Source organism: Syngnathus acus, chromosome 10 (assembly GCF_901709675.1).
Source record: "Syngnathus acus chromosome 10, fSynAcu1.2, whole genome shotgun sequence".
Taxonomy (NCBI): Eukaryota; Metazoa; Chordata; class Actinopteri; order Syngnathiformes; family Syngnathidae; genus Syngnathus; species Syngnathus acus.
In genome coordinates, this window is record NC_051095.1 from 19,892,152 (window position 1) to 20,014,047 (window position 121,896).

Below are 121,896 nucleotides of genomic sequence, written 5' to 3' on the forward strand. Positions count from 1 at the left end.
CCACGCGGGCACGGGGAGAACATGCAAACTCCACACAGGGTATGGCTTTAAGATACTTATTTTTTATTATTTTTTTATTTAGTTCTCTCTTTTCTGTTCAGTGTTTGTTGGGTCATTGTTATCTGTCCTATGTGCTGTTGCGCTCTATGCTGTGCTTTGTGTTGCCCCTGTCCTGGTCATGCCCAAGTCTGTTTATTTTATTTTTTATTTTGTTATTTTGTTACTTTGCTTTGAACTGCTGTCTATTTAGTTCCTCGTGATCACTGAACCATCCATAGTCCTCGAAGCCTTGCCTTGCCTTGTTGCCACAGGTAACCGTCAGAAATCTTTTTGTTGTTACTTTTTTCACAGTCATCTTTTGCTTGTACTTTTGTCATGAACTCTCCCTTTTTGTGTTGAACTTTTTTCAGTCCTTGTTTTTCTCCATTGCATTAGTGCTTTGATTTCCCTTTAGTTTTATTTAAGTTAAATATTCTTTGGACTGAACCACAGACCCGCTTCCGTGCTTCCCTGCATTTGGGTCCTCAATCCCACGCTTACGTGACAACCTGTGTATTTTCAGGTATATGAGACTTTTAGTGGGGTTGACTGATGGTAGACAATGTGTATTATAATTCATGAAACTGGCTTTGAGAGCCAAATGCATAGGTTAAAGAGAAATTGTATGAGTCTCCTCGTGATATGCATGCTGACAAAACCTACGGAAGCTCAAATAAAATAAATGAATGAATTCCAATGGTCACCAAATAACCCAAATTAGTAGTTTGGGCTTCTTCTTCTTCCAAAAAGACCATTGTCACGAGGATGAACATTATGAAAAAGACTATTTAAAAGGCTAAAATTCAATTTCGTTTCTCCATACTCACCTGAAGGTTTTAAAGTGGAACTACCTTCCCTCATTGCAAGGAGGCATGCTTGACGTTCTGATTTGGGAAGGTCAAAATGTCGCAAAGATGGAAAAGGAGCCCATACTCACCATGTCTCCGCGCGCTTCTAGCCTGTTACGGCGCAAAATCCAGCCTCCTTCCAAAAATCACATTGTCCTCCGATCTTAGAGCTCCATACACAGACCAAGCAGGCGCGTACGCAACCGACGCGAGAGGAAAACCAAGCAACTTGGACAAGGAAGGTCCAGCCAGACAGCCAGCTGCGTGTGCGCGTGGATATTTGGGAAGCGTTTCTGATGTGAGGAGGCGGACAAGTGGATGCAGCGCGGCTCTTGTCCCTCCTACACATGTGAATGACACATGCTTCCACGCAGACATACGCGCGCGCGCACACGCCGCCACTCTTCCATTCAAGCAGAGTGAACGTGCACGCGAGGTAGGATAAGTGAATGCACGCGACAAGACGAAAATTATGACAATTAAAAAATTGATTCAAAATATTTAACATAAATAATTTGATGGTGTGCAAATAGCTCAAGCGATTATTTAAAATCCAGAGCTCCGATAAAATTAGTTACTCAAAAAGTTAAGTACGTACAGGTAGGTGTTCAAATATCTCTGTCGCCCCCTGCTGCGAACTGTTTAAAGTGATACAACCGTAGACACGAGGTCGGTCGTGTTTCCTGAGTCAAGGCACATACATTACACACCAAAAAAAAAAAATCTCACGGTACACCGCCAATCAAAACTTTGACAAAAAGCAATATTTCTTTTTTTTTTCTTGGGTCTACTTGTGTTAGAAAAGCCTACCAGGTTTCATGCTGCCAAATAAGTAATACTAGCTCAGGGGGGTGAATGTACAAACTCGCTGTCTCACTGGCTGTTTCAAAAGGAAAACAAAACAATTTGGGTTAAAATTGGAGAAAAAGTCAAAACGCTACACACACACATGCACACACACACACACACACACGCAAAACACAGCATAGTAGGGCAATTAACTTTAGAATTTTGAATGACTGTGTTCCTTGTGAAAACGAGATTTCCTTCATGAAAATTATGGTCAAATACAGACAATTGTGTCGAGTTTTGAAAAACGTGTTTTAGAAATGCAACTTGAGTGTAAAGCAGAAATTGTGCTTGTAGTTAGGCAGAACTGGTTGAGGAGTCTGGGACATGAGTTACATGTTGTGGTCATTGTGTCTCAAGTACATGTATTAGTGTGTAAACAATTGGAAAAAAAAAATCATAAAACGAGTTGACTTTTTCTTAGCTACATGCAACTAAAGCGAAAGCAAATGGATACTCAGGAGCAAAAATACCTGTGAAAGGAAAAAGCATTGTTAAAGTGACACACCAGGACAAAGTATATACACTAGCATTCCTTGCGGTGCAGCCCATAATAGGTTTACAATCCTGTAAAGGACTGAACCTAGTCAAGAGGGTGCTTGTTGTGCAAATTGATGATGACATGGATTAGAATAATTTGATGGAAGAATACAGGAATTTGTTCCAGGGTTTTGGTTCCCTTTCAGGAGAACACACAATCAGACTGGATGACAAAGTGTCACCATGCCGCAAGGTACCATTTGTTCTTCAAAAGCCATTGAAAGGTGAGCTGGACTGGAAGTGATTGAAAAGATGGATGAACCAAAACAGTGGGTGAGTTATCTTGTTATTGTTGAGAAAAAGAATGGATAGCCAAGCCAGGTTATAATTCTAGAGATCTAAACAGAGCTTTACATGACAGAGAGAACATTTTATACTCCCCATGAAGGAATGGGGTCAAAATACAAAAAGTCCTGCCTAGCTACAAAAACAGATATGCTCAAACCTCATTGAATAAAGTACATAAGCAGACAAGTATATTCACATATTAAAGCAATAAAAGAAATATTTTAAGCATATAATTATACCTACACACCAAATCAATAAAGAAGACATAACTAGACATTTTTGATAGGTGGTAATAACAAAGGTTTTTATAACTTTATGATCATCATGATATATATTTCTGAGCACTTTGAAATAACAAATGTTTTTTGATATATTGCCTGAATAGCTTAATGACCCTTAAGGAACTGTTTAATGCATGCCTGATGATTTTCTAAATCACGGACACTGCCAAAGTTGTCTAAAAATGTTCAGTACTTGATTGTATCTTATGTTTTGACTAATGCTAGACGCCAGTTTTCGATCACTACTGAACGTTCTGGACAGAGGGAAATATTTTGCCGAACAAAGAAAAGATATGGTTGAAAGCATGATTAAACTAAGAATATGATGACGTAAGCAAGTACATGGAGTATCAAAAGAACAAACAAACAAAAACATGGTAAGTGGTGAGTACAAACTTTGCATAGTCAGGGAACATTAATCAATTGATGATGTCACAGCCAAAAGCTCACATAATTCCGTACAAAATGACAAAATTGAAAGAATGATGAATGGATGAGGTGCGACAGTGTATGTGCAAGAATGGAGGAGAATGTTTACAGGAAGGTCACTTGGAGATAAAACCGGGCAGGTGCCAGAGGGAGACAGCCAAGAACCCGGCCAAAGATGATTGCCAAGGCCGAAAGACGGGATGGAAGACAACAGCCCCCACACACACCAAATCGCCCATAATCAGCACCCACCCCCACGGAACCAGCTCTCACTGAACCAGCACCCACTCCCATGGAATCAAAATCTCCTGCGAACTTGCCCCACCCCAAAGACTCATCACCCATCAAACTCGGCCCACACTGGCATGTGCAACTGAATATAAGCTGACCAAATAACCTTGAACGTTGCCTTTTCTGAATGGAGACTTTCTGCTCTTGAGCATGGTCGCACGAAAGGCCCAGCGCTGTATTGTACTTTCCTGAATAGCAGAGCTTTCTTAACATGAATTGTGATTGAACTCAACCAACCTGTGTAAGTCTAATTTCTGCTTCAGTGTCTTAGCATTTTCCTAAATCTGAAGAAATCAAACGAGCACGCAGTGAGTAAATTGGATAACAGGTGATTGGCAATGGCTTTTGCCGTGAGGCGCAGATAGCGCGCTCCCTAAATTGTGGACAAAATCCAACACCCACAAGAAAATAAATGTCACCGTTTGCAAATGCAAAATATTTTAACAAATTGGATTCATCATCAGGAAGTTGGAAATTAAAGCTGGATGACGGAAGCTCAAAACTCTGCACATTCAAGATTCCATTTGGCAGATATAGATTCCAGCGCCATTGCTTCAGTCCGCGGGGTGTAGCACAAAACAATACTTGTGATCTATGAGCACCTGGAAGGAGTGGACGCAGCATTGTATGGGGAACCACATAAAAAAAGAGAAGACCAGACTGAGAAATGTGCTTGAGGCAAGCAGAAAAGCCGTTCGAAGCTGACTGAAAAAAAAAGTCAACTCGGAAGTGACATTTATAGGGTGCATCCTGAGCAGTGAAGGCATCAGACCATATCCCAGAAAAGTGTCAGCAGTCGAAAATATGCCAAGGCCACAATGCAAGAAGAATGTACAGAGGTTTCATGGGATGGGAAGGTTTCTTGCTAGTCAGTGTGAAGAAGACCACAGAAAGCAAATGTGCCGAGTGAGGTTCAACCAAAATCATATACCATTTAGACAGAAAATTGAGCTCTCCTCAGACAAAATCAAGGAACCTGCAACTGGAGAAGAGAATTTTGAGACTGCTGAACAAGCTCAACACACACTTATGAGTCACCTGATGCAAGAACCAACACTCAGAAAATCTTCAAGAATTGTCAAACCACCAGAGAGACTCTTTGAACATATTTAACTGTGTTTCTATGTTGGTTGTAAGGTTATGATGACATAATATGTCTTTAACTACAATTGTATAGTTGCGCAGTCTAACTGTGATGAGCGCAAACCAATTTTGTTACTCATTTGTTTACGTAAAGGAAGACATTCATTTTGGCAAGATAGATCAAGGTTTAATAGTGATTTAAGTTTGAAAAAACAAAGATGTAACGATACGATACTATTAATGGTTTGAATGTGTTGTATATGAATTTTCTATGTATTTTGCATGTACCTCCGGACAGCAGAAGGCGCTCGAGCAGATAATTGTGAGAACTGAGATGATTGTGTTCCTGTCTCCCACATTTCCCCTTTGTATCGCTCTCTTTCTTTATCTGCTCGCCATTCTCTGCCTGCCCATTTCTTCTGCCTGGGCTTTGTAATTGTTGTATTTGTTTTTCATCCTTTCTGTTCATGGGTCACTGCACTGCTGGAATAACAGTGTCGCACTTATAACACACGCTGGATGTCACGGTGCAACAATTCAGCGGCATACACGCACATAGCATCTGTCAATTTCACACTGGAAAAAACACCCTCAAGCATCTGAGGCCATCAAGATACCATACTGAGCATTTATTTTAACTCATGGACAGATTACTTTTTACGTATCAAGTATGAAATAAATGAGTTGATCACGAAAGTAATAATTAAACTTTAATTTCATTTTTTTTTAGACTATACCTCACAAATTCATAATTCAATGAACAATTTTATTTTGTATTTTTCCATATTAAAAACAAGAAGTGCGGAATGAACAAATTGGTCTTCAAATTAAAAAAATGAAATCAATATTAATAGGTTGTATATATTTTTCAATAGGGCCGACGGTCGAGTACTGATACCTGTATGGGTACCTGTATATTATATTTAAGGCATCGGGTTCTCACAGAGAGCGCTGATACCAGCCACCAATACTCAAGGCAAAAAAACCTGACATTGTATAGGCCTATCATTTACAAATAAATTCTTTAAAAATCCTAAAATGTTATTTGCTTCTGTCTCCCACAGTTGAAGTGAGCTTGAGTGACTGACTATTCCTTTGCCTCACTGTATGTGTATACGTATATTTATATATTTACATGTATAGTTTTGTGAGGAAAGTTCAGAAATGTATGGATAGATGGTACAAAGGTTGTATAGATGACTTTATTGGAGTTAATGCACTTATTTCCAAGAATGCACCCTCTGCAGTCTAATTGGCAGTGAATATAGAACCGGATGATTATCTGCACCTTCAATCTTCTGTTTGTTTGCCACTGGCGTTATGCTGTCGCTGATTTTACCCCACAATGGTTTCTTTCTTTTTTTTAATCGATGTTGTTTGTTCCATATCTGCTCCCCTATAAATTTGTTGTTGGTTTAATTGCGCAAATCAGGACAAAGAAGGTTAATGTGGTGTCACGCAAGCTTCTGTTTGTTTGCCACTGGTGTTATGCTGTCGCTGCTTTTACCCCACAATGCTTTCTTTCTTTTTTTAATCAATGTTGTTTATTTCATATCTGCTCCCCTAAAAATTTGTTGTTGGTTTAATTGTCGCAAATCAGGACAAAGAAGGTTAATGTGGTGTCACACAGTTAATGAGCCTCCTTGCAGGGCGTACAGACTTTCTCTCTTTGTTTGCATCTTTATGCGCCCACACGCAAGACATCGCTGCGTCAATGACTTCTGACAATATTTATCAGCAATCATTTAACAAGATTCTGTTAGGGCTCCTTTAAAGTCAATCTTTTGCACCCTCCTCTATCATCCTCCTACCTCCTCTAGCATCCTCCATCCCTCACCACATTTATCAATCTTTTCTAAGAGCCTAGTCCTCTTTTGCTTTTTTCGAACAGTTCCATCTTCATCACCCTTCTACCAATATACTCACTATCGCTCTTTTGAATCTGTCCGATCCATCTAAGTCAACTCTCTATCATTTTCTCCAAACCATCTATATATGTGTATACGAGAGATGTAGAGAGAAGAACAATCATCATGATTTTCTCCAACAACCCAGCTGAGGTCGACTCTCATTGGCAAGGTAGCAAGAATGAAACAGACCCATCAAAGGCTGAGATAGAGAAATACTGGAAGAGCGTCTGGGAGGAGGAAGCGGCACGCAATAAATAAAGAATGTTGAGTTTCTAAAAAAGTAAAATTGTTCATCATTAAGTGAAATGTCTTATTTTCTCTTGCATATTTATAATCGGTCTTTAACGAAGCAAAATTACATTTTATACGGTTATTTGATTAATCGATTGAATAATACTCAATTACTAAAATATTCCATAGCCACAGTACTGTGGACGAGTTGAGGCTGGGGTCTACCACGGCATCAAACCGGATCCCAGGTGTAGGCTGTGCAAAGAAGTCCTGCAGGCTATGCAGCATAATACACCTGGCTGGAAAGGCATAGATGGAGCAGCCAAACCAGGTAGTTGGAATAGTGTACTGGAATATCTGTATGGATTCGACGTACCAGAATCACGATGGCAGACACCTCCAAAGGTGGTTAAGAACAGCCAGGACAAGATCCTGGGGAACTTCCAGATCCAGACTGACAAACTGGTGACAGCCAGCCAGCCTGACAGTGGTTGTGGATAAATAGCAGGGGAGAGCAGTCGTGAAAATTGTTGCAATAGCATCCCAAAAAAGGGACACGAAAACCTGGAGGAATACCAAGGGCGGAAAGAAGAACTAGAGAAAATGTGGACGGTAAAGGCAACAGTGGTGCCATTCGTGATGGGGGCAGTTACCTCCCAGATAGATGGATGGATAAATAAAGACATTATTTTTTCCTGATAATCCTTATAAAAAGAATTTTTAAAAATGCTCATCACAATCACAAAAGTCTAACACGTGTAAACGTTTTAACCTGTTAAACCTTTTATTTGGTACGCCATCTTGAGTTTGTCTCGAAAGCCAAGCAACTCCCTAAGACCCTTTGATTGTTCCCATGGATTTCTAAAAAAACAATTTTGCCTTTCTTCTTTTGCCAGCTTAACGACCAGCCAACAGTGTTTCCATGCCAACCGACCAGCCTCTTCGTCTTGGACGAGTGAAGCGACTCTCTTTCGTGAGCCTCCGTACAAACGTTTCCGTCATTATCGGATAGGAGTGCTCATTAAAAGTCAAGGGATTCTCTTGCAGTCGATTTTCCAACAATTCTTTTTTGTGTTCCAATTGAAAAGAGAAATTTAAATATATATGACGAAGAAAAATGCCACATATCTTGAATATACACTCCTTTTTTCTCAAATGTCAACCTCATACTTGGAAAATAATTGCTTTACTCTGCAAAAAAAAAAAATTGTACACATATATATACGTATATATTATTATTATTATTTTTTTTTAAATTGAACTTCACACAGCTCTATCAAATCCCGCAATAGATTGTTTTCATGCTGATGGTGTTTATAGTCATTAGGGCCACTTTGAGGCAATTTTTTGCCCAATTTGCAGCGTTCTGAAGAGCTGGACAACAAGTTTCGTCACATGACCTCCACTTTTTTCCCACCAGCGAGCAAAAAGTCACGAAGAGCTCGCGGTACACTCCCACTCGAAATTCTTCACGTCTTTCACAAACACCATCTGTGCCTGGTAGGTGGCGAGCGTAGCGCTGATTGGGACGTCTGATGACTCACATTTGCGCGTCTATAAACGCAGCATGAGGTCCTCCTTCATTCACTCCTGTTTGTCATTCCACCTCCTCTTCCTCCTTGTCTGTGCGCTCTTCATCGCACTGCGTTCACGACACGCGCCGAATCTTTGAGCCAAAAGTTTTCTCTCTCAAAGATTTGCTCTGAATTGACTCATTAAATTACTAGTAACACAATTCATCCGAATATATTAATTTTACACGTCGAAAAAACTGAAAATACTATGCAGCATAATAGCATTGCTGTATTTTCCAGACTATAAGGCACACCGGACTATAAGGCGCACCTTCAATGAATGGCCCATTTTAAAACTTTGTCCTTATATAAGGCGCACCGGACTATAAGGCGCACCATTAATGCATCATGTCAGATTTTTAATCCAAATCAAATCATTCTCCATTTTATCTTTTTTATTTCAACTTCAGACGCAACAAATTACTTTATAATCACAAAATAATGATCCATAGTCTTTTTGATTCATGATTCATAGTCTTCAGCAGGCCACTTATGATTGATTTCATGACACAATGCTTCGGGCCAGTTTAAATTTAGGAATTTGATCCATATATAAGGCGCACCGGACTATAAGGCGCACTGTCGGCTTTTGAGAAAATTTTAGGTTTTTAGGTGAGCAAATTATTTCTATCTTACGAAAAAATTAGACTTGTTTCTATGCACTTTGTTTTGAGATTGGTTGTTGGTCACTCACACATGCGCATGCATGGTTGATGCTATTTATGTCGTCACACAAAACATAAAAGAGCTCCATTGACATGACAAGGCTCATGGGTATGTACTATTGATGCGAACCAGCGCAGAACCTGTAGCCCATAAATGATAAAGCATACCATGAAATAACGACCAACATCATGCCTTTGATGGCATGGATTCAGATAAGGCTCCCATTTATAAAAATATTTCACACCAGTGGACGAAATGGAAATACGTAAAAGCAAAGTGTTTTCCCTTAAAAATGAGAAACCAGACCTTTTGAGTCTTAAAATAAAGTTAAAAGTTAAAGTTAAAGTCCCAATGATCGTCACACACACATCTGGGTGTGGTGAAATTTGTCCTCTGCATTTAACCCATCCCCATGTGATTTTGATCCATCCCCTGAGGGAGAGGGGAGCAGTGAGCAGCAGCGGTGCCGCGCTCGGGAATCATTTGGTGATCTAACCCCCCAATTCCAACCTTTAATGCGGAGTGCCAAGCAGGGAGGCAATGGGTCTCATTTTTATAGTCTTTGGTATGACCCGGCCAGGGTTTGAACCCACAACCTTCCAGTCTCAGGGCGGACACTCTACCACTAGGCCACTGAGCTGGTATCTATTTTGAGGCCCCTTGCTATTTTTATTGCATTTGCTGCCTCTAAGCTCCATCCTACATAAACATGGCCTTTCACTGCTCTGCGAATGACTGTCAGATCTGTCATGCTTTGCAAAAAGGATGCATTCTCCTTAAGACCACTCTTGTCTTTCCTAGAGGAAATCAAAGCCTGGGTATCACTCAATGTTCTAAATTTCAATGGGAAGAGAACAATAAGTATGTTTTTTGGTTATAATGACCCTTGTACATCCCACCCTGTTGACTGGCATCATATCGAAAGCCAACAGTCTCGAACTTGGGTTTTAAATTGAACAGTGATTGTAAATTGGACTGGCAGATCAGTGCCGTTGTTAAATCCAGCTTCTTGCATCTTAGGAAAATGGCTAAGGTGAAACCCTTCCTTTTTCAACAGCACTTAGAAACAGTAATCTAGCCCTACACACCTCCGCAGACCAGACGCTACTGAAAGTGCAGAGGACTGAGCGGAGCCTCAGAGGGGATTGAGCCTTTTATGTTGCCAGTCCTTCCCTCTGGAATGACCTCCCCTCAAATGTTAGGCAAGCCCCCTCTCTGTCCAGCTTTAAAGGCCCGTTTGAAGGCCCATTTTTATTATTTGGCTTTCGACTACTACATATTAATTAGTGGTTTAATTGACTGTTTTATTGTTTTACAGTTTACTGTCTTTGTGGTTGTCCAATTGTCATATGTAAAGTGCTTTGTTATAGCTCCAGCTGTTGTAAAATGCACTATATAAATAAAGTTATTTTGAATTGTATAAAAAATACTAAATGAAATGCAAATGCCTGTAAATTTGCAACAGTCTTTTGATTTGATGTAATTTCTAAATATGGTTTAATTACTGAATGATTACAATCACAACAACTAACACATTTTCACCTAATCTCATTTTTATGCTTGAGATAAGTCCAATTCTATAAGTCAATTCAATAAGTCCAATTTCAGGTACCAGTGGTAGTTTGCCACTGTCCACAGTTGCACTGCATGTAGAAGATGGGACAACATTCATGTATGCAGAGTGTATAAAGTTAAAGTTAAAGTCCCAAATGATCGTCACACACACATCTGGGTGTGGTGAAATTTGTCCTCTGCATTTAACCCATCCCCGTGTGATTTTAATCCATCCCCTGGGGGAGAGGGGAGCAGTGAGCAGCAGCGGTGCCGCGCTCGGGAATCATTTGGTGATCTAACCCCCCAATTCCAACCCTTAATGCTGAGTGCCAAGCAGGGAGGCAATGGGTCCCATTTTTATAGTCTTTGGTATGATCCGGCCGGGGTTTGAACCCACAACCTTCCAGTCTCAGGGCGGACACTCTACCACTAGGCCACTGAGCATATGTGCAGCTTACCCTTCTCAACTCGCAGAAAATAAAGATTGCATGAGTGATTATTTTTACATTGAATGTCTAATTGTGTTGCTCCACCGTTTGTGTTCAAATATCAGTTGATTCAAGAGTTATATGTGTATAGGCATTTCCCATTGTGTTAGCATTTGCATTAAGCTAGCGTACTAAAAGCTAAACTATGTAGTTGTTTTTCATAGCATACATGTGATTCTCTTTATTTTGTTTTGTTTGGCAGGCTCAGTAGAACCGGAAGTGGCAATAAACTGCTTGGTGCGTCTCTTTTTTGAAAAATTGTTTACCATTCGCTAAAGCGCCTAGTTCACTGCCATCATACAGTAGCCATACCTCAAAGTAAACAAGCAATCTGCTGAATTTATCTAATTGTGTCTAAACAATGTCATATAATGATGTTGAAAATAGATGTTTAACTTTGTTTTTGTACTGTATCGACCCCAAACACACACCTTTTTCAGCGTTTTGAGTACGCTGTAGAAAAGCGCTATATTATGGAGCTCGCCAGGCCACATCACGAGAATATTTAAGATTGTGATATAGCGCAATACTTTGCAATATAATGCAAAACTATTTACATCAATTTTAGGTGGAGATCTATAAAGTTAATGCCAATGTTTGCATCTTTCCTGGGTTTCTTTAAAAAAAAAAAAATCCAATACACTATACACTACTATAATACACTAACCTCAAGAGCTAGCCCTTAAATTGAAAGAATTAAGTGTGTGAGTGAGTGGGCGCGTGTGGCCGGATGAACGCTATAAAACTCAATTAAAAGTCTCCATTCAGCCATGAAGCGTAATAATTGCTTGACATGTTTTCCCCAGTTCCCTAAACTTGCTGAGCACTCTCCTGCGCTGTCAGTCGGTTTCATCTGCTTCATTAGCTCGTAAAGTCAGAATGCATGAGAGGATCAGTCACTGTTTCAAACATCATCTGCCCTGAGAGAAGACCAGCAGAGGATAAGATAGTAATGTTTGTTTTGGGACGTTGGCTTTTATACTGGGGCAGTGTTAGGGCTGCAAGGAGTTTATGAAACATGACGCAATCTTTACTTTGGGTTTCAAGACAGCAAAGGACGGAATCAAAGCAGGATGTAAAGCCAAGGTTAGGGGTTCAAAGCAGGGTTACAAACCCCTGTTAGGGTTTCCAGACTGGGTTTAGGTTTCAAATTAGGGTTGTAAATCTGCATTAGGGTTTCAAAGTAGCGTTTGAAGTGCTTCAAGGCTTCAAACAAGGAGGAGTGTTTCGAGTTAGGGTTTCAAGCCCATGTTGTGGTTGCAAACTCGGTGTCCATTCAAGGTTGTGGTTTCAAATAAGCGTTTTAAAGTAGATTTTTCAGCCATATCTTTAAAGTTTCAATGAAGGTTCAAAGTAGTGTTCCAGTCTGGATTCAGGTTTTAAACAAGGATTAGGGTTTCAATCTCTGGTTATGGTCTCGAACCAGGGTTAGGGTTTCAAGTTGATATTTCAAAGAGGGGTTTCAAGTCCGTGTTAGTGTGTCAAACAAAGATTGCGTTTTTGAAATTAGCATTTGAAGCATTTGTTAAAGTTTCAATTAGGGTTTTAAAGCAAGGTTTTAAGCCTAGGTTACAATTTATATTTTGGTTTTGAATTAGGGTTTCAAACCTTGGTTCATGTTTCAAACCAAGGTTACGGTTTCAAACAGAAAACAGATGCGCGAAAACAGGTACACACACGCACAACACACACACACACACACACACACACACACACACACACACACACACACACACACACACACACACACACACACACACACACACACACAAGCAGTAATAAACTAACAGGAAGAGTCTCAGCTGTGAAGAAAGCATCAGTAATGTCTGGTTAACTGTTCCCGCTTCAAATCCCAAAGTGGAACAAATGAATGAACAAACAAACTTTCATCCTGGTGTAGATCACTGCTTTCTTTCATGTGAATGCAGAAGCAATTCCACTGGATGGTGAAGGGTGGCGCTAGAGATCATCACAAAACACGAACCTTGCGTGGCTTGCAGGTGCGGTCACTAGCGTAGCCTCATAGATTGAAGAGGAATATGGGACACGCACCATTAGCCAGCAAAACATTTTCAAACGTTAGCAGCTCAGTAAACACGTGGTGAGTTCATGAACTCCTCTAACCAAAGGGAAAACAATACTTTCAACTCTTTTCCTGCAGTCATTTTGGTTTCGACCGAGCGTAACGCTTTTGAAGTAGGGTTCCAGAGCCATGGTTAGGATTTCAATTTAGTGTTGCAAAGTAAGATTTAAAGCCTGGTTTAGCGTTACTGAAAAAGGGACAGTGTTTCAAACTTAGGTGTCAAAGTATGGTTTCAAGCCTCAGTTTCAAACAAGGAAAGGGTTTTAAAATTTTAGTTTAAAATAAGTGAAGGGTTTCAAAGTACAGTAAGGTTTAGTTTTTCAAAGTAGCCCACTTTGTCACAAGCGACTCAGTAGCAGGTACATAGCAATTGCGCCGGACAACAACTGTACCCAAATTCTGGTTTTGTACCTTCACTTTTTTGTGTGTCCTATCCTATTCCATTTGAAGTTTTGTCCATGCCGCTTGACTTTGTCACATTCTATTATGTATTCCGAGTGATGCGAGCTCCTTCACTTGAACGCATCTGAATTAATGGGATGTAACAATATACACGCTATCATTATCATAGATTGTGTGTGCCTTTGGGTGTGAACGAAGGCAAGGTGGTTTTTACCGCGAGATGTTTAACGCACCGATCGCAACAATAAAACCCTATCACAGATAAAGGTACTACAGAATCAGTACTGAGGCGCCATTCACAGACACTCACACTCCTACTTTGCACTTTTTCAAGGTGATTTGTCGCATTCACCAATGTTTTGTTTCTTGATGCACACTGTTGTCATATTTATGAATGAAATACGATGACGTACTCCAAACATGTTCACGGAGCCCAGAATCTGCTTGCATGTGCTTTAAGTCACGTCAGACCTCTAGTGCCAAAACGTAAATGTTGTTCCAGCAGGTGAAGTTTGATGAATTTCTGCCACTGAAATGCCAGACGTGCTTGCCACGTGTATAGAAAATGCAGTGTATTATATTGCAAACTATTTGTGCCTGTATTAAACATAGGCTAGTAAGCGAGTTATACAATAAACATAGAGCATTATATACAGAGGGCACACAAGTGGTGCTCATGAGCACTGGAAATTGGCCCTCAGAAGCAATTGTGGCAGCTGATTTGAGCTAGATCAGGCTGGCCTCAATTTCCATTTTAGTGTGCAAAAGTGCCATGACAGTCTTGAACCGGAGTGTGATATTCAATTTCCAGTGCTCATGAGCCCCACAGTGTAGCACTGATTATATAGCACTTGTACATATAATGGGCTCCAGTTTCATAGTCAGCGCATCTGTGGCAAATGCCGGCGGAGCATGAGTTTTGTGCCAGCGCAAGGCTCGCTCGATCTTATTACAGCTCTCTAGTCAGGTTAATTGCGACTGAGAACATCTTTGGCCTGCGATTTTATCATTGGCATGGCAAAACAATCTCCATCTATAATAACTACACGCTACACATAATAAAAGAGAGGCATCCAAACACATCACACTCAGACTCCCAATGTTCAATTCCAGCTAAATAAAGTACCGGCAGGCTAATTGGTCCCCATCTCCCCTCTGATTTGCAACAAATAAACTCCCAATGGTAAGCAGATAGTTTCTTCTGGTGCCAATCAAGTGGGAACGTTTTTCCACCCCGCATCACGGGGGTGATGCCGTATGGACAAGCCATAATTGACTGCTGGAGGTGGATAAATAATTACGAGGCGAGTGGGGACGTGGACGGGGGCAGTCTGGATCACAAGGTCTTTATTCATTATAAGTGCCTCTGTGCACAATAGAAAGAAACAGCTTGACTAGAAATGATCCAGAAAGAATTTCCAGCACGTTTGCATTGTTTGTGTCACACAATTGATTTGATCTCTTCTAAAAACAACAGCTATAAATAGTCATTACAAATGCATCATTGATAGCATATTATCGTTGAACATTCAAGCGGTCTGTCAGCAGGTGTTTCCTCTGGTTACTTTCATTCTGACAACTACTGGTGCACAAACTGTCAATAACAGGATGACGGTTCAACAGCAATTTGATGAGACCATCCATCAGAGAATTCTGTGAGCAGCTGGATGTTAGTTATTATGTTGTTGTTGTTTTTTTTATGTTAACACATAATGTCAAATGTCTACGGGAGAGGATTAGGGCCAGTGAAGAAGAAAAAATGGGGGGTGACAGGATTCTGACTTTTTTTCTCTGCATTCTGACTTTAAAGTGAGAATTCCCATTTTCTGTCTTTAAAGTCAGAATTCTAACTTTCTTCTCAGAATTCTGACTATAAAAGGGGAATTCTGAGAATAAAACCAGTGGTTTGGGACATACTTACCCAAAGTGTAAGTATCACATTGCTATCACATTGTTGAACTGAATTGTTGAAGCATAAATAAAAAAAAATGAAAACAAAGCTGAAATACAGGCTAATCTATTATTTTGGGTACATACTTTTTCAGTGCCTCACGAGTCAAACAAGGGTTTTGGTTTCAAAGTAGGGTTTCAAGGTGTGTTAGGTGTCATGTTTGGTCCAGGATATGGACCCAGAAGCAGACAGTAGACGTGAGTCTGGAAACAAAAGTCTTTATGTACAAAATTTCTAAGTAACAAGAAAGAGCAGAGCTGGATGCAGAAGGCACGGAAGGCAAAACCTTCTGACAATGTGTAAATGAGTAACTCAAGCATCTATAGAAAAAACTATGCCTATCCCAATGTGACCAAAAAAAGGACCAACGCCACTAACATAATCAAGGACCCACAGTCATAACATTAGGGTTGCAAACAAATGAGGGTTATCGCTTCAGGTTAAGGTTTCAAGCTATCGTTCAGCTTGCAAACAAGAGTTTCAAGTCAGTGGATGCAGTGTTTCAAACAAGGGCTAGAGTTTCATGACAAGGGGATGCTTTCAAATGAATATTTTTAATTCAGGTTTTAAGCTGCAGTTATGGTTTAAAATTTGGGTTAGGGATTCAAAGTGGCTTTTTAAGCCGTAGTTTAGGTTTTAAACTTGTGGTAGGATTTTGAAAGACAATTCAAGACAGTGTTGGGTCTTTTGAAAATAGGGTTTCGAGACAGAATTTAGAAAAGTAGGGTTTCAAACAAAAGAAATATTGGTAATTGATTCACAATTGTTAAATACACGCACGCACGCACACACACACACACACACACACACACACACACACACACACACACACACACACACACACACACACACACACACACACACAGCAGAACAATGATGGCTACCTTCGTAAAATCTCCACATGGTTAAGCTGCTGTCTTAACTCTGCAGATCTTCCAGTGGAAAGCAATAAAAATTGTAGACTACCTCGCAGAAAAGTAGTGAGTCACACCGTGGGGTCGCACTGACATTTATCATGTGTCTGGACAAGAATGAGACTGGTCATGGAGATCTTTGTGATTTTTTTGGCTCAGCACACATGAACGAAATTTACGCATCTTTTTAAAGTTATTTTTAGGGTTTCGAATTTGGATAGTGTTTCAATCAGTGATAGTTCGAGACTAATTTTATTTGAGGGGACCAGGCTGCGGCCAGGGATTTTATCAGGGTCACTGATTTTAATTACACACACACGCACACACACACGTACGCACACAACACACACACAATACACACACACACCATAGACTCCTTCAAAGTTTGTAAACAATGTGATGTCATATATGGGTCGCGGCTGAGCTGGGGGCAAAAACATTCAACGTTTGCTTAAATCGATAGTTAGCTTATTTCAGTATAGTGTTTACTAAGAATGCTTGAACAAAAAAAAAAAAAAAAAAACGGTAATTTGAGTGAATTTGTGAGTAAACTCACTCTCCACGATCACAGATGTTAATTTAAAAAGTTTACTCTGACTGATGGGATGATATTTACTGACCGCCATGGCCTCACTTACTGGATGGACAATAACAGGGACCCAAGGAACTGCCACTGGTTTCAATTGAAAGTTACAATTGGGTATTTGAATTATGATTTCAGACAGGGGTTCGGGTTTCAAATTAGGGTTTGAGTTTCTTCAAATAGGACTTTGAAGATTCGGGTTTAAAACAATAGCTAGGATTTCAAGTTTGTGTTAAAAGTAAATATGCATGTTTCAAGCACTCAAAATGTAACCAGTAATTTAAAGGATTATAAATTCGACACTTTTTTTTTTAAAGTAGGGTTTCAAACATTGGTTAGGGTTTCATAAAACGGATAGGGTTTCAAAGTAGGGGTCTGAAGACAAGGTTACAGATAAAAAGAGAGGCTTTCAATATATATTTTTTTTTTTAAATACTCAGGTTTTCAAGGTAAGGTTGCAAGCAGGTTCCAAGTTTTGAATTGGGGTTTCAAACTAGTGGATTTTCAAGCAAGTGTTTGGATTTCAAATTTGGACTTCAATGGAGGATTAGGGTTCAAAAACACAAGTTAGGGTTTCAAATTTGGGTTTCAAATTAGACTTGCAAGCCTGAGTAAGAGTTTCAAGATTAACGTTTTAAATTATGGTTTTTAGCCACTGTAAATGAATTCCAAGACTGGAATAGGTAGTTTAAAACAAGGTTAAGGTTCTGGGTTGGGGGTTCAAATTAGGGTTTCAAGTCTGGGTCACGGTCTAAACGGTCTCAGGGGTTGGGGTTTCAAGTATGGGCTATAATTATAAAACAGATTATTACTGATCACAATATTATCGCAATTTGAGAATATCAAAGTGAAGAATAAGCCGTCAATTTAATGTCCCTTCTGTCATCTACTACTATCTAGTGGCGTAATCTTGAACTACAGATTCTCACTGATTGGTTTATATTGCGATGTGCTTGTCTCTGATTGGCCCTGGCCCATCGTGCACTGAAAAACGTGTACTGTACAGAAACACACAAAGTTGGACATTCTTTCTAGCAAAACACTGGTTCCATCTCAAGTGGACACTAGTCTTGAATCTTGAAATTTGAAAATCAAGTAGATGGTTGGGTAAATACGAGCATAAAATAAAAATAAAATGTCATCTCTTTGATCGAAAAGATACGAGAGGACTTTTCGCTTATTGGTAGTTTCTTTCCGGAAGAGAATAGCGGACGTACCAGCTTCTTCACAGAGTTTGCAATTCCCGTATTTGAAGAGTATTATTCTTACTTTTTATGTTAGTTTTGTGGTGCAACATGGCAAGTTTTCGGACCATTGCGGGCTGTGTGTGTCTCCTTCTCGCGTTCGTGTTAAAGGCAGTGTGCGGCGACATTACGGATGGCAACGCAGAGCACCTTAAACGAGAACACTCGTTGATGAAACCTTACCAAGGTAGGAAGACATGAACTTTAGCTCGCTTGCTTGCTTTCCTTCACAACTCCAGACATAGTTTTAAACGTTGTTTTTTTCTGCCTCTGATATGCTTTATTCGGCAGTGTATCTTCTCAAACTGCTACTTGGATAACAAGTAATTACGCGGTTTCTCTACTCATTGTGTAAATGTTCATAGCGCTGTGAAGGTAGTCAAAGGAAATGAACTAAAGACTGTGGAATCAAAGACATCTACACACCCTTGAAAAAGTACTTAATTATTTCCATCATTAACCTGACCAATAACCCGTACAACTCAATTGAGGGGAAAAGGCTTTTGAGAATGAACGTACTGGTATAGAGTTGCATGGTTGTAATAATCAACTGCTTTAGAGTTGCATGGTTGTACAAGAGTACATACCCTCTCATAACAGGGAATGTGGTTGTGTTTACCCAATCCCATTATAATGAATGTCAAATGATTGACTGTACAAGAAGCGATATGAGTTCTGCTATACATACCTGTTTTATGCTAAAATAAATAATAATAATAATAATAAATAATCTTCCTCTACTTCAGTTAATAACATGGTAAGTTTATCATTTCATTTGTGAACTCACAAACTAATTTGACTAAACATCTTCACCACAAGGATTTTACAAAATTGAACCAAACAGCAACAAACAAAGAGACACTTTGGATAGACCACATATGATGTGTTTGGATCTGCAAAGTTGTGCAGAGTAACAGTTTTGATTTATATTTAACCTCAATGTCACTTGAAACATAAATAGGACATTAGTGATGAGAGCCATGAGTGTGGCACAGACATTGTTGATTTTGTGACACACGTCAGTGTTGTGATGTCATGTTTAATTGTTTTCTCTGTGAAATGACATCGACAAACGCTTGTCTACGTTTGTCCTTCCTACAAGATAAATTCTGTGCTAAATAAGTGCAGTCCACATGGTACATAGCATTATTCCATGAAACATGGAAAGTTGAAGTCATAGTCATATAGTTGTTTCTTTGCATTAGTTTTATTATTTACTGAATTATGTTTATATGAGGCTTCAAGTTTGGGTTAAAGTTTCAAACAAGTGTGGTTTTAGGTCTAAGGCAGGGGTCTCAAACTCAATTTACCTGGGAGCCACTGGAGATAAGAGTTTGGGGTCAGGCTGGGCCGCATTGTTGTTTTTTAGGCTCGTATAAAAACGTTTACACCCCTGTTATCAAAATGAATCCACAATTTTACACATTGTTCTGAACATGGCGTCTGCCTACTTCTTGCTGCTAGAGACCAGGCAGCACTTCCTCTCAAGTCAGGGTTGATATTTGAAATCAGCACACTGAATCTCACACTGCGTATTTCCAGCTATGTGGTGATTATTAGAATGTGTTGTGTTGTATTCACCAACCAGTTGTATGTTGTGTATTAGGCGTGGGCAGCAGCCCGTCCAGCCAGTGGGACTTCTCAGGGAGCACGTTGGTGACCAGCTCCTATGTGCGACTCACTCCAGATGAGAGAAGCAGACAGGGATCCATCTGGAATACTGTCGTGAGCACCTTTTATTTGTTTCATAGTTAATCAAACTGGGATTCTCAAGTACAACACGCCAAAAAAGTAGAAAATGATGGATAGATCTATATGCAACATCAGTGAAATTACTGGCAAAACATCACACTGAGATGAGAGTAAAGTTTTGTAGATTTCTTTTTCTGCACTGATTATGAATAAGCCCTTGTTTGTACTATGGCACATTTTAACAGTAATAATAATATTATTATTACCGTAATTTTCGGACTATAAGTCGCATTTTTTTTCATAGTTTGGGTGGGGGGGCGACTTATACTCAGGAGCGACTTATGTTTTTTTTCACAAATTTTTACTTGATCATTAACACATCACTTACTTACAAGTATAGTTGACCACTTCACATGTTATTTTTAGTATAGTTGATCACTTCACATGCTTTGATATCTTTATCTTGAACATATTCAAAACATGAAAAATAGAGAGAAAAAATCAAATAAAGTAATTAACACTTTAAAGCGCCATATCCTCTGGACATGTCCTCTGTCACCAGGATGACATAAAGGACGAGAAATTTGATCGATGGATTTAATGATTTGGAGTGACACAAATGGTTTGCTAATATTGTTGTTTATGTGATAGTTATTTAAAATATAGTTTATATATCGTTGTATGGGCCTGTGGAATAATTTGAACTGCGGCGCGGCACACGGCATTGTTGACAAAGGACGATCGATGGATTTAATGGAGTGACACAGATGGTTTTATAAACGTGTTATTTATGTAATAGTTTTTTTTAAATAACTGAATGTTACGTCAGGCCCGTTCTCAGCTCCTCGTTTGTGTTTGTCACGTTAGCATACCGTATCGTTTAGCCTGTGGTTGCTCGTTCATGTCTGTTCTTGGTGTTGGATTTTGTCGAATAAATTGCCCCCCAAAATGCGACTTATACTCCGGAGCGACTTATATATGTTTTTTTTCACATTTTTGGGCATTTTATGGCTGGTGCGACTTATACTCCGGAGCGACTTATAGTCCGAAAATTACGGTAATATAATATACATTGTATTATATATTAAATATTAATATAATATATTTCAATAATAATAATACATGTTAATAATCATAATAACAACGATAATAATAATACAACCCTAAGTTAGGATGTTGTGTTAAACAAATAAAAACAGAATACAGTGAAGCATGTTTTCTACTTACCGTAATTTTCGGACTATAAGTCGCACCGGAGTATAAGTCGCACCAGCCATAAAATGCCCAAAAAAGTGAAAAAAAACATATATATGTATATAAGTCGCTCCTGAGTATAAGTCGCCCCCCCACCCAAACTATGAAAAAAACCGCGACTTATAGTCCGAAAATTACGTATATTTAATTGAATACACTACAAAGACAAGATATTTAATGTTCAAATTGTTCCAATTGGCAAATTGCTCTATTTGGCAAAGATGAGCCAAGGTTCACTTTTTTGAGAACATGTGCATGACAAAATAGTCAAACAGTTAAAGCACCTTCATGTACAATGGCAAGGAATTTAGGATTCATCTACGGTTCATAATACCATTAAAAGGTCCAGAGGATTTGGAGAAATCACTGCATGTAAGCGACAACACGGAATTCAGTTCCCAAATGTTTATGGAATGTTGTCCCCGGAAAAGGTGACGTCACACAGTGATAAACATGACCCTGACCCAGCTTTTTTGGAATGTGTTAAATGTGATTTGCGAATCCTTGTTTTCACTTTTTTATTCATGTTTAACTCAATTTCCCAACGTCATTGAAATTGTAAAAAAGTAATATATACATGTATTTACAATAATATGATATGGAATGTAGTCATATATTTATTTTTTCTGATTTAAGAGTGTTAAGTTCAGCAACAGGTGTTTTCTTTTCTGAAACATAGCAGTAGATTACAATGCATGGTAAAATCCATATTGCGCAAGCGTTTATGGCTAAAACTTCTGAAATAATTCAAAACAACCCTATCAGTAGTTTTTAGTTTTGTTATGAAACAAAGCGAAGGTAGGGCCAGTGGTTGTGAGGCTTTTTGTGTTTTTATTTTTTATGCAGCCGTGTTACTTGAAAGACTGGGAGATGCACGTCCACTTTAAAATCCATGGACTGGGCAAGAAGAGTCTCCATGGTGACGGCATCGCTTTCTGGTACACGAAAGACAGACTGCATGCAGGTAAGCATAGCTGCTGGTTTCGTAATTTGTGTAGCTGCTATTTACGGTGATCGAAGGTACGTTTTGAAAGCCTCATTAGATTTTGGCGTACGTGCATGCAATAGCGGCCGCATTGCATCACGTGACCGATGCTTTGTGGCACCTCTGTAATACGTGCCCGCACCCACACGTCGCAAATTGTTGCTACACTTACTGTGCAATATTTCTTGTCATCAGTAATTAGTCATAAACTGTGATGACATACTCGGTTCTCTCCAGCTAGATTCCTCAATACAGATTGATTGACTTTTAGTGGATGCACAGACCACAAACGCCACTGTCAATTTTGGAATTCAATTGAACACCTACTGCCCGATGACGGCTGGGATAGGCTCCAGCACACCGGCGACCCCCGTGGGGACTAAGCGGTACAGAAAATGGTTGGATGGATGGATGGACATTATCTGGTTATCGAGCTCCATTGTTCCGCTTTGTTCTGCAAAGTAAAAACTGCTACCAGAATTGGCCATGAAACCCATAAGAAAGTCCAACCTGCGGTCACTAGACTAGGTCATTGCTAGCGATAACAATGACATCATGAAACACTTCAAAACATGCTCGCTCTTTGCTGGAATGACGTCACGTTATCGTAAATGGCGCTCGCAATTGGTCCAGTTATACGAGTGTCATTTACAACCATGTCTTTCTTGTATCAATGTGGTGGTCATGAAAAGGTCTTCTTCCCCATTGCTTTTGAAGTAGCCACACAAACGTACTCCTGTGTCACGCGCTCTCTGCCTCCATCTTAGGCTCGGTGTTTGGTAACCAGGATCAGTTTGTAGGCCTGTCCATCTTTCTGGACACCTTCCGCAACGACCTGCAAGGCATGGACGTAAGTGTACGCCGCACGCCACCCTGCCAATGACCGCCTCCTCTGTCCTTAGGACCTGTCTTCTCCGACCACGCCATGTTCCACGGCCTGGCGGTTTTTATCGATACGTACTCAAACGATGACTCGGCTGACGTGAGTGCTGACCTTCTTGTCAGCATGCTGTCGCCAGTTTCATTTTTAAGTTAAAGCGCTACTCCATGTTTTCTTCTCATTCTACGTTCTTGTCCACCTTTTTGGTTTGAAGCAGCCACTTTATGGTTATTTCCAAAGGTGCTATAGGACCTGTCTGAACCAGTTTGTCTTACTTGGAAACCCCTGGCGCCAGAGCAGGTTGTGTCTGCTGTAGGTTGTAGTTCTTTATTTTGAAGACGACCCAAGCAGGGCTACAGTAAACATGAGGTTTCTCCACTAAATCAACATCGGGCCACTTTGGAACATCTTCCTCCTGTTCCGTAAACCCGTGTTTATCTGACAGTTGCTTCCTATCATAGGGCCCCCCCCCCCCCCCCCCATTCTTTACAGTTAGTTGGATTGTGTGTGCATACGATATTAACATACCCCAATGTACTTTCGGCACCAAACTTGCACGCATCCTGATTAGTCAATGTTGTTTGCAGATATGGAAAGGTCTATTTTCTGACATCTTACAGACCAAGCCAGTCACTGAATCATATGTTAGTGCATTTTTTGCACCATCAATTTGAAATAATGTCCTGTTTTTGTACAAGGGGTAAAACTTTGAATAGAATGTTTTTTGTAAATCGTATTCAGTTATTTGAAAAAGTATTTGACTATATTTGATTAGTCGATTATCAAAATGATCATCAGAAAAGGAAATCCTGTGTCATTTGCTTAACAACATGAAATTTCGGGAAGCATGTCAGTCAAGACTCCACAAAAAAAACTCCACAAGACAAAATACAGCCATTCGGCTATTTTGATATGAAGCAGCCATTTCCAGGTGTCTAGATGAACTCAACTTAGAGATTTTGTTGCATGGTTTCTGGGTTCTACCGTGTTTCTTTAACCATTGCTATTTTTGTTCATGTTGCAACATCATCTCAGCATTTTCACTCACTTTTTCGATAAAAATTTTAAATCTGAATATGTCACAGTTTTAAATAAATCAACTCTGTCTGCTTATTGGTGTCCTCAGCGTTCCTTCCCGTACATTTCGGCCATGGTGAACAATGGCTCGGTGAGCTACGATCATGGCAAAGACGGACGCTCGTCAGAGCTGGGGGGCTGCTCGGCCGAGATCCGAAATCGAGAGTTTGACACCTACCTTGCTATTCGCTACTCCAAAGGGAGACTCACTGTATGTATTGTTTCACAACTCTATACTGGTGGAACATGGTAGTCTAGTGCTTTGATGCGGTGTCGCCGCCCTGCAGGCGATGGTGGACGTGGATGACAAGAACGAGTGGAAGGAATGCATCGACATCGGAGGCGTTCGTCTTCCCACGGGATATTTCTTTGGCGCCTCAGCGGCCACTGGAGATCTTTCTGGTTTGTCACTTTTACAGTAACATTTAAAAAAAAAAAAGAAAAGAGTAAAGTTAGCATGCTTTCACGGTACAGTGAAGTATACTAATAAATATTTTATATAATGAGAAAAATAGTCAACTAATAGAAACATTGAAAGAAAAAAACTCACATTACAAAAACGTTTACTATTACAAGACAAAATACAACAAAACAAAGAAGTTACTATGCTATGAACAGTAATGCAATATTGAAAAAAAAGGTTATGACTTTGCGTACATGCTCAACATGTGCGGAGACTACAAACAGTTCTGTGCATTTATGAATGAAGGCTCATGATAACAAAAGTATTCGTAATGTCCCGAAAAAAAAATCACTTGATTAACGACTTGCCTTTTGATGATGTATACTGTAGGTCGGCTGAGCATCACCTGATTCTATATTTCAGATTCGATACCTGTGATTTATATTCAGATGAGCTTAATTTGAAACCATTTAGTATTATGCTGTACACATTGTATAAAAAAATATCTTGTTTGACCTGCAGTGGGAACGTAGCCTTAAGAGTTTTGCTTTGTACCTAATGAAGTAGGCGGTGTGTCTAACGTCTTTCCTCCTTCTGGTAGACAACCATGACATAATCTCAATGAAGCTGTACCAACTGATGGTAGAGCATACTCCTGAGGAGGAGAACCTGGACTGGACCAAGATCGAGCCAAGCGTCAGCCTGCTTAAGTCGCCCAAAGGTTGGTCGGTGGGGACACCTGTGTGATGTTGGGCTTGGCCATATAAAATCTCAAAAACAGTCACAAAATTATAGTTTCCAATTTGTATCCATTTTTCTTCACCATCGCTTGGTCATTCCTGACTTTGTGGCTGCGGTATCAACCATTAACCAATAGAGGACGCTAATAGACTGTGAAAAGGTCATGAGTTATTTGGATGCTGTAGAATGGAGCCGTATTTTGTATTTGAACGAATTTGTATTTACAGCATATATAGTTTAATAGTGTTCTGAGTGCAACTATGCGTAGTATGTGGTTCCATTTTAAAAGGTTTTACAGCCACACTATCACCTTTAATTTAAGTTACACCGTCATTCATCTCATATACTACCCCCAAAGGATAAATTTGTCATGGACGCTTAGCTGGTCCTGCAGTTTACAATCATCATTTATGTAACCATATCAGGAATGCCGGTGCAAGCTGCACACTTTAAACAAAGTTCATTTTAATTGGCTTTTCATTTGCACACATCTTGAGGAATTCAAGAGCAGTTAAAGCAGCTGGTTTCTGATGTGATATACTGTACAGGTACTGCAATTTGCATATGGTCCTATTAGTCGACTAATTGCAAAAACTATTGGGAATAGTTTTTATTATTTAATGGGCAATATGCTTTACCCCACAGACAATATTGACGACCCGACGGGGAACTTCCGTGGCACGCCATTGACAGGCTGGAAGGTGTTCTTGATACTACTGTGTGCACTGCTGGGCATCGTGGTGTGTGGCGTGGTGGGTGCCGTGGTCTTCCAGAAGCGGCAGGAGCGAAACAAGAGGTTCTACTAAGAGAAAGAGGCCTCGGGAGGAGCAGAGGAACAGCCACTGGGTGGAGGAAGAACTTGTGGTGAACTATTGAAGCACAGGTTAATGTGAATCTTTTTTTTTTTTTGTCAAAAGAATGTACAGCTATGGAAGCACTGCTCTCTTTTTTTTTTTTTTTGAGTTGGGGCTGTTTTACTGCTTGTTTAAATGGCAACCTGGTTACCATGGAAACAGCACAACCATTGGCGCTGTCATTTTTTATTTTGTTGTTGAAACTCATAGGTCTTCTCAAACTCGTATATCCTCAAATTCAGCCATTTACCTTTGATGTTGACCGTGAGCCAAATCAACTGTTTTTCCATATCATGTGATCAGGTGGAGTAAACGGCTTTTAATTGTCCACCAGGACATAAACCACTTTAAAATGTGTGTAGAAATGCTCTGACCGCCTTCTAAAATGCCTCATAAACATGGATGTTGTTAAAGCTAAACAAAATTAATTGCCTTGCTTTGAGCCAAATTGGCCGTCATTCCATTGCTTTAATTGTTCAAATTGGGTAAGGCGTCACAAGGATTATGATTGATGTCTTCCACCTTAAATGCTTGGGTTTAACAAGCGATAAATAGTCTGCACATTTTCCCAAATTCTTCCAATTGACTCACAAGTGACCGATTTTGACTCTGTTAAAATGGCAGAAGAAGAAATGAGCATTTCTATCAAAGTGTAAACATGTTTAGCAAACATGTTTAAATGTAATGTCTGGTAGGAAAGAAATGACCTGTTTGTGTTACTAAATTGAATTGTGTGGCTGTGTACTGTATGTTTGGTTACTGAATGTGAGAAATAAAATATTTGACAGCAGCATCTATATAAATTGGTTTAATTGACCCTACACGGATACTGTAGGTCTGTAGAAATGCGTGCCCATTGATGACTCGGATCTGCTGTAACTAGGCCTACTGAAGAAATCCTGAGTTTTGTTTAAACGTAGTAGGTCTCTATTTTACCAACACACATAGAAAGAGTTGTTCCATGTGCGCAAAAAGCATAAATTCATGTCCAGTATTTTGTGTTTGTTTTACTTGAGTGTTTCTGGAGTACTACGCATTTGTCTCACATTCAAGGATCTTTTACATGAAAATAAAATTCAGGTGAGGCCAAAAGTAGGTGGACAGTTCCAATGTATGGTGATTCTTTTAGAGTGTTCAACTTAAATCCTTTGTTGTTGAAGGCATGCACATATTTTGTTGATATTTAAAATGACAAGTCTGTCTTACATCTGTTTTTTTGCTGATAACTCCACTGAATGATATGACGGTGTTCTTCTAACCGTTACCTGGCTCGCTTCAGAGACAGCTGTCATGTCTTGTTTCAAATATTTTGAAGATCACAAGTCGTAGTTTTTCTACTCCTTACCCTGTTTGTGTCATGTATTAACATGAATGCATCCGATTCAAACTGTCAGACCATTTTTCTAATTTTAAAGCATCTTTAATCATCGTTATCAATACAGAAATGCACAACATTCTTAATTGGCATGTTCAAACATCATGGCCAATTAGGATCTTCCGTTCTCAGTAGAGCGGGCACAGACACACTCTTTTGCAGAGATGTGCAATTTATCATAACTGTAGGACGCAGAGGTAGTTTTATTACTAGTCTTCTGTCTGTGTGGACTAAATGCATATAAAGTCAAATTTCTAAAAGTCACGTGCTTCCCACACGATTCTGTCCATCAGCGCAGGTCCCTCGAGGAGGCGGGACAAGCAGCCGTCAGTCATGTCAACTGAGGCTTGACGTGCGTGCGCGTTTTTCTATACTCAAAAAGCAGAGAGAGAGAAAGACTTAACACAGAAATAGTGTCAGAAACTGGCTGTAGTTTCTAACTTGCACCAAAAGAGGGTACTAATACACTGTAAAAAAACGTATGCAAACATACACAGGCAGTACGGACCAAAAGAATTTGAGGCAACCAATCTGTTTAGCGACACTACGTTTGCTAATCAGCTACTCGTTGAGGATATTGCAGCCACAAAAATACGTATTTTTAAAATTTAAAATGTTTTGATGAAAACTTACGGCTTTTTATTGATTTATTGTTGAATAGACAAGGCTCGAGACTGTACCCTTAGCATTAGTTGGAAAATAGCAGTTTTTAAACATTTGTGTATTTAATAGAACAAACAAAAGTCATTTCTTTTGTGCATTCAATAAAGAAAAAAATAATGATAAGCAAAAGTAAATAGATAAATAGACAGACAAGAAGACAGACAGATAAAAAAAATGAATAGAATGTGACGTCCTTTTCAATTGAAGAGCCACAGCTGTGTTTGGTATTTTTCCTTTGTCACCTTGTTGATGTGATGTCCTTGGAGGACGAAAAAGAAGTCGTTACTTTTTTAGTAGGACAAATTCAAGAAGAGTACTGAACTGGAAAAAGGTGATCAAAGTTTATCAGGCAAAATAATTGTGTCGAATAGGCGGCATGAAACGACAGATTGATTGATTGATTGATTGATTGATTGATTGATTGATTGATTGATTGATTGATTGATTGATTGATTGATTGATTGATTGATTGATCGACTGATCGGTTGGTCGGTTGGTCGGTTGGTCGGTTGGTTGGTTGGTTGGTTGGTTGGTTGGTTGGTTGGTTGGTTGGTTAAAACATTAAAATACTAACCCTAACCCTGATCACAATCACCGAAAAAAATACTCAATAACGTAAAATTAGCACGATTTTACCCTATTTAATAAAAATGAGAGTAATCCTCTGGTAATAATGTTTCATTTTGTGTCACTATTTTATTTTTTACAATCCTGACAAACAATGCCACAATTACCTTAATCTGGGTAGAGCCCAGGCTTTCCTCTCCCCAGCCACAATTCTTCTGAGAGATCCCAGTTTCCAGGCCAGTCAAGAGACATATTATCTCTCTAGTGTTTCTTGGGTCAGCCACGTTCCTGGTTCACTAAGCTTCTCGTCCTATCTCTAAGAGAGAGCCCAGATGCCCTGCAGAGGAAACTCATTTTGGTCGCTTCTATCCGGGATCTCGTTCTTTCGGTCAAGACCCATAGCTTGTGACCATAGAACATAGATTGAGCGGGAAATGAGGAGCTTTGCCTTTTCAAAATGTTTTGGACAACGCCAGCACTACATACATACTACACAATGCCAAAATAATAACAACTGATTAAAAATGTCATTCACAAATAACTACACTTTATTTTTGGGCTAGTCTTACCTTGAATACATATTGCGATCAGATCAATTCTTGGTTGATGCATCATGGCTCCAGATTGCCACAATGACACAACATTTTAGTTTTGTTCCCTCCAGTTGAAAAATTGTGTGTATTATGATGCTTTGAATAATGTCAGCATGTAAAAATTGTGCTTTATTGACGATTGAGGTGCACGGCAAGGAATAAGCAGCTTTGCCAACACAGGAATTTAATCTGAGAAATAATGTTTAAATGCAAGAGCAAGCAGAAGATAAAAAGGCATCAAGCTTATCATTTGTTGAATGTGGAAAAAATGTCATCTGCTTGTTTTTTTTCCAGAGTAACAGTGGCTATGTACCTGTCAACAATTGAGGCAGAGCTTCACTCCAAATCCTGCGATCAGACGTGTTAATCAGATATCAACAATGGCAAAGCCTTTTGCGCACCGTGAAATTAGCATCAGCTCAGGTGGCAAGGAGCTAGCGCCCGTGGGAAGGAAAAGGACTTTTGTTCACCGCAAAATAACAGCACCAACTCGATTAGCCGCCTTCAAAGACGTTTAATCACTGAGTCTGAAAAGGAAAGAGTAAAAAGAGCAACGTACGTGACACATTAACAAATCAGGGAGATCCGAGATCAGAGACCACTTGCTGCTCACTGACTCCAAACTAATTTGCAGATACAGTCACTTTTAATTGGCCAAAAGAAGAAGAAGAATATAGCATTGTGATGTTGTAATGTATAGTAGTATCTCTACTTAGTAACTTAATTCGTTCCACGTTCGGGTTTGTAAGTAGAAACGTTTTAAGAAGAAGCAACGTTTCACATAGGAATCAATGTAAAAGCAAATGAGTCACACTTTTTGCCCTATTACTCTGGGTAAAACACACAGAAAACCAAAACAACTGTTTTATGTTTGGTTTTTCAAACCTTTATGACCAAAACTTTGTTGTTGACCTCTGACATGGCCCTCCCCTGCCTGTTGTGGGAGGTTTCCCCTGGCAGGAATGGGTAGGGCCATCTGAGTGGTGGCACCTGTGCTGTGCTCATTCATTCTCTCTGCTCTCTCCCCAACAGGTAACACTTTTGGGTTTGTCTTCAGTTTGTCTTGTGTTCCCTTTATATTTGATAAAGTTTGGGGGCGCCGGTTCAGAAGTCGAAATTTGGTTCGTAAGTGGATATAATACAATCGTCGGGCTCCAGTTCGTATCTCTAAAAGTTTGTAAGTATCGGCGTTTGTAAGTATAGAACAATCACAACTCAATCTCAAATCATATTTTTCCAATGAAAATGAATAGAAATTATATTAATCTGTTCCAGCACTCCCCAATCAGAACACTACAAAGTTCTTGTAATGAGTATTTTAATGAAAAATTAGCATTTCATAGTGATAAAAACCTCATTTGCACAATGGGTCACACATCGAACATGAGCTTGAACCTAATCACCAATAAGTGTCTTAGCAATCAAAGTTATGTGTTTGTGTTTTTTTACTAAACTTTCTTGTACTTGGGGAAACCAACATGCTGTACCCGTTGAAATGGCCATTAAATCTCTCTGACCATAACAACATACACACGAGTGAGTCGCTAATGTAGGGGTCACCTGACTCAAATGAGCAGCTCATCAGCAAAATCTCTGCAAGCATCATGCTTGATGATCCTGATCATTTCAATCAAGTGTGTTGAAGAATGGACACATCTAAAACACTGTGGACTGATGTAATGCCACGCCCACAGCTCAGCGTGGTTTTGTAGCAGAAAGCATGCTGGGAAAACAAAACCAATAGCAGAAGTGTCAAGGTCACTACGCAACATCACCTCGGAATGGAGGATGAGGTGGTGGTGGGTGTCGGGGACGACCATCAAATTGTTATTTCTTGGGCTTTTGTATCAGCTTGTGTCATCGTCCTACTTGTTCTTACAACTAAGTGTAATTTAAAGTGTAACCTAGTTTTCTTCTGACCTTCTTTCAACCAACACTGTATACTGTACAGTGCTTCTTGAGAATTCAGTTCAATTTCAGAATCAGCTTTATTGGCCAAGTTTGTGCATGCCAAACAAGGAAGTTGACTCCTGTTGATCTCAGCCTCTGTACAACATTTAAGTGACTGCCAACATTCAGGTGACTAACAACATTTAGGTGGCAAGAGCAGGATGTTATTGCCCAGTGATGTCTCTGAGACTCTGAGTGATGTGAGTTCATCAGAACGACAGCTTGGGGGAAGAGGCTGTGTCTCTGTCAGCTGGTTTTGGCGGACAGCGCTTCACCTCCTGTCTGTACGTAGTCTCGTCACCGTTCCGGATCAGTCCGATGAGAGTGGTTTCGTTCGCATACTTCACGAGCTTCACAGAAGGGTCTCCTGAAGAGCAATCGTTGGTGTAGAGAGAGAAGAGCAGTGGAAAGAGTACACACCCCTGGGGGGCGCCAGTTCTGGTGGTCCGGGTGTCGGCTGTGATGGTCCCCAGCCTCACCTGCTGTCTCCTATTAGTCAGGAAGCTGGTGGTCCACTGACAGGTGGAGGCAAGCACCACGAGCTGGATGAGCTTCTGGTGGAGGATGTCGGGAGCGATGGTGTAGAAGGCCGAGCTGAAGTCCACAAACAGGATCCTGGCGTACGTCCCTGGGGTGTCTAGGTGGCGCAGGATGTAGTGCAGCCCCATGTTGACCGCATCATCCACCGATCTGTTTGCCCGGTAGGCAAACTGCAGTGGGTCGAGCAGGGGGCCCGTGATGTCCTTCAGGTGGCCCAACACTAGCCTCTCATAGGATTTCATGACCACAGATATCAGGGCGACAGGTCTGTAATCATTCAATCCTGTGATCGTGGGCTTCTTGGCCACTGGTATGATGGTGGAGCTTTTGTGGGAGGAGGTGTGGAAGTTGATTGTGATGCAGGAGGTCCTGTTGTGTGGCTGGACCGTTCAAACCTGCAGTAAAACCTGTTTTTCTGGTTTGCAAGCCTTGGGCTCTCCACAGGACAGGGGGTTGGTCTCTTGAAGCCCGTGATGCTCTGCAGGCCTTTCCACACTGATGAGGGCTCAGGATCGGCTGAGAAGTGTCTCTCCAAACTGCCCAAAGCTCTTCTTAGCTTTCCTGATCTCTCAGGTCAATGTGTTCCTGGCCTGCCTGAACAGGTCACGGCCCCCACTCCTGTAGGCCTCCTCCTTGGCTTTGCGTAGCATCCTGAGGTCTGGTATAAACCATGGTTTGTTGTTGTACGTGCAGAAGGTATTAGTCAGCACTCACAAGTCCTCACAAAAGCTGATGCATGATGTCACAGTATCGGTGAGTTCATGCAGGTCTGAAGCTGCAGCCTCAAAAACACCCCAATCGGTGCAGTCAAAGCAGGCTTGGAGGTCCTACTTTGACTCCACTGTCCATTCCCTCACTGTCCTCACCACAGGCTTAGGAGTTTTTAATTTCTGCCTGTAGGTTGGGATCAGATGAACTAGACAGTGGTCGGAGACTCCCAAAGCTGCACAGGGCACAGAGCAGGCACAGAATTTGTTCTTTTACTACTCTTTTAAATGCATACACTGGTCTCAAATCATAGTTCCTTATTGAATACAAAACTGTACCTTATTATACTGACAAATGGAATAATAACATGGTTACATAGAATGTAAAGAATTCAGCAGTTTGTGTATCACAATTGAATGGTGATATCCAACTCATTGTGTTGCTCCTTCTGGTGTGTCTCCCTTTGGCACCATGAAGTTGCGCAATGCTAGTCTGGCAAGCCAAAGCCACTTACCGTATTGGCCCGAATATATAAGACAACCGTGATTATAAGATGACCCCCTCGCAAAAAAGTAACAGGCACTGTGGCTCATAGGGGCATACAGGCAAACTCAAAAATCAATCCTGCACATGCGTTAGTTTCCTGTGACACGCTGTTAGCTCGTGCACACACACACACACAAAATTGGACTAGCATATCCTACCTCCTGCTTCATGTACCATCTGTCTTTTTATCCCAATGCACGCACGCACACACACACACACACACACACCACTGTTTTATAGTTGTCTGTGTAGTTGTTTTTTTTCATTTGAGAGTGTGATGCTCTCTTATTCAAAGTTTTTTTTTCTGGTATACACTAGTATTCAGAGTGTTGTTCCACCAATTAAGCTTTAAATGCGGAGGGGGAGTTTCGGCCCTGTTGTCCCGCAGCTTTTCATTATTTTGTCAACACGGCTTTTGCAGCTTGGCGTGACGCCGACATCGTTCATTCGCTCTTCTGGTTGTCTTCAGTCACTTTTTCTCTTTCCTCTAATCTCTCCACATTGCAGCATTCACTTCACCTCGTTAAAAGTCTCTTTCACTTGAGCACGTCTGTTCACCGTCTGCATAATAGTTTTGTTTAAAAGAGCCACTCCAATGAATTGTAATCTTGTTGTTTTCTTTTGTTTCATTAAAGAAGGGCAATTAATTATTCTTACAAATTCAAAACACAAAGCACCATGTTGCGCCCCTAAAGACATTCAAAATTGAGTAAACATTTATAATTGACAGACACGGTACTGTATTTGTTATTATGCTCTGTTGTTCATGAATCAAAGCACTCTAATTTTCAGAATGCGTCGGGAAACCATAGCACAAAATTGTAATCTTGATGTGTACTTCCATTTTGAATGCATTCTTATCCCACAATCCTTAACCTTTTGAAAAAGTTATGTTTGCCAGCTCTTGACACTGACCTTGAACTAATAAGGCAGCAGGCCTACTGAGATCACCTCCTAAAATGTGCCGTGATGTAGCAGGAAACATCAAATGACAAAAATCTTTGTCGGCTGCAAGAGAAGTTCCTTGCAGTCAAAACTAAAGTCACTATCATTTGAGCACTTATTTCCCTTGACTTGCGATCACAAGCTTATGAGCACTGTGTGGTGGTAGGAAACCCAATCCAGCTCACTTCACAATAAGCAGTGATGATTTCATTCAAAGGAGCTGTTTAATCCCTCTCGCCGTGGAAGTTTATTGTCAAACCAAACAAATATAAACATGAAAAAATGAAAATATTTAAAACAAACTGCGGGATAATAGGGTCGAAAATCCCACAGATTTGTTTGCAATTGCATTATTGTTGTGATCTGATTTACATCACGAGTCACTGATTTATGATTACACCGCACTTGTTTGGTTCAATTTTGTTTTCTTTCTATTGATATTTTAGCAGACACACGCAGTGAGAAATTGGAATTTATGCCGTTGTGGGAATGAACACAGCCGACTTGTTTCCTGAAAAAAGTAAGCGGTTCCTTCCGTTCCCTTTAAAATCAGTGTAAGAGAGGCACACAGTCTACATGGCTTAACAGGTGAGCCCATAATTCCTGTCAGTAATTATTACTCTTATTCCGAGGGTACCAGAACATAACATGGAAGGTGTGGACGGACCACAACAGTTGCAGTTCAAACAAAAGTATATTTTGTAGGCAGCAAAATGCGCAGGGTGGACATGGTCAAAAGAGCAAACAAAACTTCCCTTGACCAAAAATAATGAAAATCCAACACTGGTCTCTTACTTGACCTATTACAAACATAAACAACAGAAAACATCTATCCATTTGGGAGCTTGTTTCTTAATGGCCCGCTGATATAGTCTCCAAATACTCAATGCAAACACAATTTTGCACAATCCTCGACAACCAAACACTAAACATAACTAAAAGTCTTCTTTCACCAACATCGCACTGTGTGCTCCATTGTGCTTGTTGACGGCTCCGTCGACAGTTTAACGCAACCTGGAGGTCAGTATGACTCCATTCGGGCCCTGCGACCAATTCTGCCGCTTTTCCTTTCATTATCTGTGCATCTTCAGGCAAGCGGCGGGGTGGAACGCCGACGGATCGGGTGACGAGACGCTCGCTGTTCCCTCTCTGCGGGCGCCTGCTTCAGTTTTCTTTTCAACCCAGAGTGGAATGTAATCAATTCCATTCTCAGGTAGAATGGAATTGGTTTGATCCCTCTGGTGGTATGTAAGCAATTTTATCCCCCCGTATGGAGTGTAATCAATTGTTGCACAATTAGCCTCAACAAGCGTGTGCCCTGAAAAAATATGATCTGTTGCTGGCCAGAAAGCAGCGTAGTGTTTGACAACCTTTTATAGAGCTGAGGAACATGTTTTACATTAGAAAAAAGAATGCACGTACACCACCAAACATAATTGTCACAAAAACTATGGATACTAAAATGATCCTACACTTATCGCAATTTACTGACAAATATACATACCCAGTATAAAACGTGGGCTTGTTTCAGTCTACACAAAATTATTATGCTGGGTATATGTCTAATTGTACACTATCTTACCTTCTAGTGGAAGGACATTTCATTTTTGGGCAGGACACAATGGCACTGGTGCAGATAGAGCAGGGGTGTCAAACTCTTTTTTTTCGCAGGCCGCATTGTAGTCATAGCTTCTTTCCGAGGGCCATTATGACTGTCAACCCAAATAAATGTATGAGCACCTCATATTATATACAGTAAAAGCTACAAAACAAACTGACAAATAAATCGAGTAAAAACTGGTCAAATATTTAAAAAAATAGATATTATTAAAAGTGAAGACAATTTGCAATTCTAGTAATGACATGAATTTGATGCACAATTTGTCTTCGCTGGCCACATAAAATGACGTGGCGGGCCGTATCTGCCCCCCGGGCCTTGTGTTTGACACCTGTGAGATAGAAGAACAAAGATGCATTATTTGTATTACACCAGCTCAGTGGCCTAGTGGGAGAGTGGCCCTGAGACTGGAAGGTAGTGGGTTCAGACCCTGGCCGGGTCATACCAAAGACTATAAAAATGGGACCCATTGCCTCCCTGCTTGGCACTCAGCATTAAGGGTTGGAATTGGGGGTTAGAGCACCAAATGATTCCCGAGCGCGGCCCCGCTGCTGCTCACTGCTCCCCTCTCCCCCAGGGGATGGGTTAAATGCAGAGGACAAATTTCACCACACCCAGATGTGTGTGTGACGATCATTGGGAATACATTTGTAATCAATTACCAGTGTTACCTTAGCATCACCAGGATCTACTGTACAAGGTAAAGGTAAAGGCAGTGACAGTGCAAAGCAAACAGCTTGGGATCTTTCAGGATTTTTACTTCCTCTAGGCTCTTTTCTGCTCAGGTTCACCTACTGCCTTGGCTCCCTGCCCACCTTCTGTTGAGATTTATTTCTGGAGCCCACCACCACCATCGTCCCACCTCCTCCTCGCTTATCCCTCCGTCCACGTCGGAGCCTTGCAGTGTGCGTTCTATCACAGTTCCCTTCCTTTCTTCTTGTTTTACTTTTGTGGCGGAATCTTCTCCCGTTCATTTTTGACCATTTGTCTGTGTGTCACCATGTGCTGCCTTAGTTTCATTATCACCTTCTTTGTGTACTTCTGTGAAATGCAAATATTTCAGTCTAGAATTGCAAAAAAAACTCAAATCATCTTCAGTTGGTTACAGATGCTCACAAAAAAAAAAAACAGTGACTCCCAAACTTTATTCAAGTAGAATTACTGATACTTTTCACACATTATTCAAATGTGAGGGGAAAAAAAAGGTCAACAGACGTCCAGGCCAAGGAAGGAGCACGCTGTGTCTTGCCTTTCCTGCAGTCTTTCTCCACATGTCCATGTGTCATCTTTCGGCAATGGAATGTTGGACACGACAGACCAGGACAGCTTCCCTTTGCCTTCTGTCACAGCTCTAAAGGGCAAGTTACAACATTCTATACATTTTACTCTCAATGTGCTCAATAATAATGAACACATAGGCCTTGTTTTCATGGAGGGTTGTTTTGATTAGTCGCATCTTCTGCCATTTTCTAAACATGAATAAATCAAGATGGGGTTCTAAGGTACATAGGGTTGCTCAATTAATCGAATTTTAATCATGGTCACTTTTGGCTTCTACAATTATATGAACTTTATATTCCATTATTTATTTCCACTGAAATGTGAGCTTCTGCATAATCAAGAGCGTTTTCAAGCAGTCGTCAGCCAACTGCCACAGGCAAACGCAAGGTTTAGCCTTCCTTCGTTAAGATACCAAAATAACAAGTGCGATAACATCATATTAAATCACTCTTGATAAACTTCAAGTTCTTTAATTTATTTTAAAAATCATCATTTATTCTAAAATGATATTCCTTTCATTTTAAAGTTCGAGTCTTAAGTTCTCATTTTGCACTGAAAACTGTTTAAAAGTAGTCTACCCGCCCTCACATAATGAACAATTGTGATTAATAATAATAATTATTGATTAATATCCTGATTCTCATTTTAGCGATAATTGTGCATCCCAACCAGCAAATCGTTTTATGATATCATAAATCATGTGGTGGGGTGGGTGGGGTACTGAAATTTTATTATTCGGGTTTGGTGGACTCCGTATTTTATCCCTGCTTTTTACGGATCATGTTCTTTTCTTCTTTAAGGCACGATCTTCAACTCTCACCGGTGGAGCAATTCGCACCCAAGTGTGAAGAAATTCGGATGAGAATCAGCTCCTCCAAATCTAAGACGATAGTCCTCATGCTGAAAAGGGTTGAGTGCCCTCTCCAAGTCGAGAATGAAATACTGCCTCTATTGGAGGAGTTCAAGTGGAAGGGAAGAATGGAGCAGGAGATGGACAGGTGGATTGGTGTGATGTCTGCAGTGATGCAGACCCTGTATGAATTTGTTGTGATGAAGAAGGAGCTGAGCCAAAAGGAAAAGCTTTTAATTTAGCGGACACTCAACATTCCCACCCGTATCTATATCTAACTATGGATATTCAGGTACTTGCACATTTCAACCACAATGACATATGACTTGGACAGAACAGGATTTGAAGAGTGGACTCTTTGGTTTCAAGAAGGCCTGCTCTATCTCCTGAGCCACAGCCGCTCCGTAGTTTGATGTCTCTGGAACTAGTGTGAGTATGCCAGGGTCAGCCCTGATTATCTCCTCTATTTATCACCATGACTTGTCACCCCCACCCACTTATCTGATGTTGAACACCAAATTCAGACTGTTTGGATTGATGTGGGCCGCAGCTCCCAGAGTACTAGAAAAGCATAGCACAGTCTACATCTTTATTCACTCTGCCTCCAGGCCATGTACTTTATTTTGCAGTGTTGACACAAGACACCATAAGACACACTACACAACTTCTATAGACTATGAGATTGATTCCAAATTGACTGAAAGCGACAGTAGTCACTTTAATGAAGCAGTGGTTGGAAATGTAGGTAAACTGAGTTATTATTAATTTATTGATTACCTTCTTCATTAATTTGTTTTTTATATTTCTTTTGAGAAAATCAAAGACTTAAAAAAGCCGTTTTGGGAGACTCGTCCCTCTCTCTGACACATTACGGATAGTGCATAGTCTGAAATTTGTTACTCTATTGTGAAAATTTCCCAGAAAAATTCTTTGGAAGCCACAGTATTTCTGCACTTGCTGTATTGTGATTGACCGTGCTGGACAACCAAGTGCAACACAATGCAGACTTTATTGTAATGGTGGAGTTGCAGGACAGCAGAACGGAAACCGGCTGGTGACTGAAGCTAGGCAGCAACGAGAAGCTGGCCTTGAACCCTAATGATAACACTACTTATAATTAATTAATAGTTATTGATTAATTACACAGTTCTAGCAATGACTGATCAATTTTCATTCATTAGCCTTTCCTAGATGGTGATTTGTCAATCAAATTTATACCTCCATTAAGAAACAGTTATGCAGCAATGTAGATCTACTCGTAATAGTAGTTGACAGTTTGCGCAAGGTCAGTCCAGGCTGCTCTATTTATGTTCTTACAGGAAATGTTGATAGGGGTCCCGCAATGATGTTCCAAGATTTTTTTTCTTTTCTAAAAAGCTCTCCGCCAACATTTATTCAGTTGATATCTTTAAGAGACAGGGCTAATCTTGATTGTCTTCTTCTACCACAGCCCCTCCCCTTCCCAACCCTCCCCTGTCCTTAAAATCTTAAGGGTCAAAGATGTCATTTAAGGTAACACACAGGTCAGTCCGTCGTAATACCTCCAGCACCCTCCCACAATGCACACACAACAGGGCCTAGAAAATTCCACATTGCTACTACCTGTATACTAGTGTCATGTTAAAAAGCTTTTCTAATGTTTGTTTAGAAAATTCGGCCCCTGTAGTCAGTTTCAGTTAGCAACACGAAATTTGGTTTGCATGGCTATCATGTGCAGACCCAAAATATGCCGTAAAACACCATTTTGGTTCAGTGTCCAGTTTTTGTATCAAGTTGTCTCTTCAAGAAGCCAGTTTAATTTAGCGATGATTTTGTATCTCATAACTCGACGACCACCAAATTTTTTAAAGAACCCACCGTACTGTAAAAGACACAGGGGGCAGCCATTTCACCTAGAAGAGACCGTGGTAGCTCACTTTTATGCAAATTTGAAAATGCAGGCACAGAAATTAGCTTCACTTAACAATATGACATTTTGTAAGTTCATGAGTAGCCATCCTTGAAAATCCAGACGAATTCTGACGTTTTGGTTTGTGGTTTCCTTTTCGGGATAGTAACAACAAAATAGTTCAATACAATTCCAAACACCCTGAAGATTGCTGTAAGCATTCCACAGTGGCGGCATAATGTTTTTTTATTCCTACTCACATTTTTCAATATTTGAATATTTTTAAAAAATCAATAAAGATAGAAACTTTTAATATGTACAACTGAATCTGTACAGGCAGTTGGCAAGTCATCTGCTGCAGTTCAAACAAGCCCTTTCATGTAAGGTTTATTTGTCATTTTCTTCAGTAGATGAACGTATTTTGAAACATTGTTTGGCAGCAAAGTATGACATTCTGAAATTCTAGGTACTGTAATTGGGGCAAAAAAATGGAGCAAGCTCCTACCTCAATTTGATGAACGGATGTAGTTTTGACATCAACAAAAATAACAAATAATGTGCAATAAGCAGCAGTTGAAGCAGTTGAGTCCTTGCCCGGAGGCCTGCAGGCGCAATGGGGGGAAGCATGGTTGACAATCTGGGCAAAAGGTGTGTGTGTTTGTGTGTGTGTGTGCGTGCGTGCGTGTGTGTGTGTGTGTGTGTGTGTGTGTGTGTATGTCAGAGAGGAGGACCCGGGTGAGAAAAGGGTGGAGATGAGAGCTCTGTTGAGGGAGTGTCTTCTTGCATTGTATGTGAAGCAAGTCAGAAGTTGTCTCAAGCAGAGACAAGTAGTTCCACATTAATTTTCTAAGCACCTATTTATCATTACTTTATTTATATCTATTTTGTTGCAGTGGATTCAACATCAACAAACCAAACATGGGACTAAATCACTTACACTGGATTTTGCAAGTTCCTGAGGTGTGAGGACGACATTGACATCAGGTAGCGTTTATTCACTTCTTGGAGCCCTTAATCTTACCTGGGAAGTTCCTTACTCTGTCATTGTTAGGAGGGGAGGGGTACCTCAGTCAATTACTGACGCAAACATCTTGTTCAAAAGCCCTCACAAAAGAGGGACAAGGCGCTTGTCACTTCCCGAAAGCGCCCCACTTTAGTGTAGCTCAATTGTCACATGGAATGGATGTTACTATGCCTTAGAGACCACCCCCCAAAAGTTGACCTTTTGCAGTATTCTTTATATTTATTGTATTACGTAGTTATGCTGTTGGAAATTGGTCAAGCTTCCACACATTCAATAAATTAACTGCAAGCAGGCAATGTAGCTGCATGTAATCCACTAAACTGTCAATCATAGGGTGGACAATGACAGGGTGGACATTTTTGGCTAATATTAGCATTTTATGGGGACATGGTGGCCCTTCACTCTGGAACATGATTTTAATACCAAGTTGACTGTTGTGATTAACAAATTAATTTGTAAAAACTTTATGGTTCAGCTGATATCTCACTACAAAAGAATGGACATTTGAGCTACACATAGCAATGATAAAACCTAAGTGCAAATTTACTTGTTTTATGTAAACAATTGCATGTATGCAATAAAGACATAAATAAAAAATCATTTAATTTTGTTTAGCTACTTGTTATGGTTAGCAGAGTAGTGTTTGGGACATGCCAAAATCATGTAATTCCAATGGGAAAAACAGTTTTGAAATGAAGAAAACACATTTTTAGGGACTCATTGTACTGTTATCTATCTTAATGTTTGGGCCCTAATTTTTCTGTTCCAGTTTTAAGATGACTAAGTGATTGTGATGAAGGCACTTTACAGTGATGATAACTCACAGGCAGAATTGTGTATGCCAGTGTCACTTAGAAACATGAACTTTGATAGACATCTAACTGTAGTACACAAAAAAGTCTCAAGAAGCCATCCGAAATCACAGAGGAAGTCTGCCAATGAAATCACAGAGGAAGTCTGCCATTTTGGTGTTTAGCTATTTCCAAGTCAAAGAACAACCTGTCCAGTCAACTTTAACTTAAAGTATAAACATAAAATTTGATAAACGTGTCTGCCATATGTTGACCTGACAAAAAAAAAAAAAATAATCCAAGAACCCATGCTTGAAAAGACACAAGAAGTTGGTCTTTTTGCTTCAGTAGCCATTTTAGATCGACTCAGGCCACTCAACACCAAATTTGGTAGGTGTGTCCATCATGAGTACATTCACAAAAAAGTCTCAAGAGTCCATGTCTGAAACTTCAAATTCAGTTTTAGTGGAACACGCATCATGGAATGTAATAGCAGAGTCTATCAAGAGTACGAACTCAAACCTGGTCATAGGGACCATGTATTGCAGACATTTATTTTCACCTCATCAAAATCTCTTTATTGTTTCTTTTCTTTATGTTCAGCCTGGAGCTTTTTGTACCTTGTGTTGCCCAAAAAAAATCTCGTTTGATTCTGCCTCATTTCCTTGTTAGCAGTGAGTTCAACATACTTCTCTTATTGCCTAAGGGTTTACTTACCCCATCCCCACCTAGCTGAGAGCTCTTGTCTTTGTTTGCAAACAGGCAACAAAAGCAGGTAACACTGTCCTTATTTTTGCTATACGCATGCCAGGGTGTGCTTATCTTTTCTTGTTTTCCTGATTTGCAAAATAATAATTATCCAGTCTGCGGCCCTCTTGAATCCTTGGAAATAGTCTGTCCTTGACCTGAACATAAGCTTTCTGCAATATTGAGCAGCCCTCATTGGTGATAGCTGTTTTGATCATCTTCAAGAGGGCAACACAGATTGTGACTGCTAAAACTGATGAATGAGATGGCATCTCACAATCCAACTCTTCATCATTCTCAGGGCTACACTGGCTTTCTCCTGGATGTATCGCTGTCTCATTCTGAGAAAGAACACATAAGACAGAGTTTGTGACATGCTGGCTCTTGCTGCTGTTATGCACATTTGGGGTCTTGTTTTCATGCCCAGTGTAAGTCGGGTGAAAAGTGCTGTCTATGGCTACATGCGAGTTGCAGCTCAATTTTGACTTTTTTTCTTTTGCCCATATGTGACACATATCTAATGTATTCATGCACTTTTTTTTTTCTTCAAATTTGACCTGGGCCTCTTTCATGTGTGGATATATATGATAAATCGGATATGTAACTGATGCATCTGTAGTGTGAACGCTCATCTGTACAAATCTGTCCGACACGTCATCAACTGTGAGGCAGAAGTGATAACTAGTTTGCCACAGTTCTTGAGTCATCCCACAAATTTTGCCCAACTTAGCATTTGAGGCCTAAGGGTGCTTTAATGTATCATTTGGAACTCACTGGCCGTGTTCCTTTGTGACAAAATAATTGCCAACATCTTTGCTTCTACAAATTAACCCAGAAAAATGTGAATTAGAAGATTTTATTTTTAGTCCCAGCCATAATTTTAACATAAATCCTGCTCATATAACCGAAGGGGGATTGTTTTGTTGCATCACCCAGACAGTCAAATGACTTAATTGGCTGCTCTTGTTAGAAGTCGACCTTATTAATTGCATTTGATAACAAGGCTGTCTGGAGACGAGGTGACTGAAAGGAGGCGCAGATGCGCTCTTAGTCTTTATTGCCTCAAAATAAGGTGCTTCAGTGAGTCACGTTAGATGAAGATGGAAACAAATGATGGATGGATGGATGGATGGATGGATGGATGGATGGATGGATGATTCAAGAAAGGCCGTTCGAGAACACAAAGTCGATCTTTAACTTTTTAGAGCACATTAATTGATGGCTTACATTTAGTTCTTGCATTAAGATAAACTTGTTTCTGTACGGCATGTTATAGATGTCCCCAAAGGCAACAAACTACACACTGGCACGCGAACACACAAAATTTAGGCAGGCGGGCTGGTATACAAATTCCTCAGCGACATTCCTTATTCGAAAGCTCATCCTGTCAATCACCCAACTCGAGTGAATGACTGATGTTGTTTGTGTGGATGTGTGTGCGTGTGTTCGCATGTGTGTGTGTTTGCGCATGTGTACCTGTGCCCACACGTGTGTGGAACCACTTTTTAAAAACTCAAACAAGCCCCTCACCAAAACCTCTCACCCTTAAAGTGGGGGTTAAGCTTTGAAAGATTTATGTGCACTTTATAACATTAATGATTACAAAGCATTTGTGAGATTGTTATTAACCATGTTTAACACCTTTATAAGGAAATATATAAAATGTATTACCTACCTAGTTTGTTCCTGCTTTTTAAAGACATGTGGTAATAAGTGTGGCTTAAGAATCTTAATTGGTTTAAGATTGGGCTGAGGCTAAAATAGATTTTATCAATGATTTTTTGCAACTTTTGTTAACATGTGTAAAATAAATTGTTTGCTAAGATGGCAGACCCCAAAGTGACCATGTTTTATCTTTATAATACAATTTGTTAAGGATTTACAACATACTTATTAAGCACGTATACAGTAAACCCTTTAGAAACCATTTTGGTATCTTGTAACAACATACTCATAAACTCTTTTCAGATCTCCTTTCAGATTATCAGTGCTAACGACACAGCCAAAGGCTAACAAACTGCCTGCGGAATGTGAGAAATGTCCAGGAGTCGGGGCTGCGGGGCTGAACGTGTTACATGTTTCCACAATGGATTCTGCTGGGAAGTTGTTGAGGGAAAGTTGAAAGGTCAGAGGCATTGGCGCACAGATGAGATGCAGAGAAAGCTCATAAAGATGTCACACTCTTAATTTATTTTTTTACCTCCACTGGGGAGGACAACTTAGAGCAGGGAGGAGGACATTGAGTAAAAATATAAAAACAGGTGGTCCAATTTGTGACACGTCCGTTAGCATTCTTGTCATGAATTAACCATAGTTTGCTTCTACAGATCAACAAAACAACTGAGCCAGATTTGATTTTAGCCTTACTTACTTTTTGCTAACATATGAGCAAGGATTCCATTCATTTTTTAATGACATAATGAGAAGGTGGATAACGACTGCTATAGTTCCCTCACAGGTTATTAAGATCATGGCCTTTATTATTATTAATATTATTAGTAGTAGTAGCAGTAGTAGTAGTAGTAGTAGTAGTATTTTATCAGGATACAGCAAGAACTGTATTGTTTCTGAGTATCATGATTATGAATATGTTGTTGTAGCTGCTGGTCAACAGGTGATGTTTGAAGTCTAAATTTGGTGCAAAGCGTTTGAGCTAATATATTTCATTCCAATTCTCAATGCCTCATTATGAAAGAAAAGCTGTTTTTTAACTGCAAAATATCACTTGAGCAATGACTCATATCTTGAAAACTCATTATGTCAATCTTAAGTCACTCTTAAGTTTAGGTACCAACGTAGTGTTTTGAAAAACGGGACATTCATTTCTGGGAGGAAGCCCTAGTTTTTGTTGTTGGTAAAGAAAACCACACATTGTGGTGATGTGATGCAAATAAGAATTTGACAGAAACAACAAAAATTGTATCCGCCACAAATTACATGATGTAAAAGGGCAACAATCTCGATCCCGTTCCCTCAACAATTTTGCTGCAAGTTGCTACAAGTGTATACAGTTAATGCTTGTGTTTTCCGATGCCTGATAACACAAAACATCTGCAATTGCAACAGTCAATGTCACAGTTGAATTGAAACTATTGTATCCGTTGTAATATAAATGAAAAGGGGTAACCTTGAAGGAGCACAGTGTGACCGGTCTCCCTCGCTATCTCGCTATCTTCGTTTTTAGAGCTTTTTATTATATATTCCATTGAAAATAATTAGTTTTCATTTTTTGAGTTGCTGTTTTATTTTTCTTTCCAGCCTAGGAACTACTGTCAATGAAGCTGGTAAATGTGCATGACCCTAACCCTAACCTTTCTCACAGAAATTAACATTCTTTGGAAGTCGTTTAAGAGTGATTTTTTTCCCAGAAACAAACTCTTCAATACTGTAAAATCTAAACTGTATAACTTATAAAAAAATAGGTATTTTTCAGACCAAGGCTCATGCCCTTCATGCTTTGTGTACTATATTACCTGCTGGCAGTTTCTTGAGCAATAAAAATAAGCCTTGAACGTTTTGGACAAAGAATTTCCATATAATTAAGGCAAGTTTTGCAAATGGTATCTCAGTTTGCAAGAGTTCCAAAAATTCCTGATTCTGTGAATGCAACACACGCATAGCCTATCCACATTGCTGATGGTGTTGTTTTGAAGCATGCCTCATGGAGTAGTGGAACGATATTGGGGAAAACAAACAACGAAGCATCTCCCATATTAAGAGGCCTTCCAACCGCCCACCTTTACGCTAGGGTAGTGGGGAAGTGTTGCAAACTTTTTATGGCTTTTTGTCAATGGCTCAGTGAGCGTTTCATACCTTTCACTCACATTGAGCACATCAAAGGTTAATGTGAGCTTTATACAAGAAGCTCCGAAGCTAATCACTTTGTTTTTACTCTGTAAACATTGGTGTGGGCTCTGAGTGGGCTGTGGTATGCCCCATCCCTCCCTCCTCCAGGCTGTAATGGGCGTTCAAGGTATAGCCATGAGGAGGATAGATTAGGCAACACATTGAAAACACACAAACAATCATGAACTCCATTTGAAGCTAATGAACGCTGTCAGCCACGTAATGGATCCCACACATCAGCATCAGCATCCTTAGTACTACCTGCGCACGCACACACACACACGCACAGTCCTGCACATACGCCTACGCCCACGCACAGTATATCTGCACTACACATCCTCACCAAGGAGGGCAGTTAATTATTCCTGTTTATTTATTCCACATTGGACTATTTAGTAAAGTTTAGAGCAAACAAAGGTACATTATCACTGAACGGAACTTCACACCACAGTTTTTTGTTTTATGGCGAGCCATCAAACTTTGCAGCCCAACACAATGACGAAAACTCCTTCATAATTTACTCTCATCTATCTTTCTAGTATACATTGCCAAAATGACCTTCGTTGTTGCTCAAAATGAAAATGTGAAACTTCTTGTTTCCTTTTCTGAGGTTTTTATTGGGTCTACTCGTAATAGTCATGTCGAACATAGTTCAGGACTCTATGGGAAGCTGGCTTGTTTGATTACCCCATTTCCAGGTCCCCTAGAAATGGTGTAAATGGAACACGTGTGTTCTTGAGCCTTTTTTTTGTGGGTTTACTCATGATTGATGCAGCTATTAAATTTCACACTAGTGGACGGGTTTGGTTTTAAGACTCATCAAAGTGTCCAAGAGACCGTAAAATGGCTTCTCCAAACAAAAATAGCACTTTCCAGGCTAGTTTTAGGTTCTCAGTACACGTCTGGAGTGAGGAGTGATGTCGTTCTACACAGGAGCGGGTTAGTTTAAGTTTTGATATTTTTGCAGACCTTTGCAAACGGTCGGTATAGCAGGGTGACGAACCAAATTCCCAAACAAGTGCATCATGTCTGCTAAAAATAAGAATACGTCCGTTTTTACACTCGCGCTGTCAATGAAAATAGAGCCCTCTGTGTTTCCAGTTATGAACTTCAAGACTTTAAGTGAGTCTACTCATGATACCAGCTCAGTGGCCTAGTGGTAGAGTGTCCGCCCTGAGACTGGAAGGTTGTGGGTTCAAACCCCGGCCGGGTCATACCAAAGACTATAAAAATGGGACCCATTGCCTCCCTGCTTGGCACTCAGCATTAAGGGTTGGAATTGGGGGGTTAGATCACCAACTGATTCCCGAGCGCGGCACCGCTGCTGCTCACTGCTCCCCTCTCCCCCAGGGGATGGATTAAAATCACACGGGGATGGGTTAAATGCAGAGGACAAATTTCACCACACCCAGGTGTGTGTGTGACGATCATTGGGACTTTAATCTTAATCTTAATATACCTGAACACCAAATTTCATGTCGCTAAGGGAAACTGGCTTATATAATTACTACACGGGAGAACACCTAGAAATTAAGGCTGTGTAAAATTCTCAATTTCGGAATCCACCCAAAACGAGCACTTGAAACCAAAATGGCAGACTTTGTGTGTTTTACTGTGTCCTTGGGACTATTTAGTCTGCTTGTGATGGACATATGTACCTACCAAATGAAACTGGCTTGAGCAGCGAAATTTAAAACCCAAAAATCTAGAGGGCAGTATCAAGCTAAGGTTGGAGGGTTTCATACCCACAATACCTACCAGATAATTTCACTAGCATATGATGCGCGTTTGAGTAAGGGGAATGTCCTCAAAATGTCAATTGATTTGCCCTAAGAACAATAACGAGGAGGAAACGAAGCAATCTCACCTCCATGCTCGAGCACTAACAATTTATTGTTTGTGTTGTTGTGGTGGTGGGAAAGTGGGGAGTTTTTCAGTTTCCCTGCACACATAAATCCGACTGGAATGAGGATTGATCGGGAACATTTGTGGTTTCTGGGCCTGCGGGGGCAGAAACACACACACACTTGAGGAGTAACTTGCAGCCACTTGTCGAGCGGGTTTACATTTCTCTGTAGCCCTCATTCTTCCCAGGAACGTCACAACAGGACCCGCAGCACTTCTGTCAACCACCCCCAATGCCGCCACCACCACCCCTAAAAATGTACAACCTTTTTAAAAACGTTATTGTAATGCTGTGCAGCTGCTTCTCCACAGAGAAGTGCAAATTAAACTGAATCCATTCCAGTAGGTTCTGGATAATGAAATGTCTCTTGTGTCAGGACATGTCATGTTCAAATGAATTCTAATCAGAAGTCGGGGAGGTAGAGTAGGTGATACACAAGTCTCCAAATCTTCCTGTTGTGTTTCGGCACACTATCAAGTGAATGCCAAAGTGCACATTTACCAATGTGCTGTAACTGAGAAAATGCAACCTTATTTGTTTTCACGATTCACTCGTTACATTGACACATACATTGATTTGAAAAGTGTTCCCTTCAGCTTGCTGCATGCTAAGTAACACTGTAATATATCATTGCAAAAATTGACAGTTTATTTATTAGATTTTTAAAAACGTATTATTTAATTTTGGCATTTTTGGTTCTGCAACATTATGGCTCACCGCTACATTATATAATGAAGTATAACACGATCAATTCAAAACAAAGTGTTCAAAAGTGCTAACATAGTTCTTCTCAATCTATCTTTAACACTTTGAATTGGTTAATAATGAGTTACAAAAACAGAAGACATGAAAAAATATGGAACACTGTTCACCAGCAAATATTAATTCCCTTAGCAATTGCTCTAAATGTCTTTCCTGTTTTAACCAACCAAGTGCAACCACAATGATGGCGTGGCGCTCCATGAAAACAAGTTTGACACCCTTGGTAAATGATGCGTGCATCAACTGATTGGTGTCTGTGCGTTACCTAAACTAAGTGGGATGCTATGTTGAGATGAAAACGATGCCTAAAATCTCACGGCCCTGAAACCCAAACAGTGACCGAGAGTGTACTAATCTGCTCCTGCGTCAGTAGTGTGTCGCCTCTGAGCAGCAGATAAAGCACCCGCACCGTCATCGTCACCGTCATCATCACCGTCACCCACCGCTGGAGCTTCCAACACCAGCAGCCTACCTGCACGGGCCAAGTGCCTGCGCCGTAGCCAGGCGAGCCTTTTGCATAATCCTGTCAAGATGCTCAGATAAAACATGATAGCAGTTGGTTATCTACGCTGTGGCACTCTATTTGTCTTTAGGAAGAGGCAGAAAGACATTCTATTTTTCCCCCAAATCTAATTGCAGATGATGGCGTGGCTGTGCTCGGCACACTTTGGTGCAGATTAGCACGGGCAGGTATGTCATTGAGGCAGCCGGCAAATTAAGACAAAAAAAGCTCGAGTGTATCCTTTGCCTAAGGAACTGAAGGATGCTCAGGGAATTGCGAGCAGGCGTCTTGTCATGAAGAAGCAGCCATAAATTGTCCGACCAAAACTCTCGCCCCTACTTGCACAATTAATGGAGTAAATGCCACAGGATCTTTTTTGTGGGTGCACTCTGAGGCGACCACAGCAGCCAGTTGCCCTGGAGGAAAACAATTCTTTCTGTTTTTTACTCCTGCACTAGTGACACCGAGCGACCTTGTGACCGCCCAGCGAGCACCCTGAGGCAGATTGTCCGGCGCAAAGCCACCATCTCTGGCAGTGTCTCAGTTGTATTCAGATTTCTTATTTTTCACCACCATCATGACACCGGGAATGATGACCCACGTTAAAATGGGGAACCGCGTTATAACCGGGAAACACTATAGATAGTGAACCTCCACTATACATAGGGACCCAGCTCTGTGGCAAAAAGCAAAATAATGAAATTAACTGGCACCCTCGATGTGCTAGGAAATGTTTTATTGCCATTAAAATACTGTTGTAGAATATTAGGAGTTAAATTTTGACTTTGCCCATCTATATCTTGCCATTAAAATGTCTGTTTTTTTATGTACTTTTCATTTGAATGTAACATTCTCTTTTAAAAGTACATTCAAGGCAAAACCTATTTGTCAGAAATCATATGCTTCTCCATCCATCCATCCATCCATCCATCCATCCATCCATCCATCCATCCATCCATCCATCCATCCATTTTCTGTACCACTTGTCCTCATGAGGGTTGCAGGCGTGCTGGAACCTATCCCAGCCGTCATCGGGCAGTAGGCGGAGCACACCCTGAACCGGTTTCCAGTCAATTGCAAGGCACACAGAGACGCACAACCATCCGCACTCACACCTAGGGGCAATTTAGAGTGCTCAATAAGTCCAACGTGCATGTTTTTGGGATGTGGGAGGAAACCGGAGTGCCCGGAGAAAACCCATGCAGGCACGGGAAGAACAGGCAAACTCCACACAAGGAGTGCCGGCGGTGGAATTGAACTCACACCCTCTGAACTGTGAGGCGGATGTGGTAACCAATGTCATACACTTCGAATAACTTTTTTAAAATTATTATTTCACATTACATTTGTATGCATAGCTGTCTTGTATTCCTTCACTATTTGACTTTTAACTCCATTCTGCCAAAAAAACATCGGCATCTTTGGGCGCTCTTAGAATCTGTGATCGTCCGACTGCAACTAATGCACAGCACAGAGCAGCACATTAGATTCCCACTGAAATCCCAACACAAACCTCTGAGATGACCGATCAAAAGCCATCTCAGTTACAACTTGTTGCCTGTGACGCAACTGTCAGCGGAATAATTACAGGAGCATTTGTGGGGGGCTGCCACCTGCTACAAAATGCTTCAAGGCAACTGGTCTTCTGGAACGCTGTGTTGCGCTTACTCAGAGCATGTCAGAACAAAACTTCTGGTATTGTATTTGATTTTGTTGCCTGTGGAAGACTGGAGGGCACAGAGAGAGCGTGTGTGTGTGATTGTTTTTATGCAAACGTGCACAAATTGACTCACGATGCAATGATGATTCAACATTTTGGAGGTGCTGTATTGTTTAGCTTCCCCCAAGTTTCAGGGTAGGAAACCCCCCTTGATTTTTTGTCTATATGAATGCATTATTTACGTCTTAAAATTCTGCTCGTGTGAGATTGTTGTTTGAACATTTTTAAGCGTCCTTCAAACATTGTCTGATTGCTTTCAAATTTTAATGTCATATACTGTACTTGACAAATTGTGAAAAATAAATATTTTTCGACCATTGCACATGACCAGAGCATGGTGACAAAAAATATCAGATGAGTTTTTCTTTAGCCGTCTAGCTGAATTGGGCTTTCAAAACCCTATATTTGATCATAGAAATGCTGCAATAGATCATTAATTTAATTGTACATTTTCCCATCACCTAAAAATGCTGGATGGGATCGTCTGGATTGGGAAAGTGCAACTTTTCCTCACGATTTTAACAGTCAAACACATTTTAGAATGCAGTTCACTGGTGTCCTTTTATCATAAAACATATCCTTCATGCTTTTGTTTGTGTTTTTTCCTTTTCAGACAACAGAGGATCAAAAAGCTACTTCAAAAAATGGCTGCATCACTACTTGCTAACTGGCTAATATTAGCCACAATTCTGCTAAATTCAGCACCATGTGATGGAACAGTGGCGGAACTCAAAGCTGGATCTCCACTGAGATTCACGCACCATCTCTACAACACCACCATCGACGAGAACTCCGGTGCAGGGTCGTATGTCGAGACTCCAGTGAAGATGGGCTTGGAGATGGTGGATACATTCTGGGAAATCAAATATTTGATCGTTTCCGGGGACGACGGCGGCTATTTCCAAGCGGAGGATGTCAGAGTAGGAGATTTTTGTTTCCTGAGGATCAAAACTCAACATGTGGCACTTTTAAACAGGGAAGTGAGGGATACTTATACACTGACGGTGAAGGCCACAGAGAGCACTCAGGAACTCCAAGCAAAGACCAAAGTCTTTGTTCAGATTCTGGACACAAACGACCTCAAGCCTCTTTTCGACCCATCCTCATATAGCGTGGCCATCTCAGAAGACACGCCACTCCAGACCATTCTGACCAAGGTTAGCGCGGCGGACGCTGATATGGGCAGCAACGCCAAGTTCTATTACTCATTCACCATCAAATCCCATCCGTTTGTTGTGGACCCTTTCAGCGGAACCATCAGTCTGTTGAAGAAACTCAATCACACCCGCAGCGAGCGATACGAGCTCACCGTGTTCGCTGAGGACAGAACCAAGAGGATCTCAGGTGTTCAGAAATTCGGCAACGTCGCCAAGGTGAGCGTGAAAGTACAAAAAGCTGCCGCGGCTGCTCCGGTGATCAAACCTCCTGCCGATCCATTGGTCTCTGCAGACGGCATGGTGACGATCAACGTCCACGTCGAGGCAGGCCTCAAGCCCGTCAATTCTCTTCGAATCGTTGGCGGTGATCCTCACAAAAAATTTGAGGTCATCCCTGACGGATTGCAGGGGAATGACTTCCAAATAGTCTCCACCAAGAAGATCCTCTGGTCACAAAGTCCCTTTGGGCATAATCTGTCCTTACAAGCTCAAGATATCAGTTCCCCTGGTTTGATGTCTTCCGTTGCTAAGATCCACATTCCTGCCTTTCATTACCGACCAATGTCGTTCTTGGAAGACACCTACGTTGTTGTCATCAGTGAGATGTCTCCCCCGAAAACCTTTGTTGCAAAGGTGTCAGTGAGTTTCGGCAATGTGACATACAGTGTTAAAACAAATGCAGACAGCTCTAAATTTAAGATAAATCCCAAAAGCGGGATCATCATCACCAGGGAGATGTTTGACTACGAGGGTCAGAAACACTACGAATTTGACATACTAGCTAACGGAGGCGAGGCTAAGGCTCACGTCGTGGTCAAGATTGCAGACGAGAATGACAATAGTCCAGAGTTCACACAGTCCTCCTATCAGGCCACAGTGGATGAAAATAGCCCCATCGGCAGCAGCCTTTTGAAAGTAAAAGCAACAGACAAGGATGAGGGGAAACACAGCTTTGTGACTTACACCATTGCCAATGCAGACCACCTGCCGTTCGCAATAGACCCCTTTACGGGTGTCATCTTCACTACAGGACACATGGACTTTGAGCTAATGAAGCGTTGGTACCACCTGAGGGTTTGGGCCTCAGACAGTGGCGAGCCATTCAGTCGGGTCAGCGAGTGTGCCGTGACAATCACCCTCAACAATGTTAACGACAACGTGCCTCTTTTTGAGACAGTGGGCTGCAACGTCACAGTACCCCCAGATCTTGCCATTGGCCATGTGGTTGTGGAGCTGTCGGCTATTGACTTGGATGAGCTGCAGCAGCTGCGCTATTTCATTGAGTCGGGCAATGAGCTCCAGATATTTGCCATTGACTCTGTTTCGGGTGAGGTCAACCTGAAGCATACAATCCCACCAGGTGTATATTCATTCGATTTGGGAGTTGTGGCCTTTGACGGGGAGCACCGTTCAGAGGCATCAGTTGTGCGGGTGACAGTCACCAGCTGGGGCGATGAGCCGACAGTTCGCTGTCAGGAAACATTAATTTTCAAACAGCTCACAGACAAACTGATAGAGTCAATCAAACCCATCTGGACTGAATATGTGGAGGATACATCATCTGATATCTACATCACTAACAGACACCCTCCAATGTTTGATGCTGGCCTTCCCAGCTTTCTGGATCTCTCTGAGGACTACCCGCTGAACTCTACCGTGGTCCGCTTGGATGCATCAGACCACGATACAGGCTTTAATGGGATGCTTGCGTACGCCGTCACTGGTGGGAACGAGGATGGCTGCTTTGCTGTAGACACCTTCTCCGGGGATCTTCGTCTAGTTTGTCGGCTCGACCGAGAGAGTAGAGAGTTCTATATTCTGAACATCACTGCCTATGATCTGGGATCCCCGCAAAGGTCAGTGTGGAAGTTTCTTGCAGTAAATGTGTTGGACGTCAACGACAACCCGCCTCTTTTCGATCAGCCTAGACATGTGATTCGAATCCCCGAAAACATCAAAGTAGACTCCGTCATTTTCACAGCCCATGCAACTGATTTTGACAAAGATGCAAGCGGGAAAATCAAGTACAGCCTTCTGACAACTACCGACAGATTTCAGATTAATGATGTCACAGGCAAGGTGGTGGTCACAGCTCCTCTGGATCGAGAAACTTCACCCAGGCATGATCTCTGGATTGAAGCCAGGGATCAGTCCAAATTCTCTCCCCCGTTGTTTGCCACCCTCCACCTTATAGTAGTGCTTCAGGACGTCAACGACAACCCGCCAACCTTTCTAACAAAGATCTACAGAGTCAAAGTTCCTGAGGATTTACCATTGGGAACCTTACTGGTGTGGGTAGAGAGTGTGGACCCTGATCTGGGTGACGGTGGCCTCATCTCATACAACCTTAAGAACACAGAGGGTGGGATCTTTGGCCTGGATTCCTCCACTGGTGCCTTGACCCTAGAGAGAGAGCTGGACTTTGAGCAAAGGCCATTGTACAACTTTACTGTTCGCGCCGTTGACCACGGCCTCCCGCGATCCCTATCGTCGTCCTGCATCGTGGAGATCCAGGTCTTAGATGTAAATGAGAACCTCCACCGGCCACTGTTCTCTGAGTTTGTGTTTGAGGCCATGGTGATGGAGGACGCAGTGGAGGGTACATCAGTGCTCACAGTGACAGCCACGGACAAGGACGTGGGTGAAGACGGCGTCATCCGGTACCACATCCACGACGGTTCTGGTCTCGGAGTGTTCGTCATTGACGAGGAAACAGGTAAGACAGGATATAAGTAGAGCTGAAACAGTTTACTGACAAACTGATCAAATTTCAGAGGATTGTCATGAACATCATAGTAAAGCAGTGGTTTGCATCTTTTGTCTCATTGTAAGATGTGAGACCCTGATTTTGCGTACGCAATTCTGATAAGTGAGGATCTGGCCTTGACCATTTCCAGGAATCCTTGCAAAACAAACAGTTCTGAGCCAATTCCACTTAGCAACACGAAATGTGGCTCGCATTTCCAACATGAGAAAATCTGCAAAATGTTTTCAAGGCCATGCCTGAACAGACAGGAAATTCTCATTTCTATGATGAAAAATAATGGTTGAATAACACTTTTCCGATAGGGCAGACATGGTATTGCCTCTGGGTCTTTGACGAAGTGTTTTTTTTTTTTCCATCAGTGCATATCTTTTTTGCTCGTAGCCCATCTTGCGACCCCTCAACAAATCACCTCATATTCCATTAGCCTGCCACTGCACTTATGGCTCAGATAAAATCAGGGCAAATTGAGTTCCATGTCAAACCGGACGGGGGCGGATAGTTTGGTGATGTTCTGGGATATTATAATGGCTCAACGAAATAGAACATTTATTGATTTGCATGTTTTTACAATTCTTAAAGTAGTTTAAGTTAGGATGTAACTTTACGACAAGCCCAAGACAAATTTGAATCAAATTATGTTTAAATTTCTAAATAATACATACTATATAGTTTTAACTTAGCAGATTTTCGATTTTATTTGCGGGTGGTTCTGGAACACATCTCCCGCGAAAATCTTTTAGTACTTATCTGTGCATTCAACAAAATTCAATGGAGCTCTGCTTACCTTAAATGTCACAGTGAACACTGGAGAACTTTTAACGAAGTAATACTCACCACTCCAATCTAAATATTTTGTTCATAACAATGTATACACAGGGGTGATCCGGACCACTCGGCCGCTGGACCGGGAAAAGGTTTACCACTACTGGCTCTCTGTGATGGCCACTGACCTTGGTACTGAGCCCCTGGCCTCATGGACGCACATCTACGTGGACGTGCTGGACATCAACGACAACGCTCCGGAGCTTTCCCAGCCTGTCTACTTTGCGACCGTCCCGGAGAATATAGATGCTGTCACGTCTGTCGTCCTGGTGGCAGCCTCAGATGCTGACGCATCCTCGCAAGGACAGCTTTCATTCCACATGTCAGAGTCTCATCGGACGTACTTTGATGTTGATCGCCAAACAGGTTAGTGACACATTTAATTCATGTTTAACTGTTCCGTTTTTATAGGATACAAATGAGTACACAGTGGGACATGACTCACAGCAAACTAGGACAGACTACTGAGATATAAGCCACTGAGAACCGCAGTGGGCCCTAACCCTAATCCCTATCAGGCCCTTTATTCCTTTTTAATGACTCCTCAACGAAAGGTATTGTCAGGTTTCCCATTGACAATTTGATGGCGAAATGAAATCTGTGGACATAAAACAACAGCGCCAGGCTGTGACATGCCGGTGCATCTTTTTAGTGTGCCAGCATGCAGGCAGCATAAAAAGAAACTAGATGCCACTTTAAAGAGGCTCGCACAGGAATGTGCAGCGTTCAAAGAGAATGATTGATTGATTGATTGATTGATTGATTGATTGATTGATTGATTGATTTGGTCTGGATGTCAAACATTTTGATTTATAGGCCACCAAAAATAATCACAATGGCGAGAATGGAAAAATGGTGTAGTATGCATAACAGATGAGTAACAGTCTCGTTGTGGAAATATATATTCTTGGTTTTGATTGTATTCCTCAGGGAGATGTGCAAATGCTGCATGCAAGGTCTTGTGAATAGCACAATGCATATTCATACTAATAAACAAATCAGAAACATGCCTTCCACTGTAGACAATTACACCATTGTCCCAAAACATTTGGCAAGTGAAAAAAGGCAGAATTTCTGATGGACTCGTGTGGGATTGAAATGATAGCTGGTGCCCAGGTTGCAGACTTTAGGCGAGATGTCGTCAACCATACTGAGCAGCGCCTCAGGTAAAGTACAGAAACGAAAACTAAATCTAAAAAATAATAAAATAATAAATGGCAGAGCAAGATCTCGTTTGCTCTCTTGGGAGCATATAGGCTTATTCTCTTTTTTTGCACTTGTGTGAAGTCGACAGAAAAAGAGCAAGACTGGAATCTACAATGACCAGTATGAGGGCGCCAAGATACTCAAATTGTAATCGTGTGATCAAAGCATGCATGACGTCATTCACGTATGCTATAAACTGGGTTTGAATGTAAACAAACAACTGCAGTTTTCTAACAGCACAACAAACAGTTGGAACAGGCTTCCAACTCGCAGGCGCCTCTGTTATTTTTCTTACAGAGCACTCTGATGTAACTATCATGCTGACTGGCTTTTACTTGCCCGACACACTAGATTAAAAACTCAGAATGAGTCTTGCAGTCAAGTGCCCCCAAATTGCCTCTTCTTCAATACACTGTATGCCTTTCAGTAAAGATAAATCCAGACTTGACTGTAAAGTGGTGCCTTGAGATTTCAGTCACCAAGCTCGTAACTCAAATCACTCCCATCGCAACTCATTTTTCCCATTGGAGTGTATTGAAATGCCATCAATCCGATGCAGCCTCCCACCAAAAAATATTAAAATATTTTTGGGATTACGAGAAAAATCGCGCTGGATAGTACTTTTTCTGAATGACAACTGTAAAAAGTGATTGCAGGAATCTGCAACATGGCATGAAAGTTGACACCTGCAACTGTTAATGTTTTATTTGAACTCTCTCTGACAAGTGCTTTGGAAATAAAATGCTCTTATTATGACGCTGCATGTCATACAGGCAGTTTGGCTAGTTTTCAAATTTGATCAATAGATAGATAGATAGATAGATAGATAGATAGATAGATAGATAGATAGATAGATAGATAGATAGATAGATAGATAGATAGATAGATAGACCAACAGTAAAAAAATGAACGATTTTCTGTTTAGTTTGAATTGACAAAACGTCAAATTGTAGCACACACACACACACACACACCGTGAGTAATGATAAGACGATGAATAATTCTTCCTATGAGTCGACTCACTACAAGTCTGAGCAGAGTGAACAGAGCGAGAGGCCAGCTGGGCGTGTCGCTCAATCAAATTCAATGCATTCTTGAATGGAAGTTGAGAAATGGAGCAAAGTGCAGGCCCTCGTGTCGCTGCATGTTTTCCTTTTAGGATACATGAGGTGAAGGTGAAGGTGAACTTTGATGTGTTTCAGGCCACTGAAGCTGCAAGCTGCTACAAGCTGTAGATGATGCACGCATAGCTCTACTGTTTGACACTAAACAGAAGCTTTTCACACAAGAGGTCAGGGGGTGGTTGTGGGTTTTCTGGGGGTTAAAGTTTAGCAGGTGTCAAAAGAGCGGAGGCACCTTTTGGTAGTAACATTTGGTTCTCTACTTAACTGCAGGCATACAGATTTTTTTACATTACTGGTATAGGCAGCAGTAAACCTGCAACCCTTGTGAGGAAAAGCAGTTCAAACAAAAGCAGTTCAAACAATTATAAATTAGCATACAGTTAAATCTTGTTTATTTATTCTTTAGTGTTCTAATTTTTTTAAATATTACTGTGTATTAATATTTCCATTTAAAGCAAAATTCCCTTGCATTTTTTTGTCTTGAAGCCGACAGATTTTGTTTCTAGGAATGTCAGTGTGGTGGCTTATCCCTGCTCTGTCTAAAAATAAAAAACTTTTTTAAAAGTCAAACATTATTTTACTTTACTTTTACTAATTAATTATATATTCTTATTTATTCTATTCATTGCAAGTATTTTGTTTTTATTTTCTGTTAATTGATAAACATTCTTTTCTTCTTTTATTAGTTCAAAAAAATCTATACATTACAAATAGCAGAACCTCTGATTTCAAACATAATAGAATTTATTCTCGTTGTACTGCACATATATTGTATATATTTTACTTCTATTATCAAATGGGAACCTATATAGTCAGATGGTAAAATGTTGTCTGTAAATATTTTATTGACCTAATTAAAAATACACTTTGATAGACTATTTTGGTAAAATAACCTTTGAAAACACTGTCAGAGCAGGACTGAGATTATGAGTGCATGTAACTAAAGTAAAATTATAAAATGAATTTAAATTATGCATTAAAGAAGAATAGGTTTAGAAAGAGGCAAATAGCACTGGTTAATTCCTTTTTACATGCATTTTTATTTTCCACACTTATGGAAATGTGGACTTTTCAGTTGCTAGAAAATATAACGTTCTGTGTGAAGTCTCCAAATAAATGACAACAGCACACTGTGATCAATGGGCTGATAGCAAGCTTTTCATCTTACAATTTCAACTTTCTGGTGCAGATGTGACACTTGCTGGTTGCTGAAAGAGCCTCAAGAGTTTACCATGAGAATACCATGAAATTGATCTCTTTGCGTGACTGTTCACACCGCAGCGTCCATTTGCATACATTTGTAATGAACGTAGAAACTGCACGCCTGGCTAAAAATATTCCATGTATTCAAGACAACACAGATGACTGAATAGTGAGCATCAAGAGATTCTCATCTCTATCTTTGAAACCGGATTTACTTTTTTTTAATTTGGAATGCAATATCCATTTTCTATACCACTTGTCCCCACATGGGTCACGGCCGTGCTGGAGCATATCCCAGCAGTCATCGAGTAGTAAGCGGGGGACACCCTGAACTGGTTGCCAGCCAATTACAGGGACGGGGAGAACATGCAAACTCCACACAGGGAGGGCTGAAGGTGGAATCGAACCCACACCCTCCTAACTGTGAGGCAAACGTGCTAACCAGTGCTCCACCGAGCCGACAAAATAAATGAAAATGTTGCCAACCAGATCGTACATCTTCCATAAGCATAATAGACAATCACTCATTGCAATGTAATATGTTACAATTCCCTCAAATATATGAATATGATTCTTTCTAATTAACAATTTACTATAACTCGCTCCAAATATGAATTATTTATTGCAGTTAGGTCAAAACTCACACCAATCCAATTCATTTGAATTATTATTGAATTAGAATAAGATACTAGTTATTTTATTTATATGACTCCACTTATAATATTTATTCTGAAGGTGTCTCTGAAGATGACATCCAGCCGTTCACAGACAGGCCTTGTCTTCATTGAGCGTTCACTGACCCAGTGAAAGCTCCTAATGACTAAAACACTCTTGCTTAACATGCCCACCTGTCCTTATGATGGCCTCCTGGGGGCTTAACATTAGGCCTTGTTTGCTCTGCTGTCAATGTGCCCCATTCCCAACCCCCTGCCGGCTTTAGCGGACTCTCGGCTTGCAGTTAAAAAACAAAAAAACATCTCCAAACCCACGACACCATTAAAGTTTAAGGTTTCAGATTGACTCTCAAGATGTTAACTGGATGAGTGTGCTGTACAAAGACCAGGCACTTATGTTGATTCACGATTTCAGGGCCATTTTCATGGTTTGTTCCTGAACAAACTGTAATCACCAAACAAATGTACATTAAGTAGTACTGGGCATTTAAAATAAGCATGAAACTAAAGAGACAGGTGGTCTCTTAATTTTTTTCAAGCCTGTTTCTGGGGGCAGGGGTCTCAAACACAATTGCTTAAAACTCACTTAGGGGTGCCCCCGATCAACAAAGCATTGCATAAAATTGAACAGAACACTGGGAACCAATTAAGTTCGTAAGTAGAGATACCATTGTTTTTTGGGGAACTCTTGAACTCGTACTGATGAAATTCACCCAAATGATCCCCAATCTGAAGCGGGTGTTTGATTATCATAATTGTTTGCCTCTACTTTTGACTGCAACGGTAACTGCAGTTAATTTCAAACCTAATGTCTCCACTACGTGTTCAGGATCAAGATGAAAACATTTTTTTGAGGCCAAAACAGCAAAATAATGACTTGGCATACTCGCCATCAACATTCATTGGGATTTAAGAAGCCTGAGGCAGAATGCTTTTCAATGAAGCACCTCACCATAAATGTCAAGTATACCTGAAAGTAAAATGTCTTTTAATGCTGCAGGCATAATAATGTGCCACCACATCAACGCATCTTTTGTATGACCACGTTAATTAAAAAATGTGGCAGCGTTTCAGCAGGGACAGCTGAGTGCTTTTACTTGTTAAAAGTCAGCATTTATGCTTTGTTGCCGCTTGATTTCTTCACAATTATCTTCTGCAGCATAAGAACAAGCTTCTGTTGGGGACTTTAGAATTTTCCATTGACATAAAACTGTAAAGTTTGTGATCTTCCACTGAGCCGCTGTCACAAATTGCACTGTGTGGTGGTGGTTCAGCAAAGATATCTGAGCCAAAGCAGATTACAATTCAGACAAACCTTCCGTTACTTTCGGTTAGTATTTGGATAAGCCAGTCAGATGCTGGGTGCAGAGCAACCTTCTGCCTTACGCCGTGGAAATTTAGTTGAGCTGATAACTAGTTTTTTTTACATGTTTACGGGCAATAGTAAACATATGCTATCTCAACTAAAGAGATGCCACAGTAAAACAAATTCATATTCCTCCATGAAATTTCAGATCTTCTAATGCCATGTCGCGGAAAATCACAAATGGGAGGTTTCCCATGAATAACGGAGGATTAGCTCGAAGAAAAACATCAGTAAAATTTGCAAATGCCGAATCATGACTATAGGGGGCGGGACAAGACCTCTGTATTAAAATACAAATCTTTATTTTTGTCGATTTGTGTCTATTATTCACTCTTAGGAAATGGACATTTCAGCACTAATTGTGTGTGTTTGTGTGTGTGTGTGTGTGTGTGTGTGTGTGTGCGCGCGCGTGCGTGCGCGCGTGCGTGTGCATGTGTGTGTTTGTGTGTTTGCACAGGTGTCATCAGCACAGTGGCTGCGTTGGATCGTGAGGATAAAGCTGAGCACAGTATTGAAGTGAGACCTTCGCACTTTTTTCATTTTATTCCTCATTCAGGTTCCTGCTGTTTTCATGTCACTGTCATTAAAAAACCACTTAAATGCATACAAGTACAATGTTATACAATTCCTTGCAAATACTTGTGATGCAATGATTCCGATTGGGATACTTTCCACACTATTCACTCCAATTACAGTGTAATTAGATACAATTATCCCCAAGTGCAGTAGAGTGATATATATGTTAGTGGTTCATATGGCAATGAGTACTCCTGATTTAACAGGAAATGTGGTTTTCCTTAGATTCGGGTATTAGGATATTTCCTAAACATAACTTTGTCCGATGTTTTAGCAGGAGGTGAACCCTAGTTTTATGGAGACAGCCATCTTGAAAATTAGAATTGGCCCAGTCTTGTACTGAATAAGGAAGGAGGTGCTTAGTGCAATAAGGGGTATCCTCTACATGTTAAAATTGGAACTAAACCTTAAACCAACTATTCATTGGAAAGCTATGCCTCTAGTTCTCAGTGACTCATTTATTTGAAATATTCTGCAATTCACACCAAATACGAAATGGTTCGCTCCAATTATTACGTGATTCCTTGCACCAATGAAATCATTCACTGTATCTACAACACAACACTATCATATCAGCCAACATACTTTAAACCAGTCATTCAATCATGTCCACCATTAAGATTCACTCCGAATATGCTGAAATAGACTCCAATCCAAATGAAATACAATATGATTTACTCTACTGCCCTCCAATTACATGATTCACTTCAAGCATCATGCAATTTACTCCAGGAATGATTGAGTTTACTCCAATTCCGATACCATAGGATCCACACTTGTCCACTACTGTTCATACAAGACAAGATATGTTTCATTGTAATTATGATTTACTCCAATCATTGTATGACAGGTCATAGTGTCCGACAATGGCTCCCCGTCTCTGCACTCCACCGCAACGGTGGTGATTCGTGTGCTGGACGACAACGACAACTGGCCCAAGTTCACAGACAAACTTTTCCACGTCAAACTGCCCGCCCAGCTTCAACAAGACGGCTATCTGGAAGTCTGCCGAATGATCGCCCATGACGACGACGAGGGCTCCAACGCCGATGTTACGTACACGCTACAGGACGACCACGATGGCAGTTTCCAAATTGATCCATTGACGGGTGCGGTGACATCACTTGGAGACTTCTGGCCCGGGAATTACACCATTCTCACGGTAGTTTACCCTCAACCTATCCATCAGCTAACATGATGAAATGAACCAACACGATAGTTTAGAGACCATGGTGTCAGGGTCCAGATACAAATTAACGGTCCAACAAGGTTTGTCATATATAAAGTACAGTACAACAACAACAAAACTCAAGTGTACAACAAAATTCAATGTACATGCTAATAAAAGGAGCATGGGGGAGTTACCACACATCAGGTTTCTAATTATGATTGCATTTCTAATATTACCAGTTTTGACACTACATTTTGTAGATTAAAGCCATGGACGCGGGGAGCCCATCACTGTCCTCTGCAGCAAGGCTGGACATCGAGTGGGTTTCGCCCGAGTCGCCTCCCGCCGAGCCAATTGCCTTCGATGAGCCTCACTTCACCTTTGCTGTCATGGAAACGGAACCCGTAACTCACATGGTGGGCATCATCATGACTGAGACATACCGGCTGCGCTGGTTTCACATCGTAGGTAAGATCTTATGTTATGCGTGTGACTCTTGGACCTACTGGATAAATCTTTTCAGTGAACTTGTTTTTTTTAAAGGTTTGTGTTTTAAGATGTTGATTTTTACTGCCATTTTGTTGACAAACTTAAATCCATCGATGTAGTACTTGTATACAAAGTTCAAATCTAGTAGCAATTGCCCAAAAATGCGTGAAGGACTTTGTGTAGGACATCTGGAAATGACCAAAATGACCCTAAGAAGGCCATTTCAACTTAGACTGCAGAGTTGCTGTGTATTTTCAGACATGGCTTCTTCAAGCTTTTTGTGGGTCTACTCTTGATAGACTTGTCAACCGAATCCCATCGTGCAATGAGAAACGGGCTCAAGGGCGGAATTTTCCTTTTTGAATTATTAGAATGGAGCGTTTTCTGACAAGTCATCAAACTTTACTGCCATAGCATTTGAACAAAATCTCTCTTAATAGACTTAACCAAATTCCGTCTTGCAATGTGAAACTGGCTCAAGGTCTGAATTTTCCTGTCATCAAACTTTACTGCCATAGAATTTGAACAAAATAAAACAAAGTTCCTCTTTGAAGGACCACTGAAAATGGCACAATGAGCTTCAAATGGCTGCGTTCTACTCTAAGGAGGGAAGGCTTGCAACTTTTTTGTGGTTCGTCATGAAAGACTTGCTGTCCAAATGTTATATTGATAAGTGAAACTGCTTCAGAGGCCTTTAAAATGGCTGCTTCAAAACAAATGTGCCAATTTTCTTCTACGTTTCCAAGCATGGCTTCTTGAGATATTTGTGGGTCTACTTATGATAGACAGGCCTACAAGGTATACTGCCTTTAAAAAGTCTGGCTTTGAAGAACCTGTGTAAATCGGCCAAAATGAGCCTGAAATGGCCCCTTCAAATCAGTGGCCTAATGTCCATGTCTTATCAGACATAGCTTCTTGAGACATTTTTATGGCTATACTCATGATAGACATGCCTACAAGTGATAGGTCAAATGAGTGTCATGCAACATCGTGATTTAGTAAATGGTGAGCGTGTCAATGTGATGGATGGTAGGGGTCTAGGTGTCAGCAATTTATTCAGTTTTTCATCAGTGTTGGATAAATCAGCAGCATTCCGTCTGTCATCAGCTGACAGGTCGCCACAGGCGGGGAACGACCAGCCTATCCTTCACTTTACATGTGAAAATCCACACTTTTGGCTTTGTCATTGTGAAAAGCATTAACGCAAGTATCCACAAATCACATCAGTGGATTTCCATTTGGTTATCAGGTTTTAAATTTACATACTGAACTATTTTCTTATTCCTAAAATTCCCAAATTTCCACAATAAAATTCTCAAATTAACAGAATTTTATGCATTGACTTTCTCCTTCCACCTTTCTCCACTGACTCAAATCATTCCGACTTCAAAATGTTCAGCTAATTCAGGGAAATAAAGAAGCATCATATTCCCCACATTCCCACGTTCCCAAATGGAGATGTTTACATATACGATTTATCTCCTCCTTCTCGCCCTCCGTTTGAGCAATTAAATTAATTTCACAGTATTTCAGATCAGCATCAGTATTCATACGCAATTTCTACCGATATTGCATTCTTTACTTAATTGTACAGTACATGTAATCTGAGGCGCACATCTCTATGCTGTCTCAGCGGAATACTTTCGTTCTCACTCTTCCTCAGATATGATGAAATATTCCTGATGGGGCACGCTCTCTCTCTCTCTCTCTCTCTCTCACTCTCTCTCATTCTTTTTCATCTCTTATCATTCTTTCAGTCCCACATGATAACTCACAGAGACAACTGGAGACTTCCTGAGATGGCTCCACTTGTTCTGTCTGTGAAAAAAAACATCAACACGATGCCTTTTAGATTGCAACGGAAAAGACGGAAAAGGCCGAGCAGGAAATGGAACTGTAGGCTAGGCGCAGGTGCAAAGTTGGGGCAGACAGAGAGGTGGAATGGTGGTCGTCAATTTCAGAAATCGAGATGTTTCTGGGGAGGGTGTCATTTCTTTTTGGAAGAAAAGCACCAAATTGAATGTCAATGCACCTTTAATTTAGTTTATGACATTTACTGTACACTTCTAATCAAGATGACATAAAAACATTTTTGCTCACCAGCCACTGTGGCTAATGTGCCCCAGAGTATTTTCACTTGCTACAATTTTGTTGGTATATAATAGGTGTAACTTAGATAAGTTACTGATTACTATACTTAATTTTATACGTGCACCTACAGAATGTAATGTCCACACCTCTATTGTTGCATATTGACATCATATTTAACATATACACCTCAAATGTACCTAATATTAATTATATTTAGTACCACTAATGTAACATATGAATTTGTATTATTATATATGAAGTATACATGTAAGTATACGTGACTATTTTACCATATGAACCCCACATTTGTCATATTTATGTGAGATTGATGAATCATATGGTGAAGCTGGTTTTCTTCCTTGGGTACTACATCTCCCCTTTGTGACCTTGACCCATATAAATATGAAGAATTGTGGAAGAAAAAAAATGTGTGATAAGTGGAATTCCAGCACAAAGGCTCCTTTTGTTGGAACAACATGATGTTGGTCTGGGGGGTTTTCTTAGTATTGACCACACAAATACAGCGTGTTCCATTTGAATGCCATCACATAAAGCACTCAAGCATTAGTATGTAGCAATAGCATGGCTTCTCAAGGGCAAAAAGCTTCCTGATGCACAGCCAACAGAAAGTCCATGCCGCCAATTAAATTAAATCACTTAAAAAGGCCGCTAGTCGCTTCATCCACTTAATTAAAGCGAAACTGAGTGAAACCAGTGTGTGTGTGTGTGTGTGTGTGTGTGTGTGCATGCGTGCGTGCATGCGTGCTGCTCACTGCCACTTTGCACAACATAAATAACCAGAATGACTAGAACTGAAGATGAATATAAATAATCTACAGATTGAAGAAAATGTCATAGTGTATCACATATGTAATAACAGCTAGTGTTTGTCATCTTCCTGTCTGTCAGGTGGAGATGAGGAAAAGGACTTTGACATCCAGAGGAACTCGGGCACCATCTCTATCGCCCGCCGACTGGATGCCGCCCGTCGCTCAAACTACAACCTGACAGTGCAGGTCACCAACGGCCACCACAGCTCCACTGTGCAGGTTGGAACGTGTAAAAAACACCATTTGTGCGCCTTCGATATCTGTGTCTGTGAAATACGTCAATTTGGTCAGTTCCGGTCAGTTGTGCACACAAAAACGTAAGCTAGTCTCTGTTTCAGGAAGTGTCCCCCGACTTTCCCCCATTATGACGGTTTGTGCATAAAAGCTTCCTTCCAGTAATGTCCGTCTTGATCTCATTCTGTCTCTTCTTTGTGTGAATTATACGGCACTATTTGCCTGGCGGATGGACATGCAATCAACACACCACTTTTCTCCCCAGTGACGGTGTCACATATCCCTCCGCCCAGCAAAGCGGTGCCGCACAACAGCGGTCCACAGCCTTTTTACAAGTGTATAAAGGCGATCAAGTCATCACAAAAATCACGGAAAAAATCCTTTATAAGCCGCACCGGACTATAAGCCACAGAGTTCAAAATTTGAGAAAACAGTCGCGGTTTATAGTCCGAAATTTACGGTAATTTGTTTGCTAATAACCTTCAAACTGTTACTAGTTGTGAAGTGTGAGTTCACATCCAGTGGTCCCGTCCCAATTTTTGTCTCACAACTCGAAGCAAAAAGTTTAGGTCATGTCATTCGTATCTCAAGGCCCTACTGAAGCAGTTGCGCCGTTAACCACAGTACTCTTTGCGCTGTCGCCCAACACATTCAGGTAGGCTGTTGGCGCAGTGGGTAGGTGTCTGCCAGTTGACTGGAGTTTTCTGTCACTATGTATTTTGCTTAGGTCAGATGCCATCGACACACAGATAGACTGTTAGTGGGTTAGTGAGTTCACTGCTGAGAGTGCAACTTTCACTGACGCTTTGGCATCTGTGAAAGTCAGTATTATACAAAAATGTTCCACGCTCACTGCTAAGGGAAAAGTGGATGGTGAAAATCAGCAATTCAAACAAGAATGGACTAAAAATGTGCATTCATTGTCCCTCAGACCAGCACTTGACCCGTGTGCTCAATATGCCAGTAGACTATAGCTGTGATAAATTTCCAATTTGGAATCACATTTTGAGACAAAGCATTGGAACATTGAAAAGCCATACACTGCCATTCAAAAGTTTAGGGTCACTTAGAAATGTCCATATTTTTAAAATAAAACAACCAAGCGTTATAGAAAATGGATGGATTTTCATGGAAAACACTAAATTGTCTTGGTGACCCCAAACTTTTGAAAGGAAGTGTATCCAAATAAAAATAAGAACATTTAAATTGTCATATCAAGCTGCAAGCAAGCTTCTTGTCACATTGATGGCACAACAACAACAAAGCAAAAGAACGTATGGTTATTTAGAGTGGCATGGAAATGAGGTGAGCTCAAGAGCCATTCTTCTGATTCAGAAAAAGCCCTGCATGACTCAAGTGATGAACACACGTTGCAAAAGTGAACAAAAAAACGGAAATTACACTTTTAGATTAAGTAATCCTCAATCTTAGGTTCCTCAGCAAACAGACAGAGTGAAGAACTGGCTGTTGATCTATTTAAGCAGCTGTGTGATGGAATACAAATGCAGTCATGACTACATTATATTTATTCATGAATTTCAATAGCTGTGAATGAGTCCACTAACACCAAGTTGGATTCATTCAGTGAGCTCCGTGCAGTGCATTAAAATATAATAATGCTCACCAGAAATTGTATGTTTGAAAATGTATATAAGTCAAAAGGGGACTTTAGTAGACATACCAAAACGGTAATGACTTTTATTTTAGTGGGTGATTTTATTGTTGTTGTGTTACCGTAATATCGTAGGTGGCCTGACCAACGTCAATAAATGGACTTTTTGACTTATACCCCAAAAAAAACTTCTGGCTCTTAAAGAGTTATATTTCAGGATGGCAAACGTCTGGTGGTTACTGGATGGATGGATGGATGGATGGATGGATGGATGGATGGATGGATGGATGGATGGATGGATGGATGGATGGATGGATGGATGGATGGATGGATGGATGGATGGATGGATGGATGGATGGATGGATGGATGGATGGATGGATGGATGGCAGTTTTTCCCACTGCATTATGTGTTCAAACTTTGAGGCTCAAAGAACAATGTGAAGAAAAACTTTCCAATAGTTTCAAAAAAGGGATTTTTTCATCTGTTTGTGTTTTTCTTTCACACTTTTATGCCTGAGTGCTCTTTCACATGGAGAAAGCGAGAGACAAAACAATGACTGATGCAGTGTGTGTTTGATTTGCACCACTGCTGAGTCAGCATGATAACAAACAGCTTTCTCTGTGATTTATTTTTATCTCCTCTATATTGGATGTCATTTCCATAACCTGGCTGCTCTTTGCTTCTTTTTTGTTTTTGCTGACCACAGGCCTACATCCGTGTTCTGGACATGAATGAACATCGGCCCGTCTTCTTCAAGACTCTCTATGAGGTGTGGGCTTGTGTGAATACTGTGGAGTATTGGAATTTTTATGTAAATGAAGACTAAAAGAAGCCTTCACTGACTTTAGTCAATGTAGCATAGATGGAAACCTGGATTGAAAAAAGGGTTTGCATTTGGAATTTAGGGTTGGGGGTGATATTTTATGGTAAAGTGAGTGAGTTAGGATTTCAGGTTAGGGGTTAGGCTTTGTGTTTTAGAGTTAGGGTTGATCTTTAATCAGTATAGTTTAGTTTAATCCAGGAGGTTTTGGGTCAGGCTCAGTTTTAGGGTTAGGTTTTGAGGTTATATGGAGGATGAATGGGTTGGAAATAGGGATTTGGGTTTCAGGTTAGGGTACCGAAAAAGTCTACGAAAACCGCAAAACTGAAAGAATTACCGGTAATACTTCAATGTTAGGGTTTATCGCGGTAATGATGGTTCCAACTGAAAATGGTTCGAGGTTCAAAGTGTCACTGCGTTATTTCTCTCACTTACTGGTCACCGTGTCTGTCAGGTGAGGGTGCCTGAGGACACGCCACCCTGGAAGGACATCCTACACATAGGGGCACACGATGATGACGCCAACAGCAAGCTGGTCTTCTCAATTCACAGCAGCGTGCATCCCAACAGCTACAAACTCTTCCACCTGGATCCCAAGAGCGGTGTCCTGGCCACCACAGACAAACTGGACTACGAGACCATCTTGCAGCACACGCTTGTTGTCATGGTAATGGCCACACTGTTACACCGTAGTGTAAATGAGTGGCTTTTTTTTAAGTGCATTGTCATAGATCTTACACCACAGACTCTCAATAAGGTTGAGATATCGGGATGATGTGTCAAGTTTATTTATATAGCCTTTCATCACAAAAGAGTCTGAAAGGGCTTCACAGGCCCACAGAACACAAAAATCAACGATATCCCCTGGTCAATAACCCCTTCCGAGCAAGGAAAAATCATGACAAAACCCATTTAGGAGGTAAACAACATTGAGAAGGGTCCACAATTAGAGTGATCCAATTCCAGGCTGACCAGGCTGGATGCTGAATGGGCAACATTGATCACTATGATGCTGTACAGTGTTAATTAAGACAGTGTGAGAGTCCATTTAATAAAATGAAGCGTCGCAGGTACACACCTCCAGGAGAGTGGTCCTCCGCAGCTCTTTTTATTGTTGGACAATGAATTATTATTATTATTAAGCACACTCACTTGAATTATCACCACCAAGCCCCCTCTCTGAATAGGAGAGAAGGGGCTGATGAGAGGAGAAGCGGCAGTAAAACAGACAAAAAGTCGGAATGTCAGGGAGTAAGGCAGTGCAAGATTCTACGTGTGGTTTAAGTAGATGTGAGAGTATAGAAATAAGTCAGGTCGAGAAATAAATATTTCTATACAGTGGAGGCTGATTGTTTCAAATCAGTTTCTGTTTGGAAGCACAGTACACTACCGTCCACACGCATACACGTAGTTTTTAGGATTCCTTGGTTCTTAATAGAGTTGATATCATGGTATGGTGGTGGTGGCCACCAGTACTGTTGGTACTAGGAGGAGGCAACATCTAGTCAGGCGCTCCCCTTGGCCTCTATTCCAAACCAAGATAGCTTTGAGGTCAGGGAATGGAATGCAAATTATTTAAAACTACGGAAATTCTTGAACTAGCAACTATTTTCATTCTGTTCGGGCCATTTTGACACCTTCACTCTAAAGAGGCCAACCATCTCACCCCCTGCTAGGCCTACCCAAAGCATCACTCCCCCAGCCCCTTGCTGATAGTCAACCACCAACAACCAGTTAAGCCAAACATCTGCATGTTACTTATCAGCATTTTTTTTTTTATACTGCTCCCTTCATACCATGCATTTAACTGACAGGAAACATTCCTGAAAGCACTTTTGTCACTATTGCTCTCTAAGTAACACTCAAATTATTCTCAGTATCACCACATGAGATGTTCCTTCCCTCTTAGGTGCGTGACCAGGAGATACCAGTCAAGAGGAATTTTGCCAAAGTGATGGTGCATGTGGAGGACTGCAATGACCATGCACCTGCCTTCCTGCGCACGCGCTATGAGGCCGCCGTGTCTAATGTGTCGCCTGTCGGCTACGAGGTGGTGCGTGTCAAGGCCCTGGACGGTGACGCAGGCAGCAATGCCAACATTGCGTACTCCCTGCATTCCGGTGAGCAGCTTTTTTTTTTTTTTTTTTACAATTACACTGTTACCTTGACTTAAAAGTGTCCCAGTTTCCCAGGTTTTTTTTTTTAGTTATGAGCCATTTGTGAGCCAAAATATGAGTTGTGACCAGACACGATCACTCGAGTGAAGTGGGGAAGAAAATTAATTTGGTGGGAAGTGGGAAAAAGATTAATTAATCAAGGTACTTGCAAGTGGGAGAGCTATTTATTGAACGGGATAGAATACAGAAGAATACGAAGTGAGAACACTCGCAAGGAGGCCACAACTCATGCCCAGACGCTCACATGCAAACTCGCTGATGTCCTCCTGAAGTCACTCACAAGGCTACACCACTTAAAGCCAGCACACACATATTTCAGTGTGAACAATGATTACACAATATGAAACCAGTTTATTGATTTACATTTTCTTCCAATATATTTGATCACATTTTACAATAGACAGCTATTTTTCTTGACTCAAAAACAAGAAATAAAAAACGTGGTGTTTTAGGAATCTGGAAGAGATGGCATTTCAGTTGAAATGCAAATTAAATAACGGAAAATAATTTGATATCCAAGTAAATTGAGGGCGGCTCGGTGGTGCATTGGCTAGCACGTCCGCCTCACAGTTAGGAGGGTGCGGGTTCGATTCCACCTCCGGCCCTCCCTGTATGGAGTTTGCATGTTCTCCCCGTGTCCGCGTGGGTTTTCTCCGGGCACTCCGGTTTCCTCCCACATCCCCCAAAACATGCTTGGTAGGCCGATTGAGCACTCCAAATTGCCCCTAAGTGTGAGTGCGAGTGCAGATGGTTGTTTGTGTCTGTGCCCTGCGATTGGCTGGCAACCACTTCAGGGTGTCCCCCGCCTACTACCCGATGACTGCTGGGATAGGCTCCGGCACGCCTGTGACCCCCGTGGGGACAAAGCGGTACAGAAAATGGATGGATGGAAGTAAATTGAGTTTAAAGCTTGGTCACAGAACAAATTACACTCATCGTCAAAGTACCAGGGTATTTTTTTTTCACATCTGAAACATCCCAATGTTTTCCCGTACTTTCTTCCCCCGGATCCCTACCCCCGCGCCGTTGTTCATCAGCCAGTTAAGAGCTCCACTAAAGCAGAGTGCTCAAGGACGCCATTATGAGACCTCGGAGTGTCGTTGGAGTGGTTCTCGATTTCCTCCCCCAGTGATCATTTTATGTTTGGGATTTCCTGGGCTCAAGCCAGCTCTCCGTAGCCGTTTTATTGTTTCATTTGCGCCGTGCACAGAATGTCACGGAACAAATACCGCACAGCTTTGGCAAGGGATTTGTCTCTGATCCCAGAGCACAATGAAAAAAGAAAAGGGCCTACCTGGATGTGATTTATTATGTGTTAGTCGCAGGACAAAACCTTGACCAGCTCAGTGGCGTAGTGGTAGAGTGTCCTCCCTGAGACTGGAAGGTTGTGGGTTCAAACCCCGGCCGGGTCATACCAAAGACTATAAAAATGGGACCCATTGCCTCCCTGCTTGGCACTCAGCATTAAGGGTTGGAATTGGGGGGTTAGATCACCAACTGATTCCCGAGCGCGGCACCGCTGCTGCTCACTGCTCCCCTCTCCCCCAGGGGATGGGTTAAAATCACACGGGGATGGGTTAAATGCAGAGGACAAATTTCACCACACCCAGGTGTGTGTGTGACGATCATTGGGACTTTAATCTTTAATCTTTAATCTTTATCTACTGCTGAGATTATTGTTCACGCAGCATATTTTACTAAATAAAAAATGAAGAAAAGATTCATGGGAAGCAGGGAGCATAAAGAAAGAGTTGCTTTCCTCAAGTGACTTATTATTGTGCATCAATATGGATTGTAAAACTGTTCAATTGTACGCTAACAATACACAATTACTCTCCCTGTCTTGCCAACAAGGTTCCAAATTTACATCGACAAGCTAACAAATGGCAATCATTTTAACCTAGATTGTTAGTGGATGTTACAACAGTCTTCCCGCATGTAGCCACGGATTTCCTGCGCATTTCATTTAGAAATCAAATCTTCTGTAAGTAGCTAAATGACATTCTGCTCTTCTCGTGAATAATGTTTCAGTTCTGTCATTTAAGTTGAATGACAGTGACATAATGACATAGTTTGAAACATCGCTGAAATTTTAAAGAGTCCATTGCGAGGGCACCTCCGATTTTTGGCTTCTTATGAGATTGTTTGTGGATATTTTTAGCTGAAATGAATCAGTAATCGAAGAAAGCCTTCTGAGTAGCAGACAAAACTCAAGCATCAATTATAGCCGTTGACATTCATCCACCAAAATCAAAGTTAATGGATGAGTACTGACATTGTGTTCAGGTTGTAGTATGTCAATGCAACCTATAGCAACTGTTAATATCCAAAAAGTCATGTATCATTAAATTTTAATCTCAAAGTTGAATGTAGAAGCGTGTGACTTTACGATTCGCCACACATCCTTTTCCAGTTGCGCATTCAATAGCTCGTAAGTTGCTGCACACTCAATTCCTACAAAATGAGTTTAAAAACCTAAACAAGACATGATCAGCTGAGTTTCCTTTACCTTTGATACTACTTTGGACACCGGGGAAATTTGTGGGGCACACAGAACGGCTACACAGGAAAAATTCCAACTTTGACACATTATTTTCTTTCCTCTAACAGGCAACATCAACAACATATTCTTCATCGATCAAATCCTGGGCTCCATCAGCGTGTCCAAACCTTTCGACCTGCAGCAGCAGGACCCTTTCCACCTCACGGTGAAGGCCACTGATCAGGGCTTTCCTCAACGCAGCGACATCTGCTCTGTCCACGTTCATGTCCGCATCTCTGACCACACCCCACCAGTCTTCCATGATGATGAATATCTTGCAGAAATCAGCGAGCAGAGTGTTTCAGGGACACCGGTGGTCACCATCTCGGCCTCCAGTCCAGCTGCAATAAATTACGGTATCGAAAGTGGCAACCAGGACGGAACATTTCACATCAACCGATACACTGGCATGATCACAATACAAAATCATCTGGATTTTGAGACGTGTGCCTCCTACACGCTTAACGTTTCAGCATCCACTAGTTCTGGAGCTGTGTCCAAGACAGCAGTTTACATCTATGTAATCGATGAGAACGATAACACTCCTATTTTTGCACGGAGCGAGTACACCGGACAAATAAGTGAAGCGGAACACATCAATAGCCTGGTGATGTCGGAAGACAACATGCCTTTGGTTGTCCAGGCTTCGGATGAGGACCAAGATGCGAACGCACTACTTGTCTATGAGATCTTGGAAGAGGAGGCCGGAAAAGTGTTCAAGATCGACAGTAGCACAGGTGCAATCTCACTCGCGGCGCTGATAGACTTTGAACGTGAGGCTGAGTATCACTTCAGCGTGCAGGTGAAAGATTCTGGGAAACCATCACTGTACGCTACCCAACCTGTCAAGGTTACTGTGCGTGTCCTGGACGTAAATGATGTCCCGCCACGGTTCTCTGCCACTGTATACGAGTCGTCCATCATCTTTCCGCCAGTCACGGGCACGGAGGTAACAAGGGTGGTGGCTCACGATGCAGACTCTGCAGTCTCATACAGCATTGACAAAGGACATCTCCAGGATGTCTTTTCTATTCATTCCGCCACTGGAGTCATCACGGTGAGCAACGTCTTGAAGTTTAAGCCATTTTACCAATTAGTAGTTAGCTCCTCAGATGGGCTTCACAGAGACTCTGCCATTGTGAGGGTGAATGTCACTAATGTCACAGATAGTGGTCTAAACTTTGAGCAAAACACCTATTCAGTGAGCGTTTCAGAGAACCTGAACAGCGTGAAAATGTTAGCAGCGCTCAAACCAACAGGATGTTACCTAAACGAGCCTCTCTCGTATTCTCTGTTGAACCCCGTGGGGAGGTTTGCAATCTCCCGGACATCCGGTGTCATGGAGACCACGGGCGTGCCCTTTGACCGCGAGGACACAGACGTCTACAATGTAGTGGTGATGTTACAAGATACAAGAACTCCACCAAGGACAGCCACCGCTCTGGTGAAAGTCTTTATCGACGACGTCAACGACAACCCACCTCTGTTCCTCAACCTCCCGTTCTCAATGACGATACCTGAAGATGTAGAACCGGGAGATGTTGTGTACCAGGCCATTGCCACTGACAGAGATCTGGGTGAGAACGGATCCATTGTGTACTCTCTGGAGGAGGATTATGAGCTCTTCAGGATAGATCGAGATATGGGAGATGTTTCCCTTCAGAGGCCTTTTGATTTTGACACCCTAAGCAAATATGTCTTGACGATCCAGGCGATGGATGAGGGGGATCCCGGTCACATGACCCAGGCACAGCTCAGTATTCAAGTGAGGAACCGGTCTAACCCAATTTTCCAAACACTTTTATATCCTCTGAAAGTCCCAGAAAGTGTCCCCCCCTTCACTACCATCTTGCACGTGCAGGCCAGGAATCCTGAAGGCTATCGCCTGACTTACAACCTAGTGGAGGAAAATGCTTCCAAGCACTTTCATATTGACTTCAAGACGGGTGTGTTGTCAGTCACTACCCCGTTAGACTATGAGAGCCAGACCCTACATGTGCTTACTGTGCGAGCCACAGATTCTGTGAGTGGAGCATTTTCAGAGGCATCTATTGAGGTGGAGGTTGATGATGTGAACGATAACGCCCCCTTTTTCTCCCAGCAAATATACACTGCCAACATTGCGGAGGGGCTTCCTATTGGCTCCTCAGTACTTCAGCTTTCTGCCTTCGACTTGGACTCTGGCAGAAATAAAGATCTGACATTTCACATGGCGAGAACAGAAGGCAACGAAACCAATTTCTTCGACATAGACCAACAAAGCGGATTGATTTTCTTAAAGCAAGTTCTGGACTATGAAAGCGTGAATCACTTCCAGTTGAGAATTCACGTGGTTGACAATGGAAGCATCGCCCTCAGTGGTGAGGCTGTTGTCTTGGTTAATGTCACTGATGTCAATGACAATCCCCCAGACTTTGTCAGCTCTCATTTCCAAGCCTCGTTGGACGAATCTGCAAAGTGTGGCCTCATTGTAATCAAAATTCAGGCGTCCGATCCAGATATCGCAGACACCAACAACCTCAAGTACAAAATCCTTTCAGGCAATGAAGACCACTACTTCAACATCAATGAGACCTCTGGGATCATCTCTTTCGCTAACATCTGCAAGAGGAACCTGGATCCGTACTACAACCTGACAGTGGCAGTGTCAGATGGCGTGTTCCAGAAAAGTGCGCCGGTCAACATTGACATGATCAATAGCAACAGACACAGCCCATACTTTCGACAGAGCACGTATGAAGCGGAACTTACTGAAAATGCAGAGGCAGGAACCCGTGTGATCCGGCTTGCCGCCATTGACCCAGATGATGGGCCTTACGGCAGTGTGGACTACACCATCATAAACAAGCTGGCGGATGAGAAGTTCGCCATTAACGCAAACGGTCAGATTGTCACCACACAACCGCTAGATAGAGAAAACCCTGACCAGAGGGTAATCGCCATCAAAGTGATGGCAAAAGATGGTGGCGGTAAAGTGGCCTTTTGCACAGTCAAGATCATACTGGCGGATGACAACGACAATGTTCCACAGTTCAAAGCATCCGAGTACCAGGTTGCTATTCAGTCGACCGTCAACAAAGGCTCCCCTGTCATTCAAATTATGGCATATGATGCAGACGATGGTAAAAACGCCGACATCACCTACACCGTAGATGAAGGTGAAGGGGCCACAGAGGATGTGATTGAGATCAACCCATTCACTGGTGTGGTGAGCGTCAAAGAAAGCTTGCTCAGCATGGAGAATAGGATCTTCAACTTCAAGGTAAAGGCTCGCGACGGCAGCTTCCCGTTCTACAACTCCACCGTCCCTGTGCGAGTCAAAGTGCTCCCTCCTGAAATTCCTCTGCCAAAGTTTGTTGAGCCTCTATACACCTTCTCAGCTGCTGAGGACACACCTGTTGGGACCGAGATTGGCTCGGTGAAAGCTGACTCAAACATGCCGCTCATTTACAGCCTGGTTGATGGTAACACAGTGGAGAGCAACAGAGACAAAGTGTTCAGCTTGGACAAAGAAAGTGGAACGTTGCTACTGGAGAAGACCATAGACCACGAGAGGACCAAGTGGTATCAAATTGATGTGTTGGCTCAGGCCAATCACAATGGAACCGACGTGGCCTCAATGGTGTCGGTCAGTATCCAGGTACGGGACGTCAATGACAACCAACCAGTCTTTGACGCCAACCCATACAAAGCCTACCTGGCAGAGAACATGCCCATTGGAACCACTATTATTCAGGTGACTGCCAATGACCCGGACACGGACACCAATGGTCTGGTCACCTACAGCCTGGAGTCACTACCTGATGATGACGCCAACACCACTGACCTGTTCTCCATCGACGGCGATACTGGCTGGATTGTGACTGTGCGAGAGGCTGACTGCGAGGCATCCAGGCTGCACCGCTTCCACGTGCTGGCCACTGACCATGGCGGCGATGCCAAGCTATCATCCAGCGTCCTGGTGGAAGTAACGGTGGCAGATGAAAATGACAGCCCTCCGGCGTTCACCGAGGATGCTTACCATGGCTCGGTGGCAGAGAACAGTCGCCCTGGCGAAGTTATTGTCTCCATGACGACCACCGACGCAGACGTGTCACTGGAGAACCGTCTGGTGACGTGCTATATCACAGGTGCTTATTTATTGTAAACTTTCACAACTCACCTGGGTTATAATGATTTGTGTATTTTATTATAGTTTTTTTTTATTTCATCTTGACTTAATTTCATATTCTTGTGTGTTTTATTACAGTTAGTTTTAATTTCATCTTGACTGTTGCTGTCTAAATTCAGGCAGTTTGAATTCGTCTTTAAAGCGGATTTTTTTTCAAACACACACGTATATAAAAACATGCCAGAAATGCAGGAGGTTTAAGACATCTGGTCCAGCTCCGACCTTACGAAAGTGCCACCATGTTCCGACCACAGAAAACTAAAATGTTTGGCGATTTAGATTCGCCCATCTGTCCAGTAAACGACTTTAGAACCATTTAGTAGCAATCAAACAACATTTGTATGAATTTGTCTATGAAGGGTCCCTGGTAAAATGGCTCTTCAAAAAAAAAATGGCAGACATGGCCTCTTGAAACTTGTGGGTATGCTCATAATAAATATGCATACCAAATTTCATGTTGCTAAGTCAAACTGGTTTTGAGTCTATAATTTAAAAAAAAAAAAAGTCCCAGAATGCATTGCTCAAGTAGTCAAAGTTTAACATAACTCTAAAATGGCCGCTCAAACCACATTGTCAGTCTTTCTGTCTTTTTAGGTACGCCTTCTTGAGACTTGTCATTCATTTACTATTGTTCAGACAGCCTCGCTCAGAAGTGATTATTTTTACCTTTTGTTAGCATTACATTGTGAAGGAGAACCTAATGCAGGTGCTTTCTCTGTGCATCATCAATCCCACTGATTATTTACTGACTTCTGCTGACAGTGAGGCCAGTTGAAAATCCCTGTTAATCACCGCTTCACCAAGTGCCGATGTGGTGTTAATTGAGCCTCGATGAATCACAAAAGACGTGCACTGACGTGAATACCAACCACGTCCCCCGCAGCCAACAACAACAATAAAATCTCACATTGATGCAAATCTTTAGTATTTCCCCCGCAATGCATGCCCCCAGACAGTCCAGTGTGCTCAAAAGGGAGATTGCAGACAAAACAGACTTTGAAAATGTGGAACCAGCATAACATTGGTGCAGGAATTATTCATGAATGCAAAGGTGTTCAAACACCCGCTGTTGAAGTTGAGTGTAGAAGTGTTTGGTCATCATGTCACTCATTCGCAAGTTTATTACCAATACAGGGCACTTGGTTTTCACCACACATGTTCTTTGAGGTCAGCTTTTTACGCACCAAAGCAGCAAGGTTGAGTTTATATATTAAGGTCACAAAAAGGTGACATGCTTAAACATTCCAAAATGTTCCTGTAATTTTTATCCCATAATTTCCCAACTCACTAAACCCATTGCTAGTAGCTCGTCACCCAACAATGCGTTTTATTTTTTTGCAGGGTGGTGCCTTTGATTTTAAAGGAGCCATATGATGCTATGTCAACTGTTTTGGGGTTTTTAGCCATGTTAAAATGCTAATCCCTCTGACACTATTTGGGCAATTCTACCTCATATGATGGCGGAATGACCTAAAAAGAAAACACAAGCCCAAAAGCACAACATAAATGCAGAAACTTCAATGCAAATGTATCAAATCCACAACAAGACTAAGCAAAAAAGGATCCAATAAAGAGAAACTGCTTGACTTAAGACTTTAATGTTCCGAGAAGCAAGACTGTAACTATTAACCGCAACTAAGGGCAGTTCTCTTTAATTGAGCAGCAATGGGGAACACGTTTACATAAATAAATAATATCAGCCATCTAATAAAGTCTGCAGAGCAGCAAACAGCTTCCAAATTATGAATGCCAAGTACAGTATGTATTTCATACATTAATGCAGTAATCCTCCTAAAGGAAAGTGGAATGCGTAAGGTGGAAAATAATCCCTTCTCACACAGTGTAATGATATTTAAGTAACATTATTTAGTGTGCATTGTGTGTAAAGTTGCAGACACTGTCACATTAATATTAATATAATGGCTTCTCTTGGCAATAATTAAAAGGGAAGTCTGTCAGGTCTAAGTACCATAAGACATTATTTTATACACTGAAAGAAGAGGAGAAGACAACCGGTATTCCTTTTGTTCGCGAGGAGAATTACGTAGAAGGCCCAGTTACAGTCCTCCACCAATTCTGGACTCCTCTTCCGCTATCTCCTCTTTTTATTTTGGGTTGCCCTGGTTACAAGAGGCGTTGCTACACTAAAGGGAGGGGAGATTGTGGCTGTAGCAACGCTGATTAGCTAACTAAAAAATGTTGTGTGGTGCGAGGCCTGGCCGATTCGTGACCCCAGCAATGCAGAGTCTGTCCTTAGTTGGTTGGCAGCCTCGTCCTAGGCTGCGATTTTCAAACGTGCTGGGTGCCGTGTCCCTGTAAAACAACGCTCTAGACTTTCTTGCTAAGTATCACACAATAATAATAATGAGTAAATAATCAGATACCTCTCGTGCATACACTCCAACAAACGTTAAGTAGATGTGAGATAACTTGCATGAAGTCTACTTAAACAAACATTGAGTAAATATGGGATAACTTAAAAACTGTTCCGGTCAACAACAATTTATGAATAGAAACTACAAGGTATAAAAGAGAAAGAACTTCTCTCGAACTAAACAAAGAACAAAGGTGTTCTGTTCATAACTAATGAGGGCCTCTCACAGATAAGAAAAGGAAGGAAGTCTAAGAACTCCCCAGAGCTAGACAGATATGTTGGCTTGAGCGAACATATGAGGCTTCCGGTTCAGGCCGACCAGCGCTCCTGCAAAAACAATTATTCCAACAAAGTCAACCCTAAAATCTTCTTTACAATATGTTGTATGTGCCCCAGGTAGTCTAAACACAGCATTCTGATTAATATTGTGCTTGTGGAATTTGAGCTAAGTAGCAAATTTCACCGTTTTTTATCCATCTCAGGACGCACCACTTGCTGTCTACTAAAAATGACATCACAGTTGCCAAATGTCAGGTCACAACCAATCATGGATCATCTTCAGAAAACGAGGGAGCCGTGATTGGTTGTGACCTGCTGACTGTGATGTCATTTTCAATTTAGTTCACACTGTGTTTTGACTAGTTGGGCTCCACAGAACATATTACAAAGAAAATTTTGGGGTTGACTTTCCCCTTTAATGCTGAATAATATTGAAATAGAAATGAACAAAACCATTAGAAATATAGTACTTGACAAAGCATGCTGTCACATCATGGTGTAACAGGTTTCTTTATTGTTGGCCACAGATGGTGACCCACTGGGCCAGTTTGCTGTGATTCATCAGGACGAGGGTGAATGGGGTTTGATCACTAAAGAGTCGCTGGACCGTGAGGCCAACGCCGCCTATGCGCTCACAATCACGGCCACGGACGGAAAGTTCCAGACGCCCATCAACGTGCATGTGGACGTACTTGACGATAATGACAACACACCGCAATGCCAACAGGTTACAATATACACACATATTGTTAGCATTCGTCACTGTCAGGGTTAGAATGTTTTGGGAGTTTTCATGAATATTTTTTTTTATGTGTGCTCTGTGATTGGTTGCAACGCTTGAGAGGATAAAAGTGATTCAGATGGATACTTGTATCACGATTTGTCTCGTATGTGCTGGATTGTGACGAACTATCAGTGTAACTATGTACCGTATTTTCCGCACTATAAGGTGCACCGGATTATAAGGCGCACCTTCAATGAATGGCCCATTTTAAAACTTTGTCCATATATAAGGCGCACCGGATTATAAGACGCATAGAATAAATAACTCAACGTTGCTCAAACGTTAATGCAATCACAATATAGTAACACTCAAAATAGTGAAAACAATAACAATATATCTATAACTCAACGTTGCTCAAACGTTAATATCACACAACACACAAAATAAACACGTAATGCTTAAATTAGTCCTCATCCACAAATCCATATTGGTCCATACATAAGGCGCACCGGATTATAAGGCGCACTGTTGGCTTTTGAGAAAATTGGAGGTTTTTAGGTGCTCATTATTGTGCGGAAAACACGGTACTATTACACTTTAGGATGCTGCATCACATGTGCTAACCCTTATGTTGTGTGTTTTTAGCTGGTGTATTCAGAGGCTATCATGGAGAATTCTCCATCCAGCATGTTTGTGCTGAAAGTGTTAGCTTTGGATGCAGATGAGGGCCCGAATGCTTTGATCTCCTTTAGCCTGCATGGTCCCGATGCAGACCAGTTTCACCTGGACCACGTCACCGGTATGTACCTACCCACACACTAGACAAAGTTATTTAGTAAGTCCAAGGTTAAACGTGTAGTTAGCCTTGTTTTATGTTTAGCCGGTACGTCAAACAAGGCAGTGTATTTTATTACCTACATATTGTACATTATTAGCTAGTCTTAAACTGACATACTATATGTACAGTACTTGGGTGCACTTTTTTTCCAATTTCGCAACTCGGACCTCTCTGTTCGAAGGGGCCTAGTGTGCTTTACATATAGTATTTAATGTAAGACATCTTTCCCCACTAGGCGAACTGTTCACCTTGGCTGCGCTGGACCGTGAGTTATTGTCAGAGTATAAGATGGTGGGGCGCGCGACTGACGGCGGCGGGCTGTCCTGCCAAGTGGACATTTTGCTAACAGTCCAGGACATGAATGACAACGCTCCACACTTCTCGTCCAGCCATTACCATGTTAGTGTGTACGACAACACTACCAGGAGCACACCCGTTGCAGCTGTATACGCTCAGGACAAAGACACAGGTACCACAGGCAAAGATTTCAACAGATGTATCCATTCTGGGATAAATTGAAATTCCAATGCATTTTGTTATCTCTCATGGTGTTTTTTGTTTTGCAATTTGGTAATATATTGATATGATGAAAAAAAACTGCAATATAGAATACACTATTGCATCAGGTATCGCTTCTTTGGCTGGCCCTCAAATGATCAGAATCTTAATATGTATCATTTATCTATTATACACATATCAATAATATATCCATCCATCCATTTTCTCTACCGTTTGTCCCCACGGGGGTCGCGGGCGTGCTGCAACCTATCCCAGCAGTCATCGGGCAGTAGGCGGGGGACACCCTGAACCGGTTGCCAGCCGATCGCAGGGCACACGGAGACGAACAACCATCCGCACTCGCACTCACACCTAGGGGCAATTTGCTCATTAACGCACCTTTGCGATTGGCCAAAGCCACCCTCAAATGTCTGCTTTAAACCAAAATTGCACACTATGGTTGTAAAGTTCTCACTAAATCCGGTACATTTGTTTCCTGTAGGGCTAAACTCAGAGGTGCGGTATTCCCTGCTGGCGAACGATGATGGTTACTTCTCTCTGGACGAGTTTTCTGGCGTACTGCGTCTGGAGCGAGTGCTCGGCCCTGACACGCCGGCGCGCTTTCAACTAAAAGTGAAGGCATCAGACGGCGGCCTGCCTCGCCCGCTCCACTCCATCGCTGCGCTCACGGTGGATGTAGTGTCTCTGAATGACTACCGGCCCATCTTCTCCAGTGCCGAATACCTGGCCCAGGTCCCCGAGTCACTGTCCGTTGGCTCGCGGGTGATTAGCGTCTCGGCGCTCGACGGGGACACCTCAGTGGTGTACCGCATCGCATCTGGGAACGAGGACAGCCACTTCTTGTTGGACCCCAAAACAGGTACTATTATTTTGAGATATTTTGGGTGCTGATGTCTTATGCAGACGCCATTGTAAATATCATGTCTTCAAATTCATTAAGCATCACATTTTACACATAATTGGTAAGGTTCAATTATACTGCCCATTTGAAGTTGTTTGAAAATTCAGGCCATGCAGCCAGTTTCCCTTAGCAACATGAAAGTTGTTAGGCATGTCTTATCATGAGTAGAGTATGCTGAGAAAAAAAAGAAGTTCGCCACTTTGGTTCAAAGCGGGCATATTTGGTTCAATTGGCACAGTTGCGATGACCATGAACCAAAAAAAAAAAAAGAATTAGGTAGGCATGTCTCTCTCTTGAGTATTCCCACAAAAACGTCTCATGAGGCTATGCAGTAAAATGCCTAAAAAAAACACGCAGGTTGGGTTTAATCTTGCAACTGTTCATTGAGTCCCTGAAGATAGTTTCAGATAGTAGTATGAAAATTAGTCAGCATATCTATTAGAATGAGTAGATTCACCCAAAAAGGTAAAAACTCAATTTTTGAGTCAGTTGCATCCAACCTAATGTTTTTTGGGGGCTCCCAAAGCCATTTTTAATTGGTAAATTCGATTGGTATGTCTATCATACACTCGGAAAAAAATGTCAAGACATCAAGTGCAAAAAGACACACGTGAAGTCTGTCATTTTGGTTTGGAGTGATCATTTGAAAGTCAATTTGGTCATTTCCAGGCACCGTTTCAGTACTAACCTCTCTGTACTGTCTGATTGATGCTATCCACCTTATTTCTACGCCCCATGAGCCTTTGTGTGAAACTCGAGAAGCACTTCCCATATCTGAGTGATGTTACTTCCTCTGTGATGAATCTGAAAAGCGTATCAATACCTAAAAGGTAATCAGGTTGGTCGCATTTTGTTAAAAAGCGGCGGACAGTCTTAATTCGCTTCAAGCAGACGTATCTGTCTGCAGCCAAACTTCCCACTGCATGGTACATGACAGGGACAGTTCTTGTAAACAAGCTTCAGGAACAAGGTTTATCATTTTGAACGTAATACTAGAATACTGTGTGTGTGTGTGTGTGCTTGCACACAGGGCGTTGTGATGCGAAGTGCAGTGGTGTTGGAGTAGTAGTGCTCGTAGTTAGTGCATGTTGCATGCTTCTTCCTGCTTGCTACCTTCTGCTTTCAGCTACTGCCGCCGGCTAGCCCCCTGTTTCCGGGGGCGAAAAGAGGAGCCGAGTGCGTAAGTCTCCTCAGCCGGTACATAGCCTCTCCACCGTCAAGACTTCTGCATGCCTCCTCGTAGCCACACATGGTAACTGGGTGCCTCACGGCTCCAGGCCAAATTGCAGGGGATCGATCGGGGGAGCAACAGTGGGCCCCTAGGCGCGACGTACAGGCCCACCGGCGCGTGGATGTCCTGGCGCCCGCTAACCACTGTCCCAGCTATGGGGGAAATAGCACCCCCGCTGCCTTGTGGGTATCGTCTGGAACGAAAAGGCTAAGGGAGCAAACCCCGACAGGAAACCCGGCTCGGACTCCGTTAGGCAGACTCATGCTTTAAAAAAAAGCATCGTTCTGGCAACCAGCTCAGTGGCCTAGTGGTAGAGTGTCCGCCCTGAGACTGGAAGGTTGTGGGTTCAAACCCCGGCCGGGTCATACCAAAGACTATAAAAATGGGACCCATTGCCTCCCTGCTTGGCACCAGCATTAAGGGTTGGAATTGGGGGGTTAGATCACCAAATGATTCCCGAGCGCGGCACCGCTGCTGCTCACTGCTCCCCTCTCCCCCAGGGGATGGATCAAAATCACATGGGGATGGGTTAAATGCAGAGGACAAATTTCACCACACCCAGATGTGTGTGTGACGATCATTGGGACTTTAACTTTAACTTAACTTTAACTCCTGCAGCCAACCTGATGCCAAATGTATCGGTTCACCGTTCCTTTGGATGACAACAGGAAGGCCGAGAGGGAAGCCCTGATGCCTGGGAAACTCAAGGCTTCCATAAAACTTGCCCAGGCTTCTTGCGCACTGGAGAGGACTCACCAGCCACAGCAGACGCTGTGCAAAGAGCACCTAACCTCCAGACACAAGAAATCTATGGTCTTTCGAGACTGTGATGCCGATGACTAGAAAGATGGACGGCACAAAAATGTTGTTTGGGGAAAAAAAAATCTTTCTGACATGAGTTCTTTGGTGTGACGGATGAACACTAAAGTTGCCTGGAGCCAAGCTGCTGCAAGGCAGAAAAACAAGTAATTCACACCAGAATCCAATTCATCCCCCAAAGGCAGCCGCGGGCTGCGTCTGCTCTCATGTTTAGGCTCATTGATTTATGCTAATAAGTCAGTGTGTAATATTTATTGATATGCTACTGTTAAGTTCTAATGTGCAACATAGCCTACAGCAGTGATTACAATCAGGTTTCTTAAACAACCGTTTTATTTTGATTTTCTAACGTTAACTTTGATAAATGATTGCATAATGTTGCTCTTCTTTTGAAGTGTGGCAAAAGAAGACAAAGAAAAATTAAAACACTTATGAGCTATGCCTGAAAAGATACACAATTGTGGCCATTTTAGCCTCAGACGGCTTATTCTATTATGCCCTCGACACACGCACACACCAAAGACATTTTCCATTCTCAAGTTTGGTTAGCAAGTCACTAATGAGAAGACCCAAAGAAAATTCTCAAAAATCTCTGGCTAAAAAGACAGGAAGTCTGCCATGTTGTTTTGAAAGTCTATTTCATGGGTCATTTTGATTGATTTGTGCCAGTTAGAATTAAAAGAAAATAATAATTCAACCCCCAAACCAAATTTTGCGTAGCAACAATTTCTTTGACATGTTCATCATGAGTAGACTTACAAAAAGGAAGCCATGCCTGAAAAGACATTAAGTCTGCCAGTTTGGTTTGAAGCAGCAGTGTACATTTTGCCAGTTTGGCTGTGAATTTAGAAATGCTCTGGAGAGAAAGTAACAGTGATTGGACAGGAGCAAGAACTATGACAACAAAGTCACCAATGTCCCAATGACTTTTAAGATATTAGTATCAAGAAAAGAATGAAGCGGGATAACTGGATGATGAAATGGGGGGAAAGCAGGTGGAGCTCTCCTGAAATTTTAGGCTCGAAATTGGCAGGGAATGTGATCAGTCTTCTTTGGGAAAGGAGAGTTGAAATCCACTACTACTGTGGGTAAAGCATGGTGGTGAAGTTTACTGCACTCCATAAAACAAGAAACACTACGAAGTAACCTCAACAAAGTCAGAACTTGACAAAACTATTTAACTCAAAAGTAGCATGAACATAATTATATATAAATATATATATATTTTATTAAAATCCAACAATGCTTCTCTGACATTATGAAGCATTCATGGTCCAAATGTTGTTTTATTGTTTATGTTGTTGTCTTGCTGCATCTGTGTTCGTGCCTTGAATCAATCAATAGTCCTTCTCTGGTCCTAGAACTAAATGTTTTATTGCTTTGAACTTCTACTCATCGTGGACTTTGAGTCAAGCTTTGAGTTTGGTGTTTGGACCCGATGCCCTTCGGAAGATTTCTTACGTTTGCTCTCGAAAAAATCGTTAAAAGTCAACCAGCCTCATCGATCACCACTCTACGCTCTTGCACTCATTATCTGGGGGCAAGCGTCAAGTTTGGACAGTGCAGATGCAGCGATAAGAAGTTTGATCACCAGGAATAAAGCTAAGCATTGGTGGGAATCCCAATGACTTTTGGCGAGAAAACCGTCAGATATTTATTTATGAGGTCATGTACAAGAAGAGCAAGATGTTCATCTGACTGAACTCAACAAAGTTCAACCTCGGGGAGGAGGAGGGAGGTTCTTGATTGATTGTCAAATGTCTTAATACAATGAATGAAACATGAATGCAGTGAGCTTGTTCTGATGCCAAGTTTTTGTTGTCGTAACCACGGCAATCAAGTGGTTAAAATCAAAAACACAAACCAGGGTATATCTGATGGATGGTGCCATTTTTTTTTCCAATGACCCCATTATAAATGTAAGATCAATTAAACACATCTACTTTGTGTGCCTCTAAAATCAGTAACAATTAGAGGTGGCTATTTTTGAGAGAAAACATTTGTAAGCTTATGACTATAATGATTCATTTTTAAAAGTTATAATTATATGAGAATACAAATTTATTTAATCAAGATTTTATTCATCTTTGCAAAAACAAAGATCGTATTTGTTGAGATAAAAAGGGCCATGAGATATAGGTGTCATATATCAATATGATGGCTCCTCTCAAGCATCATTCATAACTGCCACTTTGCTCAATAGAAATAAAAAGGAAAGCGAAAAATGATCCACAAAGTTAGGAAAATGTCCACAATATGCATCGCGCAACTCGTGCCTAATGAATTGACCATTGGCACGTCACTTCACTACATTTTTCTCTCATCGCCAACTTGCAAATGGAGACGCTTCCTGCACAAATTTAATAATTCCACATTGCAATATGAAAAACAAACCTCTGTGCATCCCGCAGAGACCGGCATGTAAACAATAACAGGCTACACCATTTTACATTCTCACACACATAAAATAATTGTGTTATGCCCTCAAGGAACAAAAGGGAGCGGTGTATAATATGATTTGATTCTTTAAGTGGCAAGCACTTTTCACACTTCTTCCATTTCAATGCTTGAAGTTGTATAGCAAGTCTTTATTAAAGCTCAAACTTGCTTCTCTCATTAACCAACATTGAGAGGTGTGCCTTTACTGTTATTTAAAGGAATTTCATCAATTTCCTACACTGCTTCTCCTCATAAGGTTTGTGGGTAAACTGGACCATTTTCTAATTGACTGTGGGCGAGAGTCAGGCTATACCCTGGACTGCTTGCTAATCAATTACAGATCTACAGATAATTTAGTGTCTTCAATCATCATAATATGCACTTAGGATGTTTGAGGAAGGCCTTGTTTGAGGAAGGCCTTGTTAACCACAACTCACTGTGCTGCATAAAAACACATGTCTGCATGTGTGTTTTAATAAAACCGCCGTGCAACAACAACACATCTGTGCGGCAAATGCAATTGTTTTATCTAGGGGGAAACTGATGGGTGTTAATAAGAGCAAGAAACGTCCTTGAGAGGAATAGACAGAGGTGAAGAAATAAGCAGAAAACCAGAAAGGAAAAAACATAGAAACAAGCACAAATAATTTGAATATTTTATAAGGACGGGAGCAACGGGAGGCCTTGCCCACACTGCACCTCCCCAAACATTGCAGAGCCTTGTGGTTAGCCTCTCCTCAACATTTATGATCTGAGCAAGAACACTTTTGTATAGTAGTGCTCTGATATTTTTCAAGATACAAGCTGGTCTTCACCCGATGTTTTGCTTCGAAATTTTGAGATGCGAGTGCTGTATGTTAGCAGTGACGTCAACAAACCTCATTTTACAAAAGGAGCTCCTTGGCAACAAGTGAACAATTCTTTGGAAATAAAAAATTACACATTAGGCCAACAACAATTTTTGTTTTTTGAGGGGGATGGCTGTAATACGTTAATGGCATGTCCATTTGTTTCACTGTTGTATCACTGTGTTTTTGTATTTGGTAGTTTTTCCATGCAGCACCAATAGGTCAGTCAGTCAGGACATGAACATACACAACTGAGATGAAGATGAATCCCACGAGAGCAATAATAATCCTACAAAATTGAGAAAATCATCGATTGATTGTCCCTTAAGGGTTCATCCGGCGCGATGGCACGACAGCTCGACTTATTGAGGGGGTAAATGAACACGGCAAGTGGCTCAGGCATTCATTGATTCTCAAGTGATGATTGCGTCTGTCACCCCATGTGAAAAATGCTCAGTATGCAGAGGCACGTCGCCGCTGCCATAGTTTGACACTTGTGCCACGAGTCGCCGGGAAAATGCAGGGAATAGCTAACGGTAAAGTCTTTGTTGCATGTTTACAAGAGCACATGACCAATGATGCTGCTTTTGTCGAAGTACTGCATAACCTGTGCAACGCTATTGAAAAAAAAAACCTTTTTCGAGAAGTTTGATAAAAATACATTCATTTGTGTGTTCCACAAGTGTGCACAGCCTCTCACAACAGGGATGTGGCTTTTGAATTGACTAATCACATAAATTGACTAATAACATTCATATTCAACTGTTTCACGTTGAAAGATAATAGTCGACTGGGAAGGGAGCTGCGGCCGTCACACACCAAAAACTTTTCGGGGGCATTGTGATGCTATTTTGTTTAAATACTCAGACTTTTAGTCAAAAACCTGACTAGACTAAAAAGAGTATGAACCTGACTCAAACTAATAAAAACCAAAATGACGTCTTGACACAAAGACTAGACCAAAACTAAAACGGGCTTCCAATAACAACACTCCTCGTGTTGGGCTTTTCAGCCATTACTGCCGCATTCAGCAATGAGCTCTGATTTTTTTTCTCTCTTGCGCTGGTTCACCTCCTCGATATGGTCATCCCAGGGGACTGTCTGTTCCAACAGCATCACCCCATTGGGTGTGATGTTGACCTTTCTCATGTAATCTGATGAAAGCTTGAGTTTTCTTGGGAGTGACCTGAGACTCTTTGTTCTGGATCGCTGAACGGATGGATTCTGCCAATGACCTAAGGACTTGGTCATGGCGTAACCGATAACGGCGTCCTCAAGAACCTCCCCTGAGGTACTTGTCCATCATCACCTCTCTGCCGCGGTTGATTAACTCTGTTAAGCCGCTAAAGAGGCTCGGTGGTTCGAGCATGGAGGGCAATGCTTCTCAAGAACAAGGGAAGCCACAGCCGTCTCATGAGGGACTGGCTAATGGTCTACTCTAGTATCTCTACTGTCGTCACCTGAGCCTCAGAGAGCAGAATATTCTGGGCATTACACTGAATCCATGCTTTGAACTATTCTGAGGATTAGCATAATATCGATAGATTGACAGATTTATCAGTCACTGTAAACCAGGCTTTATGGTTGCTCTTCTTTGTGTCCCACCCAGGGGCAAGTGGAACTTGTTAGCCATTTAACATTTCTTGAGAACCAAAGACCTGGACTTTAATGAAGGGGTCCCTCAATGTGTGGTCGCCACATGCCCAGCAATGCTCTAGAATGAATTGTGCATGAATTAATTCCTCCATTCTCAATTATGAAGAGGTGTTACCAATTGTATACAAAAATAAAATGAGAGTTTTTCAAAAAGACTTACTATTCTAAATATGTCTACAGGTGGGCTGACCCTAGCCGCCCCGCTGGACTTCGAGGTGTCTCGGGAGTTTTACCTGTCGGTGGAGGGCAGCCGGGGCAGGTCATCACTGGCCGATGTCACCATTGTGGTGGTCAACGTAAGCGACATCAACGACAATGCTCCCATCTTTTCCCGCGGTGACTACAGTGCTGAGATATCTGAAGAGCGAGCCCCAGGAAGCCTGGTGATCAAGGTACACCTGTAGAACATCAACACACTTGCAGAACAATCATATATACTAAATTCTAATTCAATGTGCACGTTGCTACAGGGAGCATGTAGCTGTCTTCATTCGCTTAGCTTGCTATAAGTTAGTAAGAAACTAGGCCTCACTTTAGTAGTTATTTTATCACTTTTTGAGCTAAGAGCAGCAGACTGCTTTTGGAGTCAGATGAGATTTTCCTCTATTTAATAAGTAATACATTCCATACATACATACATACGTCTTTCAGGATCTTTAATGTGATGTCCTGACATGTTGTGAACAATATGATGTATTATGTATTGCATTACAGTGACTCTTTCACCTATTGCTGGATTTTCCTAAAGAATATTTTTAGAAGTTACATTGGATTTTTTTTTCATCTATTTTTCTTTCTTTCGTAGCCGTTCTTCGTGAAAAACACTTATTGGTTTTCAAGAATTTCGGGTGGTAAAGACTGTCAATTATATGTGGATTTTCACGATCCATGAGTCAGTTCGGTCCCTAGCCTTCGTGAATAGCAGGGGTCCACTGTACCGTACATTATACAACAACAAAGGCGTGAGTACGACGCACCGACCAACACAAACACGCCAACTGCAATAGCTGCCTTTTTTTTTTTTTTACACATTGTCATGATGTGCAAGAGGTGAACTTATCCTGTGTGAGCCATCACGTCGGATACCGTGAGGGAGATAAGGCGGCAATAACACAGCTCAGTGACTTGCTGATGGCAGTGTAATCACACACTGTCCTATTTGACATTTTTCTGCTGACGATTCTTCGCTGCACACCTTCAGCGCTTTTGCGTGTTTAAACTCGGCCGACATTGTTCTCTCCTCATAAAACATAAAAAAATATCAATTTCAGGCTGAGATGTATCCATTTTTAGCAGCATTAGTATTGGGGATGGGGAAATAGCAAGGGTGATGGCAACGACATACCAAACGACATTGTGTGCACTGGTCTTAAACATGAGAATGACAGAAAAATACATCAGACTTTCTGAAGACATTGAGGGGTTCTGGTTTGGTGACGTCAGTATTGCATCTCAACTTTTTGCAGATTATGTGGTTCTTTGGGTTCAAGCCACACTCTTCAACGAACTCTCACTAAAGTGGTTCGCAAATGAAGTGTAAAGTGGTTAGGATGAGAATCAGCGTCTCCAAATATGAGACCTCGGTTGTGTTGTTAACAACACTGCCCAAATCAATGATTAAAAAGATGCCAGGTATTTAAATTGTGCCGTCAAACGCCGCTGAACCACGCCCTGCTCTCGCCACTGTCCATGAAAGATTTCTACTATCCCCTGGAAAAATTGATGCTACTTGGTCTATTTATGCTCACACACGTTTGAGCCACAAAAACATGTTCACTTCAATCCTCTGTGTGGCCAAAGTCCTTCCCATCAGGTTTTTCCTACGCTGACAAAATTGAAAATGAAATAATGAAAAATTGTTTCACACCATAGCTCCACAATAATTACTTGTCAGTTTTTGCTTAATTTCAGCAATTATCCTCAAACATGTATAATGTACAGTATTTAGAAAAAGTTTCAGAATTCACTTTACAGGGTTTCTACGGTAATGTATGTGATGTGTATAGTATGTGTAATATTGATGTATGTTTGTATTCATGTATGAATCAGTCAAAGACAAATTTCATAGGGAGACCAAGAGACTGCTTGAATGTTTGACGACCCCTGCTCTAGTCTAATGTCCTTCACCCCTCTCCAAAAGGTTACGGCCAGCGATCGCGATGGTCCACCCAGCAACAACCTGCTGCGTTACTCCATCGTGAGCGGCGACCCTCTGCGCCAATTTGCCATTGACCCTCGAAGCGGCGAGATCAGCGTTTGTGCTGGCCTGGACCGGGAGGAGGTCAGTGAGGCATATGATGTGCTGTCATACATCCCGGCATATCATTGCCATTTACCAGACACAGTGAAAAGTGGCATGCACCCTTTTATTTGATCTTTCTCAAATTTCATTGTGGGGTGGGTTTTATTTATTTTATAATCATATTATGCAAAAATGGGAAATGCATTTACTGACGTGATCAATGACTGATCTTTTGGCGATGCCATGCCATAACATCATAAAATAAAGCATTTATATTGTGTATGGAAAAATGACGGTCAGTCGTCGTGATTTATATTAATATTTTAGATTGGTCATTTGTTTTCATCTTTTACATTCTATCCATATCCAAGCGAAAAATTATGATCTTTGTTGCTTAAAAATTTGATGATTTTTTTTTGAGACTTTTCATAACATTTTAGGATGAAATAGCCCTCCCAAATAATTTTAACAAACGGCGTGAAACTTGTCATGATGAATTCCTTTAATGATCTTCTTGTCTTTGATCTTCTTCTGGGAGAGAGTCCAACTTTTGGGATCCAATGAGAAAAACAACTCAGTCTATCTAAAACGTGCAAGTCATGACAATATGAAAGGGACCATTAAAAAAACGATTGCAAATGTGTAGATGATCAAATTGAGCGTAAGACCAGTAATTAGGTGCAATAAAATCATTTTATATGTGTCTGTCTGTCCAGCATCCTCATTACTCCCTGACGGTCCAGGCAGCTGACGAAGGCCATCCACCGCTTTTGTCCGCCGTCCTCGTCACCATCACTGTTGCCGACGCCAATGACAACCCACCTCTTTTCTCCCAGGTCCAGCAGAGTCTCCTGTTACAGGTTAGACCACCTTTCAAAAAGCTGAAGAAAGTCAGGAAAAATACAACAACATACTAAACACCAGACAATAACTTCTCCCATCCTCTGCTGATACGGGCAGTTAGTCAGACAAATGTGTAATTCATTCCATGGCCATGCTTGTAACTCAAACCACTTGTATTGCAAATCCTTTTTCCCCATTCAAGAGAATGGAAATACCATTCCATGTTTCACCCTGCCTCCTGTTCTTCAGTCAGGGAAAATAGTGGTCAATAAAAATCATACTTTATAAAATCATAGAAGAACAACTCAGTAGAATTTAAACTTAGGTTGTGATTTAATGCTGCAATAATCCAATTCATTGTGTTGCACAGTAAACCAGTACTTCTACTTACTCAGTAAGATATAGCATAGGAAAAAGAATAAATGCCTGTGTGTATTGTTATCTGTCCATATGTGCTGCGCCACCTTTTATTTAAATATCTATTGGTTTTAAAATCATGGCTATCAATACTAACCAAAAGTACGGCAATGGTATTTCGCATATTGTATCAGCATTAACAGGGCACCAGATAGTTTTTTTTACTAGGAGCATAATGGCCCCCTAACCTGAAATTTTAGAGGCACAAGTTCGAAATAAAGGGCTGTAGGTTGGCTTGGGAAGCAAATATTCCCTCATTTTTACTATATTACTGATAAATGAGATGTGTGAAGCAGAGGTTTGCCAGCAATAAAAACTATATTCAAGAATCGTAATTGAAAAGCACAGAAACAGAAAGGAGGTTACGGTGGTGTCCGTACAATAAGGACAAAAATGTGAGGTTTAATACCAGATGCTCACTCCTAATGCTGTCACGTTCTGAGCAATTTTTATATGTCATCTGGATGCAGTGGTGCTGTGTGAACAGCAAATAAAATATATTGCCTTTGCTGGGTAGTTTTTCAGTTGTGGCTCTGCAAGTTTGCAGAATCTTCATTTGATAGGGCCTTACGTGTTACCCAAAACTGTTTCATCAGATGACATTAAAATTCAATTGCATGCCTAGACACCTCTGATAGGGACAGCAACGCCATTCAAGCCATTAGCTGCCTCATGCCCTCAAGAAGACAGATAAAGAATTACTTGTCCACCTGCCACTTTTAGCCATGCAAACTGTCACGTAAGATTTAAGTGTCTCCTGACAGTCAATCCAAGTACCGTATTTTCCGCCCTAAAAGGCGCACCGGGTTATAAGGCGCACCTTCAATGAACGGCCCATTTTAAAACTTTGTCCATATATAAGGCGCACCGGCTTATAAGGCGCATAAAATAGAAGCTATACTGCATCAAACTGAGGTTGACTAGGGTTGCGGTATGCATCCACTAGCCAATAACCAACGAGCCCTCTATAAACAATCGCGTTTCTCAAACGATCTCCTATAAAATGATCAGAACTGACTAAAGTTCGATCTAACGCATTGGTACTACTTACCTATGTTTCCCTTCCATATCGATCCGTAGATTTACTCGAAACATTAACAGAGCAGCCTATTTTGACATGAAATAGCCTGGTACGTATAGCAGCTATCGCAATAGCATTAGCCATCCGCAAAGTCTCACGAGCCTCAGCGAAGTGTAAACAATCGCGTTTCTCAAACGATCTCCTATAAAATGATCGGAACTGACTAAAGTTCGATCCAACGCATTGGTACTACTTACCTATGTTTCCCTTCCATATCGATCCGTAGATTTACTCGAAACATTAACAGAGCAGCCTATTTTGACATGAAATAGCCTGGTACGTATAGCAGCTATCGCAATAGCATTAGCCATCCGCAAAGTCTCACGAGCCTCACCTCGCAATCTCCCATGAGCCTCAGCAAAGTGTAAACAATCGCGTTTCTCAAACGATCTCCTATAAAATGATCGGAACTGACTAAAGTTCGATCCAACGCATTGGTACTACTTACCTATGTTTCCCTTCCATATCGATCCGTAGATTTACTCGAAACATTAACAGAGCAGCCTATTTTGACATGAAATAGCCTGGTACGTATAGCAGCTATCGCAATAGCATTAGCCATCCGCAAAGTCTCACGAGCCTCACCTCGCAATCTCCCATGAGCCTCAGCAAAGTGTAAACAATCGCGTTTCTCAAACGATCTCCTATAAAATGATCGGAACTGACTAAAGTTCGATCTAACGCATTGGTACTACTTACCTATGTTTCCCTTCCATATCGATCCGTAGATTTACTCGAAACATTAACAGAGCAGCCTATTTTGACATGAAATAGCCTGGTACGTATAGCAGCTATCGCAATAGCATTAGCCATCCGCAAAGTCTCACGAGCCTCACCTCGCAATCTCCCATGAGCCTCAGCAAAGTGTAAACAATCGCGTTTCTCAAACGATCTCCTATAAAATGATCGGAACTGACTAAAGTTCGATCCAACGCATTTGTACTACTTACCTATGTTTCCCTTCCATATCGATCCGTAGATTTACTCGAAACATTAACAGAGCAGCCTATTTTGACATGAAATAGCCTGGTACGTATAGCAGCTATCGCAATAGCATTAGCCATCCGCAAAGTCTCACGAGCCTCACCTCGCAATCTCCCATGAGCCTCAGCAAAGTGTAAACAATCGCGTTTCTCAAACGATCTCCTATAAAATGATCGGAACTGACTAAAGTTCGATCCAACGCATTTGTACTACTTACCTATGTTTCCCTTCCATATCGATCCGTAGATTTACTCGAAACATTAACAGAGCAGCCTATTTTGACATGAAATAGCCTGGTACGTATAGCAGCTATCGCAATAGCATTAGCCATCCGCAAAGTCTCACGAGCCTCACCTCGCAATCTCCCATGAGCCTCAGCAAAGTGTAAACAATCGCGTTTCTCAAACGATCTCCTATAAAATGATCGGAACTGACTAAAGTTCGATCTAACGCATTGGTACTACTTACCTATGTTTCCCTTCCATATCGATCCGTAGATTTACTCGAAACATTAACAGAGCAGCCTATTTTGACAGGAAACAGCCTCGCGGGTACAACAGCTATTCGGTGACGCCCCCTGACTACAGTTGCCGTAATGCTGGGAAGCGATGCGACCTTGTAATTTATTAGTCGTACTAAAACGTACTGAAACATTTTGGCAGAGCACTGTGTACAACCAGTATGGATCAACAAATTCATCAGTTGATCCATATATAAGGCGCACTGGCCTATAAGGCGCACTGTCGGCTTTTGAGAAAATTTTAGGTTTTTAGGTGCGCCTTTTAGGGCGGAAAATACGGTATATATCCATCTGCAGCACGCAGTCTTCAGCTGAAACAGAGTGACAGCAATCTCTGCATTTGGGATGCCAGTAATCTCTCTGGACTGCCATTGTTTTTTAAATAGAATTCTCCCTACGTAATGCCTTTTACAAGTGTGCGTTATTTTTACCTGATTTAAACAGCTTTAGATTATCCCTTCTTCCCCCACAATAAACAAGTGACTGCACATACATGAAAACACATACAGAGCATGTCAAGCACATGCCGGTAACACGGTGCCACCTGGAAATATCCAAATTGACGGTAAAATGGACACCTACGCAAAAATCTGACTTCCCATGTCTTTCCGTGATATGGGGAATTTGTGAAGGATCCTCAAAAATGCCTAAAATGGTCAGTGAAAACCAAAACGGCCAGCTCCCTTTGAATTTTTGAGCATGGCTTCCTTGCGGTTTTCTCTGACTTATGAACTTCATCATCATTCACATTTTGTAAAATGCATTTAGGTGATGCTCACTAACTAGCAGCACTATTTGAGCCAACAAAAATAATACAATAATAATAATATTCATTAATTGTAATAATATAGCCTTGGATTTACCGTATTGGCCCGAATATAAGACGACCCTGATTATAAGACGACCCCCTCTTTTTCAAGACTCAAGCTTGAAAAAAGACTTTTTGAACACCAAATTTAATTGTTATACAGAAAATAATTACAGTACATCTGAAACAAATGATTATAACAATATATTCTAGAGAAAAAGCATGTTATTTTGCCTCATTCAAAAACACTGTCTTATATTCGGGCCAATACGGTACTTTGCGCTTTTCTAGAGAAGCCTATACTCAAAGCTCCCAAGAAAGGTGACGATGGTTAGTTTTGTAAATGTAAAATTTCATTTGGTAGTTTTTGTTTTTTAAAAAGCAGCACTATTTCAATTTCATGATTTTTTTAGTTTTGTTAATGATATGCTAACTTTGGTCAGCAATTAATTCCACTGTTTTCTTTTCCACAGGAGAGCGAGGCGGTGGGCAGCGGCATCCTGCAGCTGCTGGTTACCGATAAAGACACACCCCGCAATGGACCACCATTCTCCTTCCACATTGTCAGCGGCAACGAGGACCAGCGCTTCCATGTGGATCAGGGCGGTCTTCTGTCACTGGCGGCACCGCTCAGGAGGACGAGCCGAACACAACACCGCCTCAAGATTCAGGCAAGATTAGAAAAAAGTTGGCCTTGCCATATATTACTTATTTATTGGGACAAAAAGTTATTTTAATGTCTTCTATGCCACGTTTCAGCTGCTTAAGTATTTACTCAGGTCTTACACATATTACATCTGCTATAATAATATGTCACACTCTGTCAAGCCCACTCAGTTGGGAGGTTGGTGATGGTGATGATGATAATGATGATGATAAGGGGCCATGAGGGCGTCTGTCTCCACACTACTAATGAGCGTACAGTCATTGTTGGACGACCGTCAGGCTCCCAAAACACAGCTGACCCGACCAGTTGCGGCATTCATTTAACTTTACCCAGGTGTGACGGAGTGCTCCAAAAGGTGACAAAAGGTTGATTTGCAACAGTTAAAGCAGCATTAACATTCAGCACAACATACAAGGCATATTCAAGATATTTGAGATGCACGCAAGTGATGCAGTGAGGTCACGGGTCAGAATGAAATCATCACAATCTGCAATCAGGCGGGCGAAACCTCAAAGCTTCACCCTACTGGCGAAGCATTGATTTATTGACTCTTTATCATGAGAGTACATCGGAGCAGATCATTCATTTTCCAAAGGATGGGCCCGACTGTCACTCGCTAAATTCTGGCTCGAAAGTCAAAAAATAATAATAATAAATAAATAAAACCTGGGTGGAATTTTCACCAGTTTAATAAAGAGTAAAAAACAAACATGTACATAATTCGTGCGTTTGCCCTGAAGCTTGAAATTGAGCTCAGATAGTGAGCACAGGCTGAGAAAGGGGCTTAAGCTTTGGGGATGGTTGAGAAACCTTGAACCTTCACATATTTTGCTGGCAACTATAACAGTGCTTGATTGACATTTGCTGCCAAATTGCTGCATTTTCAATTTTGATTGTGATCTCCATCCACAACAAAAAGTGCTTTCAAGCAGGAACAATCCGTTGCTCGATAAGACAAATTATAAGAATCGTCATGAACAAGTCACCGTGTGATGCATCATGTACACAACACTCGTCACATGACACATGCACCGAGAAAAAGCATGAAATAAGAAATGTTATGGAAAAGTGAATGGATTGAAAAAGAATGATGTGACAATTTTTTGCAAATTATTTTGCAAAATTTGTTATGACTGAGTGAATGTACATTGTCCATTTAGGAGAGTTCTGTTCAAAAAGCTTATCCTGGTTGTGCCGTTATGCTTCTGTTGTAATTGAAAGGGTTGGTTGGTTGGTTGGTTGGTTGGTTGGTTGGTTGGTTGGTTGGTTGGTTGGTTGGTTGGTTGGTTGGTTGGTTGGTTGCAACTATAACAGTGCTTGATTGACATTTGCTGCCAAATTGCTGCATTTTCAATTTTGATTGTGATCTCCATCCACAACAAAAAGTGCTTTCAAGCAGGAACAATCCGTTGCTCGATAAGACAAATTATAAGAATCGTCATGAACAAGTCACCGTGTGATGCATCATGTACACAACACTCGTCACATGACACATGCACCGAGAAAAAGCATGAAATAAGAAATGTTATGGAAAAGTGAATGGATTGAAAAAGAATGATGTGACAATTTTTTGCAAATTATTTTGCAAAATTTGTTATGACTGAGTGAATGTACATTGTCCATTTAGGAGAGTTCTGTTCAAAAAGCTTATCCTGGTTGTGCCGTTATGCTTCTGTTGTAATTGAAAGGGTTGGTTGGTTGGTTGGTTGGTTGGTTGGTTGGTTGGTTGGTTGGTTGGTTGGTTGGTTGGTTGGTTGGTTGGTTGGTTGGTCTGTCTGACGGCAGAATTTCCTGATGAATCTTGTTGAATGTGCCGAGGATGATGGTTTTCTGGTTGAGAAGTTGTAAGGCAAGGCAGGAGAGCAGAGAGGACGGACGGCATGTGGGCAGGAAGGAGAGCGGGTGGGCTTTTTTTTCCCCTGCCCTTTGATAATCATTCTGTGTAATATTGTGATATTATTTTCTCAAAGGTGACGGACAGCGGCCACCCTCCACTCTCCTCCATCTGTGTGGTCACCATCAACGTCACTGAGCAGAGCAAGTACCCACCCTCCGTGGTACCCCTGGAGGTCTTCATCACCAACGTGGGTGGTTTTTTTGCCAAGCACCTCATCGGCCGGCTCCATGCCTCCGACCAGGACCCGCAGGATGTGCTGGCCTACACGCTGGTCTCCGAGGAGCCCGCCGGGCACCACTTCTCTATGGACAGGGCCACTGGTAAAATCTGGGTGGACAAAAGCCTGGAGGAGAGTACCTACGCACTCAACGTCAGCATAACAGATGGCAGATTCAGCATCTGGACATTGGTGAAAGTCCACGTCTGGGTGGCCACACAGAGGGCGCTGGACTCCGGCTTGACCTTGCGACTGCCCATGATTTCTTCTGAGGAGTTTCTGGCAGATCACTGGCGAGGCCTTCAGCGCAGCCTGGCTCAAGCTCTGACATTTCCCCGGCAAGAGCTGCACCTTGCCAGCCTCCAGATGCTTCCTGACACCCAGGCTTTGGAGGTTCTGCTGGTCTGGAGGCCTCAGAGTGGACTGGTCCAGTCGCTACCAACCAACAGACTAGCAGGTGATGATTCTGCTAATGTCTGTTTCATAGGGTGTATTTACACCTATGCTATTTGGTCCACTTTAAATGAATTCTGGTGTGGAACAACTGGACCGAGACCCACTTTATGAGGTGGTCTTGCTCTAATAAATGCACAAATATAAGCCGGAATCCAAAGTGTAGTATTTCCATGTATTGGTTTGTGCTCTGTATGCTGCCTTGGTCATTTATGTTAAATGGGAGCACTAAAAGTTACATGCATGAATGTGTATAGCTCACTTGCAAAAAGTACTGCATAATTGCAAACTGCACCAAACAAACAAAAAAATGTGCATTTGGTCCAGCTCCGGACCAAACAAACACAGCAAAGGCAAAGATAGGAAATCCAGGTCCAAACAGTACAAACCCTGCCAGTTTAGCTTCTGTTACAGGTGTTTCTACTCGATAAGCAGGTAGGATGCTCATTCTCAAGCTCGTTTACCTGCCTGAGTAGAAACTGCTATGGCTAAAGCCAAACTACGGCAGGGTTTGCAATTTATGGACCTGAATTTCCCATCGCTGACCAAAGGACCTTTCTGGTGTGATTACATCCTTACCAAAGATTAAACTGTTGAGTCATTATCGGTACTCAGTAATGGGTTTGAAAGGTTGCTAAAATAGCGAGCAAAACATGGGGACCCACCCTGCTCTATAATATTATCATTTGGTCCCATGTAGGCATCTTGTCAGACATCGAGGACTCTCTTGGCCTGGATGTTGTCCATTTAAGCTACAACGGCTGTCTTGGGACCGGATGTCCGCCACGGGGATGTCGAAACACTATCCACTTACCAGGAGACATCATGAACCACTTCAGCACCGCCAGACTGTCCTACATTACGCCGCAGCACCGCTGGGAAAGCGTCTGTCCCTGTAACGGTATGTCCATCAGTCGTGAGCCAAATTGGAAAGGATTCACAACATTTTCGGGGAGCTAATCTCATCCCAAGTCATCAACATTGCTGTGTGAAAACAGATTACTTTTGTTAAGTAACTGAAATCTGTTGTCTTTATTTTTAACACAAACTCAAGTGCTGTAGTTCATTAGTTTGATCGTTCAGTGGAGGGTTGTTTGGCCGATTGGTTCATTGGTTTGTCGGCTGATCTGTCAGTTGGTTGGCTGGCTGTTTAGATCTGTTAAAGGAGCATTAGACAACATTTCGACCGTCATAAAATGTTATCATAACTTTTCTGATGAAACATCAACTCACAACTCGTTGAATGGTACCATTGTGATGGCCTGATGGTGTCTGTGTCGCTTGGACTGGCACAAAAAATAAATTGAGGAGGGCGGCAGGAACCATGCCACACGAAAAACTACAAATGTGCTGCATGTGCTTTACGGCATACGTCACTTTCCCCTTTCCTTGCAAAGACACTAATTGATGCAATCACCTACGCTATTACTGTTGGCATAAGCTCCACAACATTCGATGAAACGGCTGGGAGATGTTGTAAACATGGTAAAAATAACATTAATAATAATGCGGGGTGGCAAAGTTTTCTCCTGCCCATTGTTGTATTTTGAGCTTCATAATGCACCACATGTTTTCATTGGAGACAGGTCTGGACTGTAAGCCCACATAATTGAGGTAAAGATACAAGTTTGTGTATATTGATTTTCTGCTTCCAGTGTTTAGTAGATGTTCTCCATCAAATGCAAAAGTGGAACGTTAGAAACAGATTCATTTGATTGTTTTGTTTCATAAGCAGTTGACAGCCCAACTTTTATTCGTGAGATGTCTGCCGACCAGAAAAGCTGTTTCCGCCAACTAAATGTGGCAAATCCAGCGATAGTGCCGCTTATGGGGATGTTGATTTGTGTGGGCATTGCTGCACAGATTAGCAGCGGTGCGGATGGAATAAACGTCAGCCGGAGGCTCCTCGGGATGGAACTTTGTTACCAGTTTGTAGGCGCCACGTCACACCCAGTCTTTTATTCAACAGCAAGGAGAAGTTATCACCTTCTTTTATTACATCCATTGTTTCAAGGGTCTTTAATATTTAATTTGACACTCACAGCTAATGTTATAAAATAAGCACTGTTTCCACCCGACAGCTTTTGTTGCTGTTTATGATGCTCCTCAGATAATTCATCAATAACTGTCAACCAAACGCAAATGCACTTACTTTATAACAGTTATCATCCACCTGAATCCATTTACTTTGCGAGTGAGTGAGTGAGTGAGTGAGTGAGTGAGTGAGTGAGTGAGTGAGTGAGTGAGTGAGTGAGTGAGTGAGTGAGTGAGTGAGTGAGTGAGTGAGTGAGTGAGTGAGTGAGTGAGTGAGTGAGTGGGTGGGTGGCTGGGGTTCATTATAAACTATCAGACACGTAAATCGACTCGCTTGGACTTAATGCTCATATTCAGGCCAATGTGCGTCAGAGTGACTCATCTGCTCGCTCGTTTTTCGTCAGTGATGTTGACGTTCTGACTTGGAGCCGGTGGCGTTTTTGTCTTTCAGCTTTCATAGCAATCAAAAAGAGATCAAAGACGCTTTCTGATGGTTTTTGAGCTCCTCCTTTCTTCCGTGGTGTCTGACAAGCACCAGATCAGAATTGATGCTCACTTTACGGGCCGTTTTATCTGCGCACGCGGCTGCCATCTTGAATGCCTGCAGGATCCATGGCACGCGCATTCGTTGCAACTAAAAGGGTTCCCACATAAATGATGTTAGCATCTGTTGAAGGTAGACATGTTGGAATGACTTCACGTCAGCCGTTCAACAAATGTTTGAAACCCTACCTTGAAACTCTAACCCTGCAATGAAACCTGAATTTGAACTGCTAACTTTGTCATTAAACCCTTAAACATTGTTTAAAATTGTAATTTGCAACCCTAACACGGAAACACTGGTTTGAAACTTTAATTTAAAATGCTAATGTAAAACCCTAATATTGAAAACCTAAATTACTGCCTCATCTAAATTTAAACTTAAAACCCTAACCCTGTCTTGAAACTTGAAACCCTAACCCTATCTTGACACGCTAATTTCAAAACCTAACCCATATTTGAAGACTCAAAGTGAAACTCTAACCCAGGCTTGGCTGTCTAAAATCCTTTGAAACCCTAACCGTAGATTGGAAGACTGACCCTGGAAGGAATTAATTTGAAACATGAACCCTTTATTGACTCCCTATTCTTGTCTTTAAACCCTCATTTCAAACTCTTATCCTCATTTGAAGACCTAATTTGAAACACTAACCTCAGTCTTGAGGTCCTATTTTCAAACTTGAAACCCTAACACTGTTTTGAAACCCTACTTTAATTAATAACACTGGGTTGAAAACCTACCTCAAATCCTAACCTAATTTAAAATGCTAACCCTAACTTGAAATCATAATTTCAAACCCTAATTTTTGTTTGCAAATCACATTTGAAACTCTAAACCAGGCTTGAAACCTCAAGATTGGTCTGAAAACTGAGTTTGGAACCCTCATTTCTTTTTTTCTTCCTTTCAGGCAAATACAAACCAACATGGTCAGTGTCATATAACAACAGATAACAAATGAGCAAATTGGGAACGAAAGTCGATACGCCTGCAAAAGAGTGGGAAGCAGAATATTAATTTAATCCCACCCTCATCCATCGTTCAAATTGCAAAAACCCTCATTTATAAAGCAATGTATGGCAAACATCTTGGATGGCCTTGGTCTCAGTGCGTCTCTGCATTTGTGTCTCAGAATCGGCGCTGGGGTTCAGAGACGAAGCCTTCCTCAAGTACGTCCACGGCATGGACGAGGACCAGCAGGACTTCACCATCTCCCTGAGTTTTAGAACCTTCCAGCAAGATGGTCTCCTTATGCTGGCCAATGGTACCGACTGGGGAAGCTTGCAGGTAATTCAAGGCTTTCAAACTCCACCAACCTTAGGTCTGTCATGAACAGACCCACAAAAAAAAAACTCAAAAAAGATCCCTGGAAAGATCCCGGGAGATTTTTGCTTCAAGCAGACATTTTAGCCTCCTCTGGCTCTGTTGCAACTAGATTAAAAACAAACACCAAATTTGGTTGGCATGTCTGTCATAAAGAGACGCACAGAAAGGTGTCACAAAGCCATGCCTGAAAACACACTGAAATTTAGCAAATTCTGTTTGGTTGGGCCATTTTAAGGTCATTTTTGCATTTATTCAAGGGTCCTTCAAAGACAAACATGACGGTGAAGTTTGATGACTTCATCTTACTTTGAGTGATTATTTTGTTTCATTTGGGGGATTTTGGGACATTATAGGATGTGACTTTACTTTTTGTGAGTGCACCTGAATAAGCCCTGCTTGCCTGCCACATGACGGCATTCCTCATACAAAGCATTTTGAGACTTTTGAAGACCATATAATGGGCAAAAGTAGGAAAAAAAATGTATCTCTCACTAGAAGACGCTCCGGAGCTCGCACAACAATGTGTGAGCACGTAACGGTTTGTATTGAACGCAGTGGCCATGAATAACTCTCTGAACAGATGAAGTGCCGCGTGATGCCGCCCCTCGCGGGGGCTCAACGCACACTGGCAGAATGTTCAATCACCTTGATTCTGGGAAAAAAAATCTTTCAAAAGATCACCTGATCCCAGAGCCTGCAGTGCCTCACTGCTGGGTGTTGGAAACACTTAAAGAAGGGTTCTTAGGGAGCACAATGGACTTCAGAGAGAATTTATTAAGATGGTCATCTGTGGCCCTGCACCTTGGGTTTTGAGGGGAAGGTATTTTGAAAGGTTAAGACAAAAACAACAGACTCGGGTTCACACCTATTTGTTTGGACATGATGGAAAAAATGAAAAATTAATGTATTTCCAGAAACCTTTACACCAGCTGTTCCAAGCGTTTTCAACTGGATTTACAAAATATGCTCCATGTCCCTTTTTCACACTGCCTGTCAGAACTTGCGTCTTCCCATCACTGGGCAGCTTCTTAACATGTTTTAGAAAGAGCTACAAAAACTGCCACTAGGTAAGATTTTCAGCAAATAGCTCGGGATAGAAATGATGGATGTTCCACAGAAAAAAAATGCAAATAGATGAATTTACAAACAGTGAGCTGCAAATAAGCGGGGGATTGTATTTCCTTCTTCTGCTTCAAACATTGAATTCACAGGTTGGTTTCAACACACTCCGTTCCATATTGATGCCTTTTGAACAGAACTGTGACAAAACGGAACTGACGGGTGGCGTGAAAGGGCTTTGTGTGAAAGGTAACAATGAGAAACGAGGGTATTTAATGATCCCCCTTAAATCTTACATCCATCTTCCACCGCTAATCCGGAGTCGGGTCGCAGGGCCAGCAGTTTCAACAGGGACGCCCAGACTTTCCTGTCCCCAGGTCATTCCGGGGGATTCCAAGGTGTTCTCAGGCCAGTCGAGAGACATTGTCTTTCCAGCACGTCCTGGGTCATCCCCAGAGGCTCCTACCAGTGGGACATGCCCGGGACACCTCCTCAGGAGGCATCCTAATGAGATGCCCGAGCCACCTCATCTGGCTCCTCTATATGCGGAGGAGCAGCAGCTCGACTCCCACGTGTCCCTGCCGGATGACTGAGCTTCTCACCCTATCTCTAAGGGAGAGCCAATAACTAATTTCGGCCACTTGCATCAGGGATCTTGTTCTTTTGATCATAGCTTGTCCCCCTAGGTGAGGGTAGGAACGTAGATCGACCGGTAAATTGAGAGCTTCGCCTTTCGGCTCAGTTCTTTCTTCACCACGACAGACCGGTACAGAGTCCTTATAATTTTTAACTACCTAAATTTTAGTCATAGTTTTAAAGTGTAAATACTGTAAACCACAAACTACGATCCAAACATTCTTGTCTTGTTTCAGCATACATTTCACATTACGTACGGTTTGATGAAAACTGCAAACAAAGAACACTTGTACACGGCAAAGATTTTCCATTAGAACGAGTCTAAACTTAGCTCCTCTCCAATATACAGAGCTGGTCAGATTTGATGTCTGATTTATTAGGATGTGCTTTATTATGTTGTTTTCTTCACGTGCTGGGCCCCATAAGTAAGAGTGCACTTTTTAAAATTGTGGCATAATATTTTATTGCAAATTGCTTTGTGGACCTACACATTACAGCTACAGCAGATTGAGCACAACTGATCTAATTGATGTAATACCTTGGGATACAAGCAGTGTTCCCCTGACACTGCCCACTAATTGCTTACTGCTTTCACACCCTCAGCGCACATATGGCGCAACAAAAAACCCCAAAAAGAATCATACCTGAGCTCTATTGGCATTTTGCATTTCCATACCTGCCTCATACAAAAGAAATGAAACGTTTATTTGTCCCATGTGGCTTACAGAGCATGAAAAAAAATGTGTTCAAACATTCCATGATGAAAGTGTGGGAGCCTTTTCAGACTGGAATGCGCACCATCCTCCTGGAATCATTGTCACACGGACCACGCGCTCCACCAAAGACGCCCACTGGGTTATTTTACCTAGTCTCGCGTCATATAGGGAGCTTCTTCACAGTGATATATGTAAATGTTCCTTACTAATATAGGATTCCACCTGTGCAGGGCTTGGTCTCTGATAACAAATGCAATATATGTCATTTAAACATATTTGCTCAGGAGATTTAAAAGAAAAAAAATCAGGGATAAATTCCCTCATACATGATGTTGAATGACAACAAAAAATTTTACTTTTGATACGTGATAAAGGCCACCTTGACCTGCTTTTTTGATTTATTACTATGATTTGACATCTTGAATTAGCTATATAAGCCAATCAAAGACTGAATATTAGCGTTAAGTATAATCTAATCTTGAGTGATTTTTTTTTTATATTTACTGGGCAAAGTCCTGAAACTTCTTCATGAGGATTATCTCAACATTTTTACAGCAATTAGTTATATTATTAATATCCAACATTTAGTATAGTTTATAGTTTCAACCATTTTTACGCTCACATTTTGTTGATGAAAAGTGTCACACGTCACCTCATATTTTCTATTGGAAAACAGAAAACATTGATGCCACAATTTAATTTTCATGTTTATTACAAAATTCTCATTTACTGACATTAATTTCTGGACAATTCAAATCAGTTTGGTCCAATTCAAACCACAAAGCCTTTAATCCTTGACCTAGTCCTAACTCATTTGTGGTAGACATCTATAAATACATATATATCCTCTATTTTGATATATAGGAGGTTTGCATTTTTTTTCTTTCTTTTCCATATACCTACAATGTACATCTTAGTATTATCTCATATTTTGGACAGATGTGGTGCTGGTTTGGCCAACATGTGCATATTGCTCACTGTGGTATAAGGGATGCTCAGGAGGTTTGTGTTGAATCTTCAGACACATGGAAAATGAAAGGGAACGTTGGATACGAGTGCCTTCGGGTTTTCAAGATATGCACCCTCATTAAGCTGGTTTGCCAGTCACCAATCACCCCCACAGGAGAAAAACAAAGACGTACAATGTGCTAGGTAGAGCTGTGTATTATCCGTACATTTTCTGTAGTTGCAAGTTATTCGGCAAGCAAATGTCATTACTGTCGGTTATGCATATTTGAAATCCACACAGTGAGTGCCTGTCATTTTGTTATGTTTTCTGAGCCACATGGGGGCGCCGGTTAGTACAAGCGAAGTGTAGTTGAGAACCTTGCTGTGCCACTTAATAGGCGTTCGCTGTCAAGATGGGGCTATGCATGCCAATGAGCTCCTCCCCCACTGGCCTTTTTTCTTACCGACGCGTACTAAGCAAATTCGATGAAGCCTTTATTTTTATTTTGTTATATGTACATGGTCTTTATTACTGAAGAGCTGTGTGCGTGTTTGTGTATGTACATGTGTATAAATAACACACAAACGTTGTTCAACCCCCACCACACACACTCCACAAGAAGCTCCCACAGTGCAGTGTTGCTCGGGATCGTTGATTTATGAAGTTGCGAAACCATGGAGCTTTTCCAGTCCCTCCGGAGCTCGGGTTGGCTTGATGCCGCGCTGCGCGTCGACTGGTGCTGATGCTGTAAATCCTCTGAGTGAGGCTTCTTGAAATATCTGGCAGCAAAGATGACACCCAGTGATGTAAAATAGATTACAAGGCAAGGCCGCCTCTTGTCCTGCCGTCAGCACTTGTTCAGCACGTTTGCCACGATAAGGACGCCGCCGTATGGGCAGCATCAAGTCCCGTTGTGCCCGCTCTGCTAACTGGCCTCCCACCAACCTCCACGTGTGCTTTTGCATACACATTAAAGGAGTGTTGGTCATTTCTCAGATTCGCCACTGCCGCTATGGCAGTTTTTTTTGTGACCACATGACCATATTGTTTGTATACCGGAAGATATTCGTGGGTTAATACAAAGATGGCTTCCTCTGAAGTTTTGATAACTGGCTTACATTTTTAAAACTGAATGGAAGGACCAGTACGTTTCTTTTACCATTTTGTCTATGTGTGGAGCATGCTAACACAAAAACAAGTACAGTTTACTAATCAATAAATATGAAATGACTTATAAGTGGTTTGTACCACATAACACTCTTAGTACCACGTAAGTGATAAAAACGAACTAAAGTCATTGTCACCACTCATTGGTTAGTATTTTGGGCTATCTGTGGCGTGCATCGTAGGCTTAAATCCTTAGGCTGAATTCGGGGCCCAGTACGCCCCCTGTAAATACAAGCAACGCATAAAAGGCGGGAGAAGATTTGTCTGTGGGAATTACGAGAGCAAATAAGCATCAATAAAACATCACAGGGGCTCTTTTGTTCTCTCTCTCTCTCTCACTGCTTCTGCGATAAAAAGCGCTGAGTGAGCATAAATGCTTAGAGGCGCACTGATGTGGAGCCAAAAGCTAATTTTGCATTTATGGGTAATGCAAACTCCTGTCTTGTCAGTGTTTGTTTCCCCCCACGCCGACGCTAACATCCCAAGGTCAACACCATTCCGCTCTGACTTGATGCTGCGTTGGCGTCATTTGAGTTCATAGTGGGAGGAAGGCACTGGATTAGTCAAAATAAGCTAATTATTCATAAACGCTTTTCTAAAAAAAAAAAAAAAAAGCGACGCTGTCACCCAAATAACAATAAGACAATCAGGCGAGCGGGGACTCCTCCGGCCGTCATGACTACTTTTTACCGCGGCACCATTGAGAGCGTCCTCTCCAGCTGTATTGCTGTCTGGGGTGGCAGCTGCACTGACCAAGACTTGAAGGCCCTGCAGCGCATTGTGAAAACGGCTAGTAAGACTATTGGTGCTTCTCTCCCCTCCTTGAAGGACATTTACACCTCCCATCTCACCCGCAAGGCGACCAAGATTGTGAGTGATGTGAGTCACCCCGCTCACTCTTTGTTTGAACTTCTGCCCTCTGGGAGGCGGTACAGGAGCCTGCGCTCCCGCACCACCAGACTTTCCAACAGCTTCGTACTCCAGGCTGTTAGGATCCTGAACTCGCTCCCCCTTTCAGCGTAGCGTCCTGTTCTTGCTGTATGCTCACTGGCTCGGTTTTGCCCCTCATATTCAATGGGTTATTGGTCTGTTTTTATTCATCGCTCATTTTATTTTATTTATTTATTATTTATTATTTATGGTTTGTGCCTTCTTGTTTTTGTTTTGTGTCGCCTACTTGTATGTCTCGTCACCGTGGGATGGAGGAAACGGAATTTCGGTTTCTTTGTGTGTCTTGACATATGAAGGGATTGACAATAAAGCTGACTTTGACTTTGATAAGAACAAATGAAAGTTCAGAACCACCATTAAATGTGAAAAATGTACCTTATGGTCATTACTTTTTCGTTTGCTTAATATTATTAATATTTAATCATTATTAACATTGAACTAGAGTGCAAAATCATCTTTTATTTCATAAAAAAAGAAAAGGATATATTTGATGGGCAAAAATGAAGACACTAAAATTTAACTAAATAAAACTAAAAATTTGATGTTTATAGTCAACTTTGAAAATGTCCATTAGGTTCTTCAAAAACTAACTCAACTTTCTGAAATATAAAAATGAATATTATAATATTAGACTATATCGTGTTTATTGTTTCTAAAAATCAAGGTTTATAAATCACTGATCAGCAAGTTTTAAAACAATCAATGATCCGATCAGAAGATGGACCAATTTATCCAATCAATGTTGAGTCAACCCCCCCTGAATCTTACAGCAAATTGGGAAATGTCTTGTTTCTTGTGAGCGTGCATTTCTAGGGGGAAGGGACAAGCTGAGACGTAAGGGGTGGTTTTGGAATTGTGCCTTAGCCAAATTTGCATATGCCATGTTGAACGATGCGTAGTGTGTCCACCAAATTTAATTTGATGTAATTTGTAAAGATAAATAAATAAATAAATAAATAAATAAATAAAGCCTAAGCAATAATGTTGCTAAGAATGACGTCACTTCAATTATTTGTTATACTGGGATTGAGTCATTTTGGGCATATAATTGAAGAGAAGATAGATCAAAACTTTGGGAATGAAGAGTTTAAATAAATGACTGGATTGGAAAAAGAAGATAGATCAGTGAAATTGTCTGTGTGTGCAGAGAGGCCCAGGGAGGAGTGAAGCAAGCCCCAAAATCTTAAAATTGGCTCGAGACAATTCATGTGACTTGACATGTGGTTTTCGATAAACCTTTTTTGTAACGATCTAAGACTCAAAGACTCCGACTGACTTTAATCTTCCATCCTCAGGTGAATGGCGGTCATCTTCACTTCTCCTTCAGCTGTGGCATCCTGCCTCCCTCCCGCTTGGCCCTGGCCTCCCCTGCAGTGTCCGATGGCCGCTGGCACCAAGTCCTGCTGGAGGTGAGCGCCACGTCCTTGAGGCTTACTTTGGACCACCGGGGGCATGCCTCAACCAGCCTGGCGTCGCCATGCCGCCTGATGAGCTCTGGCGGAGTCCTGCTCTTTGCTGGTCACCAATTCCACGGTTGCCTGGAGCACCTGGAGCTTAACGGGGAACCGATTAGAGCGGGTGATGCGTCGGAATGGAGCGGTCCGGGAAGGAGGCGGGTCTTTGGAGTCTACGAGTGCTGCGCTCATGCGGCACCCTGCGACCGTAACCCATGCCAGAATGGCGGAGTCTGCCATGAGGACACCAGTGGAGGTGAGTGTGTGCGCTTGCACGCGCAGTTTTTTCAGAGGCTGCGACCGATTAATTGTAATTTTGTTCGTCTGGGCATAGACGACTTACATAAGACCAAATTTAACTTGTACCTCACGGCAGAGGGCAATATTATCGGAGAACATATTAAACTCGTATCTCCGACACCACTGTAGATCCATATATCAGAAACTGTAGTTCCATCCATCCGTCCATCCATTTTCTGTACCGCTTTGTCCCCACGAGGGTTGCGGGCGTGCTGGAGCCTATCCCAGCGGTCATCGGGCAGTAGGCGGGGGACACCCTGAACCGGTTGCCAGCCAATCGCAGGGCACACAGAGACAAACAACCATCCGCACTCGCACTCACACCTAGGGGCAATTTGGAGTGCTCAATCGGCCTACTGTTATTGGGATGTGGGAGGAAACCAGAGTGCCCGGAGAAAACCCACGCGGGCACGGGGAGAACATGCAAACTCCACACAGGGAGGGCCGGAGGTGGAATCGAACCCGCACCCTCCTAACTGGGTGGACGTGCTAACCAGTGCGCCACCGAGCAGTCTACTGTAGTTCCGTTTCTGCTTATAAGTATGACAAGTATTGACAAAATTAAGGGTTTGCATGTCTTGCACGCAGCACTTGTATCATCTTTTCATGTGAAATATTGCCAAACTTTAGAGTACTTCTCACTTGCTGCCATGTTGGAAAAGTTCAACAACCAAAATATTCTTGTGTGACGTCATCACTTATTTGCGACATAAGAATCAATAGGCATTTCGTTTCTTCTCCTCATTTGTGGTATAAAGGTGCGATGAAAGTCACGTGAGTGAATAACAATGACCTGTAATCCATATTCTATTCTGTCCTAACTTTCATGCTGAGCAACTGCCAGCCATTCAGCAATGTGTCCATCTCATTATACAAAAAGAACACTCAAAAACTGCACAGAAATAGACTCCAGGCTGGAGTCCCATGCTGACCCTTATTAGCATTTTAGCTTATCACAAATTGGCGAGCACGAGGATTCTTCTTAGTAAAGATAGCAGCTCACCTCACTTTGCAATTCAGAACAGAGCCGATAAAGATCATACCTGAAATGCTTCACTTTGACACTGAGAGGTTTGTGTGTATGGTGGTGTGTGCGTCCGTGCGTGCGTGCGTACTTGTGTAAATGAAAAAATAACTTAACAGATTTCACTTATGGCAAAAATTTGCTGGTATTTTTTTTAGAGCATATTCCCACAATAAACAAGGGAACACTGTACTGTAAGAAGTAGTACACTAGTACTGTGTACTCATATTACAGTAGTCTTAAGTATCACATTACTTAATGTAGCTTTACATTACTAGATTGAGCTTAGTATTATATTACTCCATCCTAAAAAACTGCTGGGTTAACATTTGGACCAACCCAGGAATTCTGCTCAATTTGACCCAACTTTGGGTGGTTTTGCAAAAAACATTTTTCTTACAAAAAAAAGTCAAAGTGAAAGTCTGCTTTATTGTCAATTTCTTCACATGCCAAGACACACAAAGAAATCGAAATTACATTCCCACTATCCCACGGTGACAAGACATAGTACACAATATACACACAAGTAAACAACACAAAAAAATAAAAACAAGAAGGCACAAACAATGAATAAATAAGAGTGATGAATAAATAATAAATAAACAAATAACATAATAAATAAGAGGAGCAAAAATGGAGCAAGTGTGCATACAGCAGACAGTCAGAATAGAGCGCAAAAGTACAGGACAGAAGGGGGGAGAGAGTTCAGGATCCTAACAGCCTGGAGTATGAAGCTGTTGGTGAGTCTGGTGGTGCGGGAGCGCAGGCTCCTGTACCTCTTCCCAGAGGGCAGAAGATCAAACAAAGAGTGAGCGGGGTGACTCACATCACTCACAATCGCGGTCGCCTTGCGGGTGAGACGGGAGGTGTAAATGTCCTTCAGGGAGGGGAGTGAAGCACCAATAATCTTACCAGCCGTGTTCGCTATGCGCTGCAGGGCCTTCATGTTGTATTCAGTGCAGCTACCACCCCAAACAGCGATACAACTGGAGAGGACGCTCTCAATGGTGCCACGGTAGAATGTAGTCATGACGGCCGGAGGAGCACTTGCTCGCCTGAGTTTCCGCAGGAAGTACAGGCGGCGCTGAGCTTTCTTCGCCAGAGTCAGTCCAATTTTTAACCCAAATTGGGTTGGTTTTAACCCAGCATTTTTAAAGGTGTAATGTCATATTAGCAGTGTTACAAAAGAGGTTATATTGTTGAATTACTAACTTTCCTCGTATAACTTTACCAATGTAACTTCACAGTTACTTGACTAATATTTCTTTAGTGTTACGTCACAAATTACTCATGTTTGACCGACATGTGGTTGCTGTGATCTTTTCATTTTGTTTTCCTTGTTGAGATCCATGCTGGTGAAACTTGTGAGATCGTGATCATCTTATTTTTTTGTTTGTGTGCATGTGTTTTCATCATATACAGAGTTGCGCTGCAGGTGTGCAGGCACATTCCATGGCTTGCGCTGCGAGCGAGAACACAACCCGTGCACCTCCCAGCCATGCACCCATGGTCGCGTGTGTGTGCCCAAGGAGCAAGGATACATTTGCAACTGCTCAATGGAAAATGCAGACGCACGGTAAGCTTCTTCCCCTTCTTCCTAACCCAAAACCCAGCTAGAATTCTGAGCAGTTTTGTGTCGAATGACTGAATGTAAGCAAATATCACCTGTACCAAGGCCAAACAATCCTAAATCTGACACACCAATGTGATTGGCCTCGACTCCATTCTTCCAAGTGGCGGAAATGTAATGTAATAATGATCATTAATCATCAATAAAGTAATTGACCAGATGGGTGCCAACACACACACAAGATGTATTCAATAACGGACTAAATTTCCGACTTGCTCTGTAAGTAACCAACTAATTGTCTGACTCACTAACTGACCTAGTAAATAACTGTCTAATTCACTCATTAACTGATTAACTCACCAAGACAGTCGATTAATTCGCTCATTGACTATTTAGCTCACAAACTAAATCACTCACTCATTAGGTGCCAACTGTCTCACAGCAACTGACTGACTTACTAAAAAGACCCTAACCCAACTCACTGCTATATTAACTCACTGCTTGTGTATGCTATGCATGAAAGCGTTGGAATATACTGAAACCGTGGTCATATGGTTGCAAGCATTGGCAAATAAAAAAGAATAAGCCTTATGACTGTTTTGGAAACACTTGCCACTATTAATGAAACAATTGATTTGCAAGGAATTGATTTGCAAGGAAATCCCAATTATGTTCAATGAAACAAGAAATAAGTGTTGGTAAACATCTTTTACAAGCTTTTAAGAGCAGACATACTATTAGTTAGAAGCTGCCTCTCCTTTATTTAGGATCTACGTATACTTATACTTAAAATATGTGCTCGTTATGCCGTGTGTGTGTGCGTGTTGCGTGCGTGCGTGCGTGCGTGCGTGCGTGCATGTGTCTTCTAAAATGAACTCGGCAACTCCTCTTTCGCGACGTGATCGGAATGGAGGTCGTCGACCTTTCCCTTCGGCAACCTCAGAACGCTTATGTTCTGCTCCTGCCTCATAATGACTTCTCTGCGACTCGCTTACTTGTCGCAGAGAGGTTGAAAGGTCGGCAGGTGGTCTGTAGCGGGGCGGACTAACCGACAACCTTGCTGAGCCACCTCCTCTGGTGCTTAAAGTAAGAGTGGAAAAGGGATGACGTTCAACACGAATCCGCTGTATGTTAAATTAGTCCATTAGTTGTAATAATGTGCAACATCATAATGCCTAATTTTCACGATGGCACACCCACAAAACATTGACCCTGAACTGCATTACATTTCATTTAAATTTATATTTTTGTTATATTTTATTTTATATATATTTGTAACCTTTATGTTTGTGTAAGCATCCAAAATCAACTCACATGACCCTGCACATGGTAAGAATTAACATGATTAAAAACGTTTTTTTAATATCATTCAATATAATGTTATTCTATTTTAGTTTTGTAATCAGTCAGAAGTGATGGGCTGACTCCTAGCAGTATTTAGCTAGCTAGTCAGTCAGTCAGTCAGTCAGTCAGTCAGTCAGTCAGTTAGTTTGCAGAGGTTGGCACTTTGCCAAATTTTGGCGGTCTAACCACTCTTTCGTCCTTTTCTGTCCACTTTTATTCATAAAATAATAAATCTCTGATTTATCTCTGTCCATTCTTGTCATTTTAAATCCTTTCGTCACCTGTCTGTCTCTGCGTCAATTGTCAGTTTGTCAGAAAAGGCAGATGGAAACCCCAATATTATTAAAATGATGGAGTGCATATATCAGAGTATCTACACCATATGGTGGCCGCCAAAGGGCTTTACAAAGCCTCATTTTCACTTACGTTATCCGTTCCTACTTGCCACCGAGGCAGAGGGGTACTCAAGGGAGACGTTACTCCAAGGAGGCAGTTGCTGATGGGGTCATGGACTCAATATTCTCACGTTTGTTCGTATGCGCTTCTGGCTCACACCCGCACACACTCTACTACAGTAATCCCTCGCCAATTTGCGCTTCACCTTTTGCGAATGAGCAACTTCGCTGGTTCATAAGTGACAGGAGAACGGTGTTTAAATACACGCTGATAGCGCGGGGTGTGCCTCTGAGCAATGTGCGTCACTGCGGACATGACTGAGTTCAAGGCGGCAGCTGGCTATACGCACCGATGCAGGAGTCGGGACACTCGGGTCAGTCAGTCAGTTACAATATCACGTTTGTTCTTTTATTTACTGTAAAGGTACAATGCATGCACAGAACAGTGTGGGAATGGCAATTAAGGGAATGGGAAAGAATGGATGGATGGTTAGATGATTTTGTATGATTGTTTATTCATAGATTCATTCATTCAGTCAGTCAGCCATTCATTCATTCATTCATTCATTCATTCATTTATTTATTTATTTATTTATTTGTTTGTTTGTTTGTTTGTTTGATTGTTGACTTATTCATTTATTACAAAAAGGTTATTCTCAAAGATTACAGTAGTCTAAGGGTAATTCAGTTGTTTGATTAATTTGTTGACCCATTAGTTGAACGGCCTCATCAACATGTGGACAAACATCCAAAATGTTTACAGAGCACACAAACTAACCGTGGTCAATGAACCCCATGCTGCTTCACCCATGATATTTAACTATGTGATCAGTGAATATTTGATGTTGTCAACATGCAAAGTGTCAGAAGCATTCCTGCAGAATCCTGCCACGACTTATAGCGTCAGAGCCTTATTACGATGCGCCGTCACATGCCTGCATACCGGAGCGCGTACCTCGGGTTGGCACATGCACGCGATTGGTAGCTGAAGCGATGCGCACACATGAAGCAAGCGGGAGGGTCATTTACATATCCCTTCTTTTGTTCATTGTAATAACGCAGCGGCAGGGAAGCCGCAGCAGGGAATGGTGTAAATGGAGGAAACACACACACACAGGACTCATTATTATTATAATTATCAGCATCGTTTTTATCATTATCAGTTCTTGCCAGTTTGTTTTCTCTCAATTGTGTTTCCTGATTTATTATTATTATTTTGTGATGTGGTGACTACAGCAATTATCCAGTGTGTGTAGCTGATTTGGGTTTAGCTGGGTTGATTGTTTTTGATGCTTGAAAATACTGAATGTCCAGAGGAGTGTTTCGCTGTTTGGAATGCAATGTTGTATGCTATCAATAATAATAAAGCAAACAAACAGCCACCTGTCAAACAAATCCAAGGTTTAACGACTTCCCAGCCGAAAATTCCCGCTGATAGGGCTGGCACTTCCTTTAAGGGTAAAAGATGGGTAGAGGGATCCTACAGAATAACATCTCCTTTGTTCCAACCTTTGTCTGAAACCCTACCTTCAAAATCTTACCTAACCGTGGCTTGAGACCCTTCTCTGAAACTCTAACCCAGACTTGAAACCCTACTTTGAAACCCTAACCACTGCTTGGAACATTAATTGAAAACTCTACCCCGATCTTGAAGCCTTAACTTTGGAGTCAAAGGGCTAATTGAAAGCACATTTGTTTAAATACCTTCACTTACATTTAAACCCGACCTCTGGATAAGTGTTTTTTGTTGGTCACTACATTTTGCACATCCAAAGATGTGCTCGCATTACATTTATAAAGAAACCAAGCTTAAGGTGGACTAAGCCCACATATTTTACGCCCTGTCCTTCCTGTGGCGCAGGTGTCATAACGGCGAGGACGTTTGTTTTCCCAATCCATGTCCCAGCGGTTTCCTCTGCCAAGTTTCTTTCGGATCCTTCCACTGCGACCCTCTACCGCAGGTCAGTCCTCAGTCAAGTCCTTTTGTAGATGAGCCGGCTTGACCGTGGTGGGTTGTCTGTTCCAGGTGTCCCCGGTGGTGGGCTACGTGGAGATGATCGAGATTGGCGCCAGCGTGCTGGGCCTTCTGCTGCTAGTGGCCATATTTGTTTGCATACGCAAGCGCTACATCCAACAGAGAAAGGACAAGAAGATGAAGAACGACTCCAACGGGTAATGTCACTCTATTCTTTGTCATTTATGCCCTGTTTTTTTGTTGTTTTTATTTGATTTTATGCCAATAGCCAACATTTTAGGAGGGAAAACATGCTGACACACTTACAGCCAATATTACATATATTTGGGAACAGTTTAGTTAGTTAGTTAGTTGGTTGGTGAGTGAGTGAGTGAGTGAGTGAGTGAGTGAGTGAGTGAGTGAGTGAGTGAGTGAGTGAGTGAGTGAGTGAGTGAGTGAGTGAGTGAGTGAGTGAGTGAGTGAGTGAGTGAGTGAGTGAGTGAGTGAGTTATCAAATGTTTGGTTGGTTTTTCAATCAGCTATAGTTGGTTGATTTTAATCAGAAGCTAGATAGCTGTTTACAAGTTAGTCACTCCACTCCGTTACTTAGTTGGTCTGGTAGTATGTCTGTCAGTAAGTAATTTACTTTATTGTAGAGGACAGGCTATTTTCCAGCTAATCATCCCTTTTGACCTTTCTTCATGATGTTTCCAAGCTATCCAATTGATGACAAGTGCAGCTGGTGGTGTTTTAAGTGGATTTTTTATGTGTTGCCTTAAAAAAGAGAGAGATTCTGACATAAAATTATGTCCTATCAGTTACACGGCGTCCACATTGTGCAAGAGCCCGAAAGCTTGTGATCAGGACGGCGGCCATATGGAGCTCAGCTGCATGACGTCGCCTGCCAATGACCTTGACCACTCTCCCTTCCGCTCACTGCGCCCTCGCAGCCAAGCGCCTACCGACAAGTCGCAGGGACCGGTGGTCTGCAGCGTGGCTCCCAACCTGCCTGTCAGACCCCCGTCCAGCTCTGACAACGATTCGGTCAAGAAGACTCACTGGGACCTCGACTATGAAGGTGCGTATGCGTGCATGTGCAGTGTATGTGTGTACGCCTCTCTTTTGGCATGAAAAACCACATACATATATGATTTCATGACAAAAAATATGACAGCTACAAACACACTGCCTTTTAAAGAACAAAGACCAAAAACTGAGCTCATAAAAAATGGGGGGATTGGGGGTTGAAGTTTGATTCTAGAGGATTGTGCCGAGCACCCATCGTCAAACACGAGGTTTGGACACGAATTATGTTCTGCTACTACCACACACAATTCAAAATCTGAATTGCAGGCAAGGTCAGCAGCTGCCGCCGTGCAGGAAATGCAAATGCCAATGGTTTACGTAATGCCCTATAGTTTATGCACTATTTATGAGGCCTTCAAACACTTTGGAAGATGCAACTGACACTGGACACTTTCTACAATAACACACAAACACCAAACAAGCACTTTTCTAAAGAGACTTTGCACAAATACCCGAAACCAAACCGGCACACAATGTCAACCGGATATTGTGGGAATCGGTGAAAATGTCACTTTAATAATAGGAAGAATAACAATCAAAACTGTTTGATATGTATGTGTGCTTTGTCTTCAGTTTATCCGGCTGATCCCGACTATTTCGGACGTCCCATGGCCGCTGCCCAAGAATTCCCTCAATTTGACATTGTGGAAGATGTCTACTCGACGACAGACTCGCGGCGAAACTCTCGCTTCAGTGGCTTCCCATTCCCGCTTGAGCGCTCGGATCGCCGCGCTCCGCTACCGCCGTGTTACAGCAACCAGAACCTGGAACACTTTTTGGACGCCGACGGCATCCCCCTTCCGCGATCGCAATGTCCTGATGCGTACACATCCACCAGCTACTACCCGGCGAAGCATGCAGGCAGCCTGGACGGGCACGCGGCGGCGGGTTACAAACGGCTCAGCGTGCGGCTCAGCGTGGCCGGTTCGTCCTGCACCGAGCAGGCAGCGGTGCCGCCCAACGTTGCCGAACCGCAGACACGCCCCGGCGGGTCCGACCTACGCAGTTGTGACAGCGCCAGCATGCTGGAGAGCGACTTTGGAAGCTGTGAGGAAGTCATGTTTTAAGATGCAGCCAGGCTGACCAACTGTGCAACATCCCGGTAGCTTGCGGAAGAACCCCGATGTTTCCTTTTGAAACAACTTTTCCTTTGTTGGGCTTTCAGGATACCGAGCTGACCGTTCAATGTCTTGTTAAAACTGACAATAAGTAGACGCTGCCAAGGAACAGACACTAAGAAAGTGGAAACTGACAGGAAGTTGAAACTGACAGGAACTCGACACAAACCGCAAACTGATGGGAAATAACAAGAAGTGGACAATGACTGTAAGTGACGGGAAATTGATGCTGACAAGAAGTGGAAACTGACAGAAACCTGATACGTACAGGAACTGGAAGTTAAAACTGAATCTAAGATCGTAAGATCGTTCTAAACGCCTCGTCCTTCATGTCATCAACAGAGGCCGGATCCTCTGAACAAGGAACAAAATGAATGCCGAAAAGTTTTTCATATGAAGTGTTACAGCTGTCAGGCTTCTTATTGTGAAAATCCCAGATGCACCTCCTAGTCACATACTAACCCTAACCCTGAACATAGCGTAATAATGTCAAAATAAGAGCATCCATTTTCTTAGCATGTACTTTTTTAAGGTTTATTTCTGCTCTTATTAGTCAGACTGAAATAGAAGATTGATCTTTTGGTTTCAAATTCTAGATGCACTTCTTGGTCACATGACTATTGAAATGTAACTGAATTTCCACAGTGCCAAAAAGTGGGCATCAACTCGATTTTATGGTTGCAATTTCCCTGCAACTGCTTTTACATTGACAGCCTTAAATTGGCCCTCAAATCTGACAGTACTGAAAATGCAGCCACAATTTCTAAATAAGCGGCAACATTTATACACATTCACTACCTTTTTTACTGTTCATTTCTTCTTCCATTAGTCTGACCGACTCAGTAAAAATAAAAGGTTCATTCTTTTATTTTGAAATATGTGCACCGCCACTGTTTCATGATTTTTCAAAAGAAGAGTGCCAAATAGTGAGCATGAGCTCACCTTGATTGTTGTCATTTCTCCCCAACTACTGGATGTCTTTCCATATTACAAGCATTGAATAAAGCCGTACTATGGACTTCAAAATAAAAGGACCTTTTCCCCCTCACATCAACATTGTTTTAGCACTTCTTTTGGATGGAAACGTGTTTTGCAACAATGTGAAATGTTTTGTGTATAAATGTGTATTGTTCATGTTGTTGTGTTGAAGTGTGAAGTGCAGTAGTGATGTATGTTTATTTTGTTCCAATCAAATGTCACATAGTTTATTTTTTTAATGTTTATTCGCTGTGAGATTTTATTGTGATGCCATCTGTAATGTATACACCAAATCTGAATATCAAAATAAAGACATTACATCAGACAAAGTAGACTCAGTCGTGTTTATGCTTGGTCATCAATGCTCAAAACTTCAAAAGTTTTTCCATTAAATAAATCAAATTCTTTTAAGAACACCAGCGATAGCGTTTCTTACGATTACGTTCTTAAGAATTTGTTAAACGCAAAGAACAACTTAATTTGGCTCTGAGGGCCACTAGGGTGCTTTTATCATTGATGCTCGTAACAGTATCTAACAAAAAACGGCATG

General features: G+C 41.7%; 3 protein-coding genes across 8 annotated transcripts in view; 2 read left to right on the plus strand and 1 right to left on the minus strand.

The window, feature by feature from the left end:
- Positions 1-1,275, minus strand: part of htr4 (5-hydroxytryptamine receptor 4) — a 49,118-nt gene extending 47,843 nt beyond the window's left edge. For all 3 annotated transcript variants that reach the window (XR_005099133.1, XR_005099132.1, XM_037262158.1), the window contains exons 1-2: positions 1,264-1,275; positions 977-1,225 (exon numbers count right to left, since the gene is read on the minus strand). The gene's annotated coding sequence lies outside the window, so the exon portion shown is untranslated. The remainder of the gene's footprint in view (positions 1-976; positions 1,226-1,263) is intronic.
- A 16,749-nt stretch (positions 1,276-18,024) lies between these two features.
- lman2 (lectin, mannose-binding 2) lies at positions 18,025-26,933 on the plus strand. Of its 2 annotated transcripts, none has more exons than XM_037262130.1 (8): positions 18,025-18,435; positions 19,855-19,973; positions 22,041-22,158; positions 23,082-23,161; positions 24,186-24,347; positions 24,424-24,538; positions 25,141-25,260; positions 25,926-26,933. In XM_037262130.1, exons 1-8 carry the CDS (start codon positions 18,279-18,281, stop codon positions 26,084-26,086), a joined length of 1,032 nt encoding a protein of 343 aa, XP_037118025.1. In that variant the 5' UTR covers positions 18,025-18,278; the 3' UTR covers positions 26,087-26,933. The 2 variants fall into 2 exon arrangements, with proteins under 2 accessions (XP_037118025.1, XP_037118024.1); XM_037262129.1 differs by lacking the exon at positions 23,082-23,161 and adding an exon at positions 22,947-23,029 and having other exon boundaries at positions 18,027-18,435.
- A 13,490-nt stretch (positions 26,934-40,423) lies between these two features.
- Positions 40,424-121,675, plus strand: fat2 (FAT atypical cadherin 2). 3 transcript variants are annotated; one of them, XM_037263088.1, is made up of 28 exons: positions 40,424-40,642; positions 51,570-54,829; positions 55,757-56,068; positions 61,733-61,791; positions 62,702-63,013; positions 63,283-63,490; positions 66,512-66,651; positions 68,987-69,049; positions 69,555-69,767; positions 71,010-71,220; positions 73,888-77,949; positions 81,171-81,370; positions 82,013-82,166; positions 82,441-82,674; positions 83,206-83,583; positions 90,799-91,010; positions 92,759-92,899; positions 93,577-93,720; positions 97,987-98,184; positions 100,151-100,751; positions 101,448-101,648; positions 104,452-104,606; positions 111,419-111,833; positions 114,324-114,477; positions 118,072-118,171; positions 118,237-118,382; positions 118,983-119,242; positions 119,824-121,675. In XM_037263088.1, exons 2-28 carry the CDS (start codon positions 51,601-51,603, stop codon positions 120,315-120,317), a joined length of 12,996 nt encoding a protein of 4,331 aa, XP_037118983.1. In that variant the 5' UTR covers positions 40,424-40,642; positions 51,570-51,600; the 3' UTR covers positions 120,318-121,675. The 3 variants fall into 3 exon arrangements, with proteins under 3 accessions (XP_037118983.1, XP_037118982.1, XP_037118981.1); XM_037263087.1 differs by lacking the exon at positions 40,424-40,642 and adding an exon at positions 41,597-41,637; XM_037263086.1 differs by lacking the exon at positions 40,424-40,642 and adding an exon at positions 51,021-51,091.
- The last annotated feature ends 221 nt before the right edge of the window (positions 121,676-121,896 follow it).

Bases quoted from the DNA above. Each gene is read 5' to 3' on its own strand.
- fat2 (XM_037263086.1), top strand. From the start codon at position 51,036: ATGATGATTCAACATTTTGGAGGTGCTGTATTGTTTAGCTTCCCCCAA. The intron at 81,371-82,012 runs GTTACAATATAC...GTGTGTTTTTAG, and splicing joins ACACACCGCAATGCCAACAG to CTGGTGTATTCAGAGGCTAT. The intron at 119,243-119,823 runs GTGCGTATGCGT...CTTTGTCTTCAG, and splicing joins CTGGGACCTCGACTATGAAG to TTTATCCGGCTGATCCCGAC.
- lman2 (XM_037262129.1), top strand. From the start codon at position 18,279: ATGTTAGTTTTGTGGTGCAACATGGCAAGTTTTCGGACCATTGCGGGC. The intron at 24,348-24,423 runs GTATGTATTGTT...GCCGCCCTGCAG, and splicing joins ACTCCAAAGGGAGACTCACT to GCGATGGTGGACGTGGATGA. The intron at 24,539-25,140 runs GTTTGTCACTTT...TCCTTCTGGTAG, and splicing joins GGCCACTGGAGATCTTTCTG to ACAACCATGACATAATCTCA.